This window comes from Pinus tabuliformis, chromosome 5_2 (assembly GCF_031772625.1).
Source record: "Pinus tabuliformis cultivar Carrire ecotype Pingquan chromosome 5_2, CPIR1, whole genome shotgun sequence".
NCBI lineage: Eukaryota > Viridiplantae > Streptophyta > Pinopsida > Pinales > Pinaceae > Pinus > Pinus tabuliformis.
In genome coordinates, this window is record NC_142306.1 from 630,103,070 (window position 1) to 630,247,248 (window position 144,179).

A 144,179-nucleotide genomic window follows, 5' to 3' on the forward strand; every position below is an offset into this window, starting at 1 on the left:
ACTTTGAAACAAATTTTTCTAAGTCAGCTTGATGTTTAGCATCACAGCCCTCAAATACATTGGTTTTATCAAGTTTCTTTTCCTTTACAACCATCAGTAAAAATTGTTTTCATGAATTTACAATTCGTTTCATCTGCCCTGAGTTTATGAGAGTATAATTATTCTTGAGCTTATGAGCTCTTACAAAGTATTTGATTCCATCTTTAACGAGTAGATAGTTGTTCTCAGCTCTATAGAAAATAGCTTTTCTGTCATACAAGTAAGGACTTCCTAAAACAATTCCACATATATCCAAAGGAATTATATCTAAATCAACCTCATCTTCAAATGTTGACCCGAAAGAAAACTTGAGTTTGCATTGTCTAGTCACTTGTAGTTGTGCTTTATCACTTAACCAACCTAATGGGTATGATTTCTTGTGAGGTGTAGTCAGTAATCCCAACTTCTTTACAATTGCTTCAGAAATTAAATTTACTTGTGAGCCACTATCAAACAAAGTATCAATCTTTCGATGTTTGGAAATAACTCGAATATGGAAAAGCTCATATCTTTTTCTCTCATTTTCTTCATCAATAGTAGATTGTGCAGAATTACTAGTAGATGCTTCAAAATTCTTACCTTTTATACCTATGTCTGCAATGGTTGTTTCATCTCCTGAGTCTGACCCCAAATATTTCTGAATAGCTGCAGCAGTCTTCTTCTTCTTGCACTTGAACTTCTTAGGTCTTAGCTTCGGATGTAGAATCCAACAGTGCTCATCATCATGCCCATCCTTCTTACAGTGAGTGCATGAAGACTTGCTTCTCTGTGCAGTGTTGGCCTTCCTCTCTTTCCATTTCTATTTTATTTTCTCTTTATTGTTGCTTGCAATGGGCTTGGATGATCCTCCAACCTTTGGGTTCCCATTCTTTCCTCTAGCTTCTAGATGCGTAGCTTGAACAAATACCCCATCTATACTAGTGGGATTAAAGATGATGATAGTGTGCCTCATGTAGTTGTGTAGACCATCGATGTACTTCAACAGAGTCTCAGGTGAGTCTAATGAGATTCCTAGAATCAAAGCTCTCTTCCTAAATTCTTGGGTGTAACCTTGTACACTTTGCCCTTTCAATTGGTGAAGATTTTGCCAGCTCATCATGGATTGCTGCATGTAGGCCAGTGGATAGAACCACTTTTTGATTGCAGAAAAAAATTCACTCCAGATAGAAAGAGTCTTACCATGTCTCTTCATGTTAGCTTGGGTCCTGCCTTCCCACCAAACCAAGGCAGTGCCCCCAAGGTGTAGGCTAGCCAGCTGAATCTTGCTCTTGTTTGAGTTGATACTCTACACTCTGCAATAAACATCAATTTATCTGATCCAATTGTCCAACTTTTCTGCATTCAACTCTCCATCATATATTGGTAAATCAAATTTAACATCTAGTTTAATCAAAGATGTCTTCTTTTTATGTTCAGGGCTATTAGGAGGTGTGAGAAAGTTTTCTTCTTTCCCTTTGGCTTTTGAGTGGTCATGGAGTGGAGACTTTTCTTCTCCTTTATCTTGTTTGGAGCCTGATGATTCCTCATCTTTATGTTTTCTAAAGTCCTTATACATTTCCTCTACCATGGATCTCATGCAGGGAAAATTTTAAGAAGCCCCACTAAATTTACATGTATAATAAATGGGCGAATCTCCATGGTATATAGGAAAAATTGAAGGCGATTTTATCAATAATATGATATGTATATATAATTTTTTGGCTAATCTCTGACCAGACATGGCGAATATTTTACTCAATTATAAAATCTTGTGTTTATTGAATACACAAATGAAATTGTTGCATTTCTTTAAAATATCTTTTGAAATAAAAATTACCGATATTTGATACCTTTCGGGGGTTAGTAGATCCAGAGTAAAGATGGATCTATGCTGGTTTAATTCCCCCATTTAAATAGGCTACATTCTACGTAAATACCATGGGTCAATACCATGTGCCATTTTTATTTTTATTAATATTAATATTAGGGTTAATAATGTTTTTTGCATGGTATTAATAACAATCTAGTCCATGGTATTTGTCCCAGAGTATTTTGCCCATAGGTTTCACCTAAATATAACGCATTTTTTGAGTGTTCGTAAATATAAGGTGACTTACTTATGGAGTAAATATAAAAAAATGTTTTATTTGTTTACCTCTCGTTTATTTATATTTTTATTAATTTACCATACCTCTTTTACAAATATGATATTTGGCCCATAGGATTCACCTAAATAAAACCTCTTTCTTGAGCCTTCATAAATAGAACGATGGTTATGGACTAAATATAAAAAGAGGTTTTATTTATTTACCATGCGTCTAGTTTATTTATATTTTTATTTATTTACCATAACTTTTGAGTAAGTATAAAAAAACGTTTTATTTATTTACCATACCTCCACTTTACTTATATTTTTATTTGTTTACACCCTTGCATGTATATAAGGTGACTTATGGAGTAAATATAATTTTTTATTTATTTATTTACCATACTTCTCATTTATTTATATTTTTATTAATTTACCATACCTCTTTTATAAATATGGTATTTGGGTCTTTGACCCATAGGATTCACTTAAATAAAACCTATTCTTGAAAATGGGCGAATGGATTCACTTAAATAAAACCTATTCTTGAAAATGGGCGAATGGAAGGTTGTAACTCCTAATTTCAAGGGCTAAATTTACCTTTTTTACCCTCTCCCTTAAAAGAAGGTGGGCTATTTGAGGTGATTTGTAAAAGTGTACTATGATACAAAATAATCGCCCACTAAAAATTTAAAACCCCTTAATTTCGCCAAAGGGCGAACATTCGCCCCTAAAATCACCTCTAATCTCATGGCTAGGAAACTATCTATAAATTGAGGGTCTGGACCCACAGAACCTTCCTTCGACATTGTCTTCTAAGGGTAGACTCTTCCAATTTCAGGATTAGTTTCGACCAACTCTCCTTCTCCTAATTTGAGCTTCGATCTAGTTAGCATTCAACAGCTAAATCCAACACAAGCTTGTCTAACCTTAACAACCTATAGCTCTGATACCACTTGATCTAAAATCACCCCTAGGTGACCTTAGGAAATTAATGAAGGTATTACAGACTCATGTGCTGGTGTGTGTGTCTATGTTATCTTGTGCAACAGATCGATAAGATTGCGAAATACACAGACACTTGAAACAGTAAGAGATCACATTAAGCAAATATAAACAAAACAAAATTTAATAAGGAGTTCACCCAATCCTCCTAGGCTACGTCTCCTGGTCTAGACTTCAATGGTGGCCTTTTTATTATTTTTTTAAAGCAGAGTCTCCCAATTCAATCTGAGTCTCACTTGACAGAGGATGATCAGTAGGATGGCACATGGAATTCCCAAGTCCTTAGAGTTCACAGACTCCCCTTACCGAATTTTGACCTCAATTGGTCTCTGTCTGCTCGATGCTGCCCTCACTCTGATGGTCAGCTCGGCTTCTCTGCCCTCTGCAACTTTGCCTCTCTTTCTATGTCTCTCGGTCTTCGGCTTCTTCACTGGTTCTCTGCCTCACTGTCTCCCTCCTTCCTGTCAGCTCGTGGCCTTAAAACCAGTTTCTTTCCTCCGACTATTCGTTTCTACTTCCGGCTCTCTAGATCACCTGCCTCTGTCCGCTAGGACTCCTCTGCCCTGCGTCATCATCACTGTGTAATGCTTCGTAGAGAGGTGGCCACCTATCTCTTTGCAAGCTGAGTGTCAGTTCTTCCTGAACGGTCATTTTTTCCATTAAATCCCAGATGCCTTTGAAACGGATCCTTTTGTCGATTCATCGGTCAAATTGGACTTCAAATCTTATGCACTGTAGTTTATTTCTCCCTCGGGTCTAGTCATTGATTGGATTGAACTTCCGCCATTGATATGGAGCCCCCAGATCCTATGGTCTTCGCTTATATCGGGCGGTTGAGTTTCTCGACCGTTAGTCCGCGATGTAAGCGGTTTCTCTCTCTCCCCACTGGACACATGTCACTTAGTGTATGGAATCGCACGGTCCTTGCCCAAATCCACTTACCACCCGAAATGCCTCCGATATTCTACTGGTTTTGAGGGTGAGACCTGCCTTGTCGGTTTTAGCACTTTCCCATGGCTTTCTAGTTTCTGTTGTGACCGAGCACTCGGGGTCTTTCCTTCTCGAGGTATTTTGCCCAGTGATATGCAATTAGCACTTTGCGCTAATCGCGTATCAGAAATAGCCTCCATTTCCAGATCTGAGCTTCCCAATTCCATTTTTGCACCATGCGTGGTCTCCATGGGCCAACGATCAACACACTTTGACCGAAGGTCCTTGTTACTCTGTGTTGGTTGCAAATTGCCATTATTCAGAGGTTATTTCTGATAGTTATAAGATTTCTTGAAGTCTGTCATTCATTCTTACCAATCATGGAATTGTTTGAGGATCCAATTCGGATCACTAGCCAAAACTAACACCTCATCTTGTGCAGTCAATTCCACGCCAGCAGTACGGATTGCTGACCGGGCTATCACATTTTTCCAAAATTTGCTTGTTTGGGAAAGCGAACATAACATGATTATGGGAGCATATGGTGTTTGCTTCGTGTGAATCGAGTTACGCAGGATTAGGGATGATGAGAACTACAGGACCATTCAATTTCCACACTAATCCAACAACTTTGAATTTCAAGCTATTTTTTGAGCACTTGATCATTCCTCCACAATGGAAGCCTTTTGGATCCCAAAACATCACTTTAAGTTTTCTAGCAGGTGAGGGTATGTTAGGTCCCAATAATACTAGTGATTCCCCCATTACTATTTTCATCGTATCCCTTATTGTTATTGTTGTGCCCCTATTGTCCCCATATCGTTATTATTGTACCCCATAGAATCCCACTATTATTATATTATTACTGTTAGATAGGCTTCGGTTATATTGTGACTCCTTAGACTCCTATATATAGAAAGGAGGTTTTGTCATTTGTATTATCTATGAATTGTTCATTTGTGTAATGTAAAGGAGGTTGCCCCCTCGAAGTGGCTTATTTCTAAGGCGTTGACATATATTTTCTATCTTTTTGTGAGCCAGTTTCATAACATTTGGGATCAGAGCTTTGGATTCTAGGGTTTTGCTGCTCCAAACAGGTCATCATGGCATTTTATCTATAACTTTTTTCTACGACATTTCAAAAGCTGGAAAAAACTCATTTGAGATGAAATCTCACTGAATCTTGGGCCCAAATTTCAGATCTTGTCGCACTATATTTTCGGAGATATAATCTGAGGAAGTTAGGGTTTTTACAGACCCCTGAATTACATTCCAAATAGGTGACCTTACGAAAATCATCATAACTTTCGCTCTGAGAATCAGATTGAATTTTCGTAAGAAGTTATTGAAATAGGACGAACTATAGTTGTTTTGGGTATCATTTTTAGAACCTAAGGTTGAAACAGTGACCTGCAACATGTTGTATAATTTCGCTCTACTGAACTAGTCTATACTAAGGACATCGTGGGAGATTTGGCATAACTCTTCATTGGAGAATCCAATATTGATTAGACTTGAGGGGTTAGAAAGATTACTCAGAGGGTTACCACAGGAAGAAATTTTAGACCTTGGAGATCCACACTTATAGAGATACATCAGATCAATATCGAGCTCCAAACAAAGTGAAAAAGGGTGTGTAGTTTTTTTTTTCAAATTTTTGCATGAGCTTGGTTTGAAAAATTAGTTTGAAGGAATTCAAAGGACATAGTGAAGCATTATTAGTGGTAATTTATGCCTCGAAGAAAGAAAATGGAAACACCTATTAAGCAACCTGAAAGCTCTAACATGACTCATGAAGAAGAGGAAGAAATGCAACATGATATATCAAAATTACGAGACCAAGTGCAACAAATTTCACTCGCACAAAAAGTAAAAGAAGCTAAGATGGATGGTGTAAAGAAAGACGTAGAAGCTAAGATGGATGGTTTAAAGAAACGCGTGGAAGCTAATATGAATGATGTGGAATCTAAGATGGACAGAGTGGAAGCTAAGATGGATGGTGTGGAAGCTAAGATGGATGGCATGGAAGCTAAGATGGATGATTTAGAGAAAGGCATGGAAGAATTGAAGATAGATTTGAAGACAGATTTGAATGCTTACTAATGGTGAAAGGGTAGTAAAGTAAAATCATGATGAGAACAAAATATATGTTAATCATAATTTCATATACTCTAACATTGGATTGAAGAACCACCATGTTCCAAAGATCGATATGAAGAATTTTGATGGTAAGGATCCCAGAACATGGATACTACATATGGAGCAATTTTTTGATCTACATAATGTGCAAAAAACACAAAAGGTACACATTGCAACTTTATATTTGGAACCAAATCAATTTGTATGGTATCAATGGCTTTGCTCTCGTAAACAAATTGTCACTTGGACTATTTTTATTGATGAAATGATAGCAAATTATGAGGATACACAAAGCAACACTTTTTTTAGCCTATTGATAAATCTCAAACAGAAGGGTTCAATGATGGAGCACATTGAGGACATCCAGAAATTGAATGTAAGGGTAAAATATATTCCAGAGGAGCATAGGATTGATGTGTTCATAGGGACTTTAAAAGATAACATCCAACATGAGGTTCACCTTTGGGAACCAGATTCATTAGAGAAGGCATTCAGGTTGGCAAGAAAAATGGAAAGCAAAATTATGGCAACAAGGAAGCCTACCACTCACAATCATAAAGATGGAAGTGTTGTTGCCCCTAGCCATCCATAACCTACAAGGTTGACACCACAACAATTGGAATCAAAAAGAGCAAAAGGGCTTTGTAACAATTGTGATAGCAATACACTAAAGGTCATAAGTGTGTCGAGAAGAAATTATTTTACATAGATTGTGAAGAGGAGGAAGAAAAGGAACAAGAAATGTCAAAATAATAGGATATACACCACGAACAAACCCCAGAAAAAGAAGAAATGAATCCTACCATATCTTGTAATGCATTGGTTGTAATTACCAATCCTCAAGCAATTAAGATAGAAGGGCATATAAAGAAGAAAATGGTAATAGTGTTTACTGATTCTGGAAGTACCCATAATTTTATTCATTATAACATAGCCAAGGAATTGAATTGCTTACTATATCCAGCACTAGAGTGTCAAGTGATGGTTGCAAGTGGAGGAACCATAAATTCTTAGGAAAGTGCCATAATATCAAGCTATCCATGGGAGAATATGTATTGAATAGCCCAATGCTTTCCATTCCAATGGGTGGTGCTGATGTTGTACTAGCAGTCTAATGGCTACAATCCTTGGGTGCAATAGCTTTTAATTTTCAAGAACTTTTCATGAAATACTCTTTAGAAGGAAAGGAAGTTGAATTAAGGGGTATTGCAGGGAAATTGGGAAAGATAATCAGCTCTAACGGAATGACAAAGCTTCTAAAGAAAAAACAACTAGGCATAATTTCACGATTATGTTCACTAGAGGTTCCCACATTGAAATCATCCATTTCTCCAAACCTCCAAAAAGTCTCAGACAATCATTCTAAGGTATTTGAGACTCCCAAAGGCCTCCCACCTATTCATGATCATGATCATGCTATTAATTTGATTCCAGGAAGTGTTTCTCCAATCATCAGGCCTTACAAACATCCCTATGTCCAAAAGAGTGAAATTGAACGTATGGTTGCAGAAATGCTAGAGGCTGGTGTAATTCAACCTCAACCTAGTCAAAGTTCTTTCTCTGATCCAGTAGTATTGGTTCATAAGAAGGATGGATCATGGCACATGTGTCCATATTATAGGGAGCTCAACAAGCTCACTATTAAAGATAAATATCCCATTCCTATCATTGATTAATTATTGGATGAATTGCATGGATCGATTGACTTCACCAAGTTGGATCTTCATTTACGATATCATCAAATAAGAATGAAGACTGAGGAAATTCCAAAAAAAACATTTAGAACTCATGACGGTCATTATGAATTTTTGGTCATGCCTTTTGGCCTTACTAATGCACCTTCTACATTTCAAGGTTTGATGAATTCCATTTTCAAACCCTTCCTTAGAAAATTTGTGTAACTATTTTTTGATGATATAATTTAATCTACAACAAGTCTTGGAAGGATCATGTCCAACATGTTGACATGGTGCTCAAACTATTGGAGGAGAAACAATTATATGCAAAAATCTCCAAATGTTTCTTTGGAGTACAAGAGGTGGAATATCTAGGTCATGTTGTATCTCATGAAGGTGTTAAGGTAGACCCTAGCAAAATTAAAACCATTAAGGAATGAAAAATCCCCACATCCATAAAGCATCTACGAGGATTTCTTAGGTTGACAATGTATTATCGCAAGTTTGTTAAGAATTATGGGAGAATAGCAGCACCTCTAACAACATTATTGAAGAAAGATGCATTTTCATGGAGTCCGGAAGCAATGAAGGCCTTTGAATATCTTAAAGAGGCAATGTGCCAAGCACCAGTCTTAGCTACAACGGACTTCAAAAAAACCTTTATTGTGGAATGTGATGCCTCAGGAAAAGGAATTGGTGTTGTTTTAATGCAAGAATAAAGACCCATTTCTTTCGAAAGTCATCCAATCAAAGGAAAGTATTTACATAAAGCTATTTATGAGAAGGAAATGTTGGCAATACTACATGCACTTAAGAAATGGTGACCCTACCTAATGGGAAGACACTTCAAGGTAAAAACAGATCATGATAGTCTTAAATATTTTTTAGAACAAAGATTATCTTCATAAGAGCAACAATAAAGGGTCACAAAGATTTTTTATTATGACTTTGAAATCATCTACAAAAAAGGGAAGCAAAATGTTTTGTCAGATGCACTCTCAAGAAAGGATGAGGATGTGGAAGCATTTCTTTGCGCCATTTCTATTATCCAACCAGATTGGATAAACGAAGCAAGGGATGAATGGAAGAATGATGAGGAAGTGTGGGCACTCATTCAAAACATACAACAAGATCCTCGTACATTTGATACATTTAGCAAGAAAAATGGTTCGTTATGGTACAAGGATTAGTTATACCTATGTAAGAATTCACAACTCAAACAAAAGATTCTTAGGGAATTGCACACCTCTCCCTTAGGAGGGCACTCAGGATTTTTAAAAACCCACCACAGGATTAAGAACAATTTTTTTTGGGATGGCCTTGAATCGGATATTCAAAAGTTTGTGGCAGAATTTTTGGTTTGCCAAAAAAATAAATTTCAAACAATTAATACCCTAGGACTATTACAACCTTTATCCATTCCAAGCCAATGTTGGGAGGAGGTTTCAATGGATTTTATCACAGGTTTACCCAAGTATGAAGGAAAGAGTGTTATCATGGTGTTAGTTGATAGACTTACCAAGTATGCACATTTTTGTGCATTATCTCATCCATTTAAAGCGAGTGCAATTTATACTGCATTTATGGAAACAATTCAAAAGCTACATGGAAACCCAAATATTGTTGTAAGCGACAGAGATCCCATTTTCACTGGAAATTTTTGGACATAATTATTTTTTTGTCTTGGTACTCAGTTAGCTCATAGCTCATCTTATCATCCTCAATCTAATGGGAAAACTAAGATATTAAACAATTTTTTATAATGATATCTTCATTGCTTTGTATGTAATAAACATACACAATGGGTCAAATGGCTTCCTCTGGTTGAATGGTGGTATAACACTTCCTTCCATACTGCAACAAAAATGACCCCATTTATGGCACTTAATGGATATCATCCACCATCCATCACATCATATTTAAGAGAAAATTCTAAGGTTCAAGCAGTGGAAGATCACATCGAGCATCAACAACAAGTTCTCCAACTCTTAAAGGATAACCTCACCTTAGCATAGAATAGAATGAAACAGTAGGCAGATCAACATTGCAGCAAAAGAAGTTTTGATGTAGGTGATTGGGTATTCCTATAGTTACAACCATATAAACAAGTGTCCATCAAGCAAGCTAAGAAGGATAATAAATTATCACCAAAGTATTATGGTCTGTACAAGGTGTTGCAAAAGATAGGTACTATGGCATACAAATTAGAGCTTCCTACAGCTTCCCGAGTGCACCCAGTTTTACATGTTTCATGCTTAAAGAAGGTTATAGGTGACAAGCTTCTAGTTCAAACAATATTGCTAGAACCTGATGAGGAAGGAAAAATCATGTTGGAACCTAAAGCAATGAAAGAAACAAGAAATCGACAACTACGAAATCAATCAATTTTAGAGTATCTCATCAAGTGGAAGAGCTTACCCATTGAAGATTCCACATGGGAGGATGAGAATTTTTTACAAAAGCATCCAGAACTACTCAAGCGTTGAGGACAACACTTTTTTTTAAGGAGAGGGGTATGTTAGGTCCCTATAGTACTAGTGATTCCCCCATTACTATTGTTGTTGTATCCATTATTGTTATTTTTGTGCCCCTATTGTCCCCATATTGTTATCATTGTGCCCCATAGAATCCCACTATTATTATTTTTGTGCCTTTATGTTATTATTGTTAGGTAATCTTTGGTTATATTGTGTCTCCTTAGACTCCTATATATAGAAAGGAGGTTTTGTCATTTGAATCATCTAAGAATTGTTCATTTTTGTAATGTAAAGGAGGTTTCCCCCTCGAAGTGGCTTATTTCTGAGGCGTTGATCTATCTTTTCTATATTCTTTTGAGCTAGTTTCATAACAGGGTATAGTTCCCTCACCTTTCGAATCTCGATCCATTTGGATTTTGAAGGATTTGTTCCTTTGAGCCCCACTCGAAGGTAGTCCACACTCCCTCAATTTTAATACCTTGTTCTTCTGTCAAGAATGGTGTCATGTTGTAGTTCATCAAGGTATTCAAGAGAAACATCCTGAATGGAAGGAATTTGGAGATTTTCTCCTCAATCTTCAATCAAAGGATGCTCATACAACCTTAATATCTCAAAGTTAACAACAACATAAATTTTCATATATGAAGGTAAATCCAACATGAATGCATTGTTACCAATCCTTTCTAGACTTCTGAATGGACCATATCTAATTGGTTTCAAACTTTTACCTTCTCGTTGGAGGATCTCTTTGCTAATGTGAAGCCAAACTTCATCACCAATTTGGAACTTGTGATCTACATGATGCTTGTCATGCCTTTCTTTGTACTTGCCCTTGCTCTTTTCAAGATGATCTTGCACTGTTTCATGTACCATTTGGAGTCGTTCAATGAACTCCTTGGCTTTATCCATGTCACCATCAATAGCAACATCCTTCTTACCAAAATTACATAACACATTATGATGCCAATCGTAAACAAATTCCTCTACGGTATTCCTTTGACTCAAGCTTAAATGTACATCTTGAAATTATGTATTTTGTTGATCATAACTTTCATGAAAAATAAAATGATTCTTGAGGAAAGTATTTATAGAAACAATAGGCCTAGAAATCATATCAACAAACTTGTCGCTTATATGTTTATTATTCCTTTTGACCAAGTGGAATAGTAGAAGAAAACCCATTTAATGATAGTGCCATTGTCACTGCAACTTAATCACTGCACCAATGAAAATTTTTGACTGAAATGGAATGGGCTTACCATGTTGCATAAGGACTACGCCCATGGAATAGTCGCATACATCAACCTGAAACTCAAATGATTTTTCAAGCCTAGGAGAGCAAGTATAAAGAGTGAACTGATATTTTGTTTCAAAGCATCAAATGCCTCTTATTGTTTTCCTCCCCAGTGGAAGACCTTTTCACAACTATAAATGAATGCAAATGAGCTACAATAGAAGAAAAATCAATAAAAAAATTGTTCCAACATTGGGCTGCTCCCAAAAAACCTCTTATCCAGATGACTATCTTGAGCATTGACTATATTTTGAAAAGGAATTTAGTACAACAAACTAATTATCCCATTGGCGTTACAGGACATTTAAAGTCTCTGACAATTTTGCCCTTAAATCAGAAAAAATGGCACCTGGTTAGAAAAAATTCATGCGAAATTGTAGGATGGTTCCTAATTTTTGGGAATTTTCTGTGCGATTAGCAGAAAGACTTGGGGAATACAAAACTTATTCTATTTTTGACCAAATCATGAGTAGAAAGAGGCTACATAGGAATTTTTGGGCATTCAAGTTTTAACGCTATCTAAGCATTGTAAACTTATGTATTCAGATTTTTAACATAATAGAGAGGGCCAAGCCATTTGAAGCTAGACCAAGGAGACGTAGCCCAGGCAGGGTGAACTCCTTCATCATGTGCTGTTGTGATACTGTTTTGGTGATGTTCATGTCTGTTAGATGACGTTGTTCATTTATTTGTTTATGTTAATTTTCACATAAAATTTATATAAAAACACTCAAAAAATCATTTTTTAACTTGTAATTAACCTCATGAATCCTTAAGCACTTTTAACATATTCTAAAAAGGAATTTAGTATAGAAAACTAATCATCCCATTCATATCAATTTTGGTATCAGATATCTTAGTTTTCCTTGTGCAAGACGGATTTATTTGTTTGCAAGTGAATGTCATGGTTACAAGGTTGAAGGTCAAGAGAGGAGAAGGGAAGCTAGTTGAAAGCCCTAAAGTTGGGTCAAGGAGAAGGAGTGCAAGGTTGGCACAATATCCACCACCAGTTCTTCCTCAAGTCTCAGTTGAAGCTTCAATGAGCTTGTCACAAGAAGGAGAGACTACAAATATAGTAGAGGATGAGAAGGTGTTTAGGAAGGATTTCTTTGATATGACAGAGATGGTGAAGGTCCTCTATGAAGAGAGGAATACCAGACTGAATAGCGAAATCTCCAAGGCTCCAAAAGGAGTAGGTTTTTCAAGAGGAGGAGGTAATGGAAATGGAGGTACACATCCACCCTCTCCACCATCTTCTTCATCTTCATCTTCATGGGCATATGCATCCTCCTCCACTAGTACAACTCTTACTCATACTCATCAACATACCTAAAAAGGAATTGGTAAATCACCCCTATTAAAACTTGATGTTAAATTTGAATTGGCCATGTATTATGGTGAAGTGAATACAAAGAAGCTTGACAATTGGGTTCGTCAGTTGGAGGTCTATTGTAGAATTCAAAACCTTTAAGATGATGACATAAAGATTCAGTTAGCTTCCTTGAGGTTGCAGGGTGCAACACTAGTATGGTGGGAATTATAGTCACAACAAAAGATAGAAAAAAAATAGTAAGATCTCAATTTCTTGGTTTGATTTCATTTTTCTAATTAAAAGATATTTTTACACTCTAGCATAAATGTAGAGAGCCATAATTAATTGGCAAAACTTTAGACAACTTAAAGTTCAAAATGTACAAGATTAATCCCAAGAATTTAGAAAAGGTATCTAATGTTAGGTGTAGATTTGTAATCACAAGACATGTTTTTGAAGTACATAGGGGGTTTACACAGTTGCCTTAGGCATACTATCCTTAAGTTTAATCCCAATAATCTAGATGATGTGTGTGTGCAAGCCACTCATCTTGAGGTAAGAGGAAAAAATACTCAAGAAGAGGGTAGTAAAAATTCATTTAAGGGTAAAGGAAAAGAAAAGGGTTTCAAAGGGAACGGAAATAAAAATGCATGCATTAAGAAGGAAAGAGAGAAATTAACATGCAAGCATTATTCCAAAGAGGGTCATGATGAATATCATTGTTGGAAGCTTCATCCTAAGATGAAACCAAAGAAATTCAACAACAAGGGAAAAAAAAAGACAACTACAACCACTCAACAGGATTTGGGATCCAATTCGGGTGATGAAACTAAAATTACAGCCATGGGTATGAAAGGAAAAGAATCCATTGCTAGCACTAGTACTTCAAATTTACACAATGAAACTCCAAATGAAAAGAAGAGGATAGAACTTTTTCGCATAAGGGTAATCTCAAAACATAGCAAAATTGAGACTCTTTTTTATAGTCACTCTCAAACAAATCTCATCTCTAAAAAAATTGTCAAAAGTTTAAACTTGGAAACCATTTCACATCATAAACCATATCCATTAGGATGGGTGTCTGACAATGCACAATTGCAAGTAACTAGAAAGTTTAAACTGAAATTTGCCATTACTGCAAATTTCATAGATGAAGTGGATCTTGATGTTGTGCCATTACAAATATGTGGTATAGTTTTGGGCAGCCGTATCTCTATGAAAGAAAATCTATGTTCCATAGACATGAAAAAAAATACCATTTGTTCAAAGATGGAGTAGAATACATTGTGAGAGCGAATAGAAAGAAACTAAATCTTTCACTTGTTAATGCGGGGCTGATGAAAAGACTAGTGAATTCTAGCAAGAATTTTGTGCTTCTAATGATCAAACCCAAAAATGATATTGATAATGAAGCTTTTCAAGGTTGTGACTCAAGATTGAAATCTGAATTGGTTGACATTGTTAAACAATATGATGAGATGTTTCAGGAACCAAAAGGATTTCCTTCCAAGAGAGGAATCCAACATGAGATACAGTTGCAACAACATAGTCCTCTTTCTAACATTGGCATGTACAGGATGTTAGTGATTGAAAGTGAAAAAATTAAAAATAAAATTCAAGAGTTGGTGGATAAAGGGATCATCAGGCCAATTTCATTGCCATGTGGATCACCTATTTTTTTGGTGCCAAATAAGGATGGAACATGAAGCATGTGTGTGGACTTCCATGCATTGAACAAGATTATGGAAAAGAACCATCACCCAATGCCTAGAATAGATGATTGCTTGATCAATTGAAAGATGCAAAGTATTTTGCTAAGTTGGACTTAAGGAGTAGCTACCATAAAATTAGAATTGTTGAATGATACATTTCAAAGACAACATTCAAAACAAAACAAGGTTTGTTTGAATGTCTAGTTATGCCTTTTGGTTTATGTAATGCTCCTGCTACCTTCATGCATGTGATGAATGATGTGTTGAGGCCATTTCTTGATGAGCTTGTTATAGTCTACTTTTATAACATCTTAATTTTTAGTAAATCTCATGATGAACATGTCATGCAAGTGAGAAAAGTACTTGATGTCTTAAAGAAAGAATAGTTCTATTTAAAGATGCCAAAGTGTGAGTTTGGAAAAAATTCTTCAGTTTACTTGGGTCATATTGTTGGAGGATGTGAGTTGAAAATAGATCCCTCCAATGTTGATGTCATTTTGAATTGGCCAAGGCCCAAAATAGTTACTGAGGTAAGAATTTTTTTGGGAGCATCCCAATACTGGAGGAAATTCATTGCTGATTTTTCTTCTATAATAGCTCCTTTGCATGCATTGACTAGTGTGAAAAAGGTTTATCAGTGGGGAGGCAAACAACAAAAGGCCTTTGATGCCTTGAAGGAAAATATCAGTTTGGCTTCAATACTTACACTTCCACACTTGAGACAGTCATTTGAGATCTAGACTGATGCTAGTGACTATGCCATGTGTGCAATCCTCATGCAACATGGTAAGCCTATCTGCTTTCATTTGGAAACTTTCAATGGTGCAGTGATTAATTGTCCTACGTATGACATGGAATTGTATGCATTGTTCCAAAGTGTGAAAAAATCGAAATACTACTTGATGGGTAAGGAAACAATCATTCACATTGATCATTAGCCATTGCAATACTTGCAATCTCAATTTAAGTTGTAGAAATCAAGTCACTTCCGATGGATGGGTTTTCTTCAAAAATTCCACTTGGTAATAAGGTATAAGAAAGGTATTTACAATAAAGTTGTTGATATGCTTTCTAGGCCTATTATTAGTGTAGCTACTTTACTCAAGTATAATTTTGTTTTTGCATGAAATGTATATTGAGCAATATGCATTAGACAATGACTTTTAGGATATTTATGCAAGATTGAGTCGAGGTAACCAAGTGGAGGAATTGGATTATCATTTGCATGATAACTTGTTGTACCATCTTGGTAAGATTTGTATTCCACAGGGAGAAAGAGTCAACTTCTCTTGTTGCTGGTCATTTCGGTGTAAGTAAGGCAATGTCACATATACATAGGTATTGTTATTGGCCTTGTATGCTTGAAATTGAGTCACATTTTATTAAAGGATGTTCATTATGTGCAGTCAATAAGCCTAACAATACGAAGTTAGGATTGTACACACAACTTCCGGTTCCTTCACGACCATGGGAGAGTGTTTCTATGGATTTTCTAGGAGGTCTTCCAATGTCTAAAAGAGGTCATGATTATTTCTATGTAGTTATGTATAGGTTCAGCAAAATGTGTATTTTGATGCCATGTAAAAAGAAAATTACAACTGAACAAAATGCTCAGTTATTCTTTGAGAATGTATGGGTTCATTTTGGATTTCCCACATCCATTGTTAGTGATCGATATTATCGCTTTTTTGGGAATTTGTTGTCAAGATTGTGGAGATTCATGGACACCAAATTGAAAAAGAGTAAAAAATTTCATCCACAAACAAGGTCAAACAGAGGTGGTGAACAGAAGAGTGATACATCTTCTTCATGGGTATTGCAGCAAGCATCCTAAGTTGTGGGATGAACATTTGCACTACATTCAACATGCTTACAACCGGGCCAGGCACTCTTCAACTCAAACATCACCATTTGTAGCATGTTTGGGATACTTGCCTAAGTCTCCTTTGGATTTCATTTTATGAAAGGATGTTTCTATTGATGGTCATACTGACATAGACAAAGAAAGAAGGCTCATTGAATAAATCCAATTAGTACACCAAACATTTCAAGAACAACTCGAAAAGAGACTAGAAAATTATAAAGTAAGGCACGACAAGCATCATGTAGATCACATATTCCAAGTCGGTGATGAATTTTGGCTCCACATTAGAAAAGAGAGGCTCCAAGGAGAAGGTAAAAAATTGAAACCAATTAGATATGGTCCATTTAGAATTCTCGAAAAGATTGGTGATAATGCCTTCAAGTTGGATTTGCCTTCATATATGAAAATTTATGTTGTTTTTAATGTTCAGAACTTAAGGTTGTATGAGCCTCCTTCGATTAAAGATTAAGGAGAAAATGTCCAAATTCCTTCCATTGAGTATTTTTTTCCTGATTACCTTGATGACTACAAGAAGACACCATTTTGGACAAAAGAAAAAGGTCTTCAAAAGGAGGGAGTGTCGACTACCTTCAATTGGGGTTGAAAGGAAAAAATCCTTCAAAAGCCAAATGTATCAAGACTAGAAAGGTGAGGGAACTATACCCTCACCTGCTGGACAACTGAAAGTGATACTTTTGAGTCCAAAAGGCTTCCAATGGGGAGGAATGACTAGGTGCTCAAAAAATAGCTCAAAATTCAAAGTTGTTGGATCAGTGTGGAACCTGAACGACCGCGTAGTGCTCTTCATACTGAATTGAGCACAACTAGTTTCGCACGAAAAGGACACCGTATGTTCCTAGAATCATGTTATGTTCACTTTCCCAAACAGGGAAATTTTGGCTAAAATGTGATAGCCCAGTCAAGAGTCAGTACTGTTAACATGGTGCTGACTATGCAGGTTGAGTTGGCAGGATTAACAACGCAATGGACCTTCGAAAAATCATGTTGTTCCAAGTGGCATGATCTCATTGGGTGCATTTAGTGGTTTTTTATTGGATAGATGGTGGCCAACCATAGGTTGACACGTGGCCCAACCCAAGACAGCCACATGGTAGCCCGAGGGCCACCAAAATTTTGGTCAAGGGTTCGGGCAATGGTAGTGATGCCAGCCTAAGCCACATATACTTAATGATGCAGCCTAAGCCACAAATACCCATAGTATGCAAATAAAATTACATGTCACACTATGTGTCTGTCATGTTCCAAGATGAACACCAATATCAATGATGAAACCCTATTAAACCAAAGTTTAAGTCTTTTAATTGAATATCTAAGCGGAAGCTATAAAACTTTACAATAAAACATGGATCCCACTTATTTCTATTATAATTCCCATATAATAGAAATATTTCATAACCCATACTTAAAACCTTACCTCTCCATCATTCCACAAATCATTTCACATATATCGACGACCAACCCATGCTTCAAATCTCCACCATTGATCTGTCCCATCTGATCTAAAGGCTATCACGTCATCTACTCGCAAACTAGCTTAGCCAATCTCCACCGTTGATCGATCCTGCGCGATCCAATGGCTATCACACAATCTCGTGTGAAATCTTGCATGACCGTTATCAGGTCGAGAATGCGTGAGAAAAGTACTTTTCTCGTGCTACATGTCACTCGCTAAAGTTAATCACGCAAAATTTAGGAATACCGCTTCCCACCTTTAGGACGCGTGAGATACCACTTACAATCTTTTCAAGACCGCTCCATCCTTCTTCTAACAGGTTAACCTGTGCATACTTTCGAAAGTGGTATGCGTCTGATCACCCATTAAATGGACAGTCTCATCGCTTTGCACCTTAAACTCTCGACTTCATTTTACGTGACTTAATCATGGCCTTCTATCTCCCTCGCTCTCGTTCGTTGATCTAACTGATCCAACAATTCCTGTGCATTGTTATGTTCCTTTGTTTCTCACTGTGTAATAGCCCATTCGGCTTTCTGCGTGTATATCTATTCTTGCCTTACGATATTCACTTGCTCTAATCTTGATCTCCACTTTTTTACTTCATTTCTTCTCACATTATGCTTCTATCATGAATCCTTAGGTTTAAGGAAACCTTACAATTATACCTTCATTGTAACATTGAAGGTTTTCCCCAATACTGTCTGTGTGTAAAACCTTAACACTCTTCTTTACACTTCTTCTCTGATGATGCACACCTGCAACCTATGTTACACATAATTACTCTAGTCCACACACAGATTATAATTCAATTACTCAATACACACCACATAAACCCAAAAATCGAATTATTTGTATCAATAAACAAACATTAACATAGGAATTTCTTCCTCGGCTTGATTTTCAATATCAGTGGCATTTCCTTTCTTGCCTATAGCTTAATTGACTGACTAACTGACTGACTGAATACTCACTCTCACTGACCGACTCACTCACTCTATGCCTTTTAGGCTTACATTTATACAAAAGGTTTTGTTAACCAATTATGGTTCAGATCTGTAATCTGCTGAACTAAATCCTGAATATCCTCTAAGTCCACTTTTGACTCCAGTAATCCCTAAGAATCCTCTTTAATTCCACAAATCAAGAAACCAATTCCTAATCTAAGACTTACAATTGATTTCCAAATCTCTCAATCCCCACTAATCACTCATTGTCACTCATATTCTCCTACATTTGAGAGCATTTACAAATATCCTCACAATATCTAATTAATTCCTATTCTAATCACTCAAAACATTAATAATTACATTAATTTGATACATAGGAATCCAACTTCCTTGAAAACACAATATCCCCTAAGTTAACTAGAATATAATGAAATTGCTAAGCTGAATGCTCCTGCGTTAGACTCCCAAGGTTAAAATAATCATGATCTCCTAATCATGTGCTTCCGTCCTTTGTCCTTTTGGATCCCATAGTTTGTTCTGTAATTTTTCTTTGGTTGCTACTATTGTTTGTTGATGTTGTCCAGGTTTCCACACTTTATGTTGCTTTGCCCCACTAGCTATACTTTAACAGTCCGTTGTTGTCTTTCTCGTATTGTTGCATGACCTTCTTACTGCTACTTTCTTCTGAGGCACCTTCATCATCAATCTTATTATTCTTTCAATCTCTATGTCCAATTTATCTTTTGAATGATAATTACTTTGCCATTTGTTGTTGTACTCTGTCTACTCATCTTCAAACTGTTGTTTGTTGTCTTCTCTTTGAAGTTGTTGGATTCCTACTACCGTAGTTTCATACTTACTCTCTTGTGACTTTCCAAACAACCTATGTTCAATATCTATAAATTTATTTTCAAAAAATAAATTGTCCTCCAATTTCATTTGTACTTGATTCCTTTCAAATGCATCACTATGTTGTTCATCGATTCCAGCATATTCTCTTTCCTCTTCTTTGACAACCCTCAGTAATTGTCCTTCACTTCCTTGACTGATTCTGACAATCAGTTTAACTTCTTCAGGCATGGTATCTTCGTGCTTTTCATCTTCCTCATCAGCATGTCCGACTTGGCAACTTCCAATCTTCTTCAATTCTAAAACCGACTCTTCAACATGGAACATGTTTGTCTCATTTTCATCAAATCTTGTAATCATAAAACAATTATCAGAGTTAAAAATATAAGGCCTCATTGCCTCTTCTTCCTTTGGAAACATTTCAGTATGCTGCTATGATTTTTCCTCTTTTATCAACACATCAGTATGTTGATTCTTCAAATAACTTTCTAAAGAATTTTCTAAAGGACTCTAGAAACTGTCAGCAAGTCTCTCTTTCACGCCATCTACTTCAATGATGTCTTTCTGCTCTTGTCCACTCTAGTGAACTCCATCCTCTGCAATCACATTTTCATACTCTGATTTTTCCAGCAAATATTCCAACAATTCAATTTATTTTCGACACTTAATAAGTACTTCATCATCACTTATAATTCCTGCATTTATACACAAATTATCAATTTGAAAATTACAAGGGTCAACAGTCTCAACTGTTGCTTCACATATCAGCTCTTCAAACTGATTCTCATCTCCTTCTTTCACAAGAAATTGTTCATGGGTTGTAACAGCTTCAAACATCAATGTATTACTAAATTCTTTATGCTGCAATAATTCATTGTTTTTCCCATTTAAGAGACATTCTCCATCCTTCTTTACTTCAGAGTATTCATCTTATGAAAGATACTCTTCCATAGTTTTGACAGCTTCAAAAGACTGCTCATCCTCTGCAAAACCTTCCTTTGTTATTGACCAATCATCAGATGTCCTTTCTCCCTTTGTTAAATATTTTGAATAGACTTCTTCTTTCTTAACATCTTTCAGTAAATGTCCTTCTTCTTCAATACATTTTTGCTTGTTGTCTCTCTATAAACCTTCCTCAGGAGCTATTCTTTCCCCATCATCTGCATTAATATTCTCCTACATTTTTTCTTCATCAAAATTCATTAGATTACCTCTCTAAGACAATATTCCTTCATTCTTCATCAGAATAAGATCCTGATCTTCCATCTCTATGACATCTTTAAATGACTGTCTTCTCTCATTAAGTAACTCATCCATCGACTCTTCCTGATGTAACCAGTCAAATTATTCCTCTTCTGAGAAATTTTCTTTGTCACATTTTACTCCAAGATCTTCATCCATCCTGAAGACATCTTGACAAAGTTTCTTTTCTCCTGCAATACATACAATCATACACAAATTATCAGTCTTAAGAACATAAGACCTTGTGGTCTCACTTGATGCTTCAGTCATAATATCTCCTTTCTATTTTTAATTCTCACAATAATTCATAAGATCTTCCACAAATCTCAAGTCTTCATCTTTTCCCACAACTTCACCATGTTCTGTTTCGAAAATGGAAACTTTCATGTCCAACTCAGCTTCTCTGAGTTTTTCCACCATCCACTTCACTTGCCTCTATTGTAGCCTTCTTGATAACTTAGACCACTTCACTGCCTTTTTCCTCAAGACCCAACCTTGTCTTTGGTTTTCCTCTAGTAGCATCCTTAGTACATTGAGTTGTTCTTTTAACTCTGCAATCTCCTTGTCACGCTCCTCTTGACTCATTCTCTTGCCATTTGCCTTGGCATTCTCCTTCTTCACTTTTTTTCTACTGTGGTCTTGCTCAGAACCTCTGTTATCTCTGTTATGACTATCAGTAGTCATCTTCTTCTCTATCTTCATTAGTTACTCACTAACTTACTGTGAGCTGCATTAAAGCCTCTGCAACAGCAAGTCCTTCCTACTACCACTTACCTCACCAAGATCTCCTCTGTACTTGGTATTTTGGCAAGTACTTGGTTCTCTATTTTCTCGAACCTCTTTGAGCACTTCTCTCTGCTCCTTCTAGGCTTCAAATCATCTGCACCTTTTAAGAACACAACTATCCTCTTGTATTTCAATCGCAATGAAATACTAGGTTTTGGCCACCTCTTCCTTCACTCAGAAATTCTTACCAGCTTTCTTCATCCCTTAGCAATTCTACCCACATCCTCTGTGGAATTTCCTTTATGATCCTTCCGTGAACTACAACAAAACCTGTAAAGTAACAAGTCCCCTTTGCTACACGTGCCTCACTAAGCTTCTCTCCTCTAAGCTTAGTCTTTCGACATCTCTCTGGTTCCCTCCTCTGGAACCAGTTGAGCACTCCTTGCTCTAGGTTACTGCAATCTTATCACCTTCTTATGCCGCTACCTTCAAGACCTTTGCAAGATCTTGTTCTACCATTCACCTGCATTTTGAATGGATTATTCTTTGTTTCCTTTGCATTTACAAATTATACTACACTTTATCTCTTGCCTGCATACACACCTTTAAAACATAACTCTGTTCTAAGTTTTCTCAAATTATTCTAACACACAAAATTTCCTTGTTCTGCTCTAATACCAAATGATGCTAGCCTAAGCCGAATATACTTAATAATGCAGCCTAAGCCTCAAATACCCACAGTATGCAAATAAAATTGCATGTCACACTATGTGTCTATCATGTCCCAAGATGGACACCAATATCAATGGTGAAACCCTTTTAAACCAATGTTTAAGTCTTTTAATTGAATATCTAAGCGGAAGCTATCGAACTTTACTATAAAACATTAATCCTGCTTCTTTATATTATAATTATCATATGATAGAAAGATTTCATAACCCATACTTAAAACCTTACCTTTCCACCATTCCACAAATAATTGTACATATACCGACACCCAACCTACGCTTCAAATCTCCACCATTGATCTGTCCCATCCGATCCAATAGCTATCGCGTCTTCCGATCGCCAAATAGCTTAGCTGATCTCCACTGTTGATCGATCCCACTCGATCCAATGACTAACACATTAACCTGCGCGTAATTTCGGAAATGATATGTGTCTGATGACCCATTAAATGGACGGTCTAATCACTCTATACCTTAAACTCTTGACTTTATTTTGCGCGACTTAATCCTGGCCGTCTATCTCCCTCACTCTTGTTCATCGATTTGACTAATCCAACAGTTCTTATGCATTGTTACGTTCCTTTATTTCTTACTATGTAATAACCCATTCGGCTTTCTTCTTGTATCTTTGTTCTTGCCTTACGATCTTCACTTGTTATAATCTTGATCTCTGCTCTGTTACTTCATTTCTTCACGCATTATGCTTCCTTCATAACTCCTTAGGTTTTAGGAAACCTTACAGTTATACCTTCACCCTAACATTGAAGGTTTTCCCCAATACTGTCTGTGTGTAAAACCGCAACACTCTTCTCTGATTCTGCACACTTGCAACTTATGTTACGTACAACTACTCTAGTCCACACACATATTATAATTCAATTACTCAATACACACCACATTAACTCATAAATTGAGTTATCTGTATTAATAAACAAACATTTGCATAGGAATTTCTTCCTCGACCTGATTTTCAATATCAGCGGCCTATCATTTCCTGCCCGTAGGCTTAACTGACTGACTGACTGCTGACTTTGACTGACTGACTAACTCACTAACTGCTGAATCTGACTAACTGACTGAATCACTCTATGCCTTTTAGGCTTACATTTATACAAAAGGTTTTGTTAAACAATTCTGGTTCACATCCGTAATCTGGCGAACTAAATCTTGAATATCATCTAAGTCCACTTTTGACTCCAGTAATCCCTATGAATCCTCTTTAATTCCACAAATCACGAAACCAATTCTTAATCTAAGACTTGTAATTGATTTCCAAATCTCTCAATCCCCACTAATCACTCATCATCACTCATGTTCTCCTACATTCGAGAGCATTTACAAATATCCTCACAATATCTAATTAATTCCTATTCTAATCACTCAAAACATTTATAATTACATTAACTTGATACATAGGAATCCAACTTCCTTGAAAACACAAGACCCCCTAAGTTAGCTACAATATAATGAAATTGCTGAGTTGAATGCTCCTTCATCAGGTAGTGGGGGTCGAACTCGTGACCACCAAGCGACAGTGCAAAGCCTTCCACCAACGCATCATACAAGAAGTTCTTAACCATTATAGTCCATGATTTTTATTTGAAGTTGAAGTCTGTCCCAATCCAGGGAGGGGCAAGCCCAGAGGGGCTAATCATTGGACACGCCACCATACATGACCACCAGTGAATGGAGCGGGGTCCCGAATCGCAGGGGGAGGCCGTTCACCTAAGCTCCGAGCTCGTGGCCCCCATGTGGCCACAATTTACAGAATTTAGGTGTTAGAGGACATTTAATGTGTCCACCAATTTCACCCTGAAAGCGAAGGAAATTACACTCAGTTAGCGGATATCTGGGTGAAATTGTAGGATGGTTCTTGATTTTGGGGAATTTGCAATACGATTATCAGAAAGACTTGGGGAAGCCATAACTTCTTCATTTTTTGACCCAATCAGGAGCAGAAAGAGGCTACACGGGCATTTTTGGGCATTCTAGAGCCATTGGAACAGGTTTCAAAGTTATTTGAGCATTGTAAACTGATGTACTCACATTTTTTAGCATAATAGAGAGGGTCAAGCCATTAGAAGTTGGACCAAGGAGACGTAGCCCAGGCGGGGTGAACTCCTTCGTCATGTGCTACTATGATATTATTTTGGTGATGTTCATGTCTATTACACGATGTTGTTCAATTATTTGTTTATGTTAATTTGCACATAAAATTTACATAAAAACACTCAAAAACTGATGTTTTAACTCGAAATTAACCTCATGAATCCTTAAGCACTTTTAACATATTCTCAAAAGGAATTTAGTATACAAAACTAATTATCCCATTAAGATAAAGTTTAATCTATGCTATTTAAACTAATTTATATTATTTTTATATATGTGACTATGCCATTGGCACAATCCTTATGCAACATGGTAATCCCATTCCATTTCATTCATAACTTTTCATTGGTGCGGTGATTAAGTTGCAACAACAATGGCACTTTCATTGGATGGGTTTTATTCTACTATTTCACTTGGTCAAAACAAATAAGAAATATATAAGTATCAAGCTTTTTGATATGCTTTTTAGGCCTGTTGTTTGTGTAAATACTTGCCTTAAGCATCATTTTGTTTTGCATGAAAGTTATGATCAGAAAAATACATACTTTCAAGATCTACATTCAAGTTTGAATCAAAGGAATCAAGCAGAGGAATTTGTTTACCATTTGCATCATAATGTGTTGTATCATTTTGGTAAGAATGATGTTTCTATTGATGGTAACATGGACAAAGCCAAGGAGTTCATTGAACGACTCCACAGGTACATAAAACAGTGCAAGGTCAACTTGAAAATAAGAAACACAAATACAAAGCAAGGCATGAGAAGCATCGTGTAGATCACAAGTTCCAAGTCGGTGATGAAGTTTGGCTTCACATTAGCAAAGAGAGTCTCAAAGGAGAAGGTAGAAAGCTTAAACCAATTAAATATGATCCATTCGGAATTCTGGAAAAGATTGGTAACAAAGCCTTCAAGTTGGATTTTCCTTCACACATGCAAATTTATGTTGTTGTTAATGTTGAGAAATTAAGGTTGTATGAGACTCTTTTGATTGAAGATCAAGGAGAAAATGTCCAAATTCCTTCCATTGAGGATTTTTCTCCTGAATACCTTGATGAACTACATCAAGACACCATTCTTGATAGAAGAACAAGGTCTTCAAAATGACTGAGTGCGCACTACCTTCGAGTGGGGCTCAAAGGAACAAATCCTTCAAAAGCCAAGTGGATCAAGATTTTAAAGTTGAGGGAACTGTACCCTCACCTGTTGCACAATTGAAAGTGATCTTTTGGGATCCAAAAGGCTTCTAATGGGGACGAATGATTAGGTGCTTAAAAAATAGCTCAAAATCGAAAGTTTTTGGATCGGTGTGGAAACTAAATGATAGTGTAGTGCTCGTCATTCTAAATCTTGTGCAACTCATTTCGCATGAAACAAACACCGTATGCTCCCAGAAACATGTTTTGTTTGATTTCCCAAATAGGCGAGTTTGTTCAAAATGTGACAGCCCAGTCAGCAGTCTGTATTGTGGATGTGGCGCTGACTGTGTAAGTTGAGGTTGTAGGTTTAATTGGTCAGCATCCTCTAGTGAATCATATGATGCCAAGTGGCATTTTGTTATTGGTTTGAATTTGGATGAAATTTATTGGTTGGAAGGTGGCCAACCATAGGCTACCATGTGACCCAACCAGGGGCCACGACGTGGCAACCAAGGGGCAATCCAAATTTTGATCAAGTGTGCAAGCAGCCAAAGTCCAAGTCAAGAAACTTAATCTTGAAACCATTCTACATCCTAAGCCATATCCATTGGGTTGGATATGCAATGACACAAACTTACAGGTTATAAGAAAGTGTATTCTTCGCTTTGCAATCACATCAAACTTCATTGACAAAGTTGAATTAGATCAGGTGCACCGCATGATATTTCTTGAATTGTTTTGGGTATTCCTTACCTCTATGATATAAAAATAATCTTCTATCATCATGAAAATAAGTACCACTTGTTAAAATATGGTGTGGAGTATACTGTGAGACCTAATCGCAAGAAACTAAATCTTTCATTAGTTAATGCAAGGAAAATGAAAAGACTAGTGAATTCAAGCAAGCATTTAGTGCTTCTTATGATCAAACCCAATAGTCATGTTGATTATGAAGCGTTTGATGGTTTTAATTCAAAATTGAAAACTAATTTGGTTGATGTAGTTAACCACGATTATGAGGTGTTTCGGAAAGCAAAGGGATTTCCTCCCAATAGAAGAATCCAACATGAAATACCATTTCAGCAAAAGTTTCTTCTCACTAATATTGACATGCACAAGATGTCAAGAAGGGAATGTGCAGAAATAACAAAGAAAATCCAAGCGTTGTTGAACAAAAGGATCATTCGACCATCTCCTTCACCATGTGGTGCACCTATTGTTTTGGTGCCCAAGAAGAGTGGAAAGCGTTTCATTAAATGGGACTCAAGGAGTGGCTATCATCAAAGTAGAGTTGTTGAAGAAGAAATATGGAACACGAAATTTAAAACCAAGAAAGGTTTGTATGAATGGATTGTTGTTATTTTTATTATTTTCCATGCTCCTACTACCTTCATGCATATGAAGAAATATGTAATGAACCCATTTATAGACATGATAGTCTACTTAGATGAAATTTTCATTTTTCAAAAAATTTCATTATGAGCATGTCATGTATGAGAGAAAAGTACACTATATCATAAGTCAAAAACATTTGTTATTGAATATGTCAATATATGAGTTGGGAAAATTTTCTCTGATGTACTTGGGCCATAATATTAGATAAGGTGATCTGAGGTTAGACCTCTCCAAGATTGATGCCATTATGGATTGGTCAACACTCAAGATAGTCATTTGCGTTGGGTTGTGTTATATTCTTTCCATGACTAGCCCCAATAGTCAATCAGTGGGGGGGTCACAAGGGAGGCGGAAGCCCCCACTGTCGGGGGGTTTGAGGGGGGGCCCTGAAAAAAAAACAATTGGACCCTATATTAGGTGTACGGACCTACCTATGGTTTTGTGCATGGATTTCGAACATGGTTTTGGGCAAGATGTTTTTTGGTCCATGGTATTTTGTATATCCGGTAAAGGGAACTACGATTATGTTCTAATCCAGGTTTAATGGATTGGGGTTTATGTTTTCTTAGGCATGTATATATATGTATTGTAAAATTGAAAGGAATATAATGAAAAATCAATTTGGTAGTCCCAATTTTGGGATCTAGGGGAAAATCTTTGTGTATATTTATTTTATGTGTTATGCTCTCGCCATTGTTTATTTTTAGTTTTTAGAATTATGCAGGTAATTTATGTATGGGGTTAAAACCTACATTTGGTATAAAAGTTGTTTTGGCTTTAAAGGGATGCTAAGGGGTTTTGTTCAGGCCTTTGGTAGACCCTATTCAATGGGAGATTTGTAGGTTCAATTATTGTGATGAAAGAACATGGCGAGCAGTGGAAAGATAAAGATCGAGAAAATTAAAGGCCAGAGTTTTTAATTGTGGAAAATTAAGATGGAGGATCTGTTGGTGGATAAAGATCAGTGGATCGCAGTAGATCCGAGTACTAAACAAATGACGATGTCCGATGAAGACTGGAAGAAGTTGGATCATAAGTGTTTCTGGGAAAACTAGTGTCTTGTCGAACGACTAGCCTTCTAGGTTTGGCAGCTACCCTAGAAACAACAGCTTAAAGCAATTCAATGATTTCCTCTATGTGTAATAGATAAGAGAAAGATAGCGGGACCAACCTGGAACTTTCTCTTAATCCCTTGCTTGATCTCTCTCCCCCTTGACAGAGCTTGCAACTCCTCCCTGTACTTAACCCACTTGGAGAATACCTGCAGAAACACAGTAACAAAGAACTGTCAAAGCATCTTGATCTATTACAACATAAACATTACAAAATACGATATATAATGAATAGATGATAGCATTCACAAATGATAACATTCACAATTGCGAAATCATATGGAAGAAAACTTGAAGAACTTTATTAAATAGAAGGGAGAATTAAAACCCAGTTGTCTAATCCAGCATCATCCTCCCAGCTTAATCCCTCTTCACCTCATGAAATAGCAAGATCACAACAACAATACAATGCTCTTTCCTCAAATACAAACTATCAGCACTTCCGTACAATTCACCATAATCCAGCTTCTAGATCTCTTAGATGAGGGATCCATTTGTAGATGTGTGCAAGGGTGTGAGTCATCCCTGGGGTTTTGATTAGTGTCATTCCACTTGCTACAATTGGTTCCACTTGGATATTTCCTCGATCTATTACTCATCCCTGGGCAAATTCAGAGAGGTAAGTGGCATAGGAGAAGTTTCTAGAAGATTACATGAGGTACCATCTAGAAAGTTGTCTCAGACATTTGTCCATCCTCACCCATCACACCCTATAGAAGGCCCAAACAGTATGCATCACACCCTGGTAGTGTAACACTCAGTATGCATCGCACTTTGCCAGTGGAGCAGTCAGTATGGTTTAGTTTAGGCCAATTCTGGATGGTTTCTGAGGTGGAACTTTTGGGGAATGATGTAATCAGATGACTAAGCTCTTTTAGGGTATGAAACAACTCTTTTAGGGGTTGATGAGCCCTAGTTTATCGACATATGAGTTTGGGATTGATGTGCCCAAATACGTCTTTAATAGAAGGAAAAAGGCACAATACAATTATGTGTCTCAGATTTAGTATTGTTGAATGTATGAGGGGAAACTATGGTGAAGGCTTTGTGGGAGAAGTTAGGGACTTTATATCAATCTAAGTCTCTAGTGAATAAACTGTTCCTATGGAAAAATCTGTATAACCTGAGGATGAAAGATGGAGACTCGGTGATAGAGCATTTGAATGCATTTAATACTGTGGTAAGCCAGTTATTATCTATTGATATTAAAATTTCAGATGAAGATAAGTGCATTAGTTTGTTGTGTTCTCTACTAGATTCGTGGGATAGCCTGGTTGTTGCAATAGGTAACAATGCAACTTCCTTTTAGTTTGATGAAATAGTCTCATCCTTACTGACGGAGGAGATGAGACGGAAAAATATGGAGAGCCAAAATGGTGATGTTGTATGTACGAGGATGGTCCCAGAATAGAAACAAAAATAAGTCCTCGAGTGGGAGATCTAAATCTCCAGGAAAACCTATAAAGGTGTGATAGAAATGTGGAAAGGAAGGGAACTACAATAGGTACTGTAAATCTAAATCTCTTGAGAAAGGAAAGGGATCTAATGATGCTCCTTCTGCAGAGGTGAAAACAGCCTCAAATGAAGGTCGGAATGTGTACCTAGCTTCTTCTTAAAGTACACATGTAGATCATGAGGCCTGGTTGATTGACTCAGGTGCATCCTTTCACTTCACTCCCCATAAATTGTGGTTTTGTGAGTATGAGAAATATCATGGTGGTGATGTTTTCTTAGGGGATGACAGGAAGGCTAGAATCATTGGTCCTAGAAAAGTCAAGTTGAATTTTCAAGGTGGAAGGATTAGAACACTTCTGGGTGTTATGCATATTCCTACATTAGCCAAAAATCTTATTTCTATAAGAAAGTTGGATGATGCAGGTGTAAAAATAGTGTTCGAGAAAGGTACCTACAAGATGGTTCAGGGAGCACTAGTATTGATGTTGGGAGTTTGTATTGGGACTTTTTACTAGCTGCAAGGTAGAACTATTATTGATGGGTGCAACAGTTTTGTGGTTCCTGAAAGTGGAGCAGAAAATCTAGTGGTCTCTAGAGAAAAGACCATCCTATGGCATCAAAGGCTCAGACATATTGGAGAGAAGGGCCTTCGAATACTTCATGGTAAAGGTATGGTAGAAGGTATGTCTAATAGGTCTCTGGATTTTGATTTCTGTGAATTTTGTGTATGGGAGGAAGAATTGGATGAGTTTCCCCTCTGGTGGTAAGAGGGAAAAACAGATGTTAGAGCTTGTGCACAGTGATGCGTTTGGACCTGTGTTGGTTCCATCACTGGGTAAGTCTGTGTACTATGTATCATTTAGAGATGACTTCTCAAGGAATACATGGATATATTTCCTTAAGAAGAAATATGAAGTCTTGGATAGGTTTAAAGAATTTAAGGCTCTGGTGGATAAGTTTTCATATGAAGTCTTGGACAAGTTTTTTATTGTGTTCATTGATGATATATTGGTATATTAAAAAAACGAAGAAGAGCATGTCAAGCATTTAGTAGCTTTGTTGATATTGCTGAGAGAGCATCAGTTGTATGCTAAGCACAACAAGTGTAGCTTCTTTCAGAATGAGGTACAGACTTTGGGACATGTGGTTTCCAAGGATGGAATAGCAGCAAACCTAGAAAAGGTAAGAGTCATCATGGAATGTGCAACTCCCAGGAACGTGGATGAGATGAGATCTTTCATGCAGTTAGCAGGTTATTATAGGAGGTTCATCAAGAAATTCTTGCATATTTCTTATCTTATCACATCATTGCAGAGGAAAGGTAAGAATTTTGTAGGGACAAAGGAGTGTGAGGCCAATTTTAAGCATCTCAAGCCGTTTTTGACACATACACCAGTGTTAAAGATTGCAGATCAAGACAAAGAGTTTGTAGTATGTACATATTATTGCAAAAGAGGACATGGTGGAGTCCTTATGTAGGATGGACAGGAGGTATGTTATGAGTCACGAAAACTTAATGAGCATGAGCAGAACTACCCGACACATGATCTTGAGTTAGGAGTGATCATACATGAATTGAAGATGTGGAGGAAATATCTTCTTGGAAAGAGGTTTGTATTGATAAGTGATCACAATGGTTTGCAATATCTATTTGACCAACTGAATTTGAATCGCAGGTAGGCTTGGTGGTTGGCCACGATCAACGACTCTGACTTTGAGATCAGGTATATCAAAGGTAAAGAGAATAGGGTGGCAGATGTTCTTAGCAGGCAGATACAGGTAAATCACATAACAGCTATGAGATCCTATGGGATAGATTTACATGATAGGATGAGATCCTATGGGAAAGAATTATATGAGCTAAAGATGGAAAATTAATTAATATTATTGACCTTAAAAATATAATTGGAAATTAAATATAAAAATAAATATATAATTGAAAATTATTTATGATAATTGTAATTTAAAATAATAATAATTGAAAATAAAAAAGCAAAATTTTAAAATTAATATTATTTGTCTTGTTATTTCATTTCTTTTGGTTAGGTCTTTTGGTCGTCTCTCTTCCTTCTTCCCATGTTTCCTTCTATATTTATCTCATCCTTTATCTTCTCCTCCTTGCAGGTTTTTCCGGATGATGAGTCATGGTATTGACTTGAAACGTCGAAACATAAAAATGAATACTATGGATGCTCTGAGATCTCAAAATCAAAATCCTCACCACAGAAACCTACAAACACTAAAGGATGTCAAGTATATGGAGATTGTGCACATGTTGTAAGAGAGTACAGGTATAGGTATAGGTATAAGGAGTGGTAGTGGTACAGCTATAGGTATAGGTAGTGGTAGAGGTACATGTATAGTTAGTGGTACAGGTACAGGTACAAGTAGTGGTATAGGTATAGGTACAAATGCAGGTGCACATGATGTGGATTATCATCTCACGACAGATGGATTGGTTAGGTTTAGGGACATAGCATACACCTCAGATAAAAATGAGATCAAGAAGGTGATATTGAAGGAGTTTCATGTGAAACCACATTCAGTTCATGTAGGTTATTCGAAGATGCTGACAACAATGAAGAAATTATATTACTGGCTGAATTTAAAGAGAGGTGTAGTAGATTTTATGGCTAGGTGCATGGATTTTTAGCAGGTGAAGGCAAAGTGTAAGCATCCAAGTGGACTGCTACAGAAGATTCCAATTCCAGAGTGGAAATGGGAGTTCATTTCCATGGACTTTATGACAAGTTTTCCGAGGACAATGAGACACCATGATTCCATCATGGTAGTCGTGGAGAGTTTGAGAAAGGTAGCACACTTCATTCCAATGAAATCTACATTCTCAGCGAGTGATGTAGCACATTTCTTCATTAGCGAAATGGTTAGACTGCATCGAGTTTTGAAGAAGATTTTGTTAGACAGGGATGTGAAGTTCACTTCTAGGTTTTGGAAAGAGTTATTTTTGCAGGTTTTGGCATAAAGTTGGCCTTCAGTACAACTTATCATCCGTAGATAGATGGACAGATAGAGAGGGTAAAAGGCATATTGAAGGACATCTTGAGGATGTATGTGATGCATCAATATTGGAAGTGGGAAGAGTACCTTCCACTGGTAGAGTTCTCTTATAACAATTGGTATCAAGAGTCCTTGATGATGAGTCCATTTGAGGCATTATGTGGGTAGAGTTGTAATATTCCCATTGGTTGGAGTGATCTAGTTAATATGGTATTAATTGGACCAGGCATGTTGGCAGACATGGAGCTTGAAATGCAAGTAATCAAAAAGAATCTGAAAACAGAACAGGATAGGCAGAAGATCTATGCAGATCAAAATAGGTTGTTCAAGGAGTTCTAGGTTGGGGAAGAGGTGTACTTGCACATCAAACCCAAGAAGAGCTCTTTGTGGATTGGATCATGTTCCAAGCTGACACCCTCGTTTTGTGGACCTTTCATGATTATTGAGAGGATTTGGCTAGTAGCCTATCGACATGCACTGCCTTTGATAGTGAAATTCCATGATGTTTTCCATGTGTTATTTCTTAAGAAGTTTGTTAAATATGTTGATAATGTGAATGACTGGTATGTATTGCAGGTGGAGCTAGAAGGAGAATTCTAATGGAAACCAAAGCGTATTTTGCAGAGAAAGATGCTCATGCTTTAGAACTGAGAAATCACGCAAGTTAAAGTACAATGGAATCACTTTGGGCCCAATGAAGTGAGATGGCAGATCAGATGTGGGCTATGTATCCTCCCTTTCACTAGTTGAGGGGATGTTTTGGTATATGTTTTGGTGATGATTGGTGTGTGTATCTATCTATCTATATATCTATATCTATATATATATATATATATATATATATATATATATATATATATATATATATATATATATATATATATATATATATATATATATGTGGATGTAAATACTGCAATGAGCTAAGTTATAAAGCTCCATGGGAAGTATGTTTTTCTAACAGCAAGCTTGTTGGTTGTAGGTGTTGTTTAAGACTAAGGATGATGTTCCCCCAATGGGGAGGGTTCTGTAATAGCCCTGGTTAATATTCCATATAATAAAAGTTGATAAAAGAAAAATAATAACCACGGTTAACGAGACACATATTCCAAGTTCAATGTTGGGAAAACACACAGTAATGGGGATCACTGGTGATGTATTAATGGTTAAGGAAATTCAGAAAGTGATCGCAAAAGGATTTGGAAAGGAAAGATGGGATTTTGGCACATTTATTTATTAAAATAATGGAAATTAGTATAAAAGGGAGGTGAAAGGTCACACGCTACATGTGAGGAGGAAAATTAAGGGAAATAATGGAAAATGAAGAAAACAAAGGACTCATTAATAAAAAGGCTTCTGAGGATCAGTTCACGAACTTTTGTCAGGTGAGTTTTGGAGCTCTCTCTATATTCTGTCTCTCTCATACTTTTGGACACTTAGATTTTTCTTGGAGCACTCTTGGAGAGTGTGGCATAATTGGAGTGTTGGAGTAAGAAGGCAACGGAAGAGAATTGAGTTGATTTGGATTGGAAACTATAGTGGATTTGGCTTACAAGTACTGAGTTGCATGTATGTTTTTCTCCCTAGTTTTGGTATGCATGGCATATTCATGTGCTTTATTGGTCATGATCTATCATTGACAAGGAGGTTTGCCTAGATTGACATTGGATTTTCCTAGCCTTTCCATTTCCTAGATAGCCATGGTGTTGTGGGTTCACTTATTTGTGTTTCTGATTGATTCTCATGTTTCCTTTAACTTGGGTTGAGTTACTATTTCCTAGTTCCTTGGTTGGAAAAACACTCTGGATCCCTTGGTGGGATGAGTTATTAGTCCTATAGCCATGGTTGGAAAAACAATTTGAAGCCCTGTATCATATGTGGGTTGAGTTACTAGTCCTAGAAGCCTTGGTTGGAACAAATGATTTGTAGCCCTGGAAGTCTTGGGTAGAGACCAATCTAGTGATGGCTTTGTGATGTCCAACCATGAGGTGGAATCACTATTTGAAGGGTTGAGGTGGTTTAGCCTTTGGAAACCTTGGATGGTTTTGATTGATGTGTTTTTTGAGATCCCACATTCATCCTTAGAATATGGCACGGGGGTGACTGGTTGAAGATAGATTTGGCTGAACCATGTCTATGATCTGGTGGTTTGTGGAAGTGCCAAACCTGGTTGGCCTTTGCATCATTAATATGAGGTTATTTCTCCTTGTTATTTCATGAGTAAATGTATTGGTCTATATGTGGATTTGATCGCTGAGGTATGCTTGATATTTATGTTGTTATTATGTTGGTTATAAGCATATTTTATGACAATGATCATATATGGATCTCCTCATGTCTTAATTTGTAAATGAATGAACAATGTATCTATGACCTAATAGATGAAATTGTATGTAATGTGTTGAGGCATCAATGCTTTTTAGCGATTCTTAGATAAGTATGAGACCGCTATGCTCAGTTATTTTATTAAGACCTATAGATTTCATATTTGTTGGTCTAGCGTGTAATTGGATACAAAGGGAATGAATAGAGAATCGAGAAAATTATATGCTAATCGACCAATTTGATCATAATACCTGAGATTATCGTTGTGATTTAGAAGCCTTAATTGGAAATTTATTTTTCCATAGGCTCCATGGTCTTCAAATTGGTTGTTTTGAATATAAGGTTCCAATTTCTGAATGGTTGAAGCAATCCTACATGGCAATCTCCTATGTAAATAATAAGTTTTCATATTTCTTAATGTTGGAAAAACCTGGGAGCACAAATGAATGTGTATTCACAAGCATCTTGCAAGGTTTGTATAATCGTCATTTCAAACAACAAGGTAAAGTTAGAAACATGATCAAAGTAGTCGATATGTCACATCATTTTGGTAATAAGAAAGTCATCTGGTTAGTTGTTCAAGTTTTCAATGTTATTATATTTTCTATTGCACATTGTTTTATATTTCTTTAATTGTTCGTATCTTTGTGGTTTCAAGTTGGGAACAACAGTGGGTGCATTGGAAATATCATTATACTTAAACCTAACCTTCTATATTGTGTTGATACATTTTTTTTTGTTTTGTTATTGTATATTCTACATGTTTTTTATGTTCTGTCTCCATTTCATTTGTTCTTCAGTTTTGTTTTCTTTTCATGTCATGTATGTTCCTTTTTTTTTTCAAAAATACTTTGCATGAAATATGTTCCTTCGGCTCAAAAGACAATGTGACATAACTTGAAAATGGAAATTATGTTGACGAACAATGCTTGGTTAATCTATTACCTCTTCTCTATATTGGGTTTACATATCTTTGAAGTAAATTATGTATGAATGGAAAATATGATCCACTCAAATGGAAAGCCCATATCTATTATAGGATCCTATTTCCTCAACTCAGTATTATAAGTAAATATTTTTTTTCTTGTTGATCGAAACTAGTAGAGAAAGGAGAAGGGGAATATCTAAAGCGAGAAAACCAATACAATAGGTCCATAAATAATTCTCTATTGGGGCATCCTCCTCTACTCTCAATAAGTGAGGATCCCCCTTTCGCCTATTGAAAATAATAAATGTTGAAGCAAAATCCTATTAAATCAATAAATAAAGGGGGAAAGAAGAGAAAGGCTTCCTATGTAAGGAGGTGAAGCAAGTGACTTCGTTGAGGTATTGTCTAGGTTCGATGGAAGTTAACCAATGCTTGTGATCCTATAGTGACTCAGTTGGGGAATTTTCTAGGCTTTCCGGTAGTAGAGCAACACTAGATATGAGACTCATACATTGAATATCTTAAAATTGCCACACATATTACCCTTTACTAGATTGAAACAATTATAATTTGACAAGTCTTGATATGCATTTAATGTTAGAAAGTGTAACAAGAAAAGCTCAATTTGAGTTTAGCCTTAGTCAAATTGAGTAAATAAAATTTATAGATCAGAAGGATAACTCAGAGGCAGTTAACTAGTGTGAGATGACTGATGTCACTCAATTATATTAACAAATTCAAGTTAATGGGCTTCTAGTTTAGTCATGCATGTGTTGATTGCTAAATTTTAGCAATCTAGTTTAATTATTTTCAATTTTACTCAGTTAACTAACCTCTAACAATTAATAGAGTTATATTAAGGTAATTTGTGCAGTGAGACAATAGTCTAACTCATAGATATGTCAGTTAACTTATCAACTAGCCCAAAAGATCTCATGCATGCATGGACTTCAAATTTCTCAACTGGAGTGGAGAGGACAAAGGCTAGTGTAACATGAGTTGTATACTAGTTGAGTGCATAGTCATTGCATGCAGTTAGGAGATCATTTCCTTAGGAATTGTGCAAGGAAATAGAGACTTCGCTATTGTTTATAAACTTGAATTAGTTAAGATTTTCACAAGGATATAGTAGGTTGGAGGAGGCATAAAATGGATAAGTGCTGGCAAGAAGTTCTCATTTAGTACATAGAACAATTTTATCTTTGCAGGTGGTGCTCAGAGATGGAGCATGCAATTGTAATAGTTTTTCTATTCAACTGATTAATGCAAAGAGGCTTGAGGGGTTTTTCCCACTTGGGTTCCTGTAGAAATCATTGTGTACTTGTGGTTTTGCTTGTTGCATGTCTATCCATGTTTTTCCAAACTGTGATTTCCATTCCGCATATTATTAGAGTAGAATTTATGTCTCCTAATTTTAGTTCGATTTCTTGAGAAATTATAATTTCTATCGAAATTATACAATTGGTATTAAAGCCCTAGAATCACATTATAATCAATGTTTCTATTTTGTCCCTCAGGAATTTTGAATTTACATCTTCAGTGTAGAATTTTTCTTCATATTTGAGAGAATTCCTTTCAACAGACTAAGATTGGAGTATTCTTTGGAGGGAAGTTCGAATTTTTGAGCTTGGAATAGATTTAGGATCATCACAAGTGCGCTAGGAGAAACACTCTAGAGTAGCCAAAATCTTTACAAGTTTGCAGTCCTTGAACTCCTTATGTACAATGATCATTGAAGAACTAATGAACTATTAGGAGGCAGAGTTATGGATACCTAGTTCAAGGTAGATCTAGAAGACCCTATGTGCAGACTTCTTAATGGAGCTATAAGGCTGCTAGTGGGAATATTGATTAACCAATGTTTAGTGACACAAAAAGGAGTTGTGATAATTGATATTGTAAGATTAAGGAGGAGAAATATTTTCCACAGGGAGATGGAGACTCAAAGGGAGTAGCCCTATGGAAGCTAGTACTTTAAGATCTGGGGAGATCAACCTCATTATTGTAGTAGTTGCAGTAGTAGTGAAAAATAAGCAATAGAGAAGTATCTACAACAATATGAGTATATCAGAGTTTGATTTTAATGCACCTATACCTCCAAGAGTGATCTGCAGCAATCTAGATCCTTAGCCCTAGAGTTGCAAAATTAGGGAGGATCCATAACAGAATAGTAGAAATTGCATTATACTTTCCTCATGGATCATTGCATTACTACAGGGGCCCAAATAATCAATTATAGAAGGATTGATGTAATTTTTTGTAGACATATGGGGAGGAGAATAGAGCAGTGTTGATAGCATTATAGGTGGTTTAATGCAAAATCGACATCAGTGCAATTTTCCTAGTAGACAGTTCCAGAGACACAGTTGATTCAATGTGTTTTTTTTCAAATTCTTCTCAGTTGTAGTTGTTGCAGTAATAACAACGAAAGTGAGAATTAGTGCTACAATACATTCCACAGGTGTTGGATAGTGGTGGTGAAAAATCCCTTTCTCTCTAAGCGGGAGTGTTAGAAAGTGTAGAAAGAAAGGCTCAATCTGACTTTAGCCTTAGTCAAACTGAGTAAATCAAATTTCCACATTATAGGACAACTTGGATGCAGTTAACTAGTGTGACATGGCTTTTTTCACTCAATTAGAAATAAAAAAATTAGTTACTTAGCCTGGATTTTAGTCATACATGTGTTGATTACTAAATTTTAGCAACGTAGCTCAATTATTTTTATCTATACTTAGTTAGCTGACCTATTCTAATTAATAGAGTCTGCTAAAGGTTAGTTGTCCAATGTGGCAACAGTCTAAATCAGAGATCTATCAGTTAACTAATCAATCAAACTAAAATATCTCATGGTTGCATGGAATTTGAATTGCTCAGCTCAAGGGGAGGAGACAAGTTCTAGTGTAGCACGAGTTGTACGCTAGTTGAGTGTACAATTGTTGCATGTAGTCAGGAGAACACTTTCTTGGGAATTGTGCAAGGAAATAAGGACTTCCCTGTTTTTTAGGAGCTCGAATTAGTTCATATTTGTGCAAGGAAATAGGAGGGTGGAGGAGGCATAAAATGGCTAAGTTTTGGCCAGAATTTCTCATTCAATAGGGAGAATAATTGTACCTTTGTAGGTGGTGTTGAGACCTGGAACATGCAATTATAATAGGTTCTCTTTTCAATTGATTAATTCAAAGAGTCTTGAGAGATTTTTCCCAATTAGGTTCCCCTAAAAATCACTATGTAATTTTTGTTTTGATTGTTGCATGTCTATGCATGTTGTTCTAAACTGTGATTTCCATTCCACAAATTAGTAGAGTAAAATTTGTGTCTCCTAATTTCAGTTCGATTTCTTGAGCAATTAAAATTTCTATTAAATTTCTACATTTAATTGAGTAAGGCAATAGAGGATACTATATATATAAATTGGTTAACTATGGATGCTAAGTTAATTCGAAGGATGAACCAATACTTCCTCAAGGACTAAGACCTTGCACTTAGATAACTAAACCTATACATAGAAGCTAGAGTTCTACTAGTGTGTCACCAAGTGTTGACACTACGATCAACACCCTCCAAAATTTTCCTTACACTTGAATTTTGCAGCCTACTAAGGATCTTATAGTCTATCACCTTATGGTTAATCCATGGTAATTTGATGGTTTTTAAAGCGTTTAAGTCTTCTTCCTAGTTCCAAACTCTCAAGTCACTTGCACACACATGCTCAGCTTCTCATGGGTTCATCATAACACACTTATTTTATGTAATCTTGAACAAGCATAACATCGCTCATCAATTTACATGGGGGGGAGGAAGTAAATTGTTTAGAACTGAACAATATCTACCCTATGTAACGCAATGGGATTAGTGTGCTACTATGTTCATAGAGGCAATAAATGTAAATGTGCCCAAAAAAGTCAGTACCCCCAGGTGCCATCCTTAGGGTACCGAAATAAGAAACAAGGCTAGGACAGTTGTATCAACTCTTGAATTGAATCCCCTGCATTGATTGAAATATGTTTCTCCAAGCAAGGTGTTCAGAAGGTCATTGTAATAAAGTCCCTATCCTAAGAGCTCTCTCCCTATTTGATATGTCCCCTCTCTATCCTCTGATCAAGCGCACCTTTGGATTCAAAGCCCAACCACTTCATCAAGTACCACTCCCTACCCACCCACCACACAATATATTCAAGGCTAGCCTCACAAAAAAAGACTCCTCAAATACCCATCACTGCCAAAAAAGTCAATACCCCTAGGTGCCATCCTCAGGGTACCGAAATGGGAAACAGGGTTGGGACAGTCATTGGCTGGGTTGATGAGCAAGTCCCATGGACCCACATTCTCTTTTCCTTGCAAGAGCTTGTGGATTCATGAGACCTTGCCTCAATGGGAGGTTTACCACACGGTGGTAAAAAATGTGTGGGCCTAGAGGGGACATACATGACTCGCAGCCCCATTGTTGTGGGTGTCTATGGTTAGGGTGCAAGGGCCCTTGCCCGGATTGGTAGTTTAAAATGATCAAGGTTGTGACTATGTCAAAAAGTTTAGACAGTGATTTCTCAATGATCAAATCATTTTCATATTAATTCTACACTTTCATTGATAGTCTCCTTCACTTTGATTGTGTTTGTACTTTTGTTATGGTGATTTTTCTCATCTTTCACTTTCATGCACCTTTTCTTTCACAAGTGTTGCTTCCATGTTTACAAATGCTTCTTTTGCTCACATTCACTTTAACAAGTGTCATTTTCATGTTAGTGTTTCTCTAGCATGTGTTTATTTCAAAGGCATTCACATTTTTCAAGTGTCTTCTTATTTTTTTCATGAGGTCGTAGGTGTTGCTTTTGTGATTTCCACTCCTCCATGTGTCACACCTTTGCACATAACCAAAGAGCATTACGTGCTCATGCATATCATTAGAATATGTTGTAGACAAATTATTATAGCTAAGTACACCTTTTGGTCACAGTTTTCACTCCTCTCGCAACTTGTGCTCTAAGTGTTATAATGTGTTGTTTCAGTTGTTGCGCTTATAAATAGGTGTCACTTTGTTGTTGTTTTCAAGGGGTGATTATTTCTCATGATTCCTATGCATTATGTTTTCTTATATTGATGACATTTATGTGTGTGGTCCATGTTTGAGTCATGTGAGAATGCATTTCTTTCTCCTACTCTACTAGTCCCACACTTAGCCATTTTGAGAGCTATTCTTAATCCTTTAGTCCAGTGTAAGTTCTAAAGATATTAAGCATCTTACTAGGTGATGAGCGTAACTTATTCATGAGCCTCATTGAGCTACCTGGTGGGCTTCAGTATTGTAGCAATAATGCTACAACTCCTGGAGCTTCCTTCTCTAATTTTATCAACCCGGTAGTTCGTAACAAACTTGGAAGCGACGATGCTGTATGCACAAGTACTAGCTCTTGTCGCAGTTGTCATTTGGTCAGCTGGCACAAGTCCGCTAGGGCTCAAGCCAAATTCTATATGTTCTCAGAAGAAGCTTTTTAAGTGATGAACGAAAGCTATCTCAAAGGAAATTAACCTACTTTGCAAGAATGAACTGAAAGCCAACAAAACATGGAAACCCTAGTAAACCCTAATTCTACCAGCTTAATCCTTATGATGCAATGGTGGGAATGCAACTTCTAAAAGTGATGCCATTACTTCTATTGAGATGAGATGCATGTGTCTAAACTACATTCATCTGAAGAGAACATGTTTTTGTATTTTTGCTCAAGTTGTTGGAGTTATTATGACTGTGCTTCTTACTGGGTCTTGACTGTGCAGGGGTAGATCAAGGGGAGGAAGGCTTGGAAAAGGTCAGGAGGACTCTGAGAGGGTCCAAGGGATCCCTAACATCATTCCACAGAAGTTCAAAAAGTTCAGATGCCTGGCAACCATGTTTGCAAGCTTCTACAGGATGTCTGCAGGGGGTTCTACAGGAAGTTCAGGATTTCTACAGGAAGTCCCGTAATTTCTACAGGATGTTCTGCAATCGGAGTTTTGGGTGATGGATGAGTGAATGAGCTGTATGAGTGGATAGTGCGGTAGGAGGGGAACTTGTGATGGCTTATGGACATAGAGATGAGATGGAGAGGGGGTGTGTAAAGCTGGTTGGTCTAGAGGAGGGTAGAGGCAATGGAAGGCCGAAAAGATAAAACAACGTGGATGATAGAAGAGTTGGGAGGCAAATGATCTAACTTGGAGGTAAGTAGATGGCCTAGGCATGGCTTAGAAGGATAAGGAAACGATGGAGTGGTGTTGCGCAGTGTAAATGAAACAAATCACCCTTGTCTTGCGTATAACCGAAATGTCATCAACCTACTCTAACTGTTTTATTAGAAACCAAAGAACAACAATGTCGTTTTTAAGGGAAAATCATGCATGGTGCTGAAACAAAGAGTTATTGCTCAAGATCTAAATGCATGGACACTTCTACAAATGGAAATATTACGTTAAAGCTTGCATGAACATGTAAAGCTGTCTTTTTGGTAGTTGGCACGGTCTGCACTCCCAGTCCCCAAACAGAGGTCAAAGTGAGTGTGCATTCAACCCTTTGTGGAATTCAGATTAACTTCAATCTCCCTACTCTAATCTAAACTACTGAAGCAACTTTGTTCATAACACTAACCTATGTAACCACACCCAGAAATTCGAATCAGCAAACTGTGTTTCCAAGTGCATGTAAAGGAAAAGAAATATAATGATGAAAGAAAGAAAGGTAACAATACAAAGGAAGGAAGCCTTAGGCTCTCAGATTGGGCCCAACCCTGACAGCTTAAGCTCCTTTAAGAACTCAGAGCTACCTCAAATCTGCTTGCTTATTCATTAAAAGATAATAGTCAAAAGTCTGATAACATGCCAAAAATGGCTTACAAAGAGCAAAATAGGGCTATAGCTCGTAATTCAGAATCTGCAACAAAGTTTCAAAAGTCTTTTTTCGAAGGCTACAGCCTCAATATTTATACATTATGAGGGCCAGGCTGGCCTCCTAAATTAGTGGGGCTTGGCTGACCAACTAAAAGTAAACTGATGTTCCCGTAGAATCCGTTGGCTGCCTTCTAGCTCGGTGGTGATAGCTGTTGGAGCTCGGAGTTGTGGGTGGAGATCACGAGGAAGGCCATTCAATGCCGTGGACAACCTTCCTACAAAACCTCAATGCCACCTTGGCTGTCTCCTAGCCTTCATCTACGTGGTTTTGCTCCATTAAATGTCAAAAAACCTGAAATAAACATGTATTAGCCACCTAGGAATAGTGACTGCCCTTCATTCATACAAATAACATAAATATACTAAAAAATGATGCATAAGTCATGAAAAATGAAGGGTTGAGCAAGGGTAGTGAGGCCAAATGAGCCCAAAATGTTACCAAATTTGGGGCTCATCATCACCCCCCCAGCTAAAATATTTGCTCATCCTTTAGCAACTAATCCAGCTCCTCATCCTTCATTGCCTTTACTGCCACCCTTACATCCCAAGCCTCTGTAGTAGTGTCCTCCTTGCTGATATCGAACCTAGACTTTCTGTTCACCTCTTCCCACTGTTCATTATCATCTTTCTCTGTGCTGCCTTCCATCAATCCTCGCAGCAGTGGTGGGCTTAGCTTGAGGCAAATCCAGCTGGCCTGGAGGTTTTGCATGGATTTCTTATAGAGGGCCACCCGTACTAGAGCTTCAGTCATCCGAGTTGGGGTATGATACTCTCTGATTTTCAGACTGTGGGCCAATGTATTCCATCGGCGGGTGCAAGCTTGGACAGAGTTGTCTCCTAATAGTCTCTCCATGTCCTCAAAATGCGCTATGGCCTGGGCCTGCTGATCCATATATCTCAATGAAGCTTGAGGGTCGGTGGACAAGTGTTGGTGTGCCGAGATTAGTGCAACTGGATCCCCTGGTTCTGCTCTAATTAGCAATGGCTCATTCAGCTCTCGGTTCATGACCGCTTTGGCTTCTACTACTCTTTTGTCCTCATGGTTCAACCATGAGGCAAATGCCATTAATTGCATATCTCCTAAGGCCGTATTGGGATCCCATGAAATTACATTAGGCAGGGCCAAATTATGGAGGTAGAACTCCGCTAATTTGGCCTTATCCTCTGATGAGCTGGTACTGCATAATTCAGTGAATTGCTGCGGGTCTTGGAGCTGAGAGATACCCCTTTGCGCCAAGGTATTGATTTGAAATTGCAGCCATTGGTCTTTCAGGTACAGGCCATAGGATTTGGCCGGCTGTCTGCATTGTATAGCATCCATGGCCCAACTGGCCATGCAGGCCAATTGTGCCTCTTTCTGCTGCAGCTGTTGTCTGAGAGCTTGCACCTTAATTTGTGTTTGTTGTTCTGCTTCCTGTAGATGCAAGGTTGGCTCCCCAAGACCGGTTTGCAGTTCCTTTTTTCCTTGCTATTCTGTTGTGCTGTCCCCTGAGGGTGTGCCTGTTCCTCTCCTCAGCTCTTGTAGCTGCAGTCTAAGTTTTTCGTCTTCTTCCTATAGGAACACCCGCTGGCAATTTGCCACGTGTTTAGCCATAGCCAATTCCTTTCTAGCCTCCTTGAGTTGTTCCTCCAAGGGGCCTATGTCTACCACACCTTTTGATTTGGCTATTTTCATCCACGTGTGGGTTCGTACTCGCTCTTCCTCCAATGCAAAGAACAGTGGCACAGTCAATTTCTGAGGTATAATTTTGCCAGCCTCTAAGAAGTTGTAATATGAACTTAGACTTGGCTGAGGGCTAGGCTCTGGAATATGCTCTTTCTCTACTTCTTTTGGTGGCTCTACTTCGCCCTCCCTCGGTGGTGATGAGGGTGCTTCTCCTTCCATCCTCTCGGTCTCCTTAAGCTGGGCTAAGGTTTCTTGTAGAGAATCCTCAGCATCCTGTAGCCGGGATTTTGAGGCCAACTGGTCCAACCTATCCTTCCAAGTAGTTTTCTTCGGGCTCCCCCTCTCATAGGTGACTGATATCTTTGAGGGGGACCTCTCCTTGGGCGAAGTAGGGGCATCCTCTATAGTGATTGGGCTGCTGGATGGAGGCTGTGGCTTGCCCGTTTTTATTCTCACACTTCTCCTAGCTTTGAAATATAGAGGGGTCTCCCTCTTTCTCTTCTCCTTTGGCTTAGGAGGTGTACTGAGGGCGGCCAGCATGGCTGCTGCCTCCCTTGCAAGAATGTCAGCTTTCTTCTCCTTGGGTTTCGCTTTCTCAGGGCTTCCTGTAGAAGACCCTTTTTCAGTTGATTTCTGGCTTCCTGTAGAAGCCGGTTTTGGTGTTCCTGTAGAAACAGGTGGCACCGCTTTAGTTTGTTTTGCTGAATGTGTTTTACTTTTTGACTTGGTTGTTGCTACTGTCGAGGTGCCTTTGCTGACGTGGACCTGCTCAACCTTGTCCACTCTGCTTTGTAATCTTTTCTCTCTGGCCGTCAACATGGGTGTGTCATCCTTCTCTTTGGCACCCTTTTTCTCTTGTTTCTTCTTTTGCTCTTTCTTCTGCTCCGTGGTCGTGGTCTTCTGGCCTTTTTCTTTCTTCCCTGCGGGCACTGACTCCTCCTCACTATTGGATGAACCGAGCTCTTCGGTCAACATCTTTATATCACCATCCTTGGTCAAATTTTTGAAGGCTTCCCATGAGAGAGGAACCTTGAATATGTGGAGTGCATCCTCCACGAGGAGTTTAATGAGTCCATGGTGGGCTACCTGGTCTGGTGTGCCTTCTTTCAACTTGGTGGCACATTCAATCATAGACTGTAGTAGAAAGTAGGGGATACTTAGTTTGTTTTCTACAGGTAGGTCCATCTGATGCCTTAATTCCGTGAGTAACCGAAAATGGTACCCATATGCAATGCTAAACCGACCTTCGCAGGTAATGTACTTCATAATCTGGAGGCTAACTTCACTCCAAAGTGGCAGTAAGCTGCTTCTACGAACCCCGTTTTTATCTTCTGAGAATTCCTCCTCTGGGGGGAAGAATTCCTTCTTAGCCTTCTGGCCAATTTCCTCTCTTCTTTATCCCATGGTAATCCCATTGGGAGCTCAGTAACTCGGCTGATGAATTGTGGGGTGAGTCTAAGACTCAAACCCTTGAAGTTGACGGTGGCCAATGTTTTGGATTTCGGCTTCAGAGCTTGCAAGAACTCCTCTGCCACCTCATCGTCATAGCCCTGCAATTTGTCGCAGAATTACATCCATTGCGCTTGCGTGAACAGCTCCACCACCTTAGGATTCTCTTTTAGCTTTGTTGAGTCAGTTGGTTCCCTTCTGATGAACCCACCCGGCATGGTGAAAAACTACTGCGTTAGCTAGAGGTGGCGAGTGCGGAAGAAAATTGGCCTACTGGGACAGAGCATAGAATTACGCCTCTGCCACGCATACAATTCACGAAAACTTATCTCCCGATGAGCCTTAACATGGCTTAATTATAACTCACATCCTGTAGGACGACAATTCATGCAAACGGCAGACAATACTTGCAATTTTTTACGACCAGACTGTAGAACGTCGACTCTGCCACCCTCGAAACCAATTGCATGGAAGGTTCGGGCTTACCTTTTTAATCTACCACCTTTTGTCGTGAAGAACCCAATTTCCTGTAGAAGCATCTTTCCTGTAGAAGCAGCGCACGAATTCTGGAGGATACTGCAGTGGGTCTGCACCTTCTGTGCTGCTATCAGACGTTCGAATGGCCGAAGGCTTGGATTGTCAAGCTTCAGAGGAATGCGGATGCTCACTCGACTTCCAAATGGCTCATGATAAATGCGTGGGGTGGCGATCTAGCCGATAGATTTGAATCCGACGGAATTCGTGGCACGGGGGTGAGTTGTCCCTGCCGGACCGTTGGATGACGTCGTCTACTCATTCCCCTGCAAATTCCCTGACTTCTGCATCATTCTCCGCAGATCCGCCGCCGCTATTTCTGTTAAAACGTGGTTCTCCCTGACTGGACGGTTCTCACGTGTCCACTACCCGTTCTTTTTCCACGACCACCATTATACACATCCGACTAGACCAGCTGGCTGGTCGACGTGGCCAGTTGAATGTCCATGCAACTGCTCAACCCGTTCATTTCATGCTTGCAAACATTTCAAAGTAATATTCATGTAATTCGACGAAAGAAAGGGCGAGGCACTTACCTGTGCGGCCGCGACATGATTTTCCAGGCTTCAGGACGACGATGACTAGATTTTCTTACTGCTGTTATTTGCACAGGTCCGGATTTGCTTGTTGCTGCTGCTATTTGCATAGGTCCAGATTTGCTTACTGCTGCTGATGATGAAGCGTATGACTCCGCTACATGTGGCCACTTTGTTATTGCATGTTGCAGGCGAGCGAATTGTGTACACTCTAGTTGGCTAAACTGCTACGGGATTCCTGTAGGATGTCCTGTAGCAGTTTGTCCTCCTTGTGTGCATGCTGAACGATGAAGATAGTGGCATAACGATCACACTCGCAGGGCCCTTGGATAGCTGGGTTGCGTATTGTATGGCATCTCAGCGTCTTCTTTCATTTCAGAATTGCTTCCTCTTGATAATTCACTGATCTGCTTTGATTGTGCAGGTATCTTCATTGCATGTCGACAGTGGTGGTAGAAGGAGGTGACAACAGTGTGTGAGGGAGAAAATACTAGCTTGCATGCATCCATACCGGACCTTGGTCGTTAGATCTCCTCATACAATTAGTTCTGGGCCATCCAAAACTTCTATAGGAAGTTTCCTGTAGAAATACAGAACTTCCTGTAGAAAGTATGTAACTTCCTGTAGAAAGTCTGTAACTTCCTGTAGAAGACTAAGCTGTGATGAAATCGTGCCCATAACTTGGAGAAGATGAGTGTTCTCGGAGGAGGTGCTAGTAGGGTCTCCTGGCAGCATGATATGGACCCTTTTCTTCAAGTTGAGGGACCTCTTCTTCCTTCATAAACCTGCAACCTGCATGCATTACCACATTGTGAACTTGCTATCCCTATTTTTTTTTATTTTTTTTTTGAATGATAGCAGGGGTGCCTCAATGAGGTTTTCACCCTTGCCATCTGCCTCAAGCGCCTCGGAAAGGTTTTCACTCAAGGGTCTTTTTCATACTTTTTTCTCTTTTTTTTGAAAGACAGCAGGGGCGCCTCAATGAGGTTTTCACCCCTACCGTCTGCCTTGGGAGCCTCAGAGAGGTTTTCACCCAAGGATCTTTATTTTTTCTCTTTTTTTTTTAAGGGTTCTCTTTTTTTTTTTTTTTTTTTTTTTTTTTAAGATCTTCAGGGTATGCCCAAAACAGAGGTAGAACCCTTCTCTATGACCAGCACTTATTTCTCCACAGTTTTAATGAATTCTTGTCTTGAGAGAGGTTTCCTGTAGATTTTCAGTCGATGCCCATTGATAAGCATGGGGATGGCCTCCTCGTCAATGGTCCGAATGAGGACAGATCCATTGTCATGACATTTCTCTACTGCATATGGTCCCAGCCATCTAGTTCTCAGCTTCCCCTTGAAATCTTTATGCCTGGAATCATACAACAGTGCCCAATCTCGTAGCTGAAATTGCTTGTCATTGAGGTGTTGGTCATGCCACACCTTCCTCTAAAGTTGAACCACTTCTGTGTGAAGAAGGGCCTGCATTCGGTGCTCATCCAATCCATTCAGCTGCAATAACCTTTCTTGTTGGGCATGGCTGAGATCTAGGTCCAACTGAGCTGCCAACTTCAAAGTGTTGTATTCAAATTCAATTGACAGCAAAGCTCTCTTCCCATAGACCAGCTCATAAGGTGTGAAGCCGGTTGTGGTCTCCCAAGTGGTGTTGTAAGCCCATGTGGCCTCAACCAAGCGATCTGCCCAATCTTTCCTACTACTGCTCACTACCTTGGTCAGAATCCCTTCCAATGCTCTATTGGTGACTTCCACCTGCCCATTTGCTTGAGGGTGATAGGGGGTGGAAGTCCTATGCTTGATTTTGTGATGAGCTAGTAGGTCTTCAATTAAGTTGGATGTGAACTGGCTTCCTTGATCGGTGACTAGCTCTCTTGGGTAGCCAAACTTGTAGAAGATGTTTTCCCTTAAGAACTCAGCCACCTTTTCTTCTGTTGCTGCTTTGATTGCCTTGGTTTCTGCCCACTTTGTCAGGTAGTCGGTGCACACAATGATGTAAGATCTCTGCCTCGAAGGAGGGTTGATGGGACCCACAAAATCCATACCCCACTTCTCAAATGGCTCAAGAGTCACTTGAGGTTGGAGAGGCATTTCATCCCTTTTAGTTGGTTTTCCCATCCTTTGGCATTGGTCACATTGGCTGATATACCTTCTGACATCTTGATGAAGTGTGGGCCAATAATAGCCTGCCTGCAAGATTTTGAAGGCGGTCCTCTTTGCTGCAAAATGTCCTCCACAAGGTCCATCATGATAAGTGAGGAGGATATCAAAGACTTCCTCCTCCCTTACACAACGCCTTAAGATCTGATCAAGGCCAAGCTTGAACAGGTTGCCCCCGATCCAAGTGAATGAGGCACTTTTTCTGATGATTCTGCTCTTCTCTCTTGAAGATAGGTGCGGAGGGAACTGTGATGAAACAAGGTAGTTTGCTATATCAGCAAACCATGGAGAGAGTACTGAGATAGCAAACAGATGTTCATCGGGCATCTGGTCATCCACTGTTCCATCCTCATTTGCAGACAAGTCCAATCTAGATAAAAAGTTAGCAACAACATTTTCTTGACCTGGTTTGTCAACAATGGTCAAATCAAACTGCTGCAACAAAAGTAACCATCTAATAATACGAGCATTCACATCTGGTTTATTCATTAAATATCTAATTGCAGCATGATCAGTATGTACAAATGTTTGATAGCCAGTGATATAATGTCGGAACTTGTTTAGTGCATGGACCATGGCCAGGAATTCTTTCTCAGTTACAGTGTAATTCAGTTCAGCTTTGGATAAGTTTTTTCTAACAAAGTAAATGGCATATGGAAGTTTTTGTTCAACTTGTCCTAAGGCTGCCCCCATGGCTTTGTTCGAGGCATCAGTGTGGATGTGGAAAGGTAGGGCCCAGTTTGGACCTCTCAAGATTGGGGTAGACACCAACTTGTCCTTTAATTCATTCAGAGCCCTCTGACAGTCGTTAGTCCATTTAAAATCCACATCCTTTGCCAAGAGGCCAAACAATGGCGAGGCTAACTTGCTGAAGTCTTTAATGAATCTCCTGTAATACCCTGCTAATCCTAAGAAATTCCGAACATCCCTTACCTTTTGAGGAGGTGGAACCTTCTTGATGAGAGCAATTTTGTTAGGATCCACCTGTAACCCTTGGCAAGAAATGGTATGGCCTAGCACAGTCCCTTCAGTCATCAGGAATTCACATTTTTCAGGACTAAGGGACAGGTTCATCTCAATGCATTTGGTTAGGACTTTTCCCATGTTGGAAAATGCTTCCTGGAAGTTGGACCCATAGGGAGTGAAGTCATCCATATAGATTTCCATTGCATCATGGACCAGCTCCGAGAAGATGCTCAAGACAGCTCTCTGGAAGGTAGCAGGAGCATTGCACAGACCAAAAGGAAGAACTCGGTAGGCAAAGGTACCCCAAGGAAAAGTGAAGGTGGTCTTATCTTGGTCTTCCGGGGCTGATTTGGATTTGGTTGTACCCGCTAAACCCATCTAGGAAAGAGAAGAACTTCTTTCTTGCCAGTCCATCCAACACTTGATCTATGTAAGGTAGCGGAAAATGGTCTTTCTTGGTAGCTTTGTTTAGTTCTCGGTAGTCCACACAGATTCTCCACTTCCCATTTTTCTTGGGAACCAACACCAGAGGGGACACCCATTCGCTATCCGAGATGGGGTAGATGAATCTGGCATCCAACAGTTTTTCAGTTCTTCCTTGACAATGTCCTTAAGGGATGGATTCATTCTCCTCTGGGATTGCCTAACTGGTTTACAGTCCTCTTTGATGTATATGTGATGGGTACAGACCGAAGGATGGACTCCTTTCATCTCCTTATATCTCCAAGCAAAAGCATCTAGATGACTGGCCAACAGGCTACACAGCTCCATTTCCTGGGAAGGAGATAAGGAGGAGCTGATCTTTAACATTCTCTCAGGGCCGAACTCCACATTTTTGATTCTGGGAGTGACAAGGTTGGTCGCACAAAGATCCACTAGGGTGCTTGCTTGGGCATCCTCCACCAATTTCTCGAAGGATAGTGCACTGGGAGGTGGATTTTGGATCAAGGTCTCAATCAAGTCATCCTCAGTTGGGGGGTCTCTTCTAGTGGTGTCTAGGGTGCACAAAGGTGCTGAGTACACCTCATCCTCTTCTCCTTCCTCCAACCAAAGTGGTAAGTCATGCTCTAAGGAGGGTTGGGCAGGAGGGTATAAGACTAGCTGCTTGGACATAGGACCATTTTTGATGGTCATGTTTCCTGCACGACAGCTTATGTAAGCATCTGCAGTGGCTAACCAAGGCCTTCCCAAAATGAGAGGGTATCTAGTAAGCTTTGCCTTTGGTTGCAGAACCAAGAAATCTGCAGGGTATTCCCAAGAGTCAACAGAGACCAAGACATCCTCCACAATCTCTTCGAGAGTCACAGTGGAGCGGTCTGCTAGTTGTAGGACTGTCGAGGTCTTCCTCAAGGAACCATGAAGGTTGAGTTTGAGCATGGTATCCCTGGTCATCACATTAATGGCAGCCCCGAGATCAATCAAGGTGTGAGGTATGATGGTGCCATTGATGTGGACATCTACTACAGGACTCCCAGGATCTAGATACTTTGGGCAGATGACTTGTCCTAACATAAGGTCAGACAGCTGTCCTAAGACATTGATGGTTGAAGCATCTCTCTTTCGCCTGCCTGGGTGTCTGAAACACTTTTCCTTAACCAGTTTGTTGTATATCGGTACATCTTTGATGGCTTGGAGAAGTGGAATTTTCACACACAACTGTTTGAGTTCTCCCAGAAGCTCATCCTCCTCTGGGTTGGGTTGTGTGGTGGCCGTTAGTCTCTCAGGAAAGGGTGGAATAGCCTTTGGTTCACTTTCCTGTTTATCTTCCTCATCCTCTGGGGGAGGAGGTTGGCGATCCGGAAGAGTCTTTCCAGATCGAAGATTGATCTCCTGGATCTCCACAGCATAGGCAGGGCATGATGTTTCCCCAGTATATACCTATTGGGCCTGTCTGTTGTTGGGGTTCGGGTTCGGTTGACCAGGCATTTGAGGTTGCCTTGGGGGAGCAGGAGGTAATGGTTGTGGTTGAGCTGGTGGTGGAGGCAAAATGGCGGGAGGTGTATTTTATTGGGGCCTCCACCCCGATTGAGGTGCATTCCACTGAGGTTGTGGCTGGGCAGGTGAGTGATACGAATGCGTAGTGGGTTGAGTATGATACTGAGGTGGGTAAGACCATGGAGGAGGCATAGACCAGGAAGGATGAGCATGGGGACCCTAGGAAGGCATAGGAGTAGATTGGTTGGGGCTGTAATAAGCTTGGGGTGCCCCTTGCATCCCATGCTGGTAAGGTCTAGGTCCTTGTGGCCTCCTTTGGTTGAGGAAATAGAGAGGTTCGGTGGGGGCTTCTGTCCCTTGATACATGGCTTTAAGCCCAGGTAAGGTTGGACATTGGTTTGTGGGGTGGTCCTCCTCACAAACGAAACATACTTCAACCGAATGTAATGGGCATTCGTTCTTAGGGTGTCTCCTTGTACACCTAGGGCGGAAGATAGCCAAGGCCCTCTCAGCTTCTTCCTTCTTCTGCTGGATCCTGAATGTATCAAGTTGCATTGCAATGGTCTGTCTCACCTCACTTTTGAGATCCTCTAATTGATTTGCAAACTCATGTTTGAAGGAAGGAAGACCGATTGAGAGGAGGTTTCCTCTACCTCGTTTCCGCGCTGCCCTAGAGTGGTTTCTAAACACAGTCTTTATGTCCTCATAAGGCAGTTGGTAAATATCTCCTCCAGCTAACATGTGAAGGGTATCTAAAAGGTCTTCAGGGACTCCTCGGAGCAGGACCAACTTGAGAGATTCAGGGTCAAGTGTGCACCTGGCCCGTTTATAGGTAAGTTGGAACCTTTCCTCATAATCCTCTAAGGACTCATCATTTCCCATGGTCGTCCGGAAGATTTCCCCCTTGGTTTCCTTGGACCTACAATAGTCCCGATACTTGGTATTGAAAGCTTGCTGCATTTGAGCCCAAGTGGTGATATTGTTCCTAGGTAAGCCCATGAACCAGCGTAAGGCTGCATCCTTAAGGGTTGAGGGGAAGAGTTTCAGCTTCTGCTCATCTTCAGTATAGTCATAGGTTCGACAAAGGACAACAAACTCAAACAGGAAGGTATCAGGATCTTCAGTAGTCAGTCCATGGAAGTGAGGTAAAGCGGAGGGGCTAATGTTCTTCATTTTCATGTCTCCATTGGTCTCTCGGATGGTGAAGGCACCTTCTATTCTCTCATCTTCTCCTCTATTGTCAGCCATAGCTTCAGATGGAATGGTCTCTAATTCTTCTTCTGCTATAGGATCTTCGTATATCTCAGGAGGTTCACCTATAGGTTCTTTTGGATCACTGTCACCGAAGAAGAGAGAAGGGCGACTCAGTGATGTGGTGGGGGTGTTGGGTAAGAATTTTTCTGTTTTATCTCGATTCCTACGAGGCATGAAATGAAAGACTTTTGATTGCTTTTGTTTTTTTTTCTCTCTGGTATCTGCAAAAAAACTGAAACAGATTGATCTACAACTAACTATCTTGCTGAAATGAAAATGCAGAATTGAAATGAAAGCAGGAAAGAACTAATCTACTTTGCTCAAATGAAATTGCAGGAATGGAAATGCTAGTCTACGCTTGCAGAATTGAAATGCTAATCTATGCTTGCAAAAATGAAATTGCGGAATTGAAGTGTTAATCTATGAAAGCAGGAAATGTCTATGCTACTTTTGCAGAATGGAAATGAAATAAACTACTTGGCAGAAGGTGAGAGTAGGAAAATAGAAGAAAAGCAACAATTACTAATACTCTGACGCTTCCCCGGCAACGGTGCCAAAAAGATGGTGGGCTCCAGTATTGTAGCAATAATGCTACAACTCCTGGAGCTTCCTTCTCTAATTTTATCAACCCAGTAGTTCGTAACAAACTTGGAAGCGACGGTGCTGTATGCACAAGTACTAGCTCTTGCCGCAGCTATCACTTGGTCAGCTGGCACAAGTCCGCTAGGGCTCAAGTCAACTTCTATATGTTCTCAGAAGAAGCTTTTTATGTGATGAACGAAAGCTATCTCAAAGGAAATTAACCTACTTTGCAAGAATGAACTGAAAGCCAACAAAACATGGAAACCCTAGTAAACCCTAATTCTACCAGCTTAATCCTTATGATGCAATGGTGGGAATGCAACTTCTAAAAGTGATGCCATTACTTGTATTGAGATGAGATGCATGTGTCTAAACTACTTTCATCTGAAGAGAACATGTTTTTGTATTTTTGCTCAAGTTGTTGGAGTTATTATGACTGTGCTTCTTACTGGGTCTTGACTGTGCATGGGTAGATCAAGGGGAGGAAGGCTTGGAAACGGTCAGGAGCACTCTGAGAGGGGCCAAGGGATCCCTAACATCATTCCACAGAAGTTCACAAAGTTCAGATGCCTGGCAACCGTGTTTTCAAGCTTCTAAAGGATGTCTGCAGGGGGTTCTACAGGAAGTTCAGGATTTCTACAGGAAGTCCCGTAATTTCTACAAGATGTTCTGCAATCGGAGTTTTGGGTGATGGATGAGTGAATGAGATGTATGGGTGGATAGGGAGGTAGGAGGGGAGCTTGTGATGGCTTATGGACAGAGAGATGAGATGGAGAGGGGCTGTGTAAAGCTGGTTGGTCTAGAGGAGGGTAGGGGCAATGGAAGGCCGAAAAGATAAAACAACGTGGATGATAGAAGAGTTGGGAGGAAAATGATCTAACTGGGAGGTAAGTAGATGGCCTAGGCACGGCTTAGAAGGATAAGGAAATGATGGAGTGGTGCTGCGCAGTGTAAATGAAACAAATCACCCCTGTCTTGCGTATAACCGAAATGTCATCAACCTACTCTAACTGTTTTATTACAAACCAAAGAATAGCAATGTCGTTTTTAAGGGAAAATCGTGCATGGTGCTGAAACAAAGAGTTATTGCTCAAGATCTAAATGCATGGACACTTCCACAAACAGAAATATTACGTTAAAGCTTGCATGAACATGTAAAGCTGTGTTTTTGGTAGTTGGCACGGTCTGCACTCCCAGTCCCCAAACAGAGGTGAAAGTGAGTGTGCATTCAACCCTTTGTGGAACTTAGATTAACTTCAATCTCCCTACTCTAATCTAAACTACTGAAGAAACTTTGTTCATAACACTAACCTATGTAACCACACCCAGAAATTCGAATCAGCAAACTGTGTTTCCAAGTGCATGTAAAGGAAAAGAAATATAATGTTGAAAGAAATAAAGGTAACAATACAAAGGAAGGAAGCCTTAGGCTCTCAGGTTGGGCCCAACCCTGAGAGCTTAAGCTCCTTTAAGAACTCAGAGCTGCCTCAAATGTGCCTGCTTATTCGTTAAAAGATAATAGTCAAAAGTCTGATAACATGCCAAAAATGGCTTACAAAGAGCAAAACAGGGCTATAGCTCGTAATTCAGAATCCGCAACAAAGTTTCAAAAGTCCTTTTTCGAAGGCTATAGACTCAATATTTATACATTATGAGGGCCAAGCTGGCCTCCTAAATTAGTGGGGCTTGGCTGACCAACTAAAAGTAAACTGTTGTTCCCTTAGAATCCGTTGGCTGCCTTCTAGCTCGGTGGTGATAGCTGTTGGAGCTCGGAGTTGTGGGTGGAGATCACGAGGAAGACCATTCAATGTCATGGACAACCTTCCTACAAAACCTCAATGCCACCTTGGCTGTCTCCTAGCCTTCATCTGCGTGGTTTTGCTCCATTAAATGTCAAAAAACCTGAAATAAACATGTATTAGCCACCTAGGAATAGTGACTGCCCTTCATTCGTACAAATAACATAAATATACTAAAAAATGATGCATAAGTCATGAAAAATGAAGGGTTGAGCAAGGGTAGTGAGGCCAAATGAGCCCAAAATGTTACCAAATTTGGGGCTCATCACTACCTTCCTCCCATGCTTGTACAATAAGTATTTTCTAATGTATCCTCCCTCTCACAATGCATTAGTACTTCCTAAGGAAAAGTGACCTAGCCTTTTGTTGTGTCCCTCGGTGAAAAGCACATTACAAATGAAATGGTAACCACTGTTGTAGATAATTGCACCCTCCAAAACCTGAATGCACTTTTAAACAATCAATTGAACATTGAATCAATGAAGTGAACTTTGAAACAATGAAGCACACTTTGAAAAAAATAAGTGCACTTCAAATGTTCAGTGAAAAATCACACTTCAGAACAACAATGATTCTTTCAGCGCACATCAAAGCAATAAAGGGTCCTATGAGCCTTAAAAAGTGGATGGTGAAATCTTGAAGCATGAACCCTTTCAGCATATAGCGCACTCCTAAATCCTAAACTTTTTTTAGAACATTGTGCAATCATGAACAAATAAGCCTTCCATTAGAGTGCATGGCACACTCCTGAACCACGAAGCCTTCACCCTTTCCCTTCAGCGAATGGTGCACTCTTGAAGCCTAAAGCCTTTGAGCATCTAGTGGACTCTTCAAGCATGAATGCTTCGTCATTCTCTTAAATAGTGCATGGTGCAATCATGACCTCAAATCCTTTATTTCAACACACTCCTTTGGCTTGAAGAACTATGCCCTCCTAGTTCATCTTGAGCTCATAAGCGCACTGCGAAGACTCAAAGCCTAACCCATTCATCCCTTTGGTTTATGCCTTTGTGACCTCCTTGTTTCCCTTTAACACATGAGTGCACTTGGAAGGCTTGTATCCTGACCCCTTCATTCCTTCAATGTGCACCATTACACCCTCCTTAGCTTCCTTGAGCACATCTTGAACCAACGGCTCATTCTCCTTCATGCTTCAGGGTTGCGCCCTACACCATTTCTTTCTCCCTCTCTTCATTGAGAACAAAAGCACACATTGAAGGCCTCTTGTGAGCCTCGATCAGTTCGACTATGCCCTCCTAATCAAGCCTTCTTCTTTTAACCCTGTTAGAGGCCTATCATGAGCAGATGATTCCATGAGCTAGGTAGTGATAAAATATATTTTTTTAGGCTGATTCTTCCTAGTCATGAATGATTTTCATTGGCGAGGAATACCTTCCTAGCATGAAAAGGTGTTGCTCAAGAAAATATAGCAAGGAGAAGACATAAAGAAACACCTACGTTGAAGAATAACAAAAGAAAGCTATCATGGAGATAGGAGGTAGATTGTGAACCAACAAAAAAAGAAGACATTGCATGATTACTCATGAGATTACGACATTAATCAAAAACCTAATGGAGAGTGAAAATGAAGAAAAAGTAATATCATTCATATAGATGAAGCATAAATCAGATCTATCATCAATAATGCAAGATGAGGTACCAAGGAAGAAAGCTAAGGATTGCCATCTCATCATGAAGTCCATGTCATCATTTTCAAGTTGTAATTTGTATAAGTGTCATCATAATGGTAAATATGTGTCCATGTGTCGTGCCACATCATCATGTGGAATGTAATGATGTATTCTCAAGTAAAGGACAAAATGTAATTTGTGGAAGTCCAAGAGTCATATGTGGAATATGAAAAGTCAATTAGTCATATATGGAAAAAATATCTTGAGGAGAAGTACAAAAGTCATTATAATTTGAAGAGTTGTTTAGGAGTCCAAACAACAAATTAGAAATCCAAGAGTAATGAGGGTAATTCAAGAGTCGTGTGGATATGAAAGGTCATCGACCTTGTTATAAAATAAACCTCATAACTCAAGAAAGATGATTTTGAAGGCTTAATCTTTGGAGATCTAGTCCTAGATTTTCTACTTGGCATATGTTGATGATGCTCATAATTTGTCAACAAAGGGGATCTCCCTGATATGAAGTCCCAATCATACCTCACACTATTTGGTGGAGTCTCATCTGGTATAAAGGGTTAGTTTCCAAATCCTTAAAGGTTTTCCTTGGCTCTAGCTGTCAGTAGACAAGAGTCATGCAATGGTGTCTTCGAAAAGCAAGGAAGGTGTGCTTGGTGAGTGTCAAGTTGCAACTGTGTCAAATTTATTCTACTGCAAAGGGGAGAGAAAAGTGAGCCTCTAAGTGAGAGGTAATAGTACCACCTAGGAAGAGACACACATGAACCAAAAGACTCTATCTAACATCTAGTGGAATATTCCACAAGGATGGGACAATAATAACAACCATTACATCACATACTCAATAAGGTAAGCACTAAAATAACCAAAATAGTCAAACTATCTCACTACATGTGAAATAAAACATTAAATAAAAACGTCCAAATAATAGTCTTAAAAACATTCATAGTCCATGCATGAAGAACACATTGGCATTAAAAGGCTTCTATTATTAAGAAAAAGTTCCAAGACACATGTTTACAATGTACATCACTAGCTCCAATAGTGGGACATTGGAGCCACTCCTCGCTCTAGAAAGAGATAGTTGATCTCTCCAATGCCTTGCGTGAGGAGCCAAGGTGAAAAGTTTTATTCTCATAAAATGAGGGGGTATATATAACCAAGGGGTGATGCTTTCCCTTGTGACATTTTGACTACACTCATGACTGTTCAACTTCCTATGAATTCTCAACTTACATGAATCTTCATATTCATGTGTCCTTTGGAATTCCACTTTACAATAAATTTGGATACAATACACATGGTCCGCAATAGTAATGTGGCATATGACTACTCATGACATGACATGACACTTCTGACATGGACTGCTTGATTATGTGGCAATGTCAGGTCAATGTTGTTGTTGAGTGTTATACGTCTTCTTGGATATGCTTTCTCTTCTCCTCCATATGGCCTGGTAATGCAGAGTATACAATGATCTTAAGTATTGGATGGTAGTTGTAAACTTGAGTCCCTTTGCTTCCCCCTTGGTATATCAATTTGTGATTTCAACTGTAAGAGATCCTTTAGGCATTCTTCCCTCCTCCTTTTCCCTCTTTATCTCACCATGAATTGATAGTGTACGTATTCCTACAATTCACTCATGATGGGACGACATCAATCACAAAACCCCCTGGTCTAAGATGATGCATTATTATACATGAACTAAGTCAGGATAGGTCACATGATGGGAGAAAGGGTTCTGTGATTATGCATTTTAGAGTTACATTAGAGAGGGGGAGACCTCAATTATTATACATGAACTAAGTCAGGATAGGTCACATGATGGGAGAAAGGGCTCTGTGATTATGCATTTTAGAGTTACATTAGAGAGGGGGAGACCTCAATCACTGGGCATGAAGAATGCGCAGCTCAGGTGTTGGACGGATAAATCGATCTTGCAGACAAGGTCAATCTCCCTAGTATTAGAAGATAGTCTAGGAACAAATCGACAAATAAATCTATCTTTCTCTAGACATGTGCGATTCATAAACAAAAATTATAGAGGTGTTTAGACCCTACCTTAAGTCCAACGCTTGTTTGTAGTAGCCATGCTTCAACCATTCGAAAGAGCTTCCTTTTGAGAACCTGTAGTCACAAACAAGAAAACATCAAATAGCACCTGGATAGAAAATATCATAAATCATGTCTATTATGGTGATCAAGGAATCCATAAAACAAACCATAAAATAGCAGCTTATTGAGAAAAACAAACTTATTTGTATTAACTTTGAAGTAGAAGAACCTTACAAACTTTTCAGCCTTGATGTTGAACAAGCTCTTCCCGGGGTCCGAAACAGGAATTTCCTTTACTTTGACAAGCCTTTCACTTCTCCAAATGAGATCTTAGAGGTATGCAATCTCTCCTCATAAAAACTCAACTAACAAAGACTAAGTTCCATCAGCATTTCACCTCAAAAATATTTATCTTTCAACCTCCCCAGTAACCAACCGAATGCTTCATTTTATAGTGAAGAGGAGGAGGTTACAAGTCCACCTATGAAGGGATAGAGTCCTTGTTCAAAGGGATAAGCTCCTCACATAAAGGGGTTAGCTCCTTAAGGTATGGGATGCATGAACCTTAAGAGAGCGAACTTGTCACCTAAACATTCCTTCTAGAAATGACTCAAAGTGAGTTTTTTAGAAAATACTTGCACCTTTTTAACTTTTACAAGGGTCCGCACCCATAACACAAAGACAAAGCGGTCAGATACACAGGGAATATGACCATTAGGTGCGGGTCCCCAGGTAATGCAAAGAGAAAGTACAGAACCAGAGTTTTAGAGACTTTTGAGGGTTTTCTCTTATTTTCAAGGCTTGATATGAGGAACTGAGGCTTAAGACTTGCGAAGGAGGAAAGTATGAGTGGCAATGGACTCACACAGATTGCAGAATGTCAAGGTGACGATTTTTTGTGCAACAGATTGCCCCCTAAAGTGTGAAGACTGTAATAGATGAAGATAGAGTTTGTCATCTATGAAGAGTGAAGTACTTTATCATTTCAAGGATCATCCTGTGGACACCCCAGTCGGAACTTCTAAAAACATTCAATGCAAAATATATATATATATATGTGTGTGTGTGTGTGTGTGTGTGAACATATCGTCACTGAGGTAGGCATTCCCATACTCAGATAAAAACTAACTAGAAGACTATTGTTCTGATACAGGAATGATTTTGTAATACATCAAGAGTATAGACATCTGTAGACATAGTATGGGCACAGCCATATGTTTATCAATAGTCCACTGTATAATGAATAACAAAATTCCTCGCAGCCTGGATGGTAGAAACTAGATCCAGGGTCTTGATTTATGCTTCCCGAACTAGTACGATTCTATCCATGTGAATGAATGTGTCGAAGTCGAACATGGTAGAAACCACTTGATTACCAGTCAATGATGTGAACTATTAACAATTGTGAGCGAAACCACCAGTAATGTCAATGGCTCTCAAAGTACTCAATATAATCCATGAAATGTGAATAAATGAGCTGATGTTGAACATGTCATAGAATCCTTTGATCGAAGGTCAATGATGCAACCTATCGTTGAAGGTGAGAAACCTACCATTAGGGCATGCAGATTTCAAGGTACTGACGATTTCTAGATCATCTTTCTAGATAATGAGCTAAAGTTGATAGAAAGCGATCTATCGTAGGCAAGCACACAACACGAAATCATAGGTCAAGTTTTGAAGAAATATATTGGCAAGGACTGACTTAGGGATGGTCAAAATGGATGACAAATATTTTGCAGATAAATGGTTTATTTGAACTGACCTCTTGAACACATAACGACATTGCAGATGGTTTGGTCACAATTGACCCAAAGCTAATACCCAGAAACCAATTGAAGGCTTTCAATATGGTTTTATTAACTATTAGGAAAATGATTTCCTGAACCAGGTGAACAAAAAGTGTCGTGTTCAAGAGTGGTTAACAACTTTTCTAAAACACAAAGTGTAACAAACAAGTTCATTTTTCTCTCTTTTCCCCCACCATTTCTGGAAAGTACCTCTTTATTTTTGACAAGCTTGAGGAGGATAACATTTGCTTGTTTATAAGCTCATCCTTCGGATGAGTCCAACTTAGTTTAAAATTCGAACCCTAAGAAGGAGTGGTTTGTTCCTGTTTAAAATTGAACATGTCCTTTACTGTTAAATTTTAACGAGTCCAATATAGGAAAAACTCGGTGTTTTTCAATTTTAGGGAGTCAGAAGAAAAACTTAAGAAAACTCCATGGGTGTCCTTTTTCGTAAATTTGTGTCCCCCAAGCCCGAAAAAGTATAAAATAATACTTGAGAGAACCGCTTGACCATTACGATCAAGGAGTACTTTTCATAATTAGTGGCTCTGATCTGAAAAAGTAAAAAAGTGATCGAAGAAACGTCATTTTATAACCATTATCGTACTTGAAACGACAAAATTCCGGCGATCTTTTCATGTTTATATGGTCATAAAAGAGTTGTAATTGGACCGCCTTTTTATTCTGTTTAACGAGTTAAAAGGGAAAAACTCGGAAATCTTTTCATATTTTAAAAGTAAAAAAAGAGCTTAAAGAAGACTCATCCTAGAGGAATGAGTGGTATAAAGGGTAGCAACTGGTTCTGGCAATGGTGGAACTACTCAAAACATGTAATGGTTAAGAGGCTGGCTAATAAAACAACTCATTGCTGCGGTCCCTCAGGAAAGGAAAAACAACCAAGTGAAAGCATATGATCAGCGAAAGAGATGGTGGCGATGGAATGAAAACAAGGCTCATCTAGCAGAATTTAGCGGATATGGTGATCGCGAGATGTAAAACGAGTAAGGGTTCATTTTTACACAAGCTTGAACCATAGAGAACTTTCTTGGATTCGGTTTCATGTTTACTCCAGCTTGAAATGAAAAACTATGCTTGTTATAAGTTCGCATGCCCCCATCATAACAACAGAAATCGAGGTACATGCCCCCCAAGCTTCATTTCATTCAACAAGGTGGATGGAATGAAAGTTCACTTTCGAGATCTTGGAAAGACTCAAAGACTCGATTTGGAAAGGGGGTTGTTTCTTTTTTTAATGAGGTTGACACAGTAAAATAACTATCCTCATAACCCTTGTTTCATTTTTTAAACAAGCTTGACACAAGACAAGGAACTATGCTCCATGACCCTTGTTTCATTTTTTAACGAGCTTGACACAAGACAAAGAAATATGCTCATAACCCGTGTTTCATTTTTTAACGAGCTTGACACAAGACAAGGAACTATGCTCCTAACCCTTGTTTCATTTTTTAACGAGCTTGACACAAGACAAGGAACTATGCTCGACACACCCAGTTTCATTTTTTAACGAGGTTGACACTGGAATAAACTATCCTCGAGACTCCTTGTTTCATTTTTTAACGAGGTTGACACAGGAACAAACTATCCTAGAGACTGGTCAAGAATCAGAAAACGACTGTACAGCCTAATATGCAATTTCAAAGGGACTCATAGGCATCGTGCCATGAAATGAATGCACCTCAGAATCGGAAGGTACGATCCGAGGATCATCAAAAGTAATAGTATTCGATGAAATCATATAAATATTTGCAACAGAAGGTGATACATTAGGAGGAGGGAAGGAAAAAGTTCCTAATAAACCAGAATCTTTAATAAAACCTACTCCAACATCTTTGTAAGGGATAGTTGTTTTACCGATGTGCTGAACACTATCTGTAGAGGTTGGGTCGGATGAGATATAGGTCAGCTGGTCTATCACAACGATCTTTCCATTATGAGGAAACTTAATAAGCCGAAAGACCGATGAAACAATAGCAGTCATAGCATAAGACCAACTATGACCCAAGAGAAGGTTGTAATCTAGAGGAGCATCAACCACTTCCACATCTAGATTTACGGTTTTTCCTTCGACCCCTATTGGTAAATCCTCTAAAATACCAAAAGGATGGAACCCTCGGCCATCAAAAGCCTTTAGAATTGTTAGAGATTGATTGAGTGTAGGAGAACCAAGCGAATTCCAACACTGGATCGATATAATTCACGTAGAAGTCCCGTCATCAATCACAGTCTGAAAGCAAGGTCTGTTTTTGACTAACATTGTAATCTGGAATACCATTTGATGAGGAAGGCAGGGTGTACTATTCTCTAAATCGAAGATTATTAGGTTCAGATCCTGAATATCAACAACACCTATAGTAGACAATATTAATTTACACTGTGCTAGGCATGATTGCAGCACATCCAAAACCGACATTGCTGAAGGGGCAATAGATAAGTCTTCAACAATGTTATAATTCTAAGCAGCTCTCGCATGTGGATTGAAAGCTGATTTCTGAAGTATACGTTTAGCAGGCGGTTTGATTACTAATTCAGGGTTGGGTTTCTCAATCTGTAGCGGATCAGAACCAGGAGGAGGTGTAGTCGATGTGTTTGAATTAAAAGATTTCGCTTCTTTACAAACAACAGGATTTTTACTACCATAGTCTTGCGATCACGTCACAATCCTGACATGAGAAATCATCATAATGGGTTCTTCTGAGGTATTCAAGGAAGAAGCAACCACCTTACTATCTTGAGTAGGAAAAGGATCCTTCAAGACAGCAGGCGTTTGAGAACCTTTAACAAATTTCAAAAACTCTACTCGATATGGACATTCTTTCGTAAAATGATCCTCGTTGCAAATGAAACAAGGATAGCGAGGTTTTTGTTTTTCGTCAATAGATTCATTTTTATTTTTTTTATCTTTTGAATTTTGATTGTTTTTGTTCTTCCCCTTCTCTTTACTACCGGATTTGGTCATAGATGAATCTACGACATGGACTTTGGCAGAAACTTCAGCGGAAGAATCTCCTTTCGAGGAATCAGGTAAAGTTATTGTAGGAGAAGAATTCTTTGAAGATTTCTTCTTGCTTTTAATACTAACTGAACCAATCATACCATCAGTGGCATGAGACCCTGAAGGAGCTGTAGTTTTTGGAAGATCAGGGATTTTTTCATGTAAAGTACCTGACTGCGTATAAACGAGGTCAAGTTACTGAGCCTGAGCAATGACTTGCTCTTTAGTGACAACTCCTACCTTAGCTACATCTTCAGTGATTTTAGGTAACAATGATTTAACGAACCATTCCGCTAAAATTTGATCCGGAATGAAAACTTTCACTAAACACCTTCTACGTCACCATTCATGAATATGATCATAAATATATGTGGACATGGATTGTTTTAGTGAAGTTAACAATTTCGTGCCATTGTTGTATCTGATAGGCAACTGAAAATGAGTTAAGAAAGAAGTGGCTAACTGACTGAAATTATAAAAAGAGCCCGGTGGTAAATCAATGTACCATTTGGCACTAAGAAAAATAAGAGTTCTTTGAAAAAGACACAATCGAATTGAATCATCAACGATTGAATTAGATGCACACCAGAGGTGATAAGTCATAACATGATTTGACGGATCCTCTCCTGACTTACCCTCGAATTTTGCGATATTACTGGGCAACTTATTAGGCATCGGCGGCCAATACGGAAGATAGTAAATCGAATCGTTCGTAAGGCATGAAAAGTGAGATAAATACAAAGTTGCAATAAATGGTAACTGATGGTTAGGGTCGCGAAAACCTTGAGTAACAAGACCAGCCCCACAAGGAGGATATCCAAGATAACCTAGAATTGGATTTGCATTAGGAATGTTATAACCTCCTGAGAAACCAGGATTAACCGGACCAAACTAGGGTTGTTGAGGCTATTGATAAGTATAGCCAGGGTATGGTTGATACTGATAAACTGGGTTTTTTACAGTAGGACCAGATTGATACTGTCCTTGGTATGGTTGATAAGTGAATTGTGGTTGACTTGTAGCAATCGTACTTGGACCAGCTTGTCTTGTCGGCATCTGGACCGATGTCTGAACTATAGGTCTTGACTGTGGTACAAAGACTTGAGGAGTTTGCACTGATGTAGGGATAGTAGAAACCGGAGCTACAAATAATCTAGAAATAGGTGTGGTAGGTTGAATATAAATTGCAGCAGTTGCAACAACAATTCAATGTAGAGTCTAAGGTGAGCTAGGCCCAGGCTGCTGAACTAAACCAGGTGCAAAGGTTTGAACCGTAAGTTGGACAGGTTGCTGGGTTGGACCAGAAACCAAAATTTGTCCAGGTTGATTAGATAACTGCACATTAGGTTGCATAGTCAGTTGAGTTTGAGACGGATCCCACACCATATTCATTCTGGGACCCATAAAAGGTTGTGCATATGGAGGACCATAACCTGGTTGAACGTAGGGCTGATAATTAAGCGGTACATTTCCAGCTCCCTATAAAAATGATTGACCAAAAGGTGGTTGGAAACCTTGAGTCAGGTACTGACCTTGAGGTTGATAACCCTGAGGCATGTACTGAATCTGGGGTTGATAAGCATCTTGAGGAATATACTAAGTCTGGGGTTGACCTTGGGGTATGCACTTTCCTCAAGGTTGAAAACCTTGAGGTAGTCCTCTAGGCAGAAACTGACTACCTTGGGGTTTCCCCCCAGGTGGTAACTAACTACCTTGAGGTTGCTCCCCAGGCGGTAACTGACTGCCTTTCCCCCCAGGCGGTAACTGACTACCTTGAGGTTGAGGATTTGGAATACTACCTGACATCATAAAAAACTGTTCTGTGTTCAACGTTTTAGTTCCATTACAACCAGGTGATAACTGATGTTCAGTCGGTCTAGGAGACGCTCCTGAAAAAATAACAATGAGTGATTGGTACCCTAAAGGAACAGAAGGACCACCATATAAAAATGTTTTCGTTGATTGGGAAAACATAGATGACTATCTTGACATGATTGATCAAGGATAATAATCTATGGGTGTAGGATGAAAATAATCACATGCAAACAAAGAAAATTTCAATACAAGCACCTAAAGTCTCTAAAGAAACAAACAACTGAATCACACGCCTAAAAAATCTAGGAGTTCAAACCACACACAAATAATAACTTCTCATACCAAAAACACTAGTTGGTGATGAAATCCAACGTCATAGAATTTTAATACAGAAAGGGCAGTTCGAACAGATACCCCAACAACCTGCTTAATGAAACAGAGTGGCACATGTTTCTTCACAAAATCATCTCGAGTGAAGAGAACCCCTCAGAGAGTCCAAGTGAGTCTAGTCGACATCTGCTCCAAGTATAGTGAGACCCATCCTTCACTGTCACCTTAGGAAATAATCTTAAGTTTATGGACACTAAGGTTACCAATAGCAACAAATACAACTGGGGGAATAGTGTACGATCCGATATACGCGCAAGGGCAGAGTAACAAAGCTCAATCCCCTTGAAGGCTCCTCGACATGATCAACTCGAGGTTTACTAACAAGTGACCCTAGGCTCCTCGACAATGGTTAATCTAAGATTTACCATTTATAATATGTGCAAATCTTCTATCTTTCCCAATGAAACAGACTTGATTGTCTCAAAGGTTCGGACATGATCTCGTGATTGACTCCTTTAAGAGAAGCTTTCCAGAATGTATCAATTACAATTGTATTTATTTCCTACCACACGATGTAGCTACTTGTTTGTTTTAACTATCTTGGAGAGTTAATTACTCCCTACTCCAAGATACTAGCCTAAGCTATATTGGTGATAAGAGCCCTAGAAATAAAAAAGATTACTAGATCAATTTTAATTAAGCGTTGCTTTTATGGGTTGTTCTTTAAGTCAATAGGTATGGAGATGAAACTTTGATGGTGTGAAGACTCGACTCCAAAAACACTAAAAAGATGCACCTAAAATGTTAAGCAATTTGTTTTTCTTTCAATGAAATTCTAGCTAAAAGAAAGAGTTGGGGAATGTAATTCTTTAAGAAACAATTCTTTCTTTCAACATGAAAATGGAAAGAAAATCTTTTGTCTTTTTCAATAAGAACTCAAAAATATACTACTAATTAAAGCTCACAATAAATCCCTTTCCCTTTTCAAAACTCAAAACTACAAAAGACAATTTTCTTCAAAAGAGATCTACAAGTTCTAGAAAACACTCAAAACTACAAAACTAATTTTGAGATCTAAAAACTTAATTGAATAAAAGCTTCAATTCTTTTTAAGGATGTTTTACATAGTTATTCAGTAAACTAAGGATTCACTTGTTCAGAATAACAAATCAATCAAAAAACATTCAGATATGTTTTCTTTTGGAAAAATGAAATTCAAAACTTATAACCAAGTTCGTTCAAAGACTTCCAAAGAGAAAACTAAATCTATTTCTCACAAAGGACAGATTTCACAACTCAGTTAGACTCATCAAGAAGACAAAAATACACCAGGGTAAGGTTTCTAAAGCTTCTGATCTTTGAGTCACTACAGAGACCATGTGAAAACCACTCCAGGCATGCAAAACTTCTAGAAAATCGTCTAAAATAAAAATACCATTGGAACTCACTCACAAGAGATTTTTGACAGGATGAATGCAGATCTGGGTAGACACTAAATGATCTAAATGACACCTAAACATAATTGGAAGAAGAAATTTTAAGTTTTTCAAAAAAAATTACAGGGTCTGCAGGCATCCAGAAGAAACAGTACGGTCCCACTTTGTTTACTAAAGGAAAAGTGCGGAAATGCCTGCACTGTCCGTAAATAGAAAGTGTAGTCCCTTGAAAACTTCAGAAAATAAATAAATAAATAAATAAAAATAATAAATAAAATAATTAATTAAATAAAATAAAATTAAAAAATTAAAAAATTAAAAAAGAAAATTAAAAAATAAAAAATAATCCAGATTCTAAAAATTACCCAAGCCAACACACATCAATCAAAAACTAGAAATGAGAACAAGCTTCTCAAGTCAAAGACAAAGGAAAACCAAAAACCAAATTCAATTCCCCAGTGGAGTCGCCAATTTGTTGGCCGGATAAATCGATCTTGTGGACAAGGTTGATCTCCCTAGTATCAGAAGATAGCCTAGCAACAAATAGACAAATAAATCTATCTTTCTCTAGACATATGCGATTCATAAACAAAAACTATAGAGGTGTTTAGACCCTACCTTAAGTCCAACGCTTGTTCGTAGCAGCCATCCTTCAACCGTTCGAAAGAGCTTCCTTTTGAGAACCTGCAATCACAAACAAGAAAACATCAAATAGCACCTGCATAGCAAATATCATAAATCATGTCTATTATGGTGATCAAGGAATCCATAAAATAAACCATAAAACAACAACTTATTGAGAAAAACAAACTTATTTGTATTAACTTTGAAGTAGAAGAACCTTACAACCTTTTCAGTCTTTATGTTGAACAAGCTCTTCCCGGGGTCTGAAACAGGAATTTCCTTTACTTTGACAAGCCTTGCACTTCTCCAAATGAGATCTTAGAGGTATGTAATCTCTCGTCATAAAAACTCAACTAAAGAAGACTAAGTTTGTTATGAAACCAGCTCAAGAAAATATAGAAAAGATAGATCAACGCCTTAGAATTCAGCCTCTTCGAGGGGGCAACCTCCTTTACATTACATAAATGAACAATTCTTTGATGATACAAATGACAAAACCTCATTTCTATATATAGGAGTCTAAGGAGTCAATATAATCTAGCCGACCTAACAATAATAATATAAAGCCACAAAAATAACAATAGAGGGATTCTATGGGGCACAGAAATAACAACATGGGGGTAACAGGGGCACAACAATATAAATAAGGGGTATAACTACAATAGTAATGGGGTAATCACTAGTATTATAGGGACCCAACATGCCCCTCTCCTTCAAAAAAGTGTTGTCCTCAACGCTTGAGTAGTTCTGGATACTTCTGCATAAAATTCTCATCCTCCCATGTGGAATCTTCAGCGGATAAGTTCTTCCACTTGATAAGATACTCTGAAATTGATCGATTTCGTAGCTATCGAGTTCTTGTTTCTGTGATTGCTTCCTGTTCCAATATAATTTTTCCTTCCTCATCAAGTTCTGGAAATATTGTTTGAACTGGGAGCTTGTCGCCTATAACCTTCTTTAAACATGAAACATGGAAAACTAGGTGCAATCGAGAAGCTGCAGGAAGCTCCAATTTGTATGCCATAGTACCAATCTTTTGCAACACCTTGTACGGACCATAATACTTTGGTGATAATTTATTATCCTTCTTAGCTTGCTTTAGGGACATTTGCTTATATGGTTGTAGCCGTAGGAATACCCAATCACCTACATCAAAACTTCTTTCACTGCGATGTTGATCTGCTTGTTGTTTCATTCTATTTTGTGCCAACACGAGGTTATCCTTTAAGAGTTGGAGGACTTGTTGTTGATGTTCGATGTGATGTTCCACTGCCTGAACCTTAGAATTTTCTCTTAAATATGATGTGATGGATGGTGGTTGATACCCATAAAGTGCCATAAATGGGGTCATTTTGTTGTTGTATGGAAGGAAGTGTTATACCACCATTTAGCCAGAGGCAACCATTTGACCCATTGTGTCTGTTTATCAGATACAAAGCAACGAAGATATCCTTCCAAACATTTGTTTACTATCTCAGTTTGCCCATCAGATTGAGGATGATAAGATGAGCTATGAGCTAACTGAGTACCAAGACAAGAAAATAATTCTGTCCAAAAATTTCCAGTGAAAATGGGATCTCTGTCACTTACAATAATCTTTGGGTTTCCATGTAGCTTTTGAATTGTTTCCATAAATGCAGTAGAAACTGTACTGGCTTTAAATGGATGTGATAATGCACAAAAGTGTGCATACTTGGTAAGTCTGTCAACTACCACCATGATGACACTCTTTTCCTCAGACTTGGGTAAACCTGTGATAAAATCCATTGAAACCTCCTCCCAACGTTGGCTTGGAATGGATAAAGGTTGTAATAGACCCGGTGTCTTAATTGTTTCAACTTTATTTTGTTGGCAAACCAAACATTCTGCCACAAACTTTTGAATATCTGATTTAAGGCCATCCCAAAAAAATTCCTTCTTAACCCTGTGGTAAGTTTTTAAAAATCCTGAGTGCCCTCCTAAGGGAGAAGTGTGCAATTCCATAAGAATCTTTTGTTTTAGCTGGGAATTCTTACAGAGGTATAAGCGATCTTTGTACCATAATGAATCATTTTGCCAGCTAAATGTATCAGACATACTGGAATCTTGTTGTAGCTTTCGAATAAGTGCCCACACTTCTTCATCATTCTTCCATTCCTCCCTTGCTTCGTTTATCCAATCTGGTTGGATAATAGAAATGGCACACAACAATGCTTCCACATCCTCATCCTTTCTTGAGAGTGCATCTGCCACCACATTTTGCTTCCCTTTTTTGTAGATGATTTCAAAGTCATAACCCAACATCTTTGTGACCCACTTTTGTTGCTCTTCAGAGGATAATCTTTGTTCTAAAAAGTATTTAAGGCTATCATGATCCGTTTTTACCTTGAAGTGTCTTCCCATTAGGTAGGGTCGCCATTTCTTAAGTGCATGGAGTATTGCCAACATTTCCTTCTCATAAATAGCTTTGCTTAAAAACTTTCCCTTGATTGGACGACTTTCAAAAGCAATGGGTCTTTCATCTTGCATTAGAACAGCACCAATTCCATTTCCTGAAGCATCACATTCCACAATAAAGGTTTTTGTGAAGTCCGGTGTAGCTAAGACTGGTGCTTGGCACATTGCCTCTTTAAGATGTTCAAAGGCCTTTGTTGCTTCCGAAGTCCATGAAAATGCATCTTTCTTCAATAATGTTGTTAGAGGTGCTGCTATTCTCCCATAATTCTTAACAAACTTGCGATAATACCCTGTCAACCCAAGAAATCCTCGCAGATGCTTTATGGATGTGGGGATTTTCCATTCCTTAATGGCTTTAATTTTGCTAGGGTCTACCTTAACTCCTTCATGAGATACAATATGACCCAAATATTCCACCTCCTGGACTCCAAAGAAACATTTGGATCTTTTTGCATATAATTGTTTCTCCTCCAATAGTTGTAGCACCCTGTCAACATGTTCAACATGATCCTTCCAAGACTTGTTGTAGATTAGTATGTCATCAAAAAATACTAACACAAATTTTCTAAGGAATGGTTTGAAAATTGAATTCATCAAAGTTGAAGGTGCATTAGTAAGGCCAAAAGGCATGACCAAAAATTCATAATGACCCTCATGAGTTCTAAATGCCGTTTTCGGAATGTCTTCAATCTTCATTCTGATTTGATGATATCCCGAACGAAGATCCAACTTGGTGAAGTAAATTGATCCATGCAATTCATCCAGTAATTCATCAATGACAGGAATGGGGAACTTATCTTTAATAGTGAGCTTGTTGAGCTCCCTATAATCCGGACACATGCGCCATGATCCATCCTTCTTGTGCACCAATACTACTGGAGTAGAGAAAGAACTTTGACTTGGTTGAATTATACCAGCCTCTAGCATTTCTGCAACCATACGTTCAATTTCACTTTTTTGGACATAGGGATATCTGTACGGCCTGATGTTTGGAGGAACACTTCCTGGAATCAGATGAATAGCATGATCATGATCACGCATAGGTGGGAGACCTTTGGGAGTCTCAAATACCTTGGAATGATTGTCCGGGACTTTTTGGAGATCTGGAGAAATAGATGATTCCGATGTGGAAACATCTAGCGAACATAATTGTGCAATTACACCTCTTTGCTCCTTTTTTAGAAGCTTTGTCATACCATTAGAGCTGATTATCTTTCCTGGTTTCCCTACAATACCCCTTAATTCAACTTCCTTTCCTTCCGTAGAAAATTTGATGAAAAGTTCTTGAAAATTAAAAGCTATTGTACCCAAGGATTGTAGCCATTGGACTCCTAGTACAACATCAGCACCTCCCATTGGAATGGAAAGCATTGAGCTAGTCAATACATATTCTCCCATGGATAGCTTGATATTATGGCACCTTCCAAAGAAATTTATTGTTCCTCCATTTGCAATCATCACTTGACACTCTGGTGCTGGATATAGGAAGCAATTCAATTCTTTTGCTACCCTACAATGAATAAAATTGTGGGTGCTTCCTGAATCAATCAACACTATTACCTTTTTCTTCTTGATTTGTCCTTCTATCTTGATGGTTTGAGGAGTGGTAATTCCTGCCAATGCATTACAAGATATGGTCGGATTTATTTGTTCTTCATCTAGGCTTTGTTCCTAGAGTATATCTTCTTCTTTTGACCTTTCTTGCTCCTTTTCTTCTTCCTTTTCACAATCTATGTAGAATAATTTCTTCTCAACACACTTATGACCTTTAGTGTATTTGCTATCACAACTGTAACAAAGCCCTTTTGCTCTTTTTTCTTCCAATTGTTTTGGTGTCAACCTTATAGGTTGTGGAAGACTAGGGGCAACAACACTTCCATCTTTATAGTTGTGAGTGGTATGCTTCCTGGTTGCCATAATTTTGCTTTCCATTTTTCTTGCTAACCTGAATGCCTTCTCTAATGAATCAGGTTCCCAAAGGCGAACATCATGTTGGATATTATCCTTTAAAGACCCTATGAACACATCAATCCTATGCTCCTCTGGAATATCTTTTACCCTTATGTTCAATTTTTGGAACTCCTCAATGTGCTCCATTACTGAACCCTTTTGTTTGAGACTTATCAATTGGCTAAAAAAGTGTTGCTTTTTGTATCTTCATAATGTGCTATCAATTCTTCCATAAAAATTGCCCAAGTGATAAATTTTTTACGAGAGCAAAGCCATTGATACCATACAAACTGATTTGGTTCCAAATATACAGTTGCCATACGTACCTTTTGTGTGTTTTGCACATTATTGAGATCGAAGAACTGCTCCATCTGTAATATCCATGTGGCGGGATCCTTGCCATCAAACTTCCTCATATCGATTTTTGGAATATGGTGGGTCTTCGATCCAACATTAGCATCTATGGAATCATGATTAACATTACTTTTGTTCACATCATGAGTTTCCTTTACAACCTTTTCACCATTAGTAAGTATTTCTTGTAGAAAATTTGTCAAATCTGTCTTCAAATCTGCCATGTCTGTCTTCAAATCTGTCCTCAAATATGTCTTCAAATCATCCATCTTAGCTTCCATGCCCTTTATCTTAAATTCCACGCCACTTATCTTAGCTTCTGTTAGCTTTTGTGAGCGTGACATTTGTTGCACTTGTTCTTGTAATTTTGATATATCATGTAGCATTTCTTCCTCTTCTTCATGAGTCATGCTCGAGCTTTCAGGTTCCTTACTAGGTGTTTGCATTTTCTTTCCTCGAGGCATAAATTACTGATAATAATTCTTTACTATGCCCTTTGAGTTTCGTTAAACCAAGCTTACAAATTTTTTTTTTAAAAAAACTACACACCTTTTTTCACTTTATAGAAGCCTGATATTTAATTTGATGTATCTCTGTAATTTCGGATCATATAGTTCTAAAATTGTGACTTGTAGTAGCCTTCTGCGTCCTATTTCCAATGCCACAAGTCTGACCCAAATTGGATTCTCCAAGGAAGAGTTATGTGAAATCTCCCACAGTGACTTGCTTTTAGACTAGCTCAGTAGAGCAAACTTGTACGACGTGCCACGAGTCACTGTTTCAACCTTTGAATCTGAAACACACATACAAGAAACTACAGTCCATCCTCTTTTTGTACCTTCTTACGAAATTTCAATCCGATCCCTAGAGAGACAGTTATGACGATTTTACCCAGGTCACCTGTTTTGAATGTAATTCAAGAGTCTGCAAAAATACCAACTTCCTTGGATCATATCTCCGCAAATATCACGCGAAATTATCCAAAATTCAGACCCAAGGTTCAGCACAATTTCTTCGCAAATGGGTTTTTTTTTCGACTTCTGAAACGTCACAGAAAAAAAGTTATAGCAAAAATGCCACGATGACCTGTTTGGAGCAGCGAAACCCTAGAATCCAAAGCTCTGATACCAAATGTTATGAAACCAACTCAAGAAAAGATAGAAAAGATAGATCAACGCCTTAGAATTCAGCCTCTTGGAGGGGGCAACCTCCTTTACATTACATAAATGAACAATTCTTTGATGATACAAATGACAAAACCTCCTTTCTATATATAGGAGTCTAAGGAGTCAATATAATCCAGCCGACCTAACAATAATAATATAAAGCCAAAAAAATAACAATAGAGGGATTCTATGGGGCACAGAAATAACAACATGGGGGTAATAGGGGCACAAAAATATAAATAAGGGGTATAACTACAATATTAATGGGGTAATCACTAGTATTATAGGGACCCAACAAAGTTCCAACAACATTTCACCTCAAAAATATTCAGCTTTCAACCTCCCCAGTAACCAGACCAATGCTTCATTTTATAGTGCAAAGGAGGAGGTTACAGGTCCACCTATGAAGGGATAGAGTTCTACTTCAACGGGATAATTTCCTCACATCAAGGGGTTAGCTCCTTAAGGTATGGGATGCATGAACCTTAAGAGAGCAAACTTGCCACCTCAAGATTCCTTCTAGAAGCTTCTAGAAATGACTCAAAGTGAGTTTTTTAGAATATACCTATGACTTTTTAACTTTTACAGGGGTCCGCACCCATAACACAAAGACAGAGCGATCAGATGTGTAGGGAATATGACCATTAGGTGTGGGTCCACAGGTAATGCAAAGAGAAAGTGCGAAACTAGAGTTTTAGATACTTTTGAGGGATTTCTCTTATTTTCAAGGCTTGATATGAGGAACTGAGGCTTAAGACTTGTGAAGGAGGAAAGTATGAGTGGTAATGATCTCACACAGATTGTAGAATGCCAAGGTGATGATTTTTTGTGCAACAGATTTCCCCCTAAAGTGCGAAGTCTGTAATAGATGGAGATAGAGTTTGTCATCTATGAAGAGTGAAGTACTTTATCATTTCAAGGATCATCCTATGGACACCCCAGTGAGAACATGTAAAAACATTCAATGGAAGATATATATATATATATATATATCTGTGTGTGTGTGTGTGTGTGAACATATCATCGCTGAAGTAGGCATTCCCATACTCAGATAAAAACTAACTAGAAAACTACTGTTCTGATACAAGAATGATGTTGTAATACATCAAGAGTATAGACATATGTAGACACAGTATGGGCACAACCATCTGTTTATGAATAGTCCACTATATAATGAATAACAAAATTCCTTGCAGCCTGGATGGTAGAAACTAGATACAGGGTCTTGATTTCTACTTCCTGAACTAGTACGATTCTATCCATGTGAATGAATGTGTCGAAGTCGAACATGGTAGAAACCACTTGATTACCAGTCAATGATGTGAACTGTTAACAAGTGTGAGAGAAACCACCAGTAATGTCAATGGCTCTCAAAGTACTCTGTACAATCGATGGAATGTGAATAAATGAGCTGATGTCGAACATGTCATAGAATCCTTTGATCGAAGGTCAATGATGCAACCTATCATTGAAGGCGAGAAACCTGCCATTAGGGCATGCAGATTTCAAGGTACTAACGATTTCTAGATCATCTTTCTAGATAATGAGCTGAAGTCGATAGAAAGCGATCTGTCGTAGGCAAGCCCACAACACGAAATCATAGATCAAGTTTTGAAGAAATATATTGGCAAGGACTGACTCAGGGATGGTCAAAATGGATGACAGATATTTTGCAGATGAATGGTTTATTTGAATTGACCTCTTGAACACATAATGACATTGCAGATGGTTTGGTGACAATTGACACAAAGCTAATACCTAGAAACTAGTTGAAGACTTTCAATATGGTTTGATTAACTATTAGGCAAAGGATTTACCAAACTAGGTGAACAAAAAGTGTCATGTTCAAGAGTGGTTAACGGCTTTTCTAAAACACAAAGTGTAACAAAGAAGTTCATTTTTCTCTCTTTTCCCCCACCATTTCTAGCAAGTACCTCTTTATTTTTGACAAGCTTGAGGAGGATAACGTTTGCTTATTTATAAGCTCATCCATCGGATGAGTCCAACTTAGTTTAAAATTCTAACCATAAGAAGGAGTGGTTCGTTACTATTTAAAATTGAACAGGTCCTTTACTATTAAATTTTAATGAGTCCAGTATAGGAAAAACTCGGTGTTTTTCAATTTTAGGGAGTCAGAATAAAAACTTAAGAAAACTCCATGGGTGTCCTTTTTCATAAATTTGTGTCCCCCAAGCCCGAAAAAGTATAAAATAATACTTGAGAGAACCACTTGACCATTACGATCAAGGAGTACTTTTCATAATTAGTGGCTCTGATCCGATAAAGTAAAGAAGCGATCGAAGACACGTCATTTTATAACCAATATCGAACTTGAAACGACAAAAGTACGGTGACCTTTTCATGTTTATACGATCAGAAAAGAGCTTTAAGTGGACAACCTTTTTATTCTGTTTAACGAGTCGAAAGGGAAAAACTCGGCAATCTTTTCATATTTTACAAATCAAAAAAGAGCTTAAAGAAGACTCGCATAAAGGGTAGCAACTGGTTTCGGCAATGGTGGAACTAGTCAAAACATGTAATGGTTAAGAGGCTAGCTAATAAAACCACTCATCGTTGCGATCCCTCGGGAAAGGAAAAACAACCAAGTGAAAGCATATGATCAGCCAAAGAGATGGTGGCAATGGAATGAAAACAACCAAGGCTCATCTAGCAGAATTTAGCGGATATGGTGATCACGAGATGTAAAACGAGTATGGGTTCATTTTTACACAAGCTTGAACCATAGAGAACTCTGCTTGGATTCGGTTTCATGTTTACACCAGCTTGAAACGAAAAACTATGCTTGTTATAAGTTCGCATGCCCCCATCATAACAACACAAATCAAGGTACATGCCCTCCAAGCTTCATTTCATTCAACAAGGTGGATGGAATGAAAGTTCACTTTCAAGATCTTGGAAAGACTCAAAGACTCGATTTGGAAAGGGTGTTGTTTCATTTTTCAATGAGATTCACATAGTAAAATAACTATCCTCATAACCCTTGTTTCATTTTTTAAACGAGCTTGACACAAGACAAGGAACTATGCTCCATGACCCTTGTTTCATTTTTTAACGAGCTTCACACAAGACAAAGAACTAAGATCATAACTCATGTTTCATTTTTTAACGAGCTTGACACAAGACAAGGAACTATGCTCCTAACCCTTGTTTCATTTTTTAACGAGCTTGGCACAAGACAAGGAACTATGCTTGACACACCCGGTTTCATTTTTTAACGAGGTTGACAAAGCAATAAAGTATCCTCGAGACTCCTTGTTTCATTTTCTAATGAGGTTGACACAGGAACAAACTATCCTCGAGACTGGTCAGGAATCAGAAAATGACTGTACAACCTTATATGCAATTTCAAAGGGACTCATAGGCATCGCGCCATGAAATGAATCCACCTCAGAATCGGAAGGTATGATCCGAGTATCATAAAAAGTAACAGTATTCGATGAAATCATATGAATATTTGCAATAGAAGGTGATACATTAGGAGGAGGGAAGGAAAAAGTTCCTAATAAACCAGAATCTTTAATAAAAACTACTCCAACATCTTTGTAAGGGATAATTGTTTTACCGATGTGTTGAACACTATCTGTAGAGGCTGGATCGGAGGAGATATAGGTCATCTAGTCTATCATAATGATCTTTCCATTATGAGGAAACTTAATAAGCCGAAAGACCAATGAAACAATAAGAGTCATAGCATAAGACCAACTGCGACCCAAGAGAAGGTTGTAATCTAGAGGGGCATCAACCACTTCCACATCTAGATTTACAGTGTTTCCTTCGACCCCTATTGGTAAATCCTCTAAAATACCAAAAGGATGGAACCCTCGGCCATAAAAAGCCTTTAGAATTGTTGGAGACTAATTGAGTGTGGGAGAACCAAATGATTTCCAACACTGGATCGACATAATACACGTAGAAGTCTATTCATCAATCACAGTCCGAAAGCAAGGTCTGTTTTTTACTAACATTGGAATTTGGAAAGTCATTTGATGAGGAAGGCGGGGTGTACTATTATCTAATTCAAAAAAAATTAGGTTCAGATCTTGAATATCATAGCTCCTATAGCAGACAATAGTAATTTACACTGTGTTGGGCATGATTGCAGCGTATCCAAAACCGACATTGTTGAAGGGGCAATAGCTAAGTCTTCAACAATGTTATAATTCTGAGCAGCTCTTGCATGTGGATTGAAAGCTTATTTTTGAAGTATACCTTTAGCAGGAAATTTGATTACTAAGTCATGGTTGGGTTTCTCGATCTGTAGTGCATCAGAACCAGGAGGAGGTGTAGTTGATGTGTTTGAATTAGAAGATTCTACTTCTTTACCAACAACAGGACTTTTACTACCATAATCTTGAGATCGCGTCGTAATCCTGACATGAGACATCATCATAATGGGTTCTTCTGAGGTATTCGATGAAGAAGCAACCACCTTACTATCTTGAGTAGGAAAGGGATCCTTCAAGACAACAGGCGTTTGAGAACCTTTAACAAATTTCGAAAAATGTGCTCGATATGGGCATTCTTTGGTAAAATGATCCTCGTTGCAAATGAACAAGGATAGCGAGGTTTTCGTTTTTCATCAATAGATTCATTTTTATTTGTTTTATCTTTTGAATTTTGATTTTTTTTGTTCTTCCCCTTCTCTTTACTACCAAATTTCGTCATAGATGAATCTACGACATGGACGTCGACAGAAACTTCAGTCGAAGAATCTCCTTTCAAGGAATCAGGTAAAGTTATTGTAGGGGAAGAATTCTTTGAAGATTTCTTCTTGCTTTTAATAGTAGCTAAACTAGTCATACCATCAGTGGCATGAGACCCTGAAGGAGCTATAGTTTTTTGAAGATCAAGGATTTTTTCATGTAAAGTACCTGACTACGTATAAACAAGGTCAAGGTACTGAGCCTGAGCAATGACTTTCTCTTCAGTGACAACTCCTACATTAGCTACATCTTCAGTGATCTTAGGTAACAATGATTTAATGAACCATTCCGCTAAAATTTGATCCGGAATGAAAAATTTCACTAAACGACTTCTACATCGCCATTCATGAATATGATCAGAAATATATGTGGACGTGGATTGTTTTAGTGAAGCTAAGAGGTCCATGCCATTGTCGTATCTGACAGGCAACTGAAAATGAGTTAAGAAAGAAGTGGCTAACTGACTGAAATTATAAAAAGAGCCTCATGGTAACTCAATGTACCATTTGGCAGCAAGACCAATAAGAGTTCTTTGAAAAAGATGCAATCGAACTGAATCATCAATGATTTAATTAGATACACACCGGAGGTGATAAGTCATAACATGCTTTGACAGATCCTCTCTTGACTTACCCTCGAATTTCGGGATATCACTAGGCAACATATTAGGTATTGGTGGCCAATACGGAAGATAGTAAATCGGATCATTCGCAAGGCGCAACAAATTAGGAAAATCCAAAGTTGTAATAAATTGTAACTGACGGTTAGGGTCCTGAAAACCTTGAGTAACAAGACTAGCCCCAGGAGGAGGATATCCAGGATAACCTGGAATTGGATTTGCATTAGGAATGTTATAACCTCCAGGGAAACCAGGATTAACCAAACCAAACTGGGGTTGTTGAGGTTGTGGACAAGTATAGCCAGGGTACGGTTGATATTGATATACTGGGTTTTGTATAGTAGGACTGGATTGATACTATCCCTGGTATGGTTGATAAGTGAATTGTGATTGACTTGTAGCAATCGTACTTGGACCAGCTTCTCCTGTAGGCATCTGGACTGAAGTCTAAACTGTAGGTCCTGACTGTGGTACAAAGACTTGAGGAGTTTGCACTGAAGCATGGATAGTAGAAACCGGAGCTACAGATACTCTAGAAACAAGTGTGGTAGGTTGAATAGAAATTGCAGCAGTTGCAGCAGCAATTCAAGGCGAAGTCTGAGGTGAGCTAGGCCCGAGCTGCTGAACTAAACCAAGTGTAGAGGTTTGAACCGTAGGTCGGACAAGTTGCTAGGTTGGACCAGAAACCAAAAGTTGTCCAGGTTGATTAGATAACTACACATTAGGTTGCATAGTCTGTTGAGTTTGAGACTGATCCCACACCATATTCATTCCGGGACCCATAAAAGGTTGTGCATATGGAGGACCATAACGTGGTTGAACATAGGGCTGATAATTAAGCAGTACATTTCCAGCTCCCTATAAAAATGATTGACGAGAAGGTGGTTGGAAACCTTAAGTCGGGTACTGACCTTGAGGTTGATAACCCTGAGGCATGTATTGAATCTAGGGTTGATAAGCATCTTGAGGAATATACTGAGTTTGGGGTTGACCTTGGGGTATGTACTGTCCTGAAGGTTGAAAACCTTGAGGTAGCCCTCCAGGCGGAAACTGACTACCTTGGGGTTGCCCCCCAGGCAGTAACTGACTACCTTGAGGTTACCCCCCAGGAGGTAACTAACTACCTTGCCCCCCAGGTGGTAACTGACTACCTTGCCCCCCAGGCAGTAACTGACTACATTACCCCCCAGGCGGTAACTGACTACCTTTAGGTTGAGGATTTGGAATACTACCTGACATCATAAAAATCTATTCTACGTTTAACATTTTAGTTTCATTACTACCAGGTGATAACTGATGTTCAGTGGGTCGAGGAGACGCTCCTAAAAAAATACTAGTGAGTGACTTGTACCCCGAAGGAATAGAAGGACTACCATATAAAAATGTTTCCAGTGATTGGGAAAACATATATGACTGTCTTAACATGATTGATCAAGGATAATAATCTCTGGGTGTAGGATAAAAATAATCACACGCAAACAAAGAAAAATTCCATACAAGCACCTAAAGTCTCTAAAGAAACAAACAATTTAATCAAACGCCTAAAAATTCTAGGAGTTCAAACCACACACAAACAGTAACTTCCCGTACTAAAAACACTAGTTGGTGATGAAATCCAATGTCGTAGAATTTTAATACAGAAAGCGCAGTTGGAACAGTTACCCCAACAACCTGCTTAATGAAACAGACTAGCACAAGTTTCTTCAGAAAACCATCTCGAGTGAAGAGAACCCCCTAGAGAGTCCAAGTGAGTCTAGTCGACGTCTACTCTAGGTACAGTGAGACCCATCCTTCACCGTTACCTTAGGAAGTAATCTTAAGTTTATGGACACTAAGGTTAACAATAGCAACAAATACAACTGGGGAACAGTCTATGATCCGATCTACGCACAAGGGTAGAGTAACAAAGCTCAATCCCCTTGAAGGCTCCTCGACATGATCAATTCGAGGTTTACCATTTATAATACGCGCAAATCTTCTATCTTTCCAAATCAAACAGACTTGATTGTCTCAAAGGTTCGGACATGATCTCGTGATTGACTTCTTTAAGAGAAGCTTCCCAGAATGTATCAATTACAATTGGATTTATTTCCTACCACAAGATGTAGCTATTTGTTTGTTTTAAATATCTTGGAGAGTTAATTACTCCCTACTCCAAGATACTAGCCTAAGCTATATTGGTGATAAGAGCCCTAGAAATAAAAAAGATTACTAGATCAATTTTAATTAAGTTTTGCTTTTATGGGTTGTTCTTTAAGTCAATAGGTGTGGAGATGAAACTTTGATGGTGTGAGGACTCGACTCCAAAAACACTAAAAAGATGCACCTAAAATGATAAGAAATTCGTTTTTCTTTCAATGAAATCCTAGCTAAAGGAAAGAGTTGGAGAATTAAATTCTTTAAGAAACAATTCTTTCTTTCAACATGGAAATGCAAAGAAAATCTTTTTGTCTTTTTCAATAAGAACTCAAAACGAGACTACTAATTAAATCTCACAATAAATCCCTTTCCCTTTTCAAAACTCAAAACTACAAAAAACAATTTTCTTCAAAAGAGATCTACAAGTTCTAGAAAACACTCAAAACTACAAAACTAATTTTGAGATCTAAGAACTTAATTGAAAAAAAGCTTCAATTCTTTTTGAGGACGTTTTACTTAGTTATTTAGTAAACTAAGGATCCACTTGTTCAAAATAACAAATAAATCAAAATACATCCAGATATGTTTACTTTTGGAAAAAGGAAATTCAAAACTTATAACTAAGTTCGTTCAAAGATTTGCAAAGAGAAAACTAAATCTATTTCTCACAAAGGACAGATTTCACAACTCAATCGAACTCATCAAGAAGACAAAAAGACACCAGGGTAATCTAAGGTTTCTCAAGCGTCTAATCTTTGAGTCACTACAGAGACCATGTGAAAACCACTCCAGGCATGCAAAACTTATAGAAAATCATCTAAAACAAAATTATCATTGGAACTCACTCACAAGAGATTTTTGACAAGATGGATGCAAATCTGGGTACACACTAAAAACCCTAAATGAAACCTAAACTTAACTAGAAGAAGACATTTTAGGTTTTTCAAAAAAAATTACAGGGTTCGCAGGCATCCAAAAGAAACAGTGCAATCCCGCTCTGTTTACTAAAGGAAAAGTGCGGAAATGCCTACACTATCTCTAAATAGAAAGTGCGGTCCCCTGAAAACTTCAGAAAAACAAAAAATAATCCAGATTCTAAAAACTACCCAAGCTAACACACATCAATAAAAAACCAGAAACAAGAACAAGTTTCTCAAGTCAAAGACAAAGGAAAACTAAAAACCAAATTCAGTTTCCCAGTGGAGTCGCCAATTTGTTGGCCGGATAAATTGATCTTGCAGACAAGGCCGATCTCCCTAGTATCAGAAGATAGTCTAGAAACAAACAGACAAATAAATCTATTTCATAAACAAAAACTATAGAGGTGTTTAGACCCTACCATAAGTCCAACGCTTGTTCGTAGTAGCCATCCTTCAATCGTTTGGAAGAGCTTCCTTTTGAGAACCTGCAATCACAAACAAGCAAACATTAAATAGCACCTACATAGCAAATATCATAAATCATGTCCATTATGGTGATCAAGGAATCCATAAAATAAACCATAAAAGAACAACTTATTTAGAAAAACAAACTTATTTGTATTAACTTTGAAGTAGAAGAACCTTAGAACCTTTTCAGCCTTGATGTTGAACAAGCTCTTCCCGGGGTCCAAAATAGGAATTTCCTTTACTTTGACAAGCCTTGCACTTCTCCAAATGAGATCTTATAGGTATGTAATCTCTCCTCATAAAAACTCAACTAAAGAAGACTAAGTTCTAGCAGCATTTCACCTCAAAAATATTCAGCTTTCAACCTCCCCAGTAACCAACCCAATGCTTCATTTTATAGTGCAGAAGAGGAGGTTACAGGTCCACCTATGAAGGGATGGAGTCCTCCTTCGAAGGGATAAGATCCTCACATTAAGGGGTTAGCTCCTTAAGGTATGGGATGCATGAACCTTAAGATAGCGAACTTGCCACCTCAAGATTCCTTCCAGAAGCTTCTAGAAATGACTCAAAGTGAGTTTTTAGAATATACTTGCACCTTTTTAACTTTTACAGGGGTCTGCACCCATAACACAAAGATAGAGCGGTCAAATGCATAGGGAATATGACCATTAGTTGCGGGTCCGCAGGTAATGCAAAGAGAAAGTGCAGAACCAGAGTTTTTGAGGGCTTTCTCTTATTTTTAAGGCTTGATATGAGGAACTGAGGCTTAAGACTTGCGAAGGAGGAAAGTATGAGTGGTAATGGACTCACAAAGATTGCAGAATGTCAAGGTGACGATTTTTTGTGCAACTACAATGATCTCAAGTATTGGATGGTAGTTGTAAACATGAGTCCCTTTGCTTCCCCTTAGTAGATCAATTTGTGAGTTCAACTATAAAAGAGCCTTTAGGCATTCTTCCCTCCCCCTTTTCCCTCTTTATCTCACCATGAATTGATAGTGAACATATTCCTGCAATTCACTCATGACGGGACGACATCAATCAAAAAACCCCCTAATCTAAGATGATGCATTATTGTACATGAACTAAGTCGGGATAGGTCACATGATGGGAGAAAGGGCTCTATGATTATGCATTTTAGAGTTACATTAGAGAGGGGGAGACCTCAATCACTGGGAGTGAAGAATGCACAGCTCAGGCCAGACTGAGGGAAATTTTTGCACAGTCCTCGTTGACGGAAAAATTTGCGTAGTGCCCACTGAGGGAAAAAAATTTGCAGTGCCCACTGAGGGAAAATTTTGTGCAGCACCCACTAAGGGAAATATTTTGCACAGTGGCCACTAAGGGAAAAAATTGCGAAGCGGCCACTAAGGAAAAATATTGAATAGTTCAAGCAGGCAGTGGAGGCTATGGGATAGGGCCCTAGGAGGACAAATTGTGCAGTTTTAGGAAGTAAGGGGGACTGGGTAGCAGAGAGTCTTGAAGGGAATATCTTTGTAGTTTCTGAAGGTGGTCAACTTTGGTAGAGGGAAGGGTACTAGAGGAAGCATCTGTGTGGGTTTGGAGGCCAAGGGAGGCTGGTTCTCTCTGCATTGCATAGTTTGAGTAGTAGAGGGAAAAGATTGAGGGTTGAGGGTGCGAAGTGCGCAGTTCAATACAGACTGGGAGGCACAAGTCCACAATTATGGAGGTCAAGGCAGGTTGATGGACTTTGGAATTCCTCAAAACAACAACACTAGAGGAGAGTGATGTGCATTACATAGTTCTAGGCAGCAGGGTCATATCTAAGAGGGTTCATATTGTGCATTGCAAAACTCACTCAGGTTTCGGTGAAGCTAAGTTGCCAAGTCGGGAATATTTTCTAAAAATGGCTAAGTGCGGGAAGGGAGATGGACTCATGATGAACTTAAAATGTGATCACACACTAAGCATAATTTAATGACATGACAATAGAGATAATCAAAACTAAAAAACAAATCATTTGACTCTTTGTGACTCCCTCATGAAAACATGCGACAAGTGTGACACTTAAGATATACTTTGGGACGACCATGACGACACTTGTGCAATAATGCTTAATACTTTGTGTATGGATGTGACATATGTTTACATGGATAGGAAAACTCATATACACAAAGATTGGCCTTCGAAACCACCAAAAAAAGGCTCATAAAGATTATACAAGAAACAAACATGCCAAAAGATGATAGTTAATCCAACAAGAAAAAAGGGGCCAAAGAACTTCAAGAAAGCTCATGGAATGAGCTTGACTATTTGCAACAATCAAGGAAAAGAACAAGGAAGGCTCTAAAATTTTAGTGCAAGCCAAAATTTTGGAGGGTGTTGTAGCATCTACAATGCTTGGCGACACACTGGTTGAACTCCAACTTCTCTGTATTGATTAGTTTCTTTTGTGTAAGGCCTTGATTCATCGAGGAGGATTGATCCATCATGCAGATCACTTTGGTCTTCCCACTTACCCCATGGGTAGACATGGTCCCCTCTCTACCTTCTGTGTTGAACACAACATAAGATTAAGCATAATCATAATGTTTCGAGTTGGAAAGGGTAGTTTAGCTTGCGAGCTTAAGATTTTCAAACTATATTTTTTCATCAATGGTGTTTCTCTGCTATGAGCAGGCATAGACAATACACTAGTGGAGTCACATAGGAACACAAACATTTCTCTAATGCTAGTGAGCCTAGATAGTACCCAATGGAGTTGCTTGATTCACCTCTCTGTGCACGAAGCCTTTCTCTTCTTTTGCCTTTATTTATTAATTTAAAGAGAATTGTGCATCGAAACTTATTTGTTTTGGGGTGGAAGAGGATCCCAACTTATTGAGAGAAGAAGAGGTTGTTCCTTTAGAGAAGCATATAGAGACCTCTTATTTAGGTTTTCTCATTTATATTTTTCCCCTTCTCTGTTTCTGCTAATTGTATAAGCTAGAGAACACCAGTAAAAAAACTGAGTCGAGGAATGAGGTTCCTGAACTAGACATGGGTTCATGGTTAGACAGAAGCTCTCCTTACATACAGATCGTATTTTCCATTGGAATTTCATCGGCCAAAAGGTGTAACCAACACAAGGAATACTGATAGAGGGCTAGCCAAATGATGAAGTGTCACAAGACTCTTTATAGTTTGGCCAAACACTTACTGAGAAGCCAAAACAGGTCCAAACATAACACTTATTCGCATGATGAATACACAAGAAGAAACTCAATCAAGAAAGAAAATGAGACAAAAAGAAATAAAACACACAATAAGGAAACAAAACGAGTAGATAAGTGAACAAAATGGCTAAAGAAAACATGATGTAGAACCAGAATAAGAAAAAGAGGACAAACTATGGGGAATGAGTGAAAGAAAGGGAAAACTAGGATGCAGCTAATCCTACTCCTAACTTAACAACTAAAAGGTTGGGGTCACATATATTGAAATTTCCAGTGAAGCCACCATACTCGTTCACGACCTGCATCCACAAATATATGAAAAAGTAAAATAGATAAAAAGTAATGTCAAATAGAATATATAAAAACTAGAAAATCTTACACAAGAAAAGGAAGCTCTTGCCTGTGGGCAGAAAGGTGTGTCACACCCACTACTTTCATCTGATTCACATGCTTACCTCTTCGATGAATACCATTTTTTAACAAAAATCAGAAGCTTATTGCGGATGTGTCTTAATATACATTGAACCCCTTAGAAAGCACGAGGAAAGATTGAAACTTGTTGTTTGCTACAAAGCTTGCCAGGTAAGATTGTTCCATCCATTCAACGATTCGATCGTAAAATTCATAATGGCCCTCTTGAAAAACCTGAAATCTTGGAAAAGGTGAATTTTCAATTAGAGGAGTGGGACCATGATGGGAATATTATAAGGGAAAATAAATATGATCATTTTGAGTAGTCATGTCGGGACAGTGAGGACATGCCATAACCATAAGCAAAGGCTGAAGTGCCTTTTCTACTTGACAAAAATTGTAATAGAGATATGTTGAACAATGAAGATCAAGGGGTGTGAAACAACTTGTGTTGATGGGAATATGATAAGCTGAATGACACTCATTGAAGATAGAATAATGATAAGATGAGCTGATTGAAGCATCAGATTCCCAGTTTATGATAAATGAAGGAAAATCAATTTGAAAAATCGTGCAATGCTATGAACAATTGAACCATGTTCCTTGCCATACAAATATGAAAAACCATTTTCCTACAACTAGTGAAAAATTATACAAGAATCATAGTCGTCAAAAGAGTTAAAAAAGGATGCTAGTAGCACAAATACATGAGGCTAGTTGGGACATGGTGAACGGAGAAGGACTCTATTTGTGAGAAAAATTGTGCATTCATTATCACTCAAAAGGATTTCTAGTCTGATGAAAGGAAAAAATTGCAACATGAAATTCACAAAAAGGCCCAGTAGCTAACAATTAAGGGATACATTAGATAAGTATGATTTCTTCAGGTAATGATAGTCCTTAGAATGATCATTCCTTTAGGCAAAGATAGCCTTAGAATGATTCACAATTTCATGACTCTATGAGAGATGCACATTCCAAACATGAGTTTGATACAAGAGATTTGCATGAAGATGAATGAAATATAATATATTCATGAATTTAGTCAGAAGTAAAATCTTGAAAATTTGAAAGGACACACCCAGAATACAAAACATGTTTCACAAGGAAATTTACATAAAGTGAAACCATGCAAAGACACTGATTATGCGAGAGACACCAAATTTGACTTAGTTCAGGGGGCTTACTAGAGTCACGAGATCTTGACATAACCATCCATGGTAGTTGAAGTTCCTCCTAGAACTTCCCTGGATTGTAGAATCATATTTTGAAGCTTGGACCAGATCATGCATGGTTATAGGATAACTTCTATTGCTCATTTCAATAAGACCATTTCTCATCAGATAACAACCATCTTTGTCATATATTTTACTATATTTTTCAACTTCAACAACCATATTTCTCAAGTCAAAAGAACCTTCTGATGGAAAATTCAAAGATAAATTAATCGATGAGATCTCACGAGAAATCTGATTTGAAGAGTTTTCCTCATGCAAGAGAATAGATGATGAGGGGTGGGAAGGGTTCTCTATGATTTGACTGTTTTCTATTTCATCATGGATAGCCTCACCACCTTGTGTCGATCGAGGGCTCATCAGAACAAGAAACATAAGGGCATGGAGTATGTCTCTCGCAAGTAGATGCATTGCAAACATTAGGACATAAGGGATAGTTAGGTGAAGAGGAAGTTTCGATATGAACATCTTTGACTGAACAAAATTCTAGATCTAAATTAAAATCTTCATGAGAAACCGAAAGATCACGTGATGTGCTTGGCCATTCATTCTGGCATACAAAAATAGATTCATCGTCATTAGAATTATTACTTCACAAGGCTGGGGTTGATTGAAAGAATTTATTGCATTGGATTGTCTCCCAAGATTAGAAGATTGAGAATCATCCAAGAGTGGAAACTCATTATTTTGACATGGAAGATTGTGAAAAAGAGAGGAAATATTGAAAGCATCTTCACCTTTTGGCTCCTCTACCTACGTTATGTGAATTCTTTGTACCTAATGACAATTTGATCCAACAACTTGTGAATCAAGAGAATGTGAAGAACTAGCTGGTGGAGTAGATTGATCAAGTTGGTCATGGTACAAAGAGTCATGATATGTAGATGATCGAGCATAAAAGAAATTCGGGGTTAGCTTTGAGACTAGAGTTATGAACAGTGACATCATCTTGCAGAATGGAGGAGTGAGTCTTCACTGTAGGCTTCATGATCCATTCTGGAATTTCCTCCATTGAATCTGAATCATACAAAGTGGAAGAAGAATGAGAAGATGGACTGGAGATTTTATTTATAGATTTCCCAGTTTTACAACCACCATAAGGAGTCATTGGCATCGGGACTGGAAAGGGAGGAGGACAAAGAATAAAAGGGGTAGTAAGCTCCTACTCTATAATTTGAGTTGTCTCATGATTCGAAAGAGTTGGCGTAGTGGAAAATCCATGGGGTTCAGGTTCACCATATGAAGAGACAAGAACCAAGAGCTCAAAATTTTGTTTCAAGAAATCCTCGTTCAAATGTTTTTCATTAATTTCATAACAATGGTGAAGGAATCGATTAGAAAAATACTTAACTGATTCATCAGGCTTCATTCTTAAAAGATTGATTCTACCACAAACATTTTGGTAGTTATACTTATCGAAGGCTTTATGACGCTTCTTGGCGAGCTGGTCGAGTGAATGGATAGAATGAATGGGTAATGTATGACACCGTCGATTAGCACAACATTATAATGTGAGGTTGAGTAATCTAGCCATGACATATTTGCAATGTATTTGGTTAGAAAGAGAAAGATGGACAACTTGAAATATATGTTCATGAAAGGTTGATTCACCTTGACCGTCAAACTTAAATTTAGACAGGTTATGAATAAATTTTGTAGGGATGGTGCAATTAAGCTCTTTAGAAAAAGATATTGGGATTATGATTTGGGAAAGATCCATTTTAAATAAGAGATTCAAACTAGACTCAACAAGAAAAACCTATCATTTGGCCCTCCTTCTAGTGCCATTTTGTTGATGGTGCTGGAAATCCGTCAACCAAGTGTATGTCCCTTATTTGAAGTCCCAATCAGACCTCACACTATTTGGTGTAGGAGTCCCATGTGGTATAAAGGCTCGGTTGAGAAATCCTTAAATGTTTTCCTTGGCTCTATCTATCATCACAAGAGAGTGATGCAATGGTGTCTTTGAAAAGCAAGGGAGGTGTGCCTAGTGAGTGTGTAGTTGCAACTATGTCAAGGTTCTTCTACTAAAAAGGGGAGAGAAAAGTTAGCCTTTAAGTGAGAGGTAATAGTATACCCCAAGAAGAGACACACATGAACCAGAAGGCTCCGTCTAACATCCAACAGAGTAGTCCACAGTGGATACAATGGTCGTTACAACCAATAAACAAAGAAAGATCTCTCTAGTATCCCACGGAATAGTCCACAAGAATGGGACAAAAATAACAACCATTACAACACATTATCAATAAGATAAACACTAAAATAACTGAAGTAGTTCAACTATCTTAGTACATGAGAAAGAAAACATGAAATACAAACGTCCACATAATAGTATTACAAACATTAATAGTCCATGTATGAAGAATGTGTTGGCCTTAAAAGGTTTCTATTATTAAGAAAAAGTTCCAAGACACATGTTTATAATGTACATCACTAGCGTAGTAGTGGGACATTAGAGCCATTCCTTGCTCCTCAAAGAGCTATCTGATCTCTCTAAGTCCTTGCGGGAGGAGCCAAGGTTAAAAGTGATCTGCTCATACAGTGAGGAAGTATATATAATCAAGGGGTGATGCTCCCCCCTTGTGACTCTTTGTCTACCCTCATGATTGTTCAACTTCCTATGAATTTTACACTTACATGACTCTTCATATTCATGTGTGTCCTTTGGACTTCCATTTTACAATACATTTGGATACAATACACATGTTCCACTATAGTGATGTGGCATGTGAATACTCATGACATGACATGACACTGACGAAATAATCTGCTTGATAGTGTGGCAATGTCAGGTCATTGTTACTGCTAAGTGCTAGATGTCTTCTTGGATATGCTTTGTCTTCTCCTTCGCATGGCTTGGTAATGTGAAGTATTTAATGATCTTAAGTCTTCAATGGCAGTTGCAAATTTGTGTCCATTCTCTCCCCCTTGATAGATCGACTTATGATTTCAGATGGAAGAGATTATTTAGGAATGGTTCCCTTCGCATGTTCCTTCTTTATCATCTCGCCATGAATTTATAGTGTACATGTTTTGTCAAGTCATTCATCATGTGACAACATCAATATAAAAACCCCCTAGTCTAAGATGATGCATTATGATTCATGAAATGAGCCTGATACAAGTCATATGCTTGGAGAAAGGGATAAGTGACTATGTATTGTGCAGTTCCAACAAACAAAGGGAGACCTTGATCACTAAGACTGTGCAGTGTGTAGCTTAAGCCAGACTGGTAGAAATTTCTGTGTATTCCTAACTGAGGGAAAACTTTGCACACTACCCACTCAGGGAAAATTTTTTGCATTGCCCACTTAGCGAAAAATTTATGCAGTACCGATTGAGGTAAAATTTTGTGCTGTGCACACTGAGGGAAAAATTTACGTAGTGCCTAGTGAGTGAAAATTTTGTGCAGTGGCCACTGAGGGAAAAATTTGCTCAATGGCCACTAAGGGAAAGATTTTCACAGTGGCCACTGAGGGAAAAATTTTCATAGTGTCCATTGAGGGAAAATATTGTGCAGTTCAAGCAGGTAGTGCAGGCTGTAGGACAAGGCCCTGGGAGGAAAAACTATGTAGTTTCAGCAATCAAGGGGGACTGGGCAGTAGAGAGGCATGAAGGGAAAATCTGTGCAGTTTCTAAAGGCAGTGAGCTTTGACTGAGGGAAGGGCACTAGAAGGAGAATCTGTGCAGTTTTGTAGGCTAAGGGAAGCTGGGATCTCTATGCATTGTGAAATTCTAGCAGGCAAGGGAAAATATTGAGGGTTGAAATTGTGAAATGTGCAGTTTAAGGAAAATTAGGAGGCACAATTGTGAAATTATAGAGCTCAAGGGAGGCTACTGAACTCTGGAATTGTGTAGAAAAACAACCCTAGAGGATAGTAACTATGAACTACGTAGTTCTAGGCAGCAGGTTCAGATCCAAGAGGGTCGTGACTACACAGTGCATAGTTCACTCAAGGCCTGGTGAGGCTAAGTTGCCCGGTTGAGAATATTTTCTGGAAATGGCTAAGTGCGCGAAGGGAGATGGACTCGTCAAGAACTTTAATTGTGATCAAACACTTAGCAATTTTTGATGATGCAACAACATAGATCATTAGAACAAACAAACAAAGCATTCCCCTCTTTGTGACTACCTCATGAAAGGATGTGAGAAGTGCAATACTTAAGATAGACTTTGGGACAACCGTGACAACACTTGTGCGACAGTTCTCAAGACTCTGTGTATGGATGTGACAAATGTTTACATGGTTAGGAAAACTCATATACACAAAGAACAACATTCAAAACCACAAGAAAAAGGATCACAAACATTATATAACAGACAAACATGCCAAAAGATGACAGTTAAACCAACAAGCAAGAGGGACGAAAGAACTTCAAGAAAGATCATGGAATGATCTTGAATGTTTTCAAAAATCAAGAAAAATACTAATGAAGGCTCGAAAATTTGAGTGTAAGCCAAAATTTTAGAGGGTGTTGTAGTAGCTACAACAACAAAGTAGAGAAAACTATTCTTTGGAGAAGAAAGAAGTGGCTTAATGTTCCACTATTGGAACTAGTGCCTCACCATTGTAATTGTGTACTTGAATCTTCCACCTTATTATAATTAAAGCTAGATGAGCCAATAGATTTTCATGCATTTATTGTGAAACTCTTAGAATGATTGTTCAAATGTTTTCTATATATGTTTCATTCATATGTACTAAGGAAATCAGACTATTTTAGTGGCATCAATACTTATCTTCTTGAAGGTGTGTTGTATGTGGTTTAATTATCGTTGTGCTGATCTAAACTATTATTCATACTATTACTCCCTTCTAGAGGCTGACTTTTTGTCTCTCCCCTTTTGAAGGTCTCCTTTTATACATTGCAATCAGTGTTTCAAAATGTCAACTTAACTACTTGTTCAAGGTTTATGTATATAATCTCTTATTTTATTTGGTTAAAGAAAGACGAAACTTTGTGTTATGGTGCCCCGACTAATAATTCGAATTTGAATCCTACTCCACACGATGTGAGGTCTGATTGGGACTTCACATCAAGGAGATCCTTCGTATGTTGGCAATAATTAGCACAATCAATAGGTTCAATTTTGAAATGATATATAAAAAATGGGAGGACAATGTATTGGAAAATTATCTTTTTGGGATGGAAGAAGCCTAAATTTTATATTCTACTACACCTTCCATAATGGTATGACTGGAAGAATATCAACATGAATGGAAAAATGACAATAGTATTAAACAAAAAATATAATTTATAGCGTAAGGAATGAACTCGATGGAACATTGGGAGTGGAATGGAGATATACTTTGGTACAAATGTAAAATATTTTCATTCCCTCAATCAAATATGAAGCAATAAATATTGATGGAGTCCCATGACATTTCCATGGCAAGACATGCAAGGTTAGTTAATGATACTAAAGGGGAAAAAAATATTTTTTTAGAGAAGGAATGAATAAATATATTGAAACAATTGTAAGAGAATGTTAGGTTTGCAAAACAAAGAAAGAAGAGACAACAAAATGTCCATTGTTTCTTTTTCCATCACACATACCGAATCAAATATGGGAAGATACATGAATGGAATTCATTAATGAGTTACCAAAATAAAAAGGTATGGATTCCATTTTTGTGGAGTTCAAAATACATACATAGCAAGCCAAATTCTAGAAGTGTTCATGAAGGAAATTGATATAATTCATGGCTCTCCTAAGGCAATAGTGAGTGACAAAGATTCCAAAATCATAAAACTTTTGGAAAGGCTTATGGAATAGACTGGAATAACATTGGTGATAAGTTCAACATGTCATCAACATATGGTCAATTAGAAATGCTTATCAAATGATTATATCATTATCTACATTTTTATTCTTTAGATACACAATCTCAATCGATGAAGTGGCTTCCTTTGGCAAAAAGTTGATATAATACTATATATCACACATCTACTACCATTACCCCATGTGTGGCCCTTTACTGTTATCTCAATCCCAATACTTCATAATTTTTACAAGATAAGTCCAAATTACAATTAATCAAGTCATATATGTCTTATACTAACTAAACTTTCATAATTTCTAAGGAAGACTTTCAAATGGTGCAAACTAAGATGAAACAACAAGAAAATGAACATTGAAGTGAAATAAACTATTAGGAGGGTGATTGGTAATTCTTAGACTACAACTCTATAAGACATATAAACACAAGAAAAATAAAAATCATAAATTAGCTCCAAACATTTATGGACCTGGCAAGGTTTTTCACTAAATTTGACAACTGGTGTATGAGATAGATTTCTTTCTTCTCTTACCCATAAGAGTTTTTATGTATCTTTCCTATAAAAGGTTTTGGTATAGACTATTCTAGTGCAAATAGAAATTTCAAAATTATATGAATAAGGGAAGTTGATTCTTGAATTAGAGAAATTTATAGATTAGTGTTATCTATCTCTTCAAAATATAACCGTTATGGAGTACCTAATCAAGTGGAATAATGTGCATCTAGAGGAATCTACATGATCCATAAACTTCCATGGATATTCTATTGGAAAATTGGCATTGTTTGTCTGGCTAGTGGCAGTAAGTGTGTTGGTATTGATGTCAACGTTCATGCTGGAAGATCAAGTTGGGAAGATGGAATTGCCTAAGAGTTAGCAACTATGTTGGCATTGGTGTCAACCAAATCAGCATGGATGTATGTGCTAGCATGATGTTAGGAAAGATGACATGGATTTCCACTAGGCTAATTGTGATGGCCGCAGATACTAGCATTAATGTTCTTGATGTGTAAAGCTCAGGGGGAGTCCTATGGTTGTTGCAATCTCTGGTAGAGAATCACCATAGTAGTAGGCCTATGGGGGAATCCATAAAATTATGACTATGGTGGTTGGGAGACCAATGCTTTAGAAGATATTCTTCCTCAAGAGATCAACTCAGATACTGTTTGCATGATGTAAGTGCTCAGAAAGAGTTTTCCAATGGTATGTGAATGTAAATAAATGCATATCTAAGTCAAAATTTATTGATAGCCGAAGTAAGGACCATGAATTCCTTAGGAGCATGCATAATTTTGGAACTAGGGAAGCAGGAAAATTTTGAAATTTTTGAACATGGAAGCAGGTCGAATTTCAAAGTGTCAAAACATGGAAGTAGGCCAAATTTTTAGAGTCTCAGTTAATCAGACGCAGGGAAAATTTTGTGCCATGAATTTCGAAACTGTAGGACCTCAAAGATTCAAAGGCTCTGGACATCAAAAGGGCTAAATATCGGAGCAGGATGAATATCAGAAGGATGCTAGAACATTGGAACCCCTCAGAATTTTGTGACTTCAGAATTTCAGAGGTTGGAGTCTCGAGACCTCAGAAGGTTGGAATATTGGTACCCCTCAGAACTTTGGGACCTCAGAAGGTAGGAATATCAGAACCTAGAAATTTTGGTATTTCAAAGATCAGAAGTTCGTAACTCCTTGTTAATTGAATTATTTTGAAAGCATGTAGGGTTGCATGGAGCAGAATTTACAAAGTAATTTAGTTTCAAAAAACGGAACTGAGGGACCCTTTCTCTCTCCTCGAATAAGACATATGGAAGTAAGTGATTGTCCCTCAGGAGCTAACGGTGGAATATGATGTCAGCATGATGTGTTTGTACGAAGGACACGTGGAAGTCAAATTTAGCATTATTAAGTGGCCTAATGAGGAAAATCCTTGTGACACCTGTCACCACCAAGGAGACACCACGTGGTGATGATGACAACAACATGATTTCACCATAGAACTATATTAGAGATTGGGGATTTCGTAACTCTGTTGTAATTGATTTTTGAGAAAGTTATGATACAAAGAGCCCTGATGTAATTGTAACTTGGTCATGGACCCCAAAGTACCAAGGGAATAGTGAAGGGCTTAACACCTAAGTATTATGGAGATACCACAAGTATAGCAAAGGTTGGATATTCAGTAACTCCTTCGTAGTCAAATTTCAAGAAGGTCGTGATCTGAGGGAGCTATGATGTTGATGGGAATTTGGTCATGGAGCCCAAAGAACCAAGGGAAAAGAGAAAGGACACAAGGAGAAAGGCCCTTGATAGGATCCCAAAGGGCTTAGCACCTAAGTGTTATTCCGTCAGTCACAACACCCGGTCCTATGGTTGGAATGTGATAAGGGGCAAAGAAAAAGGGGCTAAATTCCAATATCAAAATCTCATGAATTTGTCATGTCCAACCTTAAAAAAGTTACGATATGCGGGACTCTAAAATACCAATACAAAGGTGTATAAATTTGCCAGTCACAGCACCCGGTTCCATGGAGGAAAAAAAATAAGAGGTGAAGAAAAAGGGCCTAAAGGACAATTATAATATTATGATTTTGTAACATCCTACCTTAGTAAAGTTATGATATGTGAGGCTATGAAATTCCAATAAAATTTCGCATGGAAGATGAATGAGTCAGAAACTAAGGGTAAATGAATGTAGGAAACATGGTCGATGGAGTCAATGGCGACTGTCGTAGGCAAGAGACAAAGACAAACATAATTGGGTCAAGGTAGTAGTGACCATGCTTCTGCATGATGATTTAAATGGAGTCTATTAGTGAGCTGAGACAAGCCATCCCTGAGCTTACTTCTATGCTACTAGGAACTGAATGAAGATCATATCCTTAGGGACAAGATATTTGTTCACAAAAGGAACAAGAGCCTTTTTGGAGTGTGCAAGTTACATAAGATTTAATTCTCGGCATGGAGAATCACATAGAGACCCATTCTCCGAATTAATTGCACTGCAACCATATTTGGTGAGTGAATGATGCACATCCTCATGTTTAATACAATGGAAGAATTGGAGAAAGAGATGCAACAATAGGATGGAAAAGCCAATGAGTACACTCAGCCAGTGTGAATGGCAGAGTGATGACTGACAGAGACAATGTCGATCACTTTGTTTTAGTGAAACAAAACCTATGATTGTAATTGAGAAATGGGGGGAGGATAATTATTGTTGCTAACGAGCTGTGTGGAGAGATTTACCTGTGTGTCTGTTTTTGTATGAGGTCGAGTGAGCCTGTGCTGAAAACAAGAGTTTGTGAGTGCCTATGTAGATAAAAGAGACCCCAAGAGAGACTTTGTTGTTGTGTGAGGTTGAGTGAGCCTATGCTGTAAAGAAGAGGCTGACAATGCTTATGGAATATAAGGGGTCGAATGTTGAATGTATGATGATGAGAGCAGTGGGATGAGAATAGTATGATATTGCAGTGTGAACAAAGTACTGAGAGAGTTGTGTCTTATTGAATACTATAGAGTAGAAAAAGCGAGATGTTGTGGAGTGAGAAAACGACAAAGTATTACATAGGTTGTGAGTTGACAACGAGTTGTTGTAGAGTTAGAATAGGAAAAGGTGTTGTGTAGGTTGTGAGTTAACAATGAGTTACTACAGAGTGAGCAGAGGATAGTAGGCTGCATGTGCCAAAAGGCTGTTGAGGACAACATAGATGAAAATAAGCACAGATGCTGCCAATTACAATGAGCAGCAGGTTTTCTGTTGAGTGTGGGTTGGAGCTTGCATATAGGAATTTGGTGCTTCCATCTTTAGTGGGTGTATGAGAAGGATTAGGGGTTTCTGCCTCCTACAAGTTAGTGTTTTCATAAATCCATGGAGATGCAAGTTGATGCTTGCAAAAAAACCATGAAGTTGGTGCATGAGATGGTTCTTCTAGTAGGATGACCAAGTGTCTGCAAAAGGATGGACTTGGTGCTTCCTGCTAGTGGGTGCTAGAAAAAATAAAAGGGAGTTGGTGCTTCCTATGAGTGGTGTCTCACAAATAGATTGATGTAATAGAGCAGGTGCTCTTATTTTTACATCAATAACAACAAAAAGCTTTGGATATTTTTTCCCGAAAGGGTTTCGACATTAAACCTATGTGTCTCTGCATGTGTTTGTTTCTCATGATGTGTATGATTGTATTGGCTAATATGGTTGCTGTTATGGTTTTTTAATTGTTTTTCTCATACAATGGATGATCAAATTTGAATGAGTAAATATAAACTAGCATAAAAGTTAAAATTAGCGTTAATATCGATTCATCCCCCCCTCTTGGTATTAACATTGTTTCCAACAATTTGTATGAGAGCCAAGTTCCTCCAATAATAGCTTAATCTATCAAAGGTAGATAAAAGGGAAACAATGGCTAATCAAGTTTTCCTAACAGAATAAGGAGTTCCATTTTTAAATGGATCAGACTATGAGCTCTAGAAGATCATAATGGAATCCTACTTGATGGTAGTAAATGGTAACATTTCATTGTCTTTGATAGATGAAGATAGGAATGGCTTTAATACATAAGCCAAGGAAATCATCATGAAAGGGGTTTCTAAGAAACATGTTGATAAAGTGAGGCATTGTGAGTCAAAAAAGGAAATGTTGGACAACTTGTAATGTCTATATGGAGGATAAAGCTACACAACTCAAGAGGAGGTCAAGGAACCTTGTTTTTCAAGTGGTAAACCTAAATATGTGAAATCTGCTAATAATGAGAAGAAGAGAATGAAGAGGAATAAGAAGGTATCCCAAAGGAAATATGCTTGAAATATTTAATATATTTATTCATGTGAGAAAATTGCTAATGTTCACTCCAAGGGTAGTCAAGAAGAAGACTTGGATGAGAGTTTATGCGGCTCTGAACGTAAGCTATTTTTTTATCATAATTCTGAAGAGATGGGTCACTTAGACATTAGATGTGCATATTCCTTTGTGAAGATAAATATAGTCATACATCTAGTGTTTGTGAAGAGAGGTTTATACTTGTAGCAATAGCCAATGAGGGTATCTCAGAGGAAGAAGATAAACCCCAGGTGTGATCATCTGTAGGATAAAATAAGAGTTTCACTAGTAGTGATGAAGAAGGGATACCCATTAGACTTGTGGAAGACTCTATGGACACAAAGATTGTTTTAGATCTCTGTGGTGACTCATCCAACAGTTTTGATAGTGAATAAACTTTTCTAGATGAAAGGATCTATTTGAGGAATAAGTTTATCTTTGCTCTAAAAGATATCAAGGAGCTCTCAAAAGAAAATATCAAGAAAAAGGAGAAGTTACACAAATATGAGCTTGAGAATGAGAAGTTGAGGAAAAACGTTGATCTAAATGCTCAATAAGAAGAGGCTACTAGATTGAATGGAAGGATAACCATTCAACGAGATGAAATAGAAGCTCAGTATGAGAGACTATAATTTGTAGTCTCATTGAGACACGACTTAGAAAATTAAAATAAAGAGTTGTCTCAATACCAAAATCTTGAGGAGAGAAAAAAGGCTTCGAATGAAATGCTTGTCAAACAAATATCCACATTCATCAAGGATTGGGTTTCGAAGAAGAATAAAGCTCCAAGAAGGAAAATACTAAAGGGACAACTATCCAAGTAAGGGTAGTTGGAGGTTCTAACAACAACAAGGGAAAAGAGGTTGTTGGACAACAATAGCAGCAAGGAAAGAAACAAAAACATGCTAATCATCAATAACAAGGAGAGCAATAGAAGAGAGCCACTCAGCAAAATGAAAGAGTGCAAGGTAGTAGCACAATTTGCCACATAAGGTATATGAATAACCAACAGAGGTCCTTTCCAATTCAAGGACAAAACCTTAAAGGAAAAGGTTTCTTCAGTTCTCAAAATACCTTTTATGGGTATTGTTTTTCTTGCAATAATTTTGGACATAAATCCATGGACTGTACAAGAAAACAAGATGTGTTGGGTAGCAGCAACCCAAGAATAAAGAGGTTAGGACAAGAGAGTTGTCATGAATAGTAACTCCTTTCCCCATTCTTAATCCAAATTGAATGCTACAACTATGGCAACTTGGGGCATGAGGCAACACACTACAAACATGGGGAGAAAAAGTATGCTTCTCAACATATGCATGAAAATGTAACAACTCAAGATTTGAAGACAAGAAGAAACAATGGAATTGACGAATACAAGTTTGTCTTCAATACTCGGTGTCAAAAGAGCTAGATGAAAAGATGAGGAAGAAATCAGAAAAATAAATATCCTCTTGCTATTGTAGCAAAACCCCTCTGTAAGACAGAAAGGCAACAATAAGACTTGTATTAAGAAAGAGGACTTGAAGGAGAAGCTTCCTTTAGCCATGTGCAACCAAGATAAAGCCCAAACATGGGAAAAGAAGAAGCTATAATTTAATGCTCCTGTTAGGACTTAGGCATTGAAGTTTTGGAAGAAGAAGGAAGATGGTTTTCTCAGGGGAAATAGATCCTCTATTTCTCTTCTAGGTTAATTATATACACAAATGTTCCAGTTATATGATATACAATTATGCACTACGCATGCTACAGTTGTAGATTGTCAATACACATGAGGGGGAGCAAAGAGAGAGTGAACCGAGAGGTACTGTATAACATTAGATAATTGTTCCATAGATGCAGAGAAAATATTGTTATTGCACAAATTCCACAATAGAAAACAAGAAACTATTTTATTATTGATATAGGGTGTATATCAGCCTCCTAAGTAAATGGTGTTATCCTTATAGTGCTAGAAAAATGGACAAGAAACACCTGAAGCAGTGTGAAAGATAACAACAAAGGGAATAGAAATAATCAGGAACATGATACAGTGAATGAACATAGCTACCATAACACTAACAGTATATTTTTTTACAAATTTTTAGAACAAAAGTATTCAATGTCTGAGCTTTAATTTTCAGAACCAAAGTATTAAACATCTTAGCTTTTTCCAGAAGGAAATAGATAGACTAGTAATCATAAATGGGCACCCAGTGAAATCAAACACATATTTTATATAGTCAAGGAAGAATTACTCTGATGCCAAAAGGCAGAGGTATACACCTAATTCCATAAGGCTTCAAGAATGAATTAGTTAAGACCATATTTTTGCAAAGAAAATTCTATTATAAACAAAAAAAACAAGGGTTACACAAAGAGAATTCTCAGTTGGGAATTATCTCAACTCCGTAGTTCACTTTGTGATGAACATTAATGTTGGGGTTACGGTAAATGATGCAGGAGAATCTAGACTTAGGCATAAATGTGAAGGTTTGTTCATATGTTGTGGCTCAAAGAGTGAATTTCACTGACCTGAGTGGTAAAAAGTCAATTTTAATTGAGAGGGTTGGATCTCTTGACAATGATCTGTAATACATTATTGTAATAGTTAGGAAATTGCCTTATTTTAGATTGAAGGATAAGTTGTTAGCATAGGTGTGTAATGGAGCTTGAAAATAGAGATTTGATTGTTAGATTCTTTAAAATAGAGATTGAGTTGTTCGTATAGTTAGAGTAGGATTCAACTCATAAAAAAAGAAGAAAATGTAATGAAGAGGGATTAGCTGAGATGATTGAGGATTGAGCGAGAGTGGGAGTTGAGTGATAGAGGGGGTTTTGAGATTGAAACGAAGGTCTGTTAATTCGTTTTGATTGAGCCGAGAGGGCCAAGACTCTGTAACCATTATTATATTGAATGAAATTTTTTTAGTGTGCATTTGTTTGTTGATCCTAGTGGAAACTCTCGTTTACTCTGTGAATCTGGATTCTGAAGCGCATCCGGGTATTTTCCTTGTTTCATGTTTTAATTGTTAATATCAATATTTAAGTGTTAATTGCAGTCATTAGTGTTAATGGCCAGGCTAGAAAAGCACAGAAAGGTTTGATCATGATTGAAGGCCCGTACTCCATCCTAACCATCGATTTAAGTTTCAACTACTTATGTCATAGTCAACAGCGGGGTTAAGCCTATGTTTAAACCTTGTGTTAGATGAAGAGCCACTACCCGAAGGATTTGAGGAACTCTGTTATCCAAGGGATATTAGGTTTTAAATTGGTCGGAGGTTAAGTCTAAACCCAAACCTGAATTTCTATAGATCAAGGTTTATAAGTCATATTGGCTCCGTGAAACGAGAAGCATCACGCAAGTTCCCTATGCGATATCACGTCAACCATTAGATGACTGTTGATTGCTGACCATTGGATCATATCACATTGTATCATTCATGAGTGAATGACCCTGGCTTGGAGAAACTATGATTTTTGATCTGCAATGTCACTGTTGACCATTAGATCTGGAGAGAGGAAATCAATGGCGTAGAGTGAATTGCTGTTCAAAAGGGAAAGTCAACGCGGAAGTCAATGTGGGATAGTTGTTATTCAATTGTTGTTCAATTGTTGTTCAATTATTGTTCAGTGTTGTTCAATTATTGTTAAGTTGTTGTTCAATTGCTATTCAATTGTTGTTCAATTGTTGTTCAATTGTCATTCAGTTGTTGTACAATTGACCTCCTACATCATTTTTGGTATCAGAGCACAGAGATTGAGTTTGATTGTAGTAAACATGTCGCCAAGGAGAAGAGTTGGCATAGGTCGAGGAAGACCTGAAGTAAATGCAGTTCTTCTAGAGGAGATCTGGAGTCTGCGTACAAGGATGGATACAATGGAGATTACACACAGGAGAGCACCTAATGAAGGGGTTAAAAGTGTTGCAGAAGCATCTTCTGAGGAAGAAGGAGAGGAGGAAAATGAAACTACCGAAGTTATCAAGATGTTGGTTAAAGTAGGTGGAAAAACAAAGGTGTAAATTCCTGTGTATGAATGGAGTCTCAATGTTAAAGAGCTAATGGATTGGATCTGTGCACTGGACAAATATTTTGACTATGAAGAGGTTGATGACAGAAATAAGGTGAAGTTTGCAGTTACCAGATTGAAGGGTCATGCAGCTATTGGGTGGGATGAGCTACAAACATCCAAAACAAGAAAAAGAACGTCCAAGATCAAGAAATGGGATAAAATGGTGAGTAAAATGAAAGCTAAATTTATGCCAAAATATTATCAGTTAAATATTTTGAAACAAGTACAGAATTTAAGGCAAAAAAGAATGTTTGTTAAAGAATACATAGAAGAGTTTTTATAGACTGAATATTAGAGCACGACATGCAGAGGATGATATGGAGAAGGTAGCCAGATATATTAATGGCTTAAGATATGACATATAGGATGAGATCATCTTACTGAGTCTGAAGACTATTGAAGACGCCTATCAAGCAGGTTTGAAGGCAGAAGAGAAGATGTTGAGAAAAAAAAGTCAGAGGAATAGACGGAAAAGTTCAGTAAGAGGTATAGGAGCTACTAGACCAAGGTTTCAACAACGTCGGCCCAAAGCAGGAAGTTCAAGTAGTAGACCACCACAAAGGGGAGATTTCAATAGAGGAAGATTTGCACCAAGAGGAAGAGGTTGAGGAAGAGATATTCAGTGTTACATGTGTGGAGAATGGGGACATGTATCGTGGGATTGTCCTCATAATAAACCAGCAAGTCAGAGGAATGTGAATGTGGCTAAGGCAAAGCCAGAAACACCTCAACTTATAGAAAATGAAGAGTCCCCTAAAGTAGGAGAATCCATGTTGTCGAAAAGGGCATTGCTGAAGGTAGAGAAAGAGGCTGAAGAACTAGCACATAGGAAGAGTATATTCAGAACTACGTGCAAATCAAAAGGTAAATGTTGTAAAGTGATAATTGACAATGGAAGTACCGATAACCTTGTTTCTACATAGATGGTGAACAAGCTGGGATTGGTGAAGACAATACACCCTACTCCTTACGGAGTGTCATGGTTGCAGAATGGACATCAGATTATTGTGATAGAACAATGCAAGGTAGAGATACAGATTGGTACGTATAAAGATGTGATATTGTGTGATGTAATGCCAATGGATGTATGCCATGTATTGCTAGGAAGACCATGGTAGTTTAATCAGAAAGCTATCCATGATGGGGGGAAAATACTTACACTCTGCAAAAGAATGGAAATAAACATACACTGATGTCGTTGAAGGATGACGCTGACAAAGGAACACCTCGAAACAGTGTTATGCTGATGAGTGGAAAGGAGTTGTTGCAAGAGGTAGGAAAAGGTGAAGAAATTCATTTTATTGTCGTAGGGAGACCTAAGGTAATTTTAACTTCCACAAACTTAGATGATTTACTTGAAGAAAACAAAACACTGTTAAATGATTTTTCTTATATTATCGTGGATGAGTTGCTAAATGCATTGCCGCCAATCAGGATTATTAGTCATCATATTGATCTAATACCAGGAGTAAGTTTGCCAAACAAAACAGCGTATGGATTAACTCCTCAAGAGAATCAAAAAGGTTGGAAGACAAGTGCAAGAAATGATGGATAAGGGACTATTCAGAGAGAGTCTTAGTTCATGTATTGTGCCAACAATACTCAGTCCAAATAAAGGAGGTGAATGGCGTATGCGCATAGATTCTAGAGAAATAAACAAGATCACTATTAGGTATAGATTTCCTTTAACACACATAGATGATTTGATGGATTGTTTGAGTGGGTCAAAGTATTTTACTAAAATAGATCTGAAGAGTGGATATCATCAAATAAGAATTAGAGAAGGATATGAATGGAATAATGCATTTAAAACAAACCGTGGTTTGTATGAGTGGTTAGTGATGCCTTTTGGACTCACTAATTCACCTAGCACGTTCATGAGATTGATAAATGAAGTCTTGAAGGAATATGCAGGCAAGTTTATTATTGTTTATCTTGATGATATTCTAGTTTTTAGCATAAGTAAGGATGAACATCTAGAGCATCTTAAGTTGGTTTTAAGAACTCTGCTGGAAGAGAAGCTACTGATAAATCTGAAGAAATTTAGTTTCATGAAAGAAGAATTAATTTACTTGGGATTCGTAGTTTCTAAATAAGGGTTGAAAATGGATCCAGAGAAAGTCCAAGCAATTTGGAACTGGTCTATTCCAAGGAATATATTTGAGGTAAGAATTTTTCATGGTCTTGTAAGTTTTAATAGGAAATTTATGAGAGGGTTTAGTCAAATTTGTGCACCAATTATTGAAACAACCAAGGAGACTAATCAGCCATTCAAGTGGACAGAAGCAGCAGACAAGAATTTTAAGTTTCTGAAGAGGAAAATCATAGAGCAACCAATTTTAGCTCTACCCGATTTTGAGAAAGTACTTCAAGTCGAAACTGATGCTAGTGGAGTTGCAATTGGAGTAGTTTTGAGTCAGGAATAGAGACCAATAGTGTACTTCAGTGAGAAATTAAATGAAGCTAAGAAGAAGTATTTTTCTTATGATAAATAATTTTATGCTATTGTACAAGCTTTAAAAAAATGGAGACATTATTTGCTGCCAAAGGAGTTTATATTATATTCTAACAATCATGCATTGCAGTTCATAAACAGCAAGCCGAAATTGAACCAGAAAAGTGCCAAATGGGTAGAGCTTTTGCAGAACTTTACTTTTGTGATAAAGAACACAAGTGGTAAGTCAAACAAGGTTGTTGATGCTTTAAGCAGGGTAAATTTCATTGTGCAAGAATTAAAAGTTGGTTTTGTAGGATTTGAAGAAATGGTTGACATGTATAGGTAGTATTTTTTCTAGAATACTACCTGCTTGGTAGTATTCTGGAAAAAAAGTTAAGCATATGGCTTGAAAGTGAAGGTAAGTGGGCTAAAGGCCAAGCAGGTTTCAGAAGGCATCACTCAACAACAGACCACCTTGTTACGCTGCGGATCATTGCGGAGGAATGTCGTAATGATAAATCCAATTTATTCTGCTGCTTTGTAGACTTTAGAAAGGCTTTCGATACGGTCCCTAGATACAACCTTTGGAATAGGTTAGAAGAGCTAAAGGTTCCTCTTGAGTTAAGAGCTGTTGCTATAAGGCTATACGAGAATGTAATTGCCAAGCTAAAGAACAATGAGGGGTGGTCAAAAGATATTAAGTGTAACATCGAAGTTAAACAAGGTTGCCCCCTCTCCCCTACTCTATTTGGCATTTACATCGATAAGCTCGAAGGTTATTTAGAAGAAGTAGGATGTGGTGGCACAATCTTAGCTGGGATAGTCATTATCCTTCTTCTCTATGCTGACGATATTGTTCTTCTGGCAAGGTGCCCTTCTGATCTTGATAAGAAACTCAAGCTTCTTAAGGATTTCTGCTCTACCATGGGTATGACTGTTAACACAGACAAAAAAAAAGTTATGATTATCAAATCTAAGAAGGACACTTGCGCTAATTTTACGTATGACAATAATAACTTGGAGGAAGTGTATTCTTACAAGTACCTAGGAATTGATATCCATCACAAGCTCAACTGGAACCATAGCATTGAGAAAAGGATCAATGGGGGATGGAAAGCTTATTTTGGTCTTGAAAATAATTGTAAAACAGCAAACCTCGTAATGTGGGATAAAAAGAAGTTCCTCTTTGAAACTTTAGTCACTCCTGTTATATTGTATGGCTGTGAAGTTTGGGGCTGCAGCATCTCCAGAGAATCTTGGAGGAAGATTGAGCAAATCCAGAAGCGTTTTATAACTTATAACCTGAAAATTAAAAGTAATACACCCTATCCTATTCTCCTTATAGAAGCAGGTCTTTCTTCTATTGAGAGCCTAGCTATGCTCAGGTTTCTGATGTACAAGCACAAGCTCAATAACATAGACAATCATAGACTTCCTAAGCTAGCTTTAAATTCCAGTCAAAATCACCTAAGGCTTAACCGAGGATGGCATAAGGACACAAGGGCCTGGTTAAACTATTGGGAGATCAATGAGAATGATGCTTTGCAAAACATAAATAACATTAAAGATATTGTTACTTCTAAGTTCAAAGAAAAATTGTGGTGTGAGAAAGATTTAGCGTCTAAAAGAAAATTAAGTTGTTATAAGAAGGTCATCAACCCCACCCTTGAAGATCAAAAGTATCTCTCTATTCTAACTAGCTCAAAAAAGAAAATTAATATAGCAAAGATTAGAACGAATTCTCATGAGCTCCATAGTGAGACTGGCCGCTGGGTAGTTCCTAAAACGCCATGGATGGAAAGAATCTGCCATATTTGTGAGAATAGGAGCATCGAGGATGAAAACCACTTCCTCTTAGAGTGCCCTGCATACAACCACATTAGATCTCAATTTCACAACCTTTGTTACAATACTAACCTTCCTAGCCTTTTACAATGCCAAAATTATAGTGAACTCGGGAGGCTTCTCTCCAAGCTTTTTGAGCATAGGAATAAAATCTTAAATCAAAATAAATAATTTGTCTTTTTAGGTCCGATAGATCATTATTTGGTCTCAGCGGACGTTAACCATCATCATCATCATCATCATAAAAATGATGCAAATTTCAAGGATATTTACATAGAAGTTCAAAATCCAATAGCTCATAACCGAAGTCAGTGGTTAGATTATCTTATCCAAGGAGGTTTATTATTTAAAGGCAACAAGTTTTGTATTCCCAAATGTTATATGAGGGAAAACATAATAAAAGAGAAACATAGTGGAGGATTATCTGGTCACTTTGGACAAGTCAAAGCCTTTGCTCAGGTAAATGCTTTTTATTATTGGTCGAAGATGCAGACTAATGATAAGAGAGTTGTTGAGAAGTGCAGGATATGTTAGCATGATAAAGGGAGAAGCCAGAATACAGGATTTTACCAGTCATTACCAATACCAGACCGACCATGGGATGCGGTTAGCATGGATTTTGTTTTGGGGTTACCTAAAACCGAAAGGGGGAATGATTCTGCTTATGTTGTGGTAGATAGATTTTCCAAGATGGCACATTTCATTGCATGTAAAAAGACTAGTGATGCAACACATATTACTAATCTATATTTTTCAGAAATTGTAAGATTACATGGATTGCCTATAAGTATTGTGTCTGATAGAGACAAATTTTGTAGGGCATTTCTGGAGGAATCTTTGGAAAAAAATAGAAGCTAAACTTAGTTCCAGTTCAGCGTACCATCCTTAAACTTATGGATAGACGGAAGTGGTAAAGAGAAGTTTGGAAAACATATTGAAAAGTTTAGTGTATCAAAATCCTAAGTAGTGGGATTTAGCACTAGCTCAAGCTAAGTTTTATTATAATGACACTCCAAACCGAAGTACTAGAATGAGTCCATTTCAGATTGTTTTTGGGATGAATCCAAGAGGTGTGTATGAGCTTAGAAATTTGGGTAAGTAGGAGACAAGAAGTGCAAAATCTGAAGAGTTTGCAAAGCAGATGCAGAGACTACAACAAGATGTTAAAGGCAGATTACAGGAAAGCAGTGGAAAATACAGACAAAGAGCAGATATGAAAATAAGAGAGAAATAATTCTAAGTGGGAGATTTAATGATGATGTATTTCAGAAAAGAAATAATTCCTACTAAGACTTGCAGTAAATTGAAAATGAAAAAGATAAGAGCATCTAGAATTGTAAGAAAGTTTTCAACTAATGCTTATGAAATTGAATTGCTAGAAGGGATCGGAATATCACCTATCTTCAATGTTACATATTTGTATCCATACAAAGAGAGAGAGAGACAAAGCTACAAGAGCAAACTACAGAAGATGAATTTCAAACTTTGAAGTGGGAAGAACAAATGCCAAAGACAGTTAAGAGAGAGGTAGAAGCTAGTTTGGAGAAAAGAGTGTCCAAAAGAACCAGAGGATAGGTTTATTATCAATATCTAGCAAATGGAAAGGACAACCAGTGGAGGATGCTAGTTGGTTGACAACAGAAGAGTTGTAGAAGTATGGAGTAAACCCTGAAAGTATGAGGGATTATTCTTTTCCTCCTCGGGAGTCTGATGCAGGAGCATCCGGACTTAGCCATCAATGCGAAGGTTTGTTCACATGTTGTGGCTAAAAGAGTGAATTTCAATAACTTGAGTGGTAAAAGTCAACTTTAGTCGAGAGGGTTGGATCTCTGTAATACATTATTGTAATAGTTAGGAAATTGTCTTATTTTAGATTGAAGGATAAGTTGTTAGTGTAGGTGTCTAATGGACCTTGAAAATGGAGATTTGATTGTTAGATTCTTTAAAATAGAGATTGAGTTGTTCGTACGGTTAGAGTAGGATTCAACTCATAAAAAAAGAAGAAAATGTAATGAAGAGGGATTAGCTAAGATGATCCAGGATTGAGAGAGAGCGAGAGTTGAGTGATAGAGAGGGTTTTGAGATTGAAACAAAGGTTTGTTAATTCGTTGAGATTGAGCTGAGAGGGCCAAGACTCTGTAACCAATATTATATTGAATGAGTTTGTTTTAGTGTGCATCTGTGTGTTGATCCTGGTGGAAACTCTCATTTACTATGTGAACCTGCATTCTCAAGTGCATTCGAGTATTTTCCCCCTTTCATGTTTTAATTGTTAATCTCAGTATTTAATTGTTAATCACAGTCATTAGTGTTAATGACGGGGGTAGAAAAGCACAGAAATGTTTGATTGTGATTGAAGGCCTGTACTCCATCCTAACTATCGATTTAAGTTTCAACTGCTTATGTCATAGTCAACAGTGAGGTTAAGCCTGTGTTTAAACCATGTGCTAGATGAAGAGCCGCTAGCCGAAGGATTTGAGGAACTCTATTATCCAAGGGATATCAGGTTTTAAAGTGGTCGAAGGTTAAGTCTAAACCCAGACCCAAATTTCTATAGATCAAGGTTTATAAGTCATATCAGCAATGTGAAGCGAGAAGCATCGCACAAGTTCCCTATGCGATATCACGTAAACTGTTGCATGACTGTTGATTGCTGGCTATTCGATCATATCACATCACATCATTCATGAGTTAACGACCCTGGCCTAGAGAAACTGTGATTTGCGATATGCGATGTCACTACTGACCATTAGATCTAGAGAGATGAAATCAACGACATAGAGTGAATTGCTATTCAAAAGGGAAAGTCAACGCGGAAGTCAACATGGGATAGTTGATGTTCAATTGCTATTTAGTTGTTGTTCAATTGATGTTCAGTGTTTTTCAATTGTTGTTCAATTGATGTTGTTGGGTTGTGTTATATTCTTTCCACGACTAACCGACGTAGTGAACCAGGGGGTTAGAGAGGGGGCGGAGCCCCCCTTTCATTGCACTGTTTGCGCAGCGACGCGGTCACAGGGGGTGGCAGCCCCCCCTGCCGGGGGGTTTGAGGGGGGTGGGTAGCCCCCCTCTACGGAGTTCAGGGAAGCGCCCCGAGAAAAATTCTTTTTGGACCCTATATTAGGTTGGGCGAACCTACCTATGGTTTTTTGATCCATGGTTTTGGACGCGATAGTTTTCGGTCCATGGTATTGGATGCTTCGGCATGTATAAATATGTATTGTAACATTGAAAGGAATATAATGAAAAATCAAGCTGGTAGTCCCAGTTTTGGGATCCAGGGGAAAATCTTTGTGTATATGTGTTATGCTCTCGCATTGTTTATTTTCTGTGTTTTAGAATTCGTATGCAAGTAATTTTTGTACAGGGTTAAAACCTACATTTGGTATCAGAGTTGTTTTGGCTTCAAGGGGACGCCTTTGTTGCTGAGGGGTTTTGCTCGGGCTTGTGGTAGACCCTGTTCAGTGGGAGATCTGCGAGATAAATTCTGGTGGTGAAAGAAGATGGCGAGCAGTGGAAAGATAGAGATCGAGAAGTTCAATGGTCAGAGTTTTGAGTTGTGGAAACTCAAGATGGAGGATCTGTTGGTGGATAAAGATCAGTGGATTGCGGTAGATCCAGGTACTAAACCAACGGGAGTGACTGATGAAGAATGGAAGAAGTTGGATCGGAAGGCAAAGAGCACAATACGATTGTGTGTCTCAGATTTAGTATTGTTGAATGTATCAGGGGAAGCTACGGCGAAGGCTTTGTGGGACAAGTTAGGGACTTTGTACCAATCTAAGTCTCTGGTGAATAAACTGTTCCTGCGGAAAAAGCTGTATAACCTAAGGATGAAAGATGGAGACTCGGTGACAGAGCATCTGAATGCATTTAATACTGTGGTAAGTCAATTAGTGTTTGTTGATATTAAAATTTCAGATGAAGATAAGTGCATCAGTTTGTTGTGTTCTCTACCAGATTCGTGGGATAGTTTGGTTATTGCAATAGGTAGCAATGCAACTGCTTTGCAGTTTGATGAAATAGTCTCAGCCTTGCTGATGGAGGAGATGAGACAGAAAAATATGGAGAGCCAGAATGGCGATGCCTTGTCTGTACGAGGACAGTCCCAGAATAGAAACAAAAATAAGTCATCGAGTGGGAGATCTAAATATAGAGGGAGATGTAAATCTCTAGGAAAACCTGTAAAGGTGGTGTGCTGGAAATGCGGAAAGGAAGGGCACTTCAAAAGGGACTGTAAATCTAAAGCTCCTGATAAAGGAAAGGGATCTGATGATGCTCCTTCTGCAGAGGCAAAAACCACCTCAGATGAAGGTGGGGATGTGTACTTGGCTTCTTCAAGTACACATGTAGATCATGAGGCATGGTTGATTGACTCAGGTGCATCCTTTCACTTCACTCCCCATAGAGAGTGGTTCTGTGAGTATGAGAAATACGATGGTGGTGATGTCTTCTTAGGAGATGATAGGAAGGCTAGAATCATTGGTTGCGGAAAAGTAAAGTTGAGGTTGCAAGGTGGAAGGGTTAGAACACTTCCGGGTGTTCTGCATATTCCTGCGTTGGCCAGAAATCTGATTTCTGTAAGCAAGTTGGATGATGCAGGTGAAAAAACAGTGTTCGAGAAGGATACCTGCAAGATGGTTCGGGGAGAACTGGTATTGATGTGGGAAGTTCGGACTGAAACTCTGTACAAGCTGCAAGGTAGCACTGTTGTTGATGGGTGCAACAGTTCTGTAGTTCCTGAAAGTGGAGCTAAAAATATAGTGGTCTCTGTAGAGAAGACCATGTTGTGGCATCAAAGGCTTGGACATATTGGAGAGAAGGGCCTTCGAATACTTCATGGTAAAGGTATGGTAGAAGGTATGAGTAATAGCTCTCTGGATTTTGGTTTCTGTGAAAATTGTGTATATGGGAAGCAGAATCGGGTGAGTTTCCCCTCTGGTGATAAAAGGGCGAAAAAGATATTAGAGCTTGTGCATAGTGATGTGTTTGGACTTGTGAAGGTTCCATCACTGGGTAAGTTTGTGTACTATGTATCATTTATAGATGACTTCTCAAGGAATACATGGATATATTTCCTTAAGAAGAAATTTGAAGTCTTTGACAGGTTTAAAGAATTTAAAGCTTTGGTGGAAAATCAGACAGAGAAGAAGATAAAGGTGCTGAGGACAGATAATAGTGGAGAGTTTTGTAGCAAGGAATTTGAAGAATTCTGTAAGAAGTGTGGTATAGCACGGTAGAAGACTACTCCATATACACCTCAGCAAAATGGAGTCACAAAAAGAATGAACAAGACGTTGATGGAAAGGGCAAGAAGCATGCTCAGTGGTGCCGGGTTAGGATAGGAATTCTGGGCAGAGGCGGTGGATACTGCATGTTACCTGGTCAACAGGTCACCTTCATCAGCGTTGGAGGATAAGACTCCACAAGAAGTATGGACTGGTAAGAAACCCTCTCTTTCACATCTGAGGGTATTTGGATGTGATGCATATGTACATGTTCCAAAGGAGAAACAAACCAAGTTGGATAGTAAATCTGAAAAGTGCACCTTTATTGGGTATAAGGATGGTTTAAAGGGTTATAAGATTTGGAACCCAGTCACACAGAAGGTTGTGTATAGCCGAGATGTGGTGTTCAGAGTAAAAGATGTTATTAAACATGAAGTCCAACCAAAGGAACCTGAGAAGATAGAGTTTGAGCTAAAGGAGGAAGAATCAGACTCTGCAGCAGAGGAGGAATTAGAAGATGAAGAGCCACAAACTCCCGCTGTGGGAAGATCAGTTCGAGAAAGAAGGTAGCCAGAAAGGAATAGTCCTTCTACTTTCTGTTCAAATTTTGCTTTGTCTATTACTGATGATGATCCCAGAACTGTGAAGGAAGCAGTAGATTCAGAGGATGGAAAACTCTAGAAAGAGGCCATGGTTGATGAAATGGCATCTTTGCACAAAAATGAGGCTTGGGATCTGGTGGAGTTGCCAGCTGGAAGGAAACCCATTGGTAGCAAATGGGTGTTCAAAAAGAAGACAAATGCAGAAGGGAAGATGGAGAAATACAAAGCTCGGTTGGTAGCAAAAGGTTATTCCCAGGTGCCGAGAATTGATTTTGGTAATATTTTTTCTCCTGTTGCCAAGGTAACTTCTATTAGGTTACTTTCATCCGTTGCTACTGTTTTTTATTTTGAGGTAGAACAGATGGATGTGAAGACATCATTTCTTCATGGGGATTTGGAAGACGAAATCTACATGAAGCAACCTGAAGGCTTTGCGGTGAAGGGTAAGAAAGAACTGGTATGCAAGTTAAAGAAGTCTATGTATGGGTTAAAACAGTCACCAAGGATGTGGTATCAGAAATTTGATACATTTATACGGGGACTTGGCTTCACCAGAAGAAAAGCAGATCACTGTGTGTATTTTAAATTAATTGGTGACCGTGTTATTTATCTGGTCTTGTATGTGGATGATATGTTGTTGGTTGGAAATGACAAAGAAGTTATCCAGGATTTGAAGACACAATTGTCCTCCAAATTCGACATGAAAGATCTTGGTGCTGCAAACTATATTTTGGGCATGGAAATTAAAAGAGATCGAGCAAAGAGGAAGCTCTGGTTAAACCAGAGGAAGTATGTTGAGACAATACTGTAGAGGTTTAATATGCAAGATAGTAAACTGGTGAAGGTTCCTATTCCTATAGGTTTGAGGTTATCTGCTAAACAGTGTCCCAAGACACAAGAAGAGGAAGAGGACATGTCCCATGTTCCATATGCGAGTGCAGTCGGTAGCCTGATGTATGCAATGGTCTGTACTAGACCAGACATTGCACATGCAGTGGGAGTATTGAGCAGGTTTATGTCAAAACCAGGGAAGGAGCACTGGACAACAGTGAAGCAGGTTTTCAGGTATTTGCATGGCACTAGTGATTATGGTTTGTGCTACCAAGGAAGACCAGGATTGGACAGAGTGTTGGATATTCGTGGCTTTGTTGATGCAGACTGGGCTGGAGATCTGGATCAGAGAAGATCTACAAGTGGGTATGTGTTTAACCTATTTGGAGGTGTAGTCAGTTGGATGAGTAAGAAACAATCTGTAGTGGCACTATCAACTACAAAGGCAGAATACATGGCAGCCACTCATGCAAGCAAGGAAGCAGTTTGGTTGCAGAGATTGTGTTCAAGTATGGGGTTAGTACAGGGAGCTATAAGAATAGACTGTGACAGCCAAAGTGCAATTTTCTTGGCAAAGAACCCTGCTTATCATTCAAAGACAAAGAACATTGATGTTCAATATCACTTTGTCAGGGATATGATAGAAGACAAAAAGGTGTTGCTGGTAAAGGTGGACACTTTGAAGAATACTGCAGATGCATTGACAAAATCTGTGAGCTCTGAGAAGTTCTCTTGGTGTAGAGAAACAATGGGCATTTCAGGGTTGGAAAAATGACTAAGCTCTCCTGTGGCCCCCTGTGGAAAGAAAACAACAAGTGGGAGATTGTTGGGTTGTGTTACATTCTTTCCACGACTAACCTACGTAGTGAACCGGGGGGTTAGAGGCGGGGTAGAGCCCCCCCTTCGTTGTGCCAATTGCGCAGCGGGGGGGTCACAAGGGGGTTGAGGGTGGCGGGTAGGCCCCCTCTACGGGGTTCGGGGCAGCGCCCCGAGAAAAAAAAAAATTGGACCCTATATTAGGTTGGGCAAACCTACCTATGGTTTTTCAGTCCATGGTTTTGGAGGCGATGGTTTTCGGTCCATGGTATTGGATGCTTCGGCATGTATAAATATGTATTGTAAAATTGAAAGGAATATAATGAAAAATCAAGCTGGTAGTCCTGGTTTTGGGATCTAGGGGAAAATCTCTGTGTATATGTGTTTTATGTGTTATGCTCTCGCATTGTTTATTTTCTGTGTTTTAGAATTCGTATGCAGGTAATTTCTGTACAGGGTTAAAACCTACAGATGTTCAGTTGTTGTTCAATTGTCATTCAGTTGTTGTTCAATTGGCCTCCTGCGTTAGTAAACCTCTAAACAATATTAAACAAACAAAACTATTTCAACCCAGAAGATAGGGAGTACTATAAAAACCTTAATCTTGAATTAACCCAACATTCTTAGAAACCCCAATAGTGGAATTTGTACCGACCTGTACCAAAATAATTGATGGAGTGTAACATTAGATACACGCTCAACCTTTTTCTCTACCCAGGACGAACTAAGGGTGAACTAAGAATGATTCAATACCTATAAAAGAGGGAATAGAGTAAAGAAAAGTAGTCAATAAATAAACTAGAAGCATCATCTTTACGAGGGGTTTAAAACAGTAGAAGGGAATATAACTGGGTTACCTAGTTTGGACGAGATACCAAATAAGGTAACAAGCCACATCCACCAACCTGTAGCTCGACCAAAGACAAAACAATCGAATGGGAAACTAAGTCGGCAGTGAATTCTCACCTCCTAGAAAAAGGAAACTAAAATAACAACTAGGAACATGATAAGACATTCTACCCACGAGTTTAGAAACACAATTAACATACCTATCTTGATTTTCTTAACTGTATGTTGGGAAAGGGTGCACGAATGATGAAAGAGACCTCTAACATTCCTTAGGCCCAAAATGTATACTAAACATAATACCAAAGAAAAAAGAATAGAAAACCCCCCATCCATAGGTGCAGAAAATCGCAACAATATGAATTGAGGAACAAATAGATTAACTACAACCAAAATATACTAACCTCAATAGTGAAGTTATGACTGGGCCGGAAAGGAGTCATCTGTATATTTAAAATAAGAGAAACCAGTTCCTTATCTGTGGTTGGTGAGCACAAAAGTTACTTCAGCGAAAAATGTGATCTTGCGTCATCAGAAGTTGACTGTAAATCAAAATCCCCGAATCATTTCTTGGATTACAGTCAAAATTTAAATATATGTTGTAGAAAACTCACATGGTAAAAACTTCCACGCATCCTTGTTTATAGCCAATGACTTGGCGGGCCAAGAAATCATGTGGAAAGGAAAATAACCAGAATGGCATAGGCTAAATCAACCACAGACAACGAAGGACAAGAAGCGAAAACTTGAACCATAACCAGTAACTATTAAATTATAGATTTTAACCTGTAAAGATGAAATTTCTTGGAATAGCGTCACCCTTGTAGTGGAATTACTTCTTGCTTTGTCTTCCACATTGCAGCAAAGGTAGAAAAAATTATTAAAATTTTGCATAGAGAAAACATAGATAACAAATGATGAATTTCACCACTGAAATAGTAAAGGTTACCTTAATAATCACTGGAAGGTTTAGGAAGGTGGGAATTTGAACGTTGTTCAAATTCATTACCTGTGTGTGTCAAAAGGATCCATATGCCAAAAAGAAAAAAAAATATTTGTTATAGTGCCACCTGAGGGAAAAGGCGTAGTGAAATGACACAACAAAAAATAATTTAGGGTTTAGAGGGGATTAGGGTTTCAACAAACAAATCGTGACCCTTGATGGACCATTGTTACATCCACATTGTTGTTGTGGGGAAAAATGCCTATGCAGGACGATCCTATCCACCTAAGGTGTGACAGTGCCTTAGCAACAAACAGAAACAGCTATTCTAGTATTCTTCCTTTATGAACTAAGAATGAAGAGAGATGGATGGACTAACCGGTGTCTTCCATTTGTCCCTCGATCCAGTTTCTCTTCTCTTTGAGAGTTCCCAGCTACTCGCCTTCTCGCTCGCCCAGCTTCAACAGGTTCCTGCAAGATCACAAGAAGGGAACACTACACAAAGACATGGATTCATATTCATAACTAGTTCAGGATTAGAAATAAACTAAACATACTAATGCAATCATACATCAAAGACACATCAGTATATAGGAGAAACCAAGATAGCTTTATTGATGAATAACAAGGTTTAGGAGGAGATACAACCAAGAGAGTTCCAATCCAGCATCTCCTTCCCAGCAAATGAAATTCCTATCTTCACCTCCCTTCAAAGCATTAAGCACCCAATGATTCCAATCTCAAACCAACAGCAATTCTTTGCAATAACAAAATTCCAGCCTCTAGATCTCATGGAGAAGAGATCCATATATAGATGTTTGGAGTGAGGATGAGTCAGCTTGTGATCTGACTAGTGTCCTCTCTCTGTCAGTTCTTACTTCCACTTGGAGACTAAGAGCCTCTTACTCATCACTTAGTCGAACTCAGCAAGGCAAGTGTCATGGAGGAAGATTCTGGAAGCTTCCACAGTCTTGACACCTCTCACAAGAGACCCTGACATTTGTCATTTCCCACTCAATGCACCCTGGTAGTGCTTCCACCTGCGTTGCAATGCAACTGGCCAATGTAACCTCTGCATTTCAACGCAGGCAGCTAGTGGAGCTTCTGAATTGATCCTGAATTGACTTGTTTTTGAGCAGTTTCTGGTGGAGAACTTATGTGAATTGCTGTGGTTTGTTAGCCTTGTTCCTCTAGGGGTAGGAACAACATGATTAGGGACTTTGGATCCCTTGGATTATGGACATTTCATGCTTATAGCTGTAAGGCACAAAAATGTCTATAACAGTTGCCCCCTAAAGTATGAGGCCGTTTATCGGGTGAAATGCTTTATTAGGAGGATCCGAAGTTATTTCAATGCTGGGAGGAGACCTGTAATACAATACAATAAAATAAATTATTTTCATACTTTTTTCATGATCTAGCCAAGGCGGGCATTCCCATGCTCAGCTTTATAAATTCATTTTCATGTACATATAACAGACAATCGTCTGATGATAGACTGATGATTCTGAAAGAGCCATCATCCTTTTGGTAGGATGATTATCTTGCTACAAAGCTGTACATTTCCATGTCTTTATTTTCTGAATATATATCGCAGCTCGGATGGATGAAACTAGATCTGGGGTCTTCAATCTTGTCTGATCTTCACTCTAAGTACAAGTCGATCCATGTGAGAATTGCTCTGAAGTCGAACATGGAAAGACATCACTTGATTATCAGTCAATGATGTAAACTGTTAACAAGCGCGAGAGGAATCACCGATAATGAAGATGACCCTCAAGGTACTGCAGTACAATTCACGTGGTGTGAATGGAGGACTTGGCGTCGAACACCACGCAAAATCTTTCGGTCGAAGGTCATTGATGTATACCTGTCGCCGGAAGTGAGAAACTTGCCATTGAGGCATGCAAGCTTCAAAGTACTGAAGGGGGTGTTCCTAGATCAACTTCTTGGATAATGAGCTGATGTCGACAAGAAGCGATCCGTCAAAGGAGGGCCTTAATGAATCCCACATCAATGACACGGAACGGAGATAATGATTTTGATGGAGGTGAAAACGATCTGACGACATATGATTCAGGGTGGCGGTCATGAAAGAGTATAATGTATGGTAGTGGATGGGACACATGTGACTTCTCTGAATGACTTCTCTTGAACATATGGCGACACTAATGTGATGGATTGGTAGCATTACCCCAAGTATGGATGGTATGGCGAGACCATGGTGATGTGACCGGTGAATGAAACAGCCCAACCCGATTGTGGTACGGAGGAAAAGTGTCATGTTCAAGAGCGACTTGCTACCATCAAAGTTTTCTTGAGTTTCTCCCAATTTTTCCACAGTCATTGCTGACCAGTACCTCTTTATTTTTGTCACGCTTGAGGAGGATAACATATGCTTGTCCTATAACTTTCCCTTCGGGCAAGCCCATCGCTATGTTTTAATGAGCCTAGCGATAGGGAAACTCATTCTCGTCTAAAGACAAGTTTGTCGCTATTTAATGCATTTAACGAGTCTAACGACAAGGATAACTCGGTCCTTTTCATTTTTAGAGAGTCTGAAAAGGTACATAAAGTTAACTCCAAAAGTCCTTTTTCGTCATCTAATCCCTTAAGTCCAAAAAAGTATAAAACAATACAGAAGGGGTGAATTTTCGATAGTTTTAATGAGCCGAATAAAACAAGCGCTCGATCTTTTTGTGCAATAATCCCTCGGGTCCAAAAAGATTAAAATCTAGAGGAGGGATAGCTCTTCCGGTCACTTTAATGAGCTGGAAGGCCAAAACTCGGCAATCTTTTCCTATTTTACGAGTCAGATGAAAAGAGCTTAAAGAAGACTCGTCTTTTGAGGAACGAGTGATAAAAGGGTAGCAGCTGATTCCAGGGAAGGATTGGAATTTCCAAATCACGGCAGTGTCACAAGGATGGCTAGTGAAATCACTCTTCGCAGCTGTTCCTCAAAATGGGTAAACAATCATATGGAGGTGAATGATCGGCCAATGGAAAAGTGGAGGTGATGGGCAAACACGACCAAGGCTTTAATGGCTGATGTCGCTACATTCACGGTGGTTATTTACCGGAATAGTTCATTTTTTAACGAGCTTAAACGCGGGTGGAAACATTTGCTCGATCTTATGTTTATTTTTTTAACGAGCATGAACTATGCGCTAAAACTGCTCGGATCTTGCGTTTATTTTTTAACGAGCATGAACTGTGTGCTAAAACGGCTCGATTATCCAGCCATATGATAAGAATGTCTCATGTAAAATTCCATTTTTTATGTAGCTTGCGCCTTACCAAAGCTATGCTTTGCATCCTTTCTTTATGCAAGTTAGGAAATGGCTAACCCAAAAAACAGATAAATAACCGTTCTTTGCTTGCACTCCAAAAGGTTCGCATGCCCCCAGGCATAAAATAGAGTTTCAAGGTTACCTCTACTTCACTTCCGCTAAAACAATTGTTTTACCGAGAGAGACCTACCTCTTTCAGGTTACCCAAAGATTGTTCTGTTAATCTTTCAAACAAAACACTTCTTCGGCGATATCTACCAAGATAGACAAAGGTGAGTGACAACGAGTGCCAAACACATAACTTTAACAAAAGAATCTTATTCCAGAACAACCCCACTTCCAACCACGGACGGGGTACGGACTAGTCATATTCTCCCGCGGAAACCTACCTTATACCCAAAGTTTTCCTGCCGAAGCAGACCAGGATGCATGCCCCCTGGGTTCCAGTCATATCCTTCCGAATTACTCGCGCTCATCGGGAGGACGGACCGTGGGTTGAGACATTTCTTGCGTGAAGAGACCATTTAGGGATGGTATATGACTATTTGCGATGCGTGATCCGGGAAATGAAAGCTGGTCCACGAGCTTGACCACTCTTCCTTCGTGCGGAAAACACATTACTCTAAAGAGTGAGGAGACAATGGCTCCCATGCAATATATATAGTCTCATCCAAGGAGTAGGTTATAATCCAAGGGTCCTTGAAAGACCATCACGTTCATTTGAACGGTCTTCCCTTTCAATGTTATGGGTACATTGGGGAGGATCCCTAAAGGTCGACTGGTTCCTTTATCGAAGCCTGTCAGATTTCTCATTTCAGGCAAAAGCGCTGGCGAACCAAGCGCTTTCCAAGAAATAGAGGAAAGGATACTCACAGATGCCCCCTCATCAATGATGGTGCCAGCCATTACCATTCTGTATATTTGAACGATAATTCTGAATGGTATGCTTGCCAGCAACCGGGGTCTGCCTAGTTGGTTCCAGTCGAAGGATACAACTAGGTTGCTTGGTGGTGGGACCGAATAGATGGCCAGGTATGACTCTGACGAAGTTCCTCCCTGCGATAAAGGAATGGGCAAATTGCCCCCTTGTTCGTCGGAGTCTGTGTTGATGAAGAGAATTTGGACGGTGTCGTCTTTATTCTCCTCTGTGATGGTATCATTCGAAGATAGAGCCTCTGAACACAAAACCGAGTCAACTGTCGCCTCAACCTTTTGACTTTCGTCAGGTATGGATTCAGACGGTTCATCCTCAATGATAGGTGCTTCGGCTGACCACCTGAGCGGGCCAGTCGGGTTCTCAACTTGTGAAGGACTTGGCAGGAGTTTTTGATATCCATGAGGAATTTGCACTGGTAAAACCGGGCGATCTTCCAAAACTCTTTTAGCCTCGTCTAAGAAGGGACAATGGTGGATGGCATGGTCACCTTCACACAGTTTGCAGGGAAATTTAGCTTTCTCTCTCTGTCCTGTGGCTTCACTTTCACTAGTTGACGGTGTGCTGTCAACATGGCTATCAGAGGTTGACGCCACCGAATTGTACAAGCGGGGAGACCAGTCCCTTACTATCCAAGGGATGCAAGGACAATCTCTGTGAAAGTGGTCTCCCTTGCATATGACACATGGCGATTTAGGCCTGGTCAGTGTAGTGTGTGGATTTTCATTAGACGCCATTCGCTTGCCCCCAGTCGCTTTTGGCTCCTTCTTCTTCTTTTCTTTCTTCTTTTTCTCCTTCTTCTCCTTAGGAGCTTGGCTTTTGGCTTGGCCAGCTCCATTATGCGAAGAGGAAGGAGGAGAGGAAGAATTATAGGAAGTGGAAGGCTGGTGGGCAGCTCTGGACTGGTCTAACTACTGATTCGATTGTTCAGGAACAGTGGTGTTTTGAACAACATTAGTTGAGAAGAGCCAGACAGGCAAGCCGATTGTCAATCCTGGAAGTGACAATGTGGCCATATGGGGCGCTCCAACATCTCCCCAAGAGGAGAAGGGACTAGGATTTCCACCAAGGGGAATTCCTTGGTTGGAGGGCTCCATTTTCTCAACTGAAAGATCAATGCGGGAATAAGGTTGATTTGTTATTCCGTTAAAATAAATTTTAGTGACGCTTTAGACACAACTTGCTTTTTCAATTTTAAAGAGTCGAGAAAAAGCTAAAGATGACTCTAGTTGCCTTCGATGTTTTAACGAGCCCGAAGTGACAAATGCACGGATGGACTTTTTCCATTATAGAGTCTGAAAAAGGCCAAAAGGAACTTCTCTAGAGTTCTAGGTTGAGGGTGTGCCAAACTTTTCGCAAAACCGCAGAATACTTTTTAAGGTACGGGCAGTCAATCTTCCTGAATGCTGTGTTGAGTGCATTGCGATCAGTAGGGAGGCCGACACAGCTTCCTAAGGATAAACGTTTTATGCCTATAGGGGTCTCCCAATATATACTCGACGGTACGTGGGAGCACAATCCGTACTGGCGCTATCGTCCCTCAGGAGGAATCACCCACCATTAGCGAGATCGACAGTCACCTGGCTTTACGATGTCGAAACACGTCTCTAGCCTAGACCTCTATGTTGTGCATTATGTTACAAAGTGTTATTAAGTTCATTCAGTTTATTTTATGTTGATCTTTCTTAGAAGTTTGCCTTTTGAGGTTCACCACGAGATGTATAGACAACTTCCTAAATGCAATCTAAAAGATGATAAGCAAATTTTATCTCTTTTTCAACAATAAAAATCCTAGCTACAAAGGGAAAAGAAAGACACCATCTTTTCTTAGAGAGCAATCAGCACACTCTAAATGCACTTTCCCTAAATCAATCATGCAAACTATCAAGATGCAAATGCACAATGCAGGTGTTTGTTTTCCGCTTTCTTAATATTGATGCCTAGAAAGAAAGCTTTTTGCACAACTTTGAATTTGTTTTTAAATGACAAATACAAACAAGTTTACTTTTTCGAAATCAGAAAGGGTAGAAGAGATTACAACACTTAACGATTTTCGAAATGAATACTTGTTTTGACACTTAAAAGAGACAAACTCAAACCAAAAGCAAAAATGAATGTATAACCAACTCTAAACAGCCAATGAACTCTCTCCTAAGATCACAATCAACAGATCTGAATCAAGGGCTACAGGATGACTATTTCACTCTTGCAAAAGGAAACCGTAAATGATGCCACAAACACATAAAAACACTCACCGTATTTTGTACAAAAGGAGGCGGAATTTAAGCAGAGAAAAGGGGCTATCAGACAGGTACCTATGCTGGTTACAGGCTGCAAAAATCAGAGATCAAAACAAGGCAAAACAGAGCAGAGAACCCCAGCTGCACAAGGCCTAACTGGATCAGCGCACCTGTATAACAGGGAAACTGAATTTCAATGCAGGTAGCCTTCACAGGAACTGCATTGAAATGCAGAGTCTCTTCACAGAGCCTGCGCTGAAGGAGAAACGAGAGTTCTCACTGGGTTCTGGGTCACGGTTTGCTATTTAATCTACAGTTTCAGGCCAAATCAAAGCAACAAGCAAGGTACAATCAAAGGGATTCTTTGAAGGAGGGCTAAGATCTATCACAAAGGATCATCAAATCACTTGTGAGTCCATTGTTTAGATCATAGACAAATCCAGTGATTGGATCAAAGCAGCAGCTGTCTACTTTGCATCTAAGAATAGCAGATGCAGTTCGATTGCTGCTCTTGAGTCTATGAAACAAACAATGATAGAAACACAAATAAAATGACTAAACAGATGTCCCCAGTGGAGTCACCAATTTGTTGTTGGGAAAAATGCCTATGCAGGACGATCCTATCCACCTAAGGTGTGACAGTGCCTTAGCAACAAACAGAAACAACTATTCTACTATTCTTCCTTTATGAACTAAGAATGAAGAGAGATGGATGGACTAACCGGTGTCTTCCGTTTGTCCCTCGATCTAGTTTCTCTTCTCTTTGAGAGTTCCCAGCTACTCGCCTTCTCGCTCGCCCAGCTTCAACAGGTTCCTGCAAGATCACAAGAAGCGAACACTACACAAAGACATGGATTCATATTCATAACTAGTTCAGGATTAGAAATAAACTAAACATACTAATGCAATCATACATCAAAGACACATCAGTATATAGGAGAAACCAAGATAGCTTTATTGATGAATAACAAGGTTTAGGAGGAGATACAACCAAGAGAGTTCCAATCCAGCATCTCCTTCCCAGCAAATGAAATTCCTATCTTCACCTCCCTTCAAAGCATTAAGCACCCAATGATTCCAATCTCAAACCAACAGCAATTCTTTGCAATAACAAAATTCTAGCCTCTATATCTCATGGAGAAGAGATCCATATATAGATGTTTGGAGTGAGGATGAGTCAGCTTGTGATCTGACTAGTGTCCTCTCTCTGTCAGTTCTTACTTCCACTTGGAGACTAAGAGCCTCTTACTCATCACTTAGTCGAACTCAGCAAGGCAAGTGTCATGGAGGAAGATTCTGGAAGCTTCCACAGTCTTGACACCTCTCACAAGGGACCCTGACATTTGTCATTTCCCACTCAACGCACCCTGGTAGTGCTTCCACCTGCGTTGCAATGCAACTGGCCAGTGTAACCTCTGCATTTTAACGCATGCAGCTAGTGGAGCTTCTGAATTGATCCTGAATTGACTTGTTTTTGAGCAGTTTCTGGTGGAGAACTTCTGTGAATTGCTGTGGTTTGTTAGCCTTGTTCCTCTAGGGGTAGGAAAAACATGTTTAGGGACTTTGGATCCCTTGGATTATGGACATTTCATGCTTATAGTTGTAAGGCACAAAAATGTCTATAACAATTGTTCCCTAGTTATCATGATGGTCACATGGTCTCCGTGTGAAGAATACATAGGTGGAAGACCCTCATTTCTAGGTTAATCTTCCAAAGGAGAAAGATGCAAACTAGCATTGGAGTTAGCGCATAACTCATGAAGAATGCACCAATTAAGAATTTAAATGTTAAATTTGTTTTAATACGGAGCATGGTGGAAAAAATCACTTGTATATATAGATATATATATATATATATATAGATATATATATATAGATATATATAGATATGTATATATATATATATATATATATATATATATATATATATATATATATATATATATAGATATATATAGATATGTATATATATATATATATATATATATATATATATATATATATATATATATATATATATATACATACATACATACATACATATCTATATATATATATATAGATATGTATGTATGTATATATATATATATACATACATACATATCTATATACAAACATATATATGTATATATATATATATATATATATATATATATATATATATATATAGTGGTGACATTTATAGGAAATAATTCAATAACATTGAAATCCTTACAGGCGTACCACTTAAGATGCGTCAACATCTATGTAATGGCCATGGATGACATAAGATTAAACTAGCTCCTCTATGTAAGGAGGGAGGAAAAGGGATTTAATAGGAATTGGGACATGATAATATATCATATAGTATGTTTATTTGGTAAATGGGGGCGATGGTCTTATAAAAAAATACTTCCATAACATAGATACAAAAATATGTGGTCTCGGTTCTTGTACTACGTCATGTGCCACATAATACAAAGGAATCAGAAAAATGATAACGACTATTGGAATTTTGATGATAGGTATATGAGGATAAGGAATAATGCTAATGAAATCATTCCAAGGTAGAGTATTGAGTGCATAAATAGATACCCGTATATGGGTAAGGGCATCATTGTCTAATTTTGTAGAAGAGATAGAATAGTACATATGTAAACTTGCCCATCCATAATATGCATAACACAATTAGGCATAGCTATGTGAGTAAAAAAATAAAAAATAAATAAATAAAATTTAGAAGTAGGAGTTGTGACATTCAGGTACCCCCTTTGCTTCTCCATCATTCCCTTAGGTGATCCATTCCTTTATAAGGCTTCATCATATAGGAAGATTCTTAATGAATTACTATAGCTAGGGAATCCCTTTGACTTTCTCTAATAACACCACACATTGGTCATAACATAACTCACGGCAGTTTGTGCGTATGACAACATTGTACTATCACCACAATGGCCTTGTCCCTAGGGTATTAAGCTAAATTATGTTCTTGTTTCACTACTCTAATGTAATATTGTAATTATAATCATCTCTCCTTGTTGTATAGTTCATTAGCTCACCTATATCACAAGCATATAGTTCTCATGAGATTAATCATAATAAATTTAAGCTGAAATTTCAACAATTAATGCTTTGAACTGATACTTGTTTCTGTGGTAATTATTAGAATCCCTTAATCCATAGCTAAAAATTTAAACTCATTGTTTTCATTGAACGGGCCCTCTTGTGCTCACATCCCAATAAATATGTGACAGGTTTCTTCTCCCATCAATTACCCACCCTTCCCAACCCAAGAAACACCCATTCTAGGAAGTCCACAAACATGAGGGCTTTCCTACATGGGAACCCATTAGTTACTAACCCTTATGCACCCAATAAGCCCCTATTTTTGGCAGTCTACCTACATTGGGTTTTCCTCCATGAGCCCTCATGAGTTAGTCACCCTTCCAAACCCAAATTAAGTTCCCATTACAAGTAGTATACCTTCCCAGAGGTTTTCCCACATGGGGGTTATTGTTATAGTCTTATATATAGGTGGCATTCTCACATTCTCAATTATATCATACATGGAGTCTATAGCCAAGTACATTCTTGGCATGCTCCCCTACATTGCTTAAGGAGTCTTATAATCAAGGTGTTCATTATAACTTACTCCCATGAGGTAATAAATGTGCCACAAGGATAAAATGCCACCATAGTGGTATTTATCTTAAGCTCCTTGCTACATTTTTTCACATGTGTCACAACATTCAATTCCCATGAGAAATACGTAAAAAATTCAAACCATAATTTTTTAATTTCCTGAATGTTCTTTATTTAGAAATCAAATCTCATAAACATGAGCCTTTTAGTCATCTTATTGGGCTCCCTTGTAGGTGGTGATACTCTATCCTGGTGGCTTCTATATTGCACCCCATTCTAGCAATATACCTACATTATGATCCTTCAATCAACCAAGTAGTTTTGAGTGTTCATACATATAATCTCTTCACTGTAAAAATTCACGACATCCCGAAGTGATCTCATAATTTTTACAGATAATAATTTTATAAATATCCTCTAAATTCAAATAGATTAAATTGAAATTGTCAAAGCATTATATATGTGCATCACATTCATTCCAATAATTTATTCCAGTAGCCCCAAGGAGCAAAAAATGAGAGATGTATATCATCAAACTCATGGGAAATTTAGCTCTCCATTTTTTTGGATGCATTACAGAAATCATTGCAATATTTTCACACTAAATGCTTCTTTCCTTCACCATAATCCTTCATGGTCATTCATGCAATAAATGTGTTAGTTGTGAAAAAGAAATATACTAAATTCAACTGAAAGGAATTCTTAACAAATTCCTTTCCTTAAGATTCAAGTCCTTAAAGAAAGTCCTTCAGAAGATTTAGAGTCTGAGGTTAAAGAGGGAGAAACATTTTCCCCAGCTATGCTTGGCATGACACATGAAGGCATTTGGAAGATGGGAGACTCTCGACACAAAAAAGCAGGGAGTAATTTCCATGTTCAAATCCAAAGTAGAAAATGTACAAGAAAAAAGGACTTGAGGATAAGGGAAAAGAAGTTCCATGTGAGGCAATCACTGCTACAGTTGAAAAAAAGCTAACATCCAATAGTGTTTATTCCCCCAAAGTGGATTCTACCTCCGCAACATCCTTTGAAATTTCAATGCTTTTGATCTCTTGCACACCATAAGTAGGAGCAGCCTCCCCTAAGCCCGTCGGCATAGTTCTCCACCCTGTTAGATTTGAAGCTTGGCCCAACTTCATTTGTACAACCCACTCTAGCTTTTACTTAACTAGGAGCCACAACGACATTTTTTCTTGGATCGCCCAACCTCTTTGAGTCACCAATATTCCTCAGGTTCGTGTTAGGTCCCGATACAATCTTCTTCAGGTTGAAAGGAAAAGAGTAGTTGCTAGAAAAATGTTCATATTTATGGCATGCGTTACATATGAATGGAATCCCTTCATAATCCAACTCCACTAACCACTCCTCCTTACATATGTTCATGTTCATGGCTTGGTAAAGCTTTTGGGTCAGGTCCAAATTTACAAGTATTCTAGCCACTAAGAAATACTTGGTTTCCTTATAAGAATATTATGCCACGAGAAATATTTCGAGGGTGTTCCCTATGTTGGTGAAGCTTTTTGTATTCCACATGTGTGCAGGTAGACCCAAAAGGTGGACCTAGACTGGCATAATTTCCATTTTCTCCCACCGAGAATCAAATAGGGGAGTCCATAGTTTCAAAGCAACAAGAGTGGAGTCAATGAACTATACCTTCTATTCTATCTTCTTAGCATCCTCCTTAGACTGGCATATGAGTTGAATCGAACCATTGACTAGACAACAAGCCTCAGGAGGGGTCGTAACCTTGCCATTGATGTTCAGGTCACACCACTTCTCCAGGGTACTAATGTTCAAAATCCTCTTTCTAGCCCTTCCAACAAAAGATTTTTCCGCCATCTCTGCAACTTTAGACATTTCCACGTCATCACCAACACAGAGACAATACTGTATAGAACCATCTTCACTCTTCAATATATTTTCTTTCTTTTTCCCCTTCTTTGCATTCCTTTTCCCACCAACCTGAACCTTTGGAACGCCCTGCTCTTCATCTTTGGAACACTCCACAAGGGTTGAAGGGAGGGTTTCTCCTTGAAGTGTGGGTAACAACTGAGTACAAATCTCCACCAACCAGGGCTTTGTACCCACTTCCATCCGAAAGGGGAAAGATTCAGAACCCACACCCTCAAGCCTAGTGATCCGCTAAGGATCTAATGTGAAAACCCCTTGACTTTCCACAGATCCCTAACCTGCTTCACTGGGGAGACTACCCCGAGACCCAAATATGTCTGAAAGATCCCCCTCACTCTGAGAAGAATCGACCCCTTTTCTCACGGTCATGTATTCTTCCCACAAAAAAATACCTTCAGAAACATCGCCTTATATAGGGGGTAAGTGGAAAAAGCACTTAGAGGGTCCGACCGAGGATGAAATACCTAATAAGAAATTTGAGCCTCTAGAGGACACAATTGGCTCCTTGAGGCATTAAGTGGCATGCGCGATAGAACATGGAGACGAGTCCAAATGTGGGTGAAACCAAACCACAACCTTGGAATCAAGTTTAAATCCTCCATCGAGCTCAGATCCCTAGAAAAAATTGGCATAGAAAATAGAGACCCCTCCATTGGACTTTCTAGTTTATAGTCCACAAGGTCCAAATCCATCAACATTAGAATAAAATATGCTAGCGTATCAAAAAATAGTGAATAAGGAAAAAAACCTAAGGCACTAGGAATACCGAGAGATTGTAGACAATCTAGGAAAAAACTAGGTGAAAATAGTGAAAATGGTGAAAACTGAAGCAGTTGTACGTTCACCCGAAACCCCTAAGAGGTTAACAACTAAGGGAATGAACACCTGCCGATCTAAGGCACCGCGAGGTCAGAGCCCTTCCAAATTGATGCGGTCTGGTAATTAACCCTAGCCTCCTTTGATGTATTCAAACCCTAACCCCTTGAAATTCCCCATCATCTCTACCTCTTAGTATGGCCATATCAATCATATAATTATCACATTAAATAAATAATCATCACTTTTTCAAACCAAAAATATCGTATATAATAACAACTTTTGTATTATGACAAGATTGAAAACATATATGAGATGAGTTGTTTGCTCTCTAAAATTTGAGTAGTCAACATGAAATTCATAGTCAAAGATATGTTTTGCCTATAATGGAAAAAAGGTCAATAATTTCACTTACAAACATACAATCTAAGTGGTCGTACATGTTCAGAAAAATTAAAACACCTAAATACAAAATACAAATGGGACAATTGAATCGAGATTGAGAATGGTCCGCATTTCAATCCTTTTCAACTTTACATAGTCGTTTCCGCCGACCTTGTAGGTATCCGAAGACAAAGTACAATATTCAAATATTGTTAAAAGCATTATGAATTATGGGTCTTCGTTTTTAACCATAACATAGTATTAAGGTAAAGCACAAATATTTGTGCTTCTAAGCTTTTGTTTATGCGAAGTATTTCAAAAAGATTGATTATAGTTCGGCCTTAGACATGGTATCATGTTAATATAGTTTTTTTATTAGCTATTATGAGTATTTATGATAAAATTGTCGATGTTTAGGGAAGATTGTTTTAGAGATGTTTTAGTTTGAAAAAAAATGAGAAGAAATATAATATTAAATATTTATAGTGTTTTCATTTTAATAAAGTAAGATTTTATTAATATAGTATTAATTTTAATTTTTTATAAATATAAAGTTAATAGATTAAATTTGGTTAATATTTTATTTTTTTAAATAGATTTATTAAAAATTTGGTAAAATAATTTTAAAAATCAATGTTCAATAAAATATCACATCATGAACTTTCAATTTTTAAAAATTATTCTGCTTAATGTAAATAGATTTGTTGTAGCTCAACAAAATCATTTTGAGATTTGGGATGGTGTAAAGTATTATGTTATTGATGTTTTTATTTTTATGTTATTTATTCTTGTGAATATAATTGATAATGTAGCAAGTTTTTTAGACATTTAGCAAATTATATACATTATTAATTTTTTTATTCTTTTGACTATTTGTTTAACGAATTTGTTTATGTAAATATTATTTTTATAGATATCATATCATATATTTTATACCATATATTTTATATTTTAAAGAATAAAGTGTTATATTTCATATTTGATAAAATAATTTATATAAATTATTTTTGTTAGGAAAGTAGTTTTGAAAATTTATTGTTAAATAAAATATTTCTTATTTAATTTTATAAATATAGTATTAAGTTTTTGAAAGTGATAAAGTACTACAGATTTTTGAAGTAAAATGAAAAGAAGAGAAGAAATTATTAGTATTAAATTATTTTTTTAATTAATAATTTATTTCAATAAAATATTTATATTCAATTTATTAACTTAATAATTTATTAACCGTTAAAAAATATATTTTTTCCATATAATTTATTTAGTAAAATATTATAACACCAAAATATAATTTTATTATTATTAAATCACTGTTTATTTATTAAATATGAATTATTGATAAATTTAATATTTAATAAAATATATATTGATGATGATGATGGTGGTGGTGGTTAACGTCCGCTGAGACCAAATAATGATCTATCGGACCTAAAAAGACAAATTATTTATTTTGATTTAAGATTTTATTCCTATGCTCAAAAAGCTTGGAGAGAAGCCTCCCGAGTTCACTATAATTTTGGCATTGTAAAAGGCTAGGAAGGTCAGTATTGTAACAAAGGTTGTGAAATTGAGATCTAATGTGGTTGTATGCTGGGCACTCTAAGAGGAAGTGGTTTTCATCCTCGATGCTCCCATTCTCACAAATATGGCAGATCCTTTCCATCCATGGCGTTTTAGGAACTACCCAGCGGCCAGTTTCGCTATGGAGCTCATGAGAATTCGTTCTAATCTTTGCTATATTAATTTTCTTTTTTGAGCTAGTTAGAATAGAGAGATACTTTTGATCTTCAAGGGTGGGGTTGATGACCTTCTTATAATAACTTAATGGTTAATTATTAATGGTTTACTATTTCTATCATTTATTCAATAAATTTGTGAAAATTTAAACAAATATTTCTTAATTATAAAGTTAAGATATATAAGATTTTCTTAAAATAAATATATATTTTTAGTTTAATAGTATTCACCTCTATCTATATATATGATTTTCGTAATGGCATTCATCTCTTAGATATATATAAATATAGAAATGGATAGATAAAACAATATATATTATTAGAAAAAATATCTATATATATGATTTTCGTAATGGCATTCATCTCTTAGATATATATAAATATAGAAATGGATAGATAAAACAATATATATTATTAGAAAAAATAGGTAATATGTGAAATTTAAAATTTAAAATAACATTGTCTTTAATTTATATATTTTTATAGTTAAATTCATCACAATTCAATAAAACTTACTAAGTGAAAACATTTTAATTTTTTTGAATAATAAAATGAAGTAAGATAATTGATTAACAATAATTTGAGATTAACAATAATTTCATTTTTATTATTTAAATAAAACAATAATAATAATAAATTTTGGTTATTTATTTTTATAAAAATATTATTATTTAAAGTTTAAAATTAAAATGATTTAACCATCATTGCAATTGAAATTTAATTTGTTATATATATATATATATATATATATATATATATATATATAATTATAATTATAATTTTTTTAATATATATTTAAATAGTTTTATTTTTATTTTTATTATTTTTATTATTATTATTATTATTGATGATGATAATGATGGTGGTGGTTAACGTTCACTGAGACCAAATTTTGGTTTATCGGACCTAAAGAAATGAATTATTTAGTTTGATTTAAGATTTTATTCCTATGTTCAAAAAGCTTGGAGAGAAGCCTCGTGAGCTCACTGTAATTTTGACAATGTAAAAGGCTAGGAAGGTCAATATTGCAACAAATATTTTGAAACTGAGATCTAATGTGGTTGTACGTGGGGCACTCTAAGAGGAAGTGATTTTCATCCTCGATGTTTGTATTCTCACATATAGGGCAGAACCTTTCCATCCATGGTGTTTTAGGAACTACCCAACAACCCGTTTCACTATGGAGCTCATGAGAGTTCGTTGAAATCTTGGCTATATTAATTTTATTCTTTGAAATAGTTAAAACAAAGAGATACTTTTGATCTTCTAGGGTGGGGTTGATGACCTCCTTATAATATCTTAATTTTCTTTTAGTTGCTAAATCTTTCTCACACCACATTTTTTTTTTGAACTTAGAAGTAACAATTATTTTAATGTTATTAATGTTTTTCAATGCAACATTCTCGTCAATCTCCCAATGGTTTAACAAGGCCCTCATGTCTTTATACCAACCTCATTTGAGTCTTAGGTGGTTTTGGCTAGAATTTAAAGCTAGCTTAGGAAGTTTATGGTCTCCTATGTTATTGAGTTTGTGCTTGTACAATAGAAGCCTAGTCATAGCTAGGCTCTCGATAGGGGAAAGACCCACTTCTATAAGGAGAATAGGATAGGGTGTGTTGCTTTTAATTTTGAGGTTATACATTATAAAACGCTTCTGGATTTGCTCAATATTTCTCCAGGATTCTCTAGAGATGCTACAACCCCAAACCTCACATCCATATAAGATAACCAGAGTGAATAAAGTTTCAAAGATGAACTTCTTTGTATCCCACATTACGAGGTTTTCCGTTTTACAATTATTTTCAAGACCAAAATAAGCTTTCCATCCCCCATTAATTGTTGGCATTATGAGACAAGTATTGTCCTTGATGGAAAATCACACTGATAACAAATCATAGTGCAGAAGGATAGCAGCAAGGAATTGATGATCAGTCTACAAGTATGAAGAAAAATATATACACACTGGTCCACTATATACCAAGTCGTGTATACAAGCAGGTTCACTATATACCATGTCGCGTATACGCAGGTTCGCTATATACCAAGTCGCGTGTACACGCTGGTTGGCTTCAGTAAAAGCGCGTGTATGTGGAAAACTTATCTTTGGTCCACGACGGTTATTCCTTGGAAGTTGTGCCTATGGTTTTGGACCTTGGTGTCTCGACGGACGTGTTGATCCCTAGTTTTGAAGATAATGGTATTGGATTTCTATGGTTTTGGCCCTTGGTATTGAACAAGGCCGATGGCTATATAAGGAGAAGGAAATCATTAGGCAAGTGTATCTGAAAAAGTCTTGAATATCTGATGAAGTATTAGATCCAGTATGCAGGTTATTGGTTGATGATGTATTGCTTGATCTGAGCTAACGAGAGATCTCATCGGTTGATGGAGAACAAGATCTAAGGAGAGATCGGGATCAAATGGTTTGAAATGAACTATCTTTATATGGTTGATTATGTGTATTTCTAGATCTGCATACTGACGCAATGTTATGTTCTGGGTATAACTGAAATCTGGTACAGCTGCAAGTTATGAAAAATTATTTTTTGATCTGTACGCAGGTTGTCTTCGGTAAAACCGCGTGTATACGCGGGTTGCCTTCATTATAGTAGCGTATATCTTTTGGAGCTTGATTTTTGGGTTGCAGCTGGATCTGACTGTTATTGTAGAGTTCTGTAGTCTGCTTTGTGTTCTGGTGACTGGGTTTGACAGGGTTTCAGTGGTTCAGTGATTCAAAGATTGATGATGCTAGTATTGGTTGTTTTATGCTTCAATGATTTGTGAATGAATCATGGTCTTCAGATTGTAATGTTGTGCTTCAGGAGTATCCAGTCTGAAAATTGATGAAAAGTGGTACCTGAAGGAAAGAAGATTGTAGGCCAGCACCTACGTACTAGTATCTTAGCTAGTACAAGAGCAAAGGGGGTTGGAGCTCCCTTCCAAGGAAGTTTGGAGAACGAGAGAAGGTTGAAGCCTTCTACAGGTTGTAGCCTGCGTACTGGTATAAGGCTGCACCAGTACAAAATATTGTAAACTGAAGTTCTTATTAAAGAAAGATAGAGACGACTTGCAGCAGGTGGTTTTCACCCACATTGGGTTTCCACCTTATATCATGGTGTTCATGTGTGTGGCTTTTGTGTGATGATCTGTTCTGCTATACTGCATCTCTTTACTCTTAATATGATGAATAATGTCCTGATGCATTTAACTTAAGATAAACTAACTGAATTATAAGATTTATGGTTATACGCTGGTTTCTTTAGACACAGTAGCATGTACACACTGGTTCACTTAACTGAAGTAGCGTATATGTTTCTGAGCATTGAAAAAGTTTTATTGATCTGATAATACTGATTCACCCCCCCTCTCAGTATTATTTCCAACAATTGGTATCAGAGTAGGTCCTTCAGAGAAGCTTGATCGCTTGAAGGAAGATCGTTCATCATGAGAAACTACGAGAGAGAAGCATCAATCAGGCCGCCGGTTTTTGATGGGACAAACTTCAATTATTGGAAGGTAAGAGTTACTGCCTATCTTCAATCTCTTGGTACAGAAGTTTGGGACATCGTAGAGACAGGCTACACTTTTCCTTCAGCTACTCCTACAGATGCAGCCGAGAAAAAGAAATATGAAACAAATGCGAAAGCAGTCAATACTCTATTGGGATGTATATCTCAATCAGAATTCATGAAGGTAATGCACTATAAATCTTCAAAAGAAATATGGGACAAAATTGTCACGAGCTATGAAGGAGACGAATAGGTAAAGCGTGCTAAACTTCAAACTCTCAGGATTAAGTATGAGACTCTCAGAATGTATAATGATGAAAGTGTGGCTAACTATTTCCTTAGGGTATATGAGATTGTTAATTGCATGAAAAACTTGGGTGAAGAAATAAAAGAGGCTATTGTGGTTGAAAAGGTTCTAAGATCTTTGTCCCCCAAGTTTGAATCTAAAGTGTCTGCCATAGAAGAAAAGGAAAATCTGCAAATTCTTACTATGTCTCAGCTTCACAGGATTCTAACGGCTTATGAAATGAGAAAGGGAGGTCCATCAGACAGAAGAGAAGCTGCCTTCAAGGCTTCAGGAAAAGAAGAGTATTATGAAGCAAGTCACGTGCCAGAAGATGAAGAAGAGGAATCAAATTTTGTCAGAAATCTTCAAAGGGGTTCTAGAAGGTTCAGAGGTAAGTTACCTTTTAAATGCTTTACTTGTGGAAGAGTAGGTCATTATGCTACCAGATGTCCTCACAAAAATAAGAATGACAAGGGAAAGGAATCTGTTAAATGGAACAAGAAACAAAATGAAAAGAAGAAAAGCTATTACACTCATGAAGATAGTGATGGTCTTTCAAATAGTGATGAAGATGAACAAGGTAATAGATATAAATTGTTAATGGCTTTTGAAGATGATGACTATATGGATGCTATAGATGTAGAAGGCTTTTGTGAAGAAATGAAAGATCTCAAAGTTTGCTTAGAAGAGAAGAGTGCTATTATTGATTCTCTACAATGTCAACTAGCTGAAAAGGAAAAACATCTTGAAAAATTGGAATGTGAGATTGTTTGTCTTAGAAAGGAGATTGAGAAAACAAAAGCGATTAATCTTAAATTTGTTAAAGGATCTGAAACGTTGGATGAGATTATCAATGTGCAACGATCTCCTCTGATCAAGACAGGTCTTGGATATAATGGAAACGATATCTCTGCAGCCATAAAAGGAAAAGGTGTTGCTCCATTGAAAGAGAAGGTCAAAGCTGGAAATGTTTTGTATGTTGATGGATTGAAGCATAATCTTCTGAGTGTCAGTCAGATGTGCGATCAAGGAACAGAAGTAATATTTAGATCAAATGGATGTTGTGTTCGTGACCTTGATACAGGTAAAACAGTGATCAAAGGAAGAAGGACTCCAAATAATCTATACATATTTGAAGAAGGACCACAACAATGCTATTTGAGCAAGGATGATGAACACTGGCTATGGCATCGAAGGTTGGGGCATCTAAGCTTTTCACAAATAAGGAAAGCATGCAAATATCAGGCAGTTCGTGGTCTTCCATATATCAAAATTCTAGACAACACTATATGCAAATCTTGTCAGTTTGGAAAGAAAACCAGAACTAACTTTCCAGAGAAGGAAGGATCAGCCAACATACCTCTTGAGCTAGTCCATACAGATGTATGTGGTCCATTTAGGAAAAGGACACCTCGAGGAGAAGAATATTTGATATTATTCATTGACGATTTCTCCAGGTTTGTCTGGTTAGGGCTTATGAAGCACAAGGATGAAGCATTCGAAAAATTCAAATCCTTCAAAGCCTTGGTTGAAAATGAATCAGGACACAAAATTAAGTGCCTCAGATCTGACAAAGGAGGGGAGTTTACCTCAAACGAATTTTTCGATTTCTGTGAAGAACATGGGATAAGAAGAGAATTCTCTACAGCTAGAACTCCTCAGCAAAATGGGGTTGTGGAAAGAATGAACAGAACAATCCAACAAATGGCTCGTGCTATGCTTGATTAATCAGGTACTCCCGCAACTTTCTGGGGTGAGGTTGCACATGCTGCGGTTATTATTCTTAACAAAACAAATGTCCAAGTAAACAACACTCAAACACCTCATGAGCTCTGGAGTGGTGAGACTCCTTCAGTGAAGCATTTCAAAATCTTTGGGAGCAAATGTTATATTAAGAATACTGATGAGCAACTTGGAAAACTTGAACCAAGAGCAGATGAAGGCATTCTTCTTGGTTATTCTCCACATAGCAAAGCTTACAAGTGCTACAACAAAAGACTTGGCAGAATTGTTGACAGCATTGATGTAGTGGTTGATGAGAAGGGATATATTCCTAGGCAAGTTCATCATGAAGACATTGAAGAAGATGAAGGCTACCCTCAAAGGCAGAATGATGAAGAAGAAGAACCTCAAGAAGAACCTCAAGAAGAAGAAGAACCTCAAGAAGAACCAGAGGAGTAGACAAGAATAGAAGAGAAGAATCCATCCAGATATGTTCAAAAGAATCATCCAGAATCTCAGATTGTGGGGCAGAAAGAAGCAGGAATACAAACAAGAAGAAGAATTGCAGAAGCTTCAAGCTATTTGGCATTACTCTCTTCCACTGAACCACAAAATGTGAAAGAGGCATGCAAAGATGAATGTTGGGTCAAAGCAATGGATGAAGAACTTGAGCAGATCGAAAAGAACAATACTTGGGAATTGGTTCCTAGACCAAAAGATAAAAATGTCATAGGGACTAAATGGGTCTTCAAAAATAAATTGAATGAAAATGGAGAAAATTAGAAACAAGGCCAGACTTGTTTGTAAAGGGTATGCGCAGCAAGAAGGAATAGATTTTGAAGAGACCTTTGCTCCTGTTGCAAGACTTGTGGCCATCCGAATGTTCCTTGCTCTCTCAAGCTTTCAAAACTTCAAGGTATTCCAAATGGACGTGAAATCAGCCTTTCTGAATGGAGACTTAGAAGAAGAAGTATATATTGAGCAGCCATATGGTTTCATTCTTGGGAACGATCCAAACCTTGTATGCAGATTGAAAAAGGCTCTCTATGGTCTCAAACAAGCTCCAAGGGCTTGGTACTATCGTTTGGACAAATATCTTCACAAACAAGGTTTTTCAAAAGGATCAACAGATAGCAATCTCTATATGAAAGTTGAAAATAACAAATTGCTAATACTTGTTGTGTATGTAGATGATATTATCTTTGGTAGCAATGAAGAGGCTATGAGTCAGAACTTTGCCTTGGTTATGCAGAAAGAATTTGAAATGTCATTACTTGGAGAATTGACATACTTTCTTGGATTGCAAATCCAACAAAATGAAGGAGGTATTTTCTTGTCTCAAACCAAGTACCTCAAGCAGATCTTGAAGAAGTATGGCATGGAAGATTCAAATCCAGTTTGTACCCCCATGGTTACAGGATGCAGCCTCAGTGCAAATGACGAATCAGCAGCAGTTCACCAACCCACTTATAGATCCATGATTGGGAGTTTGCTTTATTTGACAGGTACCCGAACAGATATTATGCATGCAGTAGGAATTGTTGGAAGATTTCAAGCCAACCCAAAGGAAACTCATCTTTAGGCAGTCAAAAGAATCTTCAAGTATCTTCAAGGGACCCAAAACTATGGCTTATGGTATCCTAGAGATACAGATCTCACTCTTCATGCTTACACAGATGCAGATTGGGCCGGAAGTGTGGATGATAGGAAAAGCACAAGTGGTGGTGCTTTCTTCATGGGTTCCAGATTAGTATCTTGGTTCAGCAAGAAACAGAGTTCGATTGCCTTATCTACAGCTGAAGCAGAATATGTGGTTGCGACATCTTGCTGCACACAACTTCTTTGGATGATGCAGACCTTGCAGGATTTTCAAATCACTTGCACTCCACCAGTCTCTATCTTATGTGATAATACAAGTGCAATCAGCATTTCAAAGAATCCAGTCATGCACTCAAAGACTAAGCACATACCAATCAAGTACCATTTTCTTCGGGAACAAGTGCTTGAGCAGAAGGTCAAGTTGGAGTATGTTCCTTCTAAGGAACAAGTTGCTGATATTCTCACAAAACCACTGCCCAGGGAAACTTTTGAATATCTCAGACAAAAACTGGGAGTAGTTGATGCTTCATCCTGCTGTTGAAGCTTATCTGTTCTACATAAAAGTGGTATACGCAAGTTACGTAAGGGATATCCGCGTATATACGCCGATTTATGATGGGAAAGTCGCGTGTATGGTGTACGCGTGTTGCAGAAAGAATATCCGCGTGCATACGTTGTTTTATGCAGGAGAAGTTGTGTATATGGAGTTCTGAACAGCAAGGGCAGACTTCGGTTGGAGAAGGTCTGAGATGAGTATGCCAGAATTCTTCAGGCATAGTTTCAGGGGGTGCAGCAGGCACAGGTTCAGGGGGAGCAGCTTAAAGTCTCATAAAGCATTGTTGGCATTTAGATGCTTTTGGTTCTAGTACACAACTTTGTTGGTTTCAGGAGAAGGAGCTCAAAAGGAAATCTTGGTTGCTGATCTAAAAGATGTGTATCAGATGCTGCTTATGACTTTCATAAGTCTTGGTCTAGATTTTTTGTCTCTATGTCATGTATCTCTTCTGTGATATCTCTTTTATGGTGTCAAGGTCATGTAACGACCTATGTTGGTTTCCCCACTATGCCTGGGATGAATGATGTAATATAATTGGTTGTTTCTGATGTATCCCCTCTTGGTTGGGAGCATGGATGTATGTATTGAGTCTTTTGGTGATAGGAAGGTCCCTTATGATGTATAAGTCTTGGTTCTTTTGAAGAACATCCTTTGCAGGGGGAGCATGTTTCAGCACAGCCAAGCAAAGATATCAGCATGTACTCAGGGGGAGCACAGCCCTTTGCCCTTGATGACAAAGGGGGAGAGTGATTTGATTTGGTGTTGTTGCCATCAAGTCCAAAGGGGGAGATTGTTGGCATTATGAGACAAGTATTGTCCTTGATGGCAAATCACACTGATAACAAATCATAGTGCAGAAGGATAGCAGCAAGGAATTGATGATCAGTCTACAAGTATGAAGAAAAATATATACACGCTGGTCCACTATATACCAAGTCGCGTATACAAGCAGGTTCACTATATACCAAGTCGCGTATACGCAGGTTCGCTATATACCAAGTCGTGTGTACACGCTGGTTGGCTTCAGTAAAAGCGCGTGTATGTGGAAAACTTATCTTTGGTCCACGGCGGTTATTCCTTGGAAGTTGTGCCTATGGTTTTGGACCTTGGTGTCTCGACGGACGTGTTGATCCCTAGTTTTGAAGATAATGGTATTGGATTTCTATGGTTTTGGCCCTTGGTATTGAACAAGGCCTAAGGCTATATAAGGAGAAGGAAATCATTAGGCAAGTGTATCTGAAAAAGTCTTGAATATATGATGAAGTATTAGATCTAGTATGCAGGTTATTGGTTGATGATGTATTGCTTGATCTGAGCTAAGGAGAGATCTCATCGGTTGATGGAGAACAAGATCTAAGGAGAGATCGAGATCAAATGGTTTGAAATGAACTATCTTTATATGGTTGATTATGCGTATTTCTAGATCTGCATACTGACGCAATGTTATGTTCTGGGTATAACTGAAATCTGGTACAGCTGCAAGTTATGAAAAATTATTTTTAGATCTGTACGCAGGTTGTCTTTGGTAAAACCGCGTGTATACGCGGGTTGCCTTCATTATAGTAGCGTATATCTTTTGGAGCTTGATTTTTGGGTTGCAGCTGGATCTGACTGTTATTGCAGAGTTCTGTAGTCTGCTCCGTGTTCTGGTGACTGGGTTTGACAGGGTTTCAGTGGTTCAGTGATTCAAAGATTGATGATGCTAGTATTGGTTGTTTTATGCTTCAATGATTTGTGAATGAATCATGGTCTTCAGATTGTAATGTTGTGCTTCAGGAGTATCCAGTCTGAAAATTGATGAAAAGTGGTACCTGAAGGAAAGAAGATTGTAGGCCAGCACCTACGTACTAGTATCTTAGCTAGTACAAGAGCAAAGGGGGTTGGAGCTCCCTTCCAAGGAAGTTTGGAGAACGAGAGAAGGTTGAAGCCTTCTGCAGGTTGTAGCCTGCGTACTGGTATAAGGTTGCACCAGTACAAAAGATTGTAAACTGAAGTTCTTATTAAAGAAAGATAGAGACGACTTGCAGCAGGTGGTTTTCACCCACATTAGGTTTCCACCTTATATCATGGTGTTCATGTGTGTGGCTTTTGTGTGATGATCTGTTCTGCTATACTGCATCTCTTTACTCTTAATATGATGAATAATGTCCTGATGCATTTAACTGAAGATAAACTAACTGAATTATAAGATTTATGGTTATACGTTGGTTTCTTTAGACACAGTAGCGTGTACACACTGGTTCACTTAACTGAAGTAGCGTATATGTTTCTGAGCATTGAAAAAGTTTTATTGATCTGATAATACTGATTCACCCCCCCTCTGAGTATTATTTCCAACATTAATCCTTTTCTCAATGCTATAGTTCCAGTTGAGCTTGTGATGAATATCAATTCCTAGGTACTTGTAGGAAGACGCTTCCTCCAAGTTACTATTGTCATACATAAAATTAGCGTAAGTGTCCTTCTTGGATTTGATAATCATAACTTTTGTTTTGTTAGTGTTAACAATCATACCCATGGTAGAGCAAAAATCCTCAAGATGTATAAGTTGCTTATCAAGATTCGATGGGCACCTTGCGAGAAGAACAATATCATCAACGTAGAGAAGAACGATGATGAATATCCCAGCTAAGATCATGCCAGCACATCCTGCTTCCTCTAAACAACCTTTTAGCTTGTCAATGTAAATGCCAAATAGGGTAGGGGATAGGGGAAACCTTGTTTAACTTCGATAATACACTTAATATCTTTTTACCACCCCTCATTGCTCTTTAACTTGGCAATTACATTATCGTATAACCTTAGAGCGGTAGCTCTCAACTCAAAAGGAAACTTTAGCTCTTCTAATCTGTTCCAAAGGTTGTTTCTAGGAACTGTATCGAAAGCCTTTCTAAAGCCTACAAAGCAACAAAAGAGATTGGATTTATCATTGCGGAATTCCTCCACAATGATCCTAAGTGTAATGAGGTGGTCTGTTGTTGAGTGTTGCTTTCTAAAACCCGCCTGGCCTTTAGCCCACTTACCTTCACTTTCAAGCCATATGCTCAACTTCCTTTCCAAAATAATACCATATAACTTGGCTAGAATAGGGCTGATAATAATTGTCCGATAATTAGAGGGGTTATTTGTATCCCCACTTTTAAAAATAGGGATAATGAGGCTTTCAGTCCATGGTTTATGGAACCCTTGCTTGATCGCTTGACTGAAAAGCTTGTGAATGTGGGGGATGAGGACAGGACCTCCAATTTTTAAGATTTCCACCCGATAACCTTCAATGTCCTTAGCTTTCCCATTAGCCAAGCGATTAACCCCAAAATCAATGTTTTCTAATGAGAAAACTTCTTTCATTGTGAGCAGGGTTTCAAAGTTGTCCATGACATTTGGAGATTCATAAAGATTTTTAAGATAGGAATTCCAGTCATGTAAAGCAATTTTATTATTATCTTTAGTTTTCCTAGTTAGAATCTACCTCCAAAATTTCTTAGGAGCTAACTTAGAGAGGTGTAAGAGATTCTCTTGTCTTTTACAAATATACTACCTTTTTTTCCTTTTAGTTAGGGCTTTGTATATTTTTATGTTGCCAATTTTAAGAGATTCATCAACAACTTCCTTAATTTCTCTCCACTCACTTTTACAATCTTTGTCATACCATGGGTTGGTTTTGCCATTTCTTTTATTACTTAAAACTTCAATTGAGAACTTGTTAATAGAATACGAGAGGGTTGTAGTAAAATTATGATAGAGATCTTCTATGTTGTCTATACTAGATAAAGGAAGCAAATTAGTTTTTAATTCATTTAGAAAGAGATCTTTTCTATTTCTATCAAAGATTAACTTCTTTTGGCTATAAGGATTATCTTCTATGGGATCTCTATGCATGAAAAAATTGAGAGTTATAAGTAAAGTTCTATGATCAGAGTCAGGGTCGTGGTCATTTAAGATGTCAAAAATTTGTTATTTCGTTGTATAGAGGGAGATCACAGATAACATAGTCTACCACGTTGCTACCAAGCCCATAGATATAGGTCATCTGGCTAGATTTGGACCACTTCTTTAGACCATTGCAAATTATGAGATCCTAAGCACTACAGAACTTGACTAGCTCCGACCCAAACAGATTCTCCCCGAGGTCTTCAGAGCTCCTTTTGTATCGGCTAGCCAGAGGAAGGTCTTCGTCTAACCAAAGAGGATTAGGGTTAGAATGATTGCTTAGAAGAATGGCTTGGTTGCTTGAAGTTCGAGCATTAAAGTCACCCATTAAAAGGATATTTCATTCATTCGTTAGACTATAAATATCATTCTCTAAACCATTGTAAGGACTATTTTTATCTAGATTCTTTTTCTTATAGAAGTTAGAATTGATGGGGGCAAAATAAAAGATTGCTATGTAGGTCTTTTTATCATAAATGTCAGTAATTTCTATCCAACTATATTAGTTGTAAGGGTCGTTTTTATAAATCATAGCATGGGGAGAGATGTTCTTCTTAATGTAACAAGCTATACCTCCAATGCCTCTACGGGAGGATCGCTTATTCCAGGTAGACCATAATGTAAAGCCATCTTTGTTGGGGACCTTAGATTCTTCGTGCTCCCAAGTTTCAACAAGCAAAATAATATCAACATCATTCGAGATCCAACTTAGCTTAGGGCCTTTGTTCCATGGAAAGCCCCGATAGTTCTAAGAAAGAATATAGAGCATGTTGAATTGCTATTTATTATTATCTTTTTGGTTTCTATCTCGAATAACGGCTTTTCTATTTCTGATTATTACCTATTTCCCTTCCTTCCTAGCTTCCTTTACCTTTTGAACCTCCTTTCTCAATTCTGCTTGATCTTCTAGAATGAGATCTTCATTTATAAATATTCGCGTTCCTTTTAGACTTGAGTTTTTACTATGTATGTCATACTTATGGTCAGTGGAGCTCACCCTTACTCGAATCAGCCTTCCTTTATTCTCAGTTAGTTTTCCCAACCTTGTTGCTTCTATGAGACACGTTGTTTCAATTTGTAATCTGTTATGTAATTCTGTCTTAGCTATGCCTAAAGTATCCTTATCTACCTCCTCTTTCAAACCAAAGATTATAAGGTTGAAGGCACTTTTGTTACGCTCTATAATTCTATCAATTTTTTCATTTCATCTTTAATTGGTTTGATTCTAATTTACCTGCAACACTATTTAGTGTGAGGCGTCTATTGACTTTTTCTTCTAGCTCTTTAATCATGTCTTTCATTTTAATACTCTCTAAAGTATCAACATCTACTTGCTAGGATGTTTGGTTCATATCTTGGTTTTGTTTTTCTATAACATGCAACCTA